The 144,179-nt window shown below is 40.6% G+C and overlaps 3 protein-coding genes and 1 pseudogene across 11 annotated transcripts; all 4 read right to left on the bottom strand.

Moving 5' to 3' along the window:
- Window positions 1–22,538: 22,538 nt before the first annotated feature.
- LOC118022933 lies at window positions 22,539–22,643 on the bottom strand (annotated as a pseudogene).
- Window positions 22,644–32,971: 10,328 nt separating this feature from the next.
- Window positions 32,972–59,025, bottom strand: ZNF527 (zinc finger protein 527). Of its 5 annotated transcripts, none has more exons than XM_035023678.1 (5): window positions 58,725–59,025; window positions 55,277–55,351; window positions 49,940–50,066; window positions 49,239–49,334; window positions 32,972–35,149 (listed from the first exon to the last, which is right to left on the bottom strand). In XM_035023678.1, exons 2-5 carry the CDS (start codon window positions 55,307–55,309, stop codon window positions 33,576–33,578), a joined length of 1,830 nt encoding a protein of 609 aa, XP_034879569.1. In that variant the 5' UTR covers window positions 55,310–55,351; window positions 58,725–59,025; the 3' UTR covers window positions 32,972–33,575. The 5 variants fall into 5 exon arrangements, with proteins under 5 accessions (XP_034879569.1, XP_034879574.1, XP_034879572.1 ...); XM_035023683.1 differs by having other exon boundaries at window positions 49,950–50,066; XM_035023681.1 differs by lacking the exon at window positions 58,725–59,025 and adding an exon at window positions 55,872–56,511.
- A 24,230-nt stretch (window positions 59,026–83,255) lies between these two features.
- Window positions 83,256–109,689, bottom strand: ZNF875 (zinc finger protein 875). 2 transcript variants are annotated; one of them, XM_035023666.1, is made up of 5 exons: window positions 109,587–109,689; window positions 109,102–109,188; window positions 98,611–98,737; window positions 98,044–98,139; window positions 83,256–86,140 (listed from the first exon to the last, which is right to left on the bottom strand). In XM_035023666.1, exons 2-5 carry the CDS (start codon window positions 109,132–109,134, stop codon window positions 84,456–84,458), a joined length of 1,941 nt encoding a protein of 646 aa, XP_034879557.1. In that variant the 5' UTR covers window positions 109,135–109,188; window positions 109,587–109,689; the 3' UTR covers window positions 83,256–84,455. The 2 variants fall into 2 exon arrangements, with proteins under 2 accessions (XP_034879557.1, XP_034879558.1); XM_035023667.1 differs by having other exon boundaries at window positions 83,256–86,137.
- A 25,128-nt stretch (window positions 109,690–134,817) lies between these two features.
- LOC118022862 (putative zinc finger protein 735) lies at window positions 134,818–142,733 on the bottom strand. 4 transcript variants are annotated; one of them, XR_004682582.1, is made up of 5 exons: window positions 142,642–142,733; window positions 140,164–140,326; window positions 137,952–138,075; window positions 136,883–136,978; window positions 134,818–136,183 (listed from the first exon to the last, which is right to left on the bottom strand). XR_004682582.1 is itself a non-coding variant. In XM_035023822.1 (3 exons), the coding sequence occupies exons 2-3, from the start codon at window positions 136,950–136,952 to the stop codon at window positions 135,717–135,719; spliced, it is 537 nt and encodes a 178-aa protein (XP_034879713.1). In that variant the 5' UTR covers window positions 136,953–136,975; window positions 137,952–138,430; the 3' UTR covers window positions 134,818–135,716. The 4 variants fall into 4 exon arrangements, 1 of the variants encoding a protein (XP_034879713.1); XR_004682583.1 differs by having other exon boundaries at window positions 134,818–136,391; window positions 136,883–136,975; XR_004682581.1 differs by having other exon boundaries at window positions 136,883–136,975.
- Window positions 142,734–144,179: the final 1,446 nt, after the last annotated feature.

The raw sequence follows: 144,179 nt of genomic DNA, 5'->3' as shown, positions 1-144,179 counted from the left end.
GTTCTGACACCTACAAACTCAACAAAAGATCGAAGAAAACAGCAGCAACTCTATGAACAGAAAAGTGACCACTTTCTGCAAGGTCTCTTCTGATTTGTTTAGTGTGTATTTCTCTGGGGTCACTGTTATCCTTTTAGCATTTTGTTCTCTCATTCATCTATTCTTCTCTGGACAAAATGACAAAACGGAAAAACTCACTTCAAAAAAAGAACAAGAGGGGCACCTGGGTGGCTCAGTCCTTAAGCGTCTGCCTTCGGCTCAGGTCATGATCCCAGAGTCCTGGGATTGAGCCCTGCATCGGGCCCCTTGCTCGGCGGAAAGCCTGCTTCTCCCTCTCCCACTCCCCCTGCTTGTGTTCCCTCTCTCGCTGTGTCTCTCTCTGTCAAATAAATAAATAAAATCTTAAAAAAAAAAAAAAAGAACAAGAGGCAGTACAGACTGCCAGGGACCTAATCAATATGGACATTAGTAAGATGTCGGAACTAGAGTTCAGAATAACGATTATAAAGATACTAGCTGGGCTTGAAAAAAGCATAGAAGACACTAGAGAATCCCCTTCTGGAGAAATAAAATCTAACCAAGTTGAAATAAAAAAGGCTATTAATGAGGTGCAATAAAAAATGGAGGCCCTAACTGCTAGGATAATTGAGGCAGAAGAAAGAATTAGTGATATAGAAGACCAAATGATGGAGAGAGAATAAAGAAGCTGAGAAAAAGAGAGATAAACAATTACTGGATCACCAGGGGAGAATTCAAGAGATAAGTGACACCATAAAGTGAAACAATATTAGAATTATTGGGATCCCAGAAGAAGAAGAAAGAGAGAGAGGGGCAAAAGGTATATTGGAGCAAATTATAGCAGAGAACTTCCCTAATTTGGGGAAGGAAAAAGGCATCAAAATCCAGGAGTCACAGAGAACCCCCCTCAAAATCAATAAAAATAGGTCAACACCCTGACATCTAAGAGTAAAGAGCTCTTACTACCACAATTAGATATCACCTCACACCAGTCAGAATGGCTAATACCAAAAAGATATTTTTGACAAAGAGAAAATCCTGAAAGCAGCTCAGGACAAGAGGTCTGTAACCTACAATGGTAGAAACATTAGATTGGCAGCAGACCTACCCACAGAGACCTGGCAGGCCAGAAAGCACTGGCACTATATATCAGGGTACTAAACGAGAAAAATATGCAGCCAAGAATACTTTATCCAGATAGGCTGTCATTGAAAATAGGAGTGATAAAAAGCTTCCAGGACAAAAAGAAACTAAAAGAATTTACGATCACCAAACCAGCCCTACAAGAAATATTGAAAGGGGTCCTCTAAGCAAAAAGAGAGCCCAAAAGTAACATAGACCAGAAAGGAATACAGACAATATACAGTAACAGTCACCTTATAGGCAATACAATGGGACTAAATTCATATCTTTCAATAGTTACCCTGAATGTAAATGGGCTAAACACCCCAGTCAAAAGACACAGGGTATCAGATTGGATAAAAAAGCAAGATCCACTGATATGCTGTCTGCAAGAGACTCATTTTAGACCCAAAGACACCTCCAGATTTAAAGTGAGGGGGTGGAAAACCATTTATCATGCTAATGAACTTCAAAAGAAAGCTGGGGTGGCAATCCTTATATCAGACAAATTAAGATTTTAAACCAAAGACTATAATAAGAGATGAGGAAGGACACTATATCATACTCAAAGGGTCTATCCAACAAGAAGACCTAATAATTATAAATATTTATGCCCCTAACATGGGAGCATCCAATTATATAAGCCAATTAATAACAAAATCAAAGAAACACATCGACAATAATACAATAATAGAGGACTTTAACACCGCCCTCACTGAAATGGAAAGATCATCTAAGCAAAAGATCAACAAGGAAATAAGGGCTTTAAATGACACACTGGACCAGATGGACTCCACAGATATATTCAGAACATTCCATCCCAAAGCAACAGAATACACATTCTTCTCTAGTGCCCATGGAAAGGTCTCCAGAATAGATCACATCCTGGGTCACAAACAGGTCTCAACCAGTACCAAAAGATACTTGGGATCATTCCCTGCCTATTTTTGGACCACAATGATTTGAAACTTGAACTCAATCACAAGAGGAAAGTCGCAAAGAACTCAAATACATGGAGGCTAAAGAGCATCCTACTAAAGAATGAATGGATCAACCAGGAAATTAAAGAAGAATTTTAAAAATTCATAGAAACAAATGAAAATGAAAACACAACTGTTCAAAATCTTTGGAATACAGCAAAGGCAGTACTAAGAGGGAAATATATAGCAATACAAGCCTTTCTCAAGAAACAAGCAAGGTCTCAACTACACAACCTAACCCTAAACCTAAAGGAGCTGGAGAGAGAACAGCAAATAAAGCCTAACCCCAGCAGGAGAAGAGAAATAATAAAGATCAGAGCAGAAATCAATGGAACAGAAACCAAAAGAACAGTAGAACAGATCAATGAAACTAGGAGCTGGTCCTTTGAAAGAATTAACAAGATTGATAAACCCCTGGCCAGACTTATCAAAAAGAAAAGAGAAAGGACCCAAATAAATAAAAGCATGAATGAAAGAGATCACAACCAACACCAAAGAAATACAAACAACTGTAAGAACATACTGTGAGCAACTATATGCCAACAAATTAGACAATCTCGAAGAAATGGATGCATACCTAGAGATGTATAAACTACCAAAACTGAACCAGGAAGAAATAGAAAACCTGAACAGACCCATAGCCAGCAAGGAAATTGAAGCAGTAATCAAAAATCTCCCAACAAACAAGAGCCCAGGGCCAGAAGACTTCCCAGGGGAATTCTACCAAACATTTAAAGAAGAATTGATACCTATTCTTCTGAAACTGTTCCAAAAAATAGAAATGGAAGGAAAACTTCCAAACTCATTTTATGAGGCCAGCATTACCTTGATCCCAAAACCAGACAATGACCCCATCAAAAAGGAGATTACAGACCAATATCCCTGATGAACATGGATGCAAAAATTCTCACCAAAATACTAATCAATAGGATCCAACAGTACATTAAAAGGATTATTCACCACAACAAAGTGGGATTTATTCCTGGGCTCCAAGGTTGGTTCAACATCCACAAGTCAATCAATGTGATACATTACATTAATGAAAGAAAGGACAAGAACCATATGATCTTCTCTGTAAATGCAGAAAAAGCATTTGACAAAGTACAGCATCCTTTCTTGATTAAAACTCTTCGGAGTGTAGGGATAGAGGGTACATACCTCAATATCATAAAAGCCATCTATGAAAAACCCACAGTGAATATCATTCTCAATGGGGAAAAACTGAGAGCTTTTCCCCTAAAGTCAGGGACACAGCAGGGATGTCCACTATCACCACTGCTGTTCAACATAGTACTAGACGTCCTAGCCACAGCAATCAGACAACAAAAAGAAATAAAAGGCATGTGAATCAGCAAAGAAGTCAAACTCTCACTCTTTACAGATGAAATGAAACCCAAAAGACTCCACCCCAAAACTGCTAGAACTCACACAGGAATTCAGTAAAGTGGTAGGATATAAAATCAATGCACAGAAATCAGTTGCATTTCTATATACCAACAACAAGACAGAAGAAAGAGAAATTAAGGAATCGATCCCATTTACAATTGCACCCAACACCATAAGATACCTAGGAATAAATCCAACCAAAGAGGCAAAGAATCTGTACTCAGAAATCTATAGAGGGGCGCTTGGGTGGCTCAGTCGTTAAGCATCTGCCTTTGGCTCAGGTCATGATCCCAGGGTCCTGGGATCAAGCCCCGCGTCGGGCTCCCTGCTCGGCGGGAAGCCTGCTTCTCCCTCTCCTGCTCCCCCTGCTTGTGTTCCCTCTCTCTCTGTGTCTCTGTAAAATAAATAAAATCTTTAAAAAGAAAAAGAAAAAGAAAACTATAGAATGCTCATGAAAGAAACTGAGGAAGATACAAAGAAATGGAAAAACTTTCCATGCTTATGGATTGGAAGAACAAATACTGTGAAGATGTCAATGCTACCTAGAGCAATCTACACATTTAATGCAATCCCTATCAAAACATCAATTTTTTTCACAGAAATGGAAGAAATAATCCTAAAAAAAAATTTTTTTTTAAGATTTTATTTATTTATTTGACAGAGACATAGCGAGAGAGGGAACACCAAGCAGGGGGAGTAGGAGAGGGAGAAGCAGGCTTCCCCGCGGAGCAGGGAGCCCGATGTGGGGCTCAATCCCAGGACCCTGGGATCATGACCTGAGCTGAAGGCAGACGCTTAATGACTGAGCCACCTAGGCACCCCAATAATCCTAAAATTTGTATGGAACCAGAAAGGACCCCAAATAGCCAGAAGAATGTTGAAAAAGAAAACCAAAGCTGGTGGCATCACAATTCCGGACTTCAAGCTCAATTACAAAGCTGTCATCATCAAGACAGTATGGTACTGGCACAAAAACAGACTCATAGGTCAATGGAACAGAATAGAGAACTCAGAAATGGACCCTCAACTCTATGGTCAACTAATCTTCGACAAAGCAGAAAAGAATATCCAATGGAAAAATGAGAGTCTCTTCAACAAAGAGTGTTGGGAAAACTGGACAGCCACATGCAGAAGAATGAAACTGGACCATTTCCTTACACCACACACAAAAATAGACTCAACATGGCTGAAAGACCTAAATGTGAGTCAGGAATCCATCAAAATCCTTGAGAACACAGGCAGCAACCCCTTCAACCTCAACCGCAGCAACTTCTTCCTAGACACATCGCCAAAGGCAAGGGAAACAAGGGCAAAAATGAACTACTGGGATTTCATCAAGATAAAAAGTTTTTGCACAGCAAAGGAAACAGTCAACAAAACCAAAAGACAACCAACAGAATGGGAGAAGATATTTGCAAATGACATGTCAGATAAAGGGCTAGTATCCAAAATCTATAAAGAACTTATCACACTCAGCACCCAAGGAACAAATAATCCAATCAAGAAATGGGCAGAAGAATGAACAGACATTTCTGCAAAGAAGACATCCAAATGGCCAACAGACACATGAAAAGTGCTCAACATCACTCAGTATCAGGGAAATCCAAATCAAAACCTCAATGAGATACCACCTCACACCAGTCAGAACAGCTAAAATTAACAAGTCAGGAAATGACAGATGTTGGCAAGGATGCGGAGAAAGAGGAACCCTCCTACACTGTTGGTGGGAATGCAAGCTGGTGCAGCCACTCTGAAAAACTGTATGGAGGTTCCTGAAAAAGTTGAAAACAGAGCTACCCTATGACCCAGCAATGGCACTACTGGGTATTTATCCAAAGGATACAAATATAGTGATTCGAAGGGGCACTTGCACCCCAATGTTTATAGCAGCCATGTCCACAACAGCCAAAATATGGAAAGAGCCCAGATGTCCATTGACAGATGAATGGATAAAGACGATGTGGTATAGATATACAATGGAATATTACTCAGCCATCAAAAAGAATGAAATCTTGCCATTTGCAATGACATGGATGGAACTAGAGCATATTACACTAAGCCAAATAAGTCAGTCAGAGAAAGACAAATACCATATGCTTTCATTCATATGTGGAATTTAAGAAACAAAACATAAGATTATAGGAGAAGGGAAGGAAAAATAAAGTAAGACAAAAACCAAGAAGGAGGCAAATCATAAGAGACTCTTAACTATAGGGAACAAACAGAGGGTTGCTGGAGAGGAGGAGGGTGGGGGATGGAGTAATTGGGTTATGGGCATTAAGGTGGACAAACGATGTAATGAGCACTGGGTGTTGTATGCAACTGATGAATCACTGAATTCTATCCCTGAAACTAATAATACAGTATATGTTAATTAAATTGAATTTAAATTAAAAAAAAATTTTAAAGAAAAAAATAAATTAAGAGGGTACTTGTGAGGAGCACTGGGTGTTATACATAAGTGATGAATCACTAAACTCTACTCCTGAAACCAGTATTACACTATATGTTAACTAACTAGAATTTAAATAAAAACTTTTTAAAAAGATGTGATTGATGTGTGTATACACACACACACACACACACAGAGTGGAATATTACTCAGCTATTAAAAAAGAATGAAATCTTGCCATTTGCAATGACAGGGATGGAGCTAGAGAGTATTATGCTAAGTGAAATATGTTAGTCAGAGAAAGACAAATACCATGATTTCATTTATGTGGAATTTAAAAAATAAAACACATGAGCAAAGGAAAAAAAAAAAAAGAGCTAGGCAAACCAAGAAATGGACTCTTAACTATAGAGAACTGAGGGTCACCAGAAGGGAGGGGGTTGGGGGATAGGTTAAATAGGTGATGGGGACTAAGGAGGGCACTTGTGGTGAGCACCAGGTGTTGCACTAAGTGTTGAATCACTAAATTGTACATCTGAAACTAATATTACACTGTATGTTAACAAACTGGAATTTAAATAAAAACCTTTTTTTAAAAGATGTAGTATATATACACAATGGAATATTACTCAGCCATAAAAAAGAACAAAATCTTTCCATTTGCAACAACATGGGTGAACCTTGACAACATCATGTTAAGTGAAATAAGGCAGACAGAGAAAGATAAATACCATATAATTTCACTGATATGTGGGATCTAAAAACAAAACAAACAAAAAATAGAAGCAGACTCATAAATAAATACAGAGAACAAACTGGTGGTTGCCAGAGGGGAAAGAGGGGGTGGATAGGCAAAATAGGTAAAGGAGATTAAGAGGTACAAACTTCCAGTTATAAAATAAGTAAGTCATGGAAATGAAAAGTACAGCATAGAGAATATAGTCAGTAATATTATAATAACTTTGTGTGGTGACAGATGGTAACCACTTATTGTGATATTTCATAATGTATATTATTGTCAAATCACTGTGTTGTACATCTGAAACTAATATATATCAACTACACTTCAATTAAAAAAAATTTAAAAGCACATAGTGCTGGGGCGCCTGGGTGGCTCAGATGGTTAAGCGTCTGCCTTCAGCTCAGGTCATGGTCCCAGGGTCCTGGGATCGAGCCCCACATCGGGATCCCTGCTTGGCGGGAAGCCTGCTTCTCCCTCTCCCGCTCCCCCTGCTTGTGTTCCCTCTCTCGCTGTGTCTCTCTCTGTCAAATAAATAAAATCTTAAAAAAAAAAAAAAAAGCACATAGTGCTAAATTCAAAGGGGAAACTAATATGATTCACATTGTCAAGAAGAGAAGCAATGGGAATTTAATACGGAATTTTCAAAAAAATTAAAAATTAAAAAAATAAGGAATTTTCATGAAATAAAATTTTAAGGCTGTTTCCTGTAACAGTTATAAACTTTTTCATCTGTCTTTCACATAACACAAATACACACACAGTAAAACAAACTAAACAAGCACTTACTTCATATCTATTGTGATTCACCTATTCAAAGACACATTTTTTTTTCACATTTAAAGATATCTGAAAAAAATAAGATAAAGATACCTGAAATTAGGATTCATTTACAGCCAATGGTGTGTCATGGTTTAAGTAGCAATGATTTTTCTTTCTCAAAGGTACAAAAATAAATGGTGCATCATACTGTCGATGGCATCTTAGGTTCAATAAAATATTATATTAGTAATCAGTAGTAATATTACTATGTGCAAGACTTTATGCTGGCAAGGAGCTAATAATCTAAATAGGGAGACAGGATGTATGTAAAAAAACTTAGATGAATAAAAATAAAAAATTTTAAAAGTTTAAAATGTCTATTGAGGGGCGCCTGGGTGGCTCAGTCATTAAGCGTCTGCCTTCGGCTCAGGTCATGATCCCAGGATCCTGGGATCAAGCCCCACATCGGGCTCCCTGCTTGGCAGGAAGCCTGCTTCTCCCACTCCTGCTCCCCCTGCTTGTGTTCTCTCTCTCACTGTGTCTCTCTGTCAAATAAATAAAATCTTTAAAAAATAAATAAATAAATAAAATGTCTATTGAGCAGTATTCTTATGTAAAGTGAAAGCAACAAAAACCAAGACCATTTGTGTTTTATTTTTTACAAGGAGACACTTAAACTTAAGGACACAGTGAGTTTGAAGGGAATAGAGTTGGGGATAAAAGGGAATTCTGTGTACCTGGGTTTTAATAAAAATTACATCTCTGTAATTGTTTTTAAGATTTTATTTATTTGAGAGAGAGCACGTGGGTATGTGTGCATATGCCCATGAGCTGGAGGAGAAGTGGGGGGTAGGGGTGGGTAATCTCAGGCTGACTTCGCTCTGAGCCCAGTGTGGGCTTGATCCTGCAACCCTGAAACCATGACCTAAGCCGAAACCAAGAGTCAAACACTTAACCGACTGAGCCACCCAGGTGCCCCATGTCTCTGTATTTTTAAATATGTCACAAACAGGATGTATAATCTCAAAGAAATTATTTTAAAGGGCAAAAGTTACTATGATAAATATTTTTAAGGCAGTAGAAGACTTTGAGAGGGGGAAAAAAAGTACCTGACCTAGCTCTGGGGAAGGCATGAAGCCTTCTCCGAGTAAATACAGACAGACTAAATAAACCCCATGTGAATTTGGACTACAGTAACAGACATTTTAATTTTAAATAAAAAGAAACTCATGTACAATGTCATAGAAGTGACAGAATGAACGGGATTGTGCAGACCAAGAAAATCACATGGAGTCTGGAGAGATAAGCTTAGGTAATCAGCAGCCAGATGATGAAGCAGTTGGTATATCACACAGAAGTTCAGGCACCATCCAGTAAGCAATGGGAAATGGTAACAGATTACACAGGACAGTGACTGTTAAGGACAGATTTTGGTACTGTGAAGTGGGAGTGCTTCTGTAACAAATACCTAAAGCTGGGCAGTGGGCAGAGGCTGGAAGAGTTTTAAGGTGCATGTTAGAAAAAGCCTAGATTGCATTAGAGACTATTGGTAGAAAGCTACACATTTAAGAGTGATTCTAGTGAGCTCTCAGATGGAAATTATGAACATGCTCTAAGAAACTGGAAGAAAGGTGATCCTTGTTAGGAAGTGACAAAGCCTGTGTTCTAGTGCTCTGTGGAAGGTAGAACTTGTGGCTGACCACCTTGGATATTTAGCTAAGGACATTTCTAAGCAAAGTATTGAAGGTGCAGCCTGGTTTCCTACTGCTATTGTAAAATGCAAGAGGAGAGGGAGATAAATTGAAATTGTTAAGCAAAAAAGAACTGAACTTGAAGATCTGGAAAATTCTCAGCCTATCCATATTGTAAAAAAAGGGAGAAGGTGTGTTCTGGAGAGAAGAGCAAGAGTGTGGCTCAACAATCACTCCATAGGAGATTACTAATGGCTTTAATCAGGCATCTCATTTGAAGACAGGAATAGAGAATGGGATTATACCAGCAGACACACTGCCAGTTGGGTCTAAATGCGACAGAGAAAATGGGATGGGATGAAGGAAATCTGTTGGACTTCTGAGATTCTATAGGACAAGACAATAGAGCTATCTGGCTTTGAGCACTCTTAAAGAAAAAAGAATGAGGTTCTAGTTCTGGATGGTAACCTTACATTTTCAACTACAGTTGGAACAATTCCCTTTGAAAGAAACTCAAAATATAGCTAAGCAACTCCCACACAGTGAGTGAAAAAGAAAGAACCCACACTGGACTGGGTAGGAGAGCCTGAGACACAATCTTACCATAAACCTCACCCCCAGCACAGCAACCAAAATAAGGAGGGAAACCCACAACTCCAAGCTTCTTCCTGAGGAGCAAAGGATTTTAACCTCTCATCTGGAACCCCAACTTTTAAGACCTGCACCTAAGAGACAAGACCCCAAAAGTTTTGAAAGCCAACTGGGCTTTCGTCCATGAGACTCATGAGGCTATAACAAACAGAAACAGTTCTTTGAGGGCTTGGCCAGACTTGCTGTTTACCCTCACAGAGCCCAGCACAAAGGCAGATGACTGAAATGCATCCATTCTTTCTGTGAGAGAAAACTATTTGCTTTTCTTAAAGATTTAGCCTGTGGGGCAGGTGTTTAAGACACAATTAGGGGCCTACATTACTCTCCAAATGTCAGTGAGCCCTTTTGCTCAACTAGACCTCAACAGTTATTTCTTATCGCACTTTCTTGAGGCATTGACAATGACTGGAATATTCCCACCACCAGGCCAGAGAAACCCTGACAGATATTGGAATGCCTAGAAGACCACACCTCACACGTCCCCTTACCTGCCCATGATCAAAATCTGCTCTCTTGCACATACCCTCCCAACCTCTCCTTATAAAAATCTAGGTGTCAATCTTACAGGCGGAGAGGTTGGCTGCTAAGGCCTGAGCCTGCCACCTCCCCCAGCTAGCTGCTGGCACCCAAGATAAATTTCTCCCTTTCTCTTTTCCAAACCCTCATCTCTTGAGTTATTGGCTTCTCTTGCAGTAGCTTTATCCAAGTTTGTTCAGCAACAGTGTCGGCAAACCCAGCCGGGAGCTCTGCTTTTGACTTGTCCATCCCCTTCGGGATTCCCCAGGATGGAGCGGAGCGGTTGGCCGCGGCAGCGCACCAAGACTTACCGTTCATTTCCTGAATTAGTGGCTGTGATAGGTCGGACTGTGGAGGCCAGCAGGTACCATCTTCATGCTGTTCCCTCTGCCTTGATCCGGGGCTCTGCGATCTCCTGGAAAGGAGCTTGGGCACATCTTTAAAGTCCCAGTTTTTGTGGGTGCCACCAGGGACCACCAGGGCTCTGCTGGCCAGTAAGGCTTACATCCAGGGGTCCCACAGAACTGTAACAAATAGAGAAAGAGATCTTAAGGAGCTATCCCCCACCCAGGGCACATCCAGCTAGGCGACAGACTACACCTCCCCGTCTTTCTGTGAAAGAGGCCTAACAGTTTATCTTCATAGCTGTGGCCTAAAGGCCAGACTCCTGATTAAATACACATCTAGAGGCCAATCCTCTCCAGAGATCAGGAAGGCTGGTGGGTGCCAGTTCCATGCTCTCTCTCTGCTCCACCCCAGGTCAGCAGTGTCTACAAGAAAGAAGCCTGTGGACATAGCTGGCACCCTGGCTTTTGTGGCTGCTGTCCTGGAGCACCTGGCTCTGGTGGCCTGTAGGGCTTGTGCTCAAGGGTTCAACAGTACACCAGCAAACAAAGAAATGGCGCTTAACCAACCATCTCCCAGGGCTCAGTGCAGAAGGAACAGATGGAAATACCCATCTCCCAGTCTTCCCCTGAAAAAGGAATATTTGCATACTTTAAAAGCTGCTGCCTGAAGGTCTGGCTTCCAATCAGCCTGAATTGCTGACCGAAATCATCTACTTTGGATCACTGACAAGAGTCGCCACAGCCTCAACTACTAGGAGTGAAACTGGTAACCAAAGAGTTAACAGGGCAGATGAGCAGAGCTATGTCTCTTTTACCCGAATCTGCTTGTTCTCAGCATGCTGTCTGCCACCACGTTTCTATAAGAGAATATTCTTGCCTGAAACCATGATAAATAAGTGTTGATTTAGTTGTTTTGCAGAGACTCAATCATCAAGAAGCCACCCAGAAATGGTGAGAACCACTGACCTTTCTTTGAGCACAACAAAATGAAATTAACCTTCCTCTACTTAGTACCTTCCTTTACCTGATTTTGAGTCACATAACTCCTCTACCATTTACCCAGACCCTTTTCCACTGCCTTTAAAAATCCTTAACGCTCCTGGGACACCTGGGTGGCTCAGTCAGTTAAGCATCTAACTCTTGATTTTGGCTCAGGTCATGATCTCAGGGTTGTGAGATCGAGCCCTTTGTCAGGCTCTGTGCTCAGTGCAGAGTCTGCCTGGGATTCTCTCTCTCCCTCTGCCTCTCCTGCCACTCGCTTGCTCTCTCTTAAATAATAAATACATAAAATCTTCTTAAAAAATCCTTGACTCTCCCCCTTTCAGGAGTCAGATTTAAGGCTTGCTTTTCTGTTTCTTCATTTAACTTCCTATTTTATAAACCCTTTCCCTGCTGCATACTCCATGTCTAAGTGATTGCCTTTTGCTGTGCATTGGGCAGATGAACTTGGGTTTGGTTACAGGAGCCACAAAGAACAAAGTAGGCTACTTGGATAATCACAAAAATTAGACAACCAAGAGCTAGGGTATGCTTGAACAACAAGTTTCATCTGTCACAAGAAACTTCAGATGTAAGGACACACACAGACAGACAGTGAAGGGATAGAAAAAGATATTCCGGGCGCCTGGGTGGCTCAGTTGGTTAAGCGACTGCCTTCGGCTCAGGTCATGATCCTGGAGTCCCGGGATCGAGTCCCGCATCGGGCTCCCTGCTCAGCAGGGAGTCTGCTTCTCCCTCTGACCCCGCCCCCTCATGTGCTCTCTCTCATTCTCTCTCTCAAATAAATAAATAAAATCTTTTAACAAAAAAAAAAAAAAAAGAAAAGAAAAAGATATTCCATGCAAATGGAAACCAAGAGAAAGCTGAGGTAGCTATAGTTAGACAAAATAGACTTTAAGACAAAGAAGGTAATAAGAGACAAAGGTCATCATATAATAATAAAGGGGTCAATCCAACAAGAGAATATAACATTTGTAAATATTTATACACCCAAAATAGAACACATAAATATATATACAGCAAATGTTAGCAGACCTAAAGGGAGAAATAGACATCAATCAGTAACAGTAGGGGACTTTTAATACCCCTACTATTTCATTAATGGATAGATCATCCAGACAGAAAATCAATAAGGAAACATGGGCCTTAAGTGAAATGTTAGACCAGAACTTGTGAAACAACAGAGATGAAGCAGATGGCATGGTGCGATATCCCATTGTAGATGCTACATAAATGTGAATTCCTCCGACCTTTCCCCCACAAAAATCACCAATTAAAAAATAATACCCATGTGCAGATATTTGTTTTACAATAGATTAAAAAAAATTTTTTTTTACCATAAATACTATTTAAATACAATTTAATTTCTGGAGTATTCTGGTTTGTCACTGGGAACACTATCTAATATTTTTCCTAAAGACATTTTTTTATTATGTTATGTTAATCACCATATATTACATCATTAGTTTTTGATGTAGTGTTTCATGATTCATTATTTGCGTATAACACCCAGTGCTCCATGCAGAACGTGCCCTCTTTAATACCCATCACCAGACTAACCCATCCTCCCAGCCACCTCCCCTCTAGAACCCTCGGTTTGTTTTTCAGAGTCCATCGTCTCTCATGGTTCATCTCCCCCCTCCGATTTCCCCCCCTTCATTCTTCCCCTCCTACTATCTTCTTCTTCTTCTTCAACATATAATGTATTATTTGTTTCAGAGGTACCTAATGACATTTTTTAAATTTTTCTGTAACTTATTTCAAAAAATAGGAAAAATTTTTTAAAATATTTACCTATGTCAAGAGAATGAGAAAACAAGCTACAAACTATGAGAAAATACTTGCAAAAGATATATCTGATAAAGAAGTTATCCAAAATATACAAAGGCCTCTTAAAACTCAACAATAAGAAAACAAACAACCTGATTTAAACATGGGCAAAAGATCTGAACAGACACCTCACCAAAAAAGACATATAGATGATATATAAGCATATGAAAAGATGCTCCAAACCATGTCATCAGAAAAATGAAATTAAAACAAGGTACCAGCACACACCTATTAAAATGGCCAAAATCCAGAACACTAACAAATGCTGATGAGGATGTAGTACAGGAACTCTTATATATTAGTGGTGGGAATGCAAAATGGTACAGCCATCTGCAAGTTTGGCAGTTTCTTTCAAAACCAAACATACTCTTAACGATTCAATCCAGCAATCACACTCCTTGGTATTTACCCCAATGAGCTGAAAACTTATGTCCACACAAAAATAAATCTGTACGCAGATGTTTATAGCAGCTTTATTCACAACTGCCAAAACTTGGAAATAACCAAGATGTCCTTCAGTAGGTAAATGAATAAACTGCGTACATCCAGGCAACAGAATATCATTCAACACTAAAAAGAAATGTACTGTTAAGCCATGAAAAGACCTTCAGGAAACGTAAATGCATATTACTAAGTGAAAGAAGCCAATCTTAAAGGCTACATGCAGTATTATCTCAACCACATGACACTGTGGAAAAAAGAAAACTATGGAGACAGGTTGCCAGGGGTTGGGGGTGGGGCAGGAGGGATGAATAGGTAGAGCACAGAGGATTTTTAGGGCAGTGAAAATACTCTGTATGATACTATAGTAATGGATACATGTCACTATACACTTGTCCAAACCCATTAACTGTACAACAGAAAGTGAACTCTAATGTAAACTATGGATTTCGGGTGATATGATGTGGCAATGCAGGTTCATCAGCTATGTACCACTCTAGCGGGTGATGTTGATAATAGGTGAAGCTGTGCATGTGTGGGGGCAGGGTTTATATAGGAAATCTCTGTAACTTCCTCTTAATTTTGCTATGTACCTAAAACTGTTCTAAAATATAAACTCTTTTTTTAATGTACCTATGATTTTTTAAAATGTTTTATTGTGACAGTTTTAGAATATACAAAGGAAAGCAATTATGAACAAGCACATAATCATCACCTACATTTAATGACTGCTCATATTTAATGAGTACCATATTTGATTTATGTATATTGCGGAACTACTTTAAATTAGATATGATGACATTTCAGCTCTAAATAGTTCGGGTTACATCTCTGAAGAATGCCACCTAACAAAATGGCACCACACCTAACAAAATTAGCAGTAAGTTCTTAACATCATCTAATATCTAGTCTATATTCAGCTGTAATTGTGAACAATTAAATATGATTTGTGGCTGTACCAAGTTCTATGGTATGTACAAACCCTAAATTACGGGCAAGATTATTGCAAACACCCTTGCCGGTTCTTCCAGCAGAGGTTAGGGGTTCTTAACACTTTGGGGGTTGTTAAGGACTGAATGTTTGTGTCTTCCCAAAATTCATGTGTTGAAATTTAATACCCAATATGATAGTATTTGAAGGTGGCACCTTTGGGAGGCAATTAGGCCACAAGGGTAAAGTCCTCATGAATGTGACTGGTACTTTTATAAGACAACAAAGAGGGCGCCTGGGTGGCTCAGTCGTTAGGTGTCTGCCTCTGGCTCGGGTCATGATCCCAGGGTCCTGGGATCGAGCCCTGCATCGGGCTCCCCACTCAGCGGAGAGCCTGCTTCTCCCTCTCCCACTCCCCCTGCTTGTGTTCCCTCTCTCGCTGTCTCTCTCTCTCTGTCAACTAAATAAATAAAAAAAAAAAGACAACAAATGTACCAGAGCACTCTCTTTGGGCCATGTGAAGATATAAGAAGTTGCCAGTCTGCAACCTGGAAGAGGGTCCTTACCAGAACCCAACCCTACTACCACCCTGAATCTGGCTTCCAGACTCCAAAACAGTGTGAAATAAATGTTTGTTGCATAAGTCATTCAGTTTATGGTATTTTGTTATAGCAGCCTGAGCTAAAACAGGAGTTATGTATCTCTTTAGGAATCTAAGCCAAATTTTGGACCTGTTCCCTAGAAAAATACAGCAAGGCCCCAGTATGCAACACTGTACATACAACTCACTCTGCACTCACTGAGAGTTCATGGACCCCTAGAAACTTGTCCAGGGAGTCCCCAAACTTCAGGTTAAGGAGATCAGCTCCTTACTTGCGACGTTTAACTGTCCACTGGGCCACACCACACCCTGATGAACAGAGAGCTGGGAAGGCTGACCCAAAGTTGCACATAGATGTTCATTACCCAAACTGTTCAACTTTAAACCAGACCCTCAACAATGAACCTTGTGCTTCATCTCCCATCAATTTCCCATCTGAACTCCTTCCCTGTTGACCCACATCTCTGCTAAAGGCCTCAATCACAAACCTTTTAAATTCCTCCTAAAGCAGGTGCCCCCTATCAGGTATCAGGACCATCTCCCCTCTGGCCTTAAAAACTGCTATGTATGATGTAGGCAATGTTATTGTATTTCATCAAGTTGAATATACCATTGGTTGAAAAAAAGGCATCTCAATTTCAGAAATGTTAAAATGCGTAGAGATGTGTCAGTCTTAGAGCCTTACAGATTGATAAAATGATTGGTAAATAGCTCCTACACCAACCACCCTCCAAACTGAACTATTCAAATCCCTTTCCCCATTTCCCTCAATCTTGAAACCAAGGGTTAATATCAGATCTATCAGGTGGCTACCAAGGCCTTGCTCCATCCATCCCTGACCTATCTTTCTGGCTGGCCAGTGCCTGTGCCTTATAGGCTGGTAAATATTCCAGATGACACCACAGGTTGCAAAGCTTTCTAATTCCCTCCAAGACATGTATTTCTGCACCATCAGAGCTGTGCAGAGCACTGAGTTCCCTGGATGTGTGGAATAATTTCCTGAGTAAATACATGAAGAGAGAGCGGGGAGTGAAGAGATCATGAGTGGGAAGTGGGCTATTTGAGAACATTTCTTTAGCCCTCCCGCCCACTATTCAGTTCTCACAATAGGAAGAACTGAAGACCAATTGCCAAGAGAGCCTATTAGGATAGCAAACTTTGGACAAAATAAGTCATGAAAAACAAGATGGCGTTTGAGGAAAGAAGGAAGATAGCAATTCATCTGGGCCATGACTTTAAGGCTTAAGTGGTGCAAACTTCTTCCCTCAGGCTCCTCTGGTGAGTAGTACAGAGTTCTACAGGTCTGGAGGAAGAAAAAGAAGACAGAAGACTTGCAGCTTCCAAACACATATGATTTGAAACTCACTCTTGCTTCCTTCTCTGGCCCATGATACACAAGATTCTTCAGCCCCCCAAAAAACCCCAAAAGGCTGGGGATGCGTCCCTCAGACACCCAAGAGAGCCCACATCCCTGGTGAAAACGGCTGCATTTTTCCACAGAACTTGCCTTAGGCTCTAGGAGACTGAGTTCACAACTTTCTCTCCAGAACAGAGGGTGAGAGGGCACCGTGCCGCACTACATAGGGCGCCGCGGGAGAGAAGCAGCGCCGACTACGCTCCCACGCATCCGACAGAAACAAGAATCAGCCGCCCACGCCTCCCACTCTAATAAAGGCCAGGCACTGACGCTGCCACGTGCGTCACAAGACCCAATCGGGCCCCGGTGGTCTCTGGGAATAGTAGTTGCGGGGGAAGGATGGAACCCACCCCGCGCGAAGGACTCTGGGGCTCCTAGTTCAGGAGCGAGAAGCAGGTGCTCCGAGTGATCTAACCCGCGCAGGTGGCGGGCAGAGTAAGCCCCAGGGCCAAATCCCCTCCGCTTCCGGTTCCAGCCCGCCGAGATAGGGCTGGGGCCTCAAGCGGTGTTTTTGCCCAGCAGAAGGGGTACTGGGGGAGGGAGTGGTTGAAGGGCACCGAAATCAGAAGTGGAAAGGAACAAACTCCAAAGGGTGTAAGAGGAACAGTTCTATGGACCCCTCCCCCACCAGCGCAGCCCGGAGGTGCTGTTGTCTGGAAGCCCTTGGCGGGAGGCGGGGCTACTCCTGAGAGAGAAGCGCTCTAGTGATGCTTGTCCAAAGGTACCAGTGAGGCAAGAAGCCTGCAGTTCACGTTAATTTTGACAGCCCTTTGCCTTATAACCTAGCTCAGAGGCATGGAGATAACCTCTGGGAGGCTCGGTTTTCCTGGCATCACTGTTCATCTCAGACCAGGCAGAACAGGATAAAGATTTGCGAGGGCTGCAGAAACAGCAATGAAAGGTGTCTGTCTTGGAGGAGGTAAAACTCCCAGCTAGAAAAGCAACACTTGAGGAGACACACTATGCCAGGGCAACCCATAATGCAGGCACAGTTTTTCATGGGTGCTGGGTTCCTGGAGGGTTGTGGGTGGGGGCATCCTGCGGACTTCCAGCACTGAGGCTCACTAAGCTTTACCCCAGGTGCCACCCAAAGCAAGGCAGTGGCTTCCTATGGCCAACACCCACTATATGCCCAATTTTTCTGCAAGAATTGGGGGTATCCAATCTATATCCCTACCTGGATGGGTAGGAGGGAAAGGATTTCCCCCTTGATGAAACTGAGGAGGAGGTGCTAGCAAAAGGGACAAAGAAGAAGTGGTCCAAGTCATGGTGATTTCCAACCTTCATCATGGCACAAACAGAAAATGGTAATATTTGTATGGCACACTGGGGTTGTATAAGGTAGGGTATAGATTAAACTGATATAATAAAGACCCCAAAACACAGTGATCTAAATATCATATATTTATTTCTCCCTCATATGAGAGTCTAGGTAGGAGCAGTCAAAGACTAGTGGGATAGCTCTGCTTTCCTGAACAAGTAATTTCCATCTTTGGGACAAAAGGGGATGTTAAAATTCTCATTATCTCCCAGCCAATAGGTCAGAGAAAGCAGGCACAGAAATGACAATCATCCCTATTGCTTACATCTCATTGGTCAAGTAAATTAGACTTAATAAAAATTAATAACTTCTGTACATTAAAGGACATTATCAAGAATATGAAAAGATAACCTACAGAATGGGAGAAAAATCTTTGCAAATTTTATATACAATATACAATATGGTCTGGTATCCAGTATATATAAAGAACTCTAAGACTCAAAAACAAAAAGATAAACAGCCCAGTTAAAATTTGGGCAAGGATTTGAATAGACATTTCTCCAGAAAAGATATACAAATGGCCAACAAATATAGGAAAAGATATTTAACATCATTAGTCATTAGGGAAATGCAAATCAAAACACATGAGGTACCACTTCACATCCATTAGGATGGCTTAATTTAAAAAAGGAAAGTAAGCATTAGTGAGGGTGTGGAGAAGCTGGAAACATTGAAGAGTGCTGCTGGGAATCTAAAATGCTTCAGCCACTGTAGAAAACAGTTGGCAGTTCCTCAGAAAGTTAAGTACAAAATAACCATATGACTCAATAATTCTCCTAGGCATATGCCCCAAAGAACTGAAAAGAAGTACATGTACATGCATAGCAGCACTATTCACAATGGCCTAAAGGTATAACTGTCCCAAATCTCCACCGACATATTAACAGATAAACAAAATGTGGTATTTACATACAGTGGAATATTATTCAACCATAAAAAGGAATGAAGTACAGATAATGCTTACATGAATGAACCTGCAAACCATTATGCTAAAGAAACCAGATACAAGGGCGCCTGAGTGGCTCAGATGGTTAAGTGACTGCCTTCAGCTCAGGTCATGATCCTGGAGTCCCGGTATCGAATCCCGCATCGGGCTCCCTGTTCAGCAGGGAGTCTGCTTCTCCCTCTGACCCTCCCCCCTCTCATGCTCTCTCTGTCTCTATCTCATTCTCTCTCTCAAATAAATAAATAAAATCTTAACAAAAAAAAAAGAAACCAGATACAAAAGATCATATATTGTATGGTTCCATCTATATGGAATATCCAAAATAGATAAATCAATAGAGATAGAATGCAATTTAGTGGTTGACAGGTTATGAGGGGAGAGGAGAATGGGGAGAAATTGCTGAATAGGTAAGGAATTTACTTTGGAATGATGGAAATGTTTTGGACCTAGAGAAATGGTGGTTGCACAACATTATGAATGTATTAAATGCTTCCAAGTGTTCACTTAAAAATGGCTAATTTCATATTATGTGAATTTCACCTCAATAAATTATTCTTAAAATGTGAATGGTCTAAACACCCCAATCAAACAGCAGAGATTTTCAGACTGAATTTTTTTTAAAAATTTTAAAAACAAATTATATGCTGCCTATGAGAAACCCAGTTTAAATAGAAAGACACAGGGATGCCTGACTGGCTCAGTTGGAAGAGCATGACTCTTAGTCTTGGATTGTAAATTCAAGCTCCATTTTGGGTGTAGAGCTTACTCGAAAAAAGAAAGAGAAAGATACAAATAGGTTAAAAGTAAAAAGATGGGGAAAGAAATGCTATGCTAATACTAATTAAAAGAAAGCTAAAGTGGGTATATTAATATCAGACAAAATAGATTTGGGAACAAAAATATTACCAGGGACAAAGAAGATTGTTTTATAATGATAAGAGAACCAATTAAAAGTACAATCAACAACAAATGAATAAACAAAGCAGAATCAGACCCATAAATACAGAGAATTGATGGTTACCAGATGGGAAGGGGGAAGGAAAATTGGTGAAGGGGAGTAAGAGATACAGGCTTCCAATATGGAATGAATAAATCACAAGAATAAAAGAAACAGCATAAAGAATATAGTCAATGACATTGTAATGTATGGTAGCTACACTTGTGGTGAATATAGCATAATATGTATAAACCTGTTGAATCACTATGTTGTACACCTGAAACTAATGTAACATTGTGTGTCAACTATACCTCCTGCAAAAAAACAAACAAAACAAAACAAAACCAAAAAACCAACCATACACACACAGAAAAAAAAGATTTAAAACAGGAAGTGTATTAGCGGTGCCTGGCTGGCTCAGTCAGTGGAACATTCAACTCTTGATCTTGGGGTCATGAGTTCAAGCCCCATGTTGGGCATGGAGCCTACTTTAAAAAATTAAAAAATAAAAAAAAGAAGTGTATTAGAAAGAGCTGTCAAATTTTATCAAAATTTTGGTTTCTATTTACATAATCCTGTAGGGTTTCTCTTTTACTTTATGTTTACAAGCTCCATATTATTATGAATTATATTGTTAAAGGTTGACAAATTCCCAGATACTGATTGATCTAGGCTTGCATTCTTGTAATAAACCCTATTTAGTCATAACAGATAGATGATGGATGGATGGATAGATAGATAGATAGATAGATAGATAGATAGATAGATATAGATAGCAATGTAATTAAGAAATAAAAAAAAGAGGGGCGCCTGGGTGGCTCAGTCGTTAAGCGTCTGCCTTCAGCTCAGGTCATGATCCCAGGGTCCTGGGATCGAGTCCCACATCGGGCTCCCTGTTCAGCGGGAAGCCTGCTTCTCCCTCTCCCACTCCCCCTGCTTGTGTTCCTGCTCTCGCTATCTCTCTCTCTGTCAAATAAATAAATAAAATCTTTAAAAAAAAAGAAAAAGAAAAAGAAAAAACTAAATTCTCAACTAAAAAGTGTAGGAACAGAACACACTCAAACAAGAATTAAATTATAAACATAAAAGGCAGAAATCAATACAGGAGAGATAAAAGGATAGCAAAACCAAAAGATAGGTGTTTTTTTTTTTAATCAATGATCAGTAAGTTATATCAACCTTTGTCAAGGCTGATAAAAAGTACAAAGATGCAAATAAGAAAATGAGTAAGAAACCAACTGAAGTTAGAAGAGTAATAAAAGAATCTTATGAATGACTATTTGCAAACAAATTTGACAACCTAGACACATGAACACATTTCTTTTTTTTTTTTTAAAGATTTTATTTATTTATTTGAGACACAGAGAATGAGAGAGAGAGAGCACATGAGAGGGGGGAGGGTCAGAGGGAGAAGCAGGCTTCCCGCCGAGCAGGGAGCCCGATGCGGGACTCGATCCAGGGACTCCAGGATCATGACCTGAGCCGAAAGCAGTCGCCCAACCAACTGAGCCACCCAGGCGCCCCCATGAACACATTTCTTAAAAAAAAATACCAAAATTGGCATAAGAAACAGAAAAATTTAATAAACCCAATAATCTGAAATGGTATAGAAACATCTCCTCACAAGACAATGCCTAGAGCCCAGATGGATTTACAAGTAAATTTTAACCAAACTTTTATGAATGGATTTGATGGCATATTTGATGGGAGACAAACAAGGTAAAAAAAAAAACACTTGATAGAGTCCAAATGACTAAGAAGTATATGGAGATACGCTCCAGCTCACCAGTAGTCAATAATAACAATGCAGGGGCGCCTGGGTGGCTCAGTTGGTTAAGCGACTGCCTTCGGCTCAGGTCATGATCCTGGAGTCCCTGGATCGAGTCCCGCATCGGGCTCCCTGCTCGGCGGGGAGTCTGCTTCTCCCTCTGACCCTCCTCCCTCTCATGCTCTCTGTCTCTCATTCTCTCTCTCTCAAATAAATAAATAAAATCTTTAAAAATAATAATAATAATAATAACAATGCAAACCAAAAACATCCAAGGAAGATAATATCAAGTCTTTACCAGCACATAAAAAGAGGTGCTGCTGGTGAGAATGTAAACAGATACAGCCACTCTAGAAAGTAACCTGGTTGTACCTACCCAGTAAAATTGTGTGAACAAACAGGTGCAATATTCCAGGGTAAGTATTCTAATCTAGTCCAGGTCTGCAAGGGATACATACTAGGATGTTCCTTGTGAAAGCCAGGAGTTCTATCCATCACTTCAGGTGGTAAAGAATAAATAAAACATAGTAAATATATACTATTAGTTACTATGCAAGTGTTAGAAGTGATAAATAGCATTAGATGACTATGCACAGAGGAACATGATAGATCTAAAAACCATGTAGAGTAAATGGATGTCCAAAGAAAGCCAGGATAGCATTACTGATATCAGACAAAATAGACTTTAAAACAAAGACTGTACATAACAAGAGACAAGGACACTATATCATCATAAAGGGGACAATCCAACAAGAAGATATAACAATTATATTGGGAAAAGTTTTCAATTAGCAATAATCGTGCCTCGGATAAACCTCATTGGCTACGATACTGCCACTGCACAAAGCTGAAGATATAACAATTGTAAATATTTATGAACCCAACATGAGAGCACCCAAATACATAAAACAATAACAAACATAAAGGAAATAATTGATAGTAATATAATAAAATAGTAAGGGACTTTAACACCCCACTTACACTGATGAACAGATCATCCAAACAGAAAATCAAGAAGGAAATAGTGACTTTGAATGAACACTGGACCAGATGGATTTAACAGATATAGTCAGAAGATTCCATCCTAAAACAGCAGAATACACATTCTTTTCAAATGCACATGGAACATTTTCCAGAATAGATTACATATTAGGCCACAAAACCTCAAAAAATTCAAAAAGATTAAAGTCACACCATGCATCTTTTCTTTTTTTTATGATTTTATTTATTTATCAGAGAGAGCACAAGCAGGGGGAGCGGCAGGCAGAGGGAGAAGCAGGCTCCCTGCTGAGCAAGCAGCCCAATGCGGGACTCGATTCCAGGACCCTGGGATCACGACCTGAGCCAAAGGCAGTGGCTTAACCAACTGAGCCACCCAGGCATCCCTCATGCATCTTTTCTGACCACAATGCTATGAAACTAGAAATCAACCACAACAAAAAAATGTGGAAAGAGCACAAATACATGGAAGCTAAATAACATGCTACTAAACAATAAATGGGTCAACTAAGAAATCAAAGAAGAAATAAAAAATGACATGGAAACAAATGAAAATGAAAATACAATGGTCCAAAATATTTGGGATTCAGTAAAAGTGGTTCTAAGTTGAAGTTGATAGCAATATAGGCCTACCTCAAGAAGCAATAAAAATCTCAAACAACCTAATGTTAAGCCTAAAGGCGCTAGAAAAGAAGAACAAAACCCAAAACTAGAAGAAAGAAAATAAAGATTAAAGCAGAAATAAATGATATAAAACTTAAAAAAACAATAGAACAGATCACTGAAACCAGGAGATGGTTCTTTGAAAAGATCAACAAAATTGATAAACCTTTAGCCAGACTCATCAAAACAAACAAACAAAAAACACACAAAACAAAATGAGAGGATGAAAATAAACAAAATCATTAATGAAAGAGGAGAAATAACAACAGACATTACAGAAATACAAGCAATTATAAGATTGTGAAAAATTATATGCTAACAAAGTGGGCAACCTAGAAGAAATGGATGAAGTCCTAGAAACATATAACCTACCAAAACTGAAGCAGGAAGAAATTGAAAATTTGAACAGACCAATTACCAGCAAAGAAATTGACTCAGTAATCAAAAAACTCCCAACAAATAGAAGTCTAGGACCAGCCGGCTTCACAGGTGAATTCTACCAAACATTTAAAGAAGAGTTAATACCTAGTTTCAAAATAGTCCAAAAAATAGAAGAGAAAGAAAACTTCCAAATTCATTCTATGAGGCCAGCATTACTCTGATACTAAAACCAGATAAAGACACCACAAAAAAAGAGCACTACAGGCCAATATCTCAATGAATATAGATGAAAATATTTTCAACAAAATACCAGCAAACTGAATCCAACAATACATTAAAAACATCATTCACCACAATTAAGTGGGATTCATTCCCAGGATGCAAGGGTGGTTTAATACTTGCAAATCAATCAACATGATACCTCACATCAATAGAGGAAGCATAAAAAACCATATGATCATTTCAATAGACACAGAAAAAGCCTTTGACAAAGTACATCCATTCATGATAAAAACCCTCACAACAAAGTAGGTTTAGATACCTCAACATAATAAAGGCCTTATATGAAAATCCCACCGTGAACATCATACTCAATGGGGGGAAAATTGAGAGCTTTTCCCCAAGGTCAAGAACAAGACAAGGATATCCTCTCTCACCACTTTTATTCAACATAGTACTGGAAGTCCTAACCACAGCAAGATACAACAAAAAGGAGTAAAAGGCATCCAAGTTGGTAAGGAAGAACTAAAATTTTCACTATTTGCAAATGACAAGATACTACATATAGAAAACCTTAATGAGTCTACCAAAGAAAACCTACTAGAACTGAGAAATGAATTCAGTAAAGTCGCAGGATACAAAATCAATGTACAGAAATCTGTTACATTTCTGGGGCACCTGGGTGGCTCAGTAGGTTGAACATCTGACTCTTCATTTCAGCTCAGGTCATGATCTCAGGGTCATGAGATCAAGCCCCACATCGGGCTCTGTGCTCAGCACAGAGTCTGCTTGGTTTCTCTCCTTCTGCCCTTCCCCTTCACTCACACACATTCTCTCTCAAATAAATATTTTTTTTAAAAAAAGAAATCTGTTTCATTTCTATACACTAATAATGAAGCAGCAGAAAGAGAAATTAAGAAAACAATCCCATTAACAATTGCACCAAAAATAATTAAATATCTAGGAATAAACAAAGAGGTGAAAGACCTATACTCTGAAAACTATAAAAACCTGATGAAAGAAATTCAATATGACACAAACGGAAAGACATTCTATGATCATAGATTGGAAGAACAAATATTGTTAAAATGTCTACACTACCCAAAGCAATCTACAGATTTAATGCAATCCCTATCAAAATACCAAAAGCCTTTTTCACAGAGCTAGAATAAACAATCCTAAAATGTGTATGGAACCACAAAAGACCCCAAATAGCCAAAGCAATCCTGAAAAAGAGCAAAGCTGGAGGTACCACAATTCCAGACCCCAAGTTATATTACGAAGCTGTAGTAATCACAACTGTATGGTACTGTCATAAAAACAGACACAAATCAATAGAAAATAATAGAAAACCCAGAAATAAACCCACAATTATATGGTCAATCTTTTAAAATCTTTTTATTTTTATTTATTTGACACAGAGAGAGAGACAGAGAGACAGCGAGCGAGGGACAACGAGAGAGGGAACACAAGCAGGGGAGTGGGAGAGAGAAAAGCAGGCTTCCCGCTGATCAGGGAGCCCGATGCGGGGCTCGATCCCAGGACCCTGGGATCATGACCTGAGCCGAAGGCAGACGCTTAACAGACTGAGCCACCCAGGCACCCCTATATGGTCAATCTTGACCAAAGAAGCAAGAATATGCAATAGGAAAAAGTCTCTTCAACAAATGGTGTTGGGAAAACTGGACAGCTAATGCAAAAGAATGAAATTGGACCACCTTCTTACACCATACACAAAAATAAACTCAAGATGGGTTAAAGACCTAAATGCAAGACTTGTAACTGAAACAATAAAAATCTTGTAAGAGAGCACGGACAGTAATTTCTCTGACATCAGCCATAGCATTTTTCTAGATATGTCTCCTGAGGCAAGGGAAATAAAAGCAAAGATAAACTATTGGATCTACATCAAAATAAAAAGCTTCTGCACAGAATAAATTAATCAACAAAACTTAAAGGCAACCTACTAAGTGGGAAAAGATAAGGGGCACCTAGCTGCCTCAGTTGGTAGAGTATGTGACTCTTGATCTCAGGCCATGAATTCAAGCCCCACACTGGGCATGGTGCCTACTTAAAGTTTAAAAAAAAACAAAACTGGAAGAAGATATTTGCAAATGACTATCCAATAAAGGGTTAGTATCCAAAATATATAAAGAACTAATACAACTCGACACCCAAAAGGCAAATAATCCAATTTAAAAATGGGCAGAAGACATGAACAGACATTTCTCCAAAGATAGATAAGCAGATGAAAAGATACTGAAAACAGACACATGGAAAGATACTCAACACTACTCATCATCAGGGAAATGCACACCAAAACTACAATGAGATATCACCTCACACTCGTCAGAATGACTAAAATAACACAAAAAATAACAAGCGTTGGTAAGGATGTGGAGAAAAAGGAACCTTCCTGCACTGTTGGTGGGAATGTAAACTGGTGCAGCCACTGTGGAAAACAATATGGAGGTTCTTCAAAAAATTAAAAATAGAACTACCCTACAATCCAGTAATCACACTACTAGGTATTTACCCCCACAATACAAAAACACTAATGTAAAGGGATACACGCACCCCTATGTTTATTGCAGCACTATTTACAATAACCAAAATATGGAAGCAGTCCCAGTGTCCAGTGATAGATGAATATACACACACAATGGAATATTATTCAGCCACAAAAAGAAATATTGCCATTTGCAACAACATGAATAGAGCTAGGGAGTATAATGTTAAGCAAAATAAGTCAATCAGAGAAAGATAAATACTATATGACTTCACTCATGTGGAAATTAAGAAGCAAAACAAATGAGCAAAAGAAAAAAAGAGAGAAAGAAACCAAGAGACAGACTCTTAACTATAGAGAACAAACTGATGATCACCAAAGGGGAGGTAGGGGGCAGGGAATCGGTGAAATAGGTGATGGGGATTAAAGAGTATACTTATCGGGCGCCTGGGTGGCTCAGTTGGTTAAGCGACTGCCTTCGGCTCAGGTCATGATCCTGGAGTCCCTGGATCGAGTCCCGCATCGGGCTCCCTGCTCGGCAGGGAGTCTGCTTTGCCCTCTGACCCTAACCCCTCTCGTGTTCTCTCTCATTCTCTCTCTCAAATAAATAAATAAAATCTTTAAAAAAAAAAAAAAGAGTATACTTATCATGATGAGCACTGAGTCATGTATAGAATTGCTGAATCACTGTATTGGACACCTGAAACTAATGTAATACTGTATGTTAACTATACTGGAATTAAAATGAAAAACTTTAAAAGAAACATAAAAAAACAAAGTGCTGAATAGAAAAAAATGACACTTTTAGCATAATACCATTAATATAAATTTCAAACATACAACATATGACTGATTTTATAAGGGATATATATATATATATATATATATATATACACACACACACACACACACTCATTTAAGGATGCATACGTGTGTGCATGCCTATGGGGGAGAATAGGAGTTGGGAATTATTTGGGAAAAAATAACCAAGAAATGAGTGTTGGACTAAATAATTTTGATAATGTACTATGAATTGAAGTCCAAAAATATAAATGGAGATTTAAAAAACCAAGAGCCATACCTTTCTGGCTTTTTTTTTTTTAAATATTTTATTTATTTGACAGAGAGAGACACAGCGAGAGAGGGAACACAAGCAGGGGGAGTGGGAGAGGGAGAAGCAGGCTTCCCGCCGAGCAGGGAGCCCGATGTGGGGCTCGATCCCAGGACCCTGGGATCATGACCTGAGCCGAAGGCAGACGCTTAACGACTGAGCCACCCAGGCGCCCCTCTGGCTTCTATCTTAATAGAAGACAGAGTCCTAACAGTCTCAAATATCCAGACAGCGCTGAGACTCTGAAGCTGCAAATTCACAGGAGCTGAATTTACAATTCTGTCTTACATGAACAGCTGGCTTTCGGGCATGCAATTCAACTTCTGGCTTGATTTCATGATTAATAAATGTCATGTTAAATGTTACATATATTACATTCTTTCAAGTAATCCTTACCAAAACAAAAGTTTGGAATTTTTCCTTCAGTTTTATAAATAACTAAACTAAGCCTGAAAGAAACATAATCACTTTTCAGTTTCTCCTAAAAGAGTTGACATCCATATGAAGGTCTAACTCCAACACCCCTACTTGTGCCAATAATCAAAATAGCAGATAGCTTCCCTATTTTTCTGGAAGAATATGTGATGAATTACCATGCAAATGCCTTTAAAAAAAGCTGACCAGGAAGGTGAGTCATTTCTCTTGTCACTAAAGTATCCTCACCTCCTGGCTTCAAAGAATCTGCTTTTCTCCACCACATAACCCATTGTCTGTCTTGAGTTTTGTGGACAAAGTAGAAAATCTTAGTAGGGTATAGCAAATTAATATGCTAAGTAGGAACTCGAAATCAATGTGAAATCATATTCAAAAAAGGAAACATTTTTTCCAGCTGTCTCTAAAAGGAGCCCAATCATAATGGCAGCAATTTTGTCCAAAATTCATGCAAAGTCCTAGCATCCAAATATAGTAACTACTAAAAGGGCACAGGACTCTGTGGGAAATTATATTTCACACAAAGCTCTGTTTTGTGTTTGCTCAGGAAGAGAGATCTGAAAAACTTTTAAAAAGAAAGAAAACCTTCTATAGGCAGAAGAGAACAAGTGGAATCATATCGCATCTAAGAAGCTTAGCGGCATTTCCTTTTGACTCATTTATATTCAGTTGAGGCAACTTTAAATTTTTTTTTAAGATTTATTTATTTATTTATTTATTTGAGACAGAGAGAATGAGAGAGAGAGAGAGCACATGAGAGGGGGGAGGGTCAGAGGCAGAAGCAGGCTCCCTGCCGAGCAGGGAGCCCGATGCGGGACTCGATCCCGGGACTCCAGGATCATGACCTGAGCCGAAGGCAGTCGCTTAACCAACTGAGCCACCCAGGCGCCCAGTTGAGGCAACTTTAAATAATCAACTTTCAAATGGCCATTTTGAACTTATTAAAACAGTGTTTCGGGGCAACCCTCTTGGTCCCCTCCCTCTTCGGTGGCTTTGTACTATCACCTTCCATGGCTCAATAAACCTTGCTTTGCTGCCCACCAAAAAACAAAACAAAACAAAAAAACCCACAGTGTTTCAAAAATCCTGAAACAACTTCAAGTTTTATAAACGATAATTAATATGTAATTCTTATTAGTGTGAGCTTAATATATACTTATCAAAGTAAGCTCTACCATGGAGTTGAGCTATCTTTTTCCTCTTGAGCAACAGGAATGATAGAAAACAAAAAATACAGTGTATATGGAAAATCCAATCTTAGACTCTTTCTTAGACTGCAAGTCTGGCTAGCAAGACCTTTAACTGAGAAAAATTATTTCCTTTCTTAAGAGGGAAACTTCTATTTCTGATTTCATATCCCTTTCGAATACATATGTTTGTTTTTTCCCTTCCTATATTCCTTGCAAGGTAGCTAACTTCATGATTTGGGCAAAGAAACACTGAGGATGGGTCTGGAACATCCTATTATTGCCGGAAAGTAAGGATGCTTGCAAAGATGTCAGAGCAGTGCTGAAGGGAGCAAAGAGTCAGTCTAAATTGGCCCCCAGGGGCTCATTCTGACAATTTGAGCATCACAATATATACATTACAATTAATTGAAATGTGTTAAGTTGTAAAAGGCCATGAATTCCTGAGACTAAAAAGAAAAATGTTAAAATGCAATACACAAACACAGAATGAATGATACATGAGAATGAATTTAGTAAGTACAAAGTGTAATATTTACATGTATGGATTACATATATGTGTATATATAAATATATATGTAATATACATATACAGACACATACATAATTCATATATATATGGATTACCTTTCCAAGAGGCATATAAAGCATATAAATGTGTATATGTGTGTGTGTGTATACACAGTATAGACAGATCTCTTACCTTTCCCAGGTTTTTCATCTCTTTAATCAAAAGTCAAATTCAAAAGAGGCTTCCTCCCCTGGCCATACAATCTAAAATATCAACATTGTCCCCTACCTCTTCCTTCATCTTCTCCTTAGAATTTATTCTCTTACATAATATATTTCTATACGTATTTTTTATTGTTGGTCTTCCTCACTAGAAATTAGCTCTATTGAAAAAAAAGCAGTGATTTCTGTCTGTGTAGTTCACTATTGTATTTCCAATGCCTACATTAGAACAAAGCCTGGCACACAGTAGGTACTCTACACAAAATGTTTCAATAAAACACACACACACACACACCTCCTGCTTAATCAAGAGTATATAAAAGAAACATTTTAAATATGACAAGCAAAAATTGCACAAACTGACAAGGCAGAAAGATATGTTCAGCAGCATAAATAACCAGATTAAAAAAGGAATCCAACAGGGCGCCTGGGTGGCTCAGTTGGTTAAGCCACTGCCTTCGGCTCAGGTCATGATCCTGGAGTCCCGGGATCGAGTCCCGCATCGGGCTCCCTGCTTGGCGGGGGGTCTGCTTCTCCCTCTGACCCTCTTCCCTCTCATGCTCTCTGTCTCTCATTCTCTCTCTCTCAAATAAATAAATAAAATCTTTAAAAAAAAAAAAAAAAGGAATCCAACAGTTCCACCACCACTGGTCATACTCAATAACCGAGTGGAAAGGGTTTTGCCAGTGTGTTCTAAATGAATTAGTCCATGTCCTGAAAAGTATTAACTGAACAAACTCAAACCCTCATCTCCTAGGACAAGAAATCTCTAGAGGACCCTAATAACTGTAAGATAATAATAAGCATAAGTTTTTAATAATGCTAAGAGATCAAGTCACTGTATCGCAATAAGACAATGGGTTGTATAGCTGCAGATAAATGAAATTTAATACCTCATTGTGAGGAGAAACACCCGATTGTAAAGCACAAACACCTGTGCTAAAGGCATGGGTGTAACAGATTTTACCAACATTACAAGTTTTTTTTTTTTTTTTAAAGATTTTATTTATTTGACAGAGAGAGACAAAGCGAGAGAGGGAACACAAGCAGGGGGAGTGGGAGAGGGAGAAGCAGGCTTCCCGCGGAGCAGGGAGCCCGATGCGGGGCTCGATCCCAGGACCCTGGGACCATGACCAGAGCCAAAGGCAGATGCTTAATGACTGAGCCACCCAGGCGCCCACAAGTCAAGTTTAACTGAAAAAAACAGAGAATTGATCGGTGGCTTGGGTTTATGTCACCTTAGAGGAAGAAATCAGGTGCCGTACTTAGATCAGAATCAATTAATGAATAACTCAAACTCTTCACTGGTCTGAGTCATTACTCTTTTTCCTTTAGGCCTGGCAAGTTTACTATAATCTTGGGGAGCTTTCCAAAATAAGTTATTATTCAACTCTTACTATTAAAATAACTATTTCTAGACATCTAGGAAATATAAGAAAGAATAAAGAAATGGCATGGATTTTCAGCATATCAAGTGACATTTTAGTTAGATGTAATATGTTTTGCAGTGTTTTATAATCACTATATTTTTTCTGTTCAAGGTTTGAAGTATTAAGTCATACTTACTCTGCAGTTTCAGTTTCAAGGCACTCTGTTTTAATATTTAGGAAATTTTCAGATTTGTATTAATATAGGTATAAATTGACTAATAAAGAAATTATAAGAGTAGTAGTCATTGTTTCACTCCACACACATATATAAATCCTTTATTCTTTCCTAGTTCATTTGTTCTGTTGTTTTTATAGATGCTTTCCAGACAATATCCAAGATTCTAACAATTCTAACTATTCAAGGTGGCACCATTACCATATCATCAGTTTACCTCTCTACATCCACTCAGATAAAATAGGAATGTACTGCCCTTTACCCTCATATTCCTCATTACTCATAACTTATGCCCTAAAAATTTTAGGCTCCAACTGTTTTACTTTTACCATGAGTTGAAAATGTCCCATCCTATCTGCTGGTAATATCTTTGTCTGAATCTCTAGTTCCAAAGAAGTTATCCATAAACTTCTTTTTTTCTTTAAAGATTTTATTTATTTATTTGACAGAGAGAGACAGCGAGAGAGGGAACACAAGCAAGGGGAGTGGGAAAGGGAGAAGCAGGCTTCCTGCGGAGCAGGGAGCCAAATGCAGGGCCAGATCCCAGGACCCCGGGATCACGACCTGAGCCGAAGGCAGATGCTTAAGGACTGAGCCACCCAGGCACCCCATTATCCATAAACTTTTTTTTTTTTTTTAAGATTTTATTTACTTATTTGACAGAGAGAGAGACAGCGAGAGCAGGAACACAAGCAGGGGGAGTGGGAGAGGGAGAAGCAGGCTTCCTGCCAAGCAGGGAGCCCGACGCGGGGCTCAATCCCAGGACCCTGGGATCATGACCTGAGCCAAAGGCAGACGCTTAACGACTGAGCCACCCAGGCGCCCTATCCATAAACTTCTTAAGCCAAGCTTTCAATCTCCCCACAAAAGAAGACCTCATTTACAATTCTATTATATTCTATTACACAGTATGTTTAAACCCATACTGAAAACAGAAAATCAAATAATTCCTTTAAGATGAGGAGCCATTCATTAATGTGACGGATCCATTATTCTCTTAGCTTGCCGCTCTTTCTTTAAAGGCCTATAGTGAGTCACCACCACAAATGATTTTAATTCCTTATGGGAAAACCTGTTAAGGAGTTTTACTAGGTGAATTTTTAAAAATCTATCCTTATCATGAGTCTAATAAATACCAAATTAATTTTTATCAACAAATAAAATGTAGTAATTCTCTCAACTTTATGAAGGCTGTGTATTCAACTTCCATATACTTGTTTTAGCAAAAGGTTTCTCAGGATAATTATGCCATAAAAGATTAAGGCTTTCTCACATGTATAGCAAACACAGGGTGTATGAATCAGAACTATAATTCCAAGAGGCAAAAATCCAATTCAAATTAAGCAAAAAGAGAAAATTTATTGGATCACAAAAATTAAAAAGTAAAAGATGGTACAGACTTCAGGCATGATTGAATTCAGAAGGTCAAACAATGTCATCAGATTTGTCTCTTATCTCCATTTTCCTCTGTCTTGGACTGATCTTGGGAAGGCTTTCCTCATGCGGTGACAAAAAAGCTACTGGTGAGTTTTGAACCTTGAAAAATCCTTTAAATCCGTGAAACTTGCAATTCCAGGAAAAAAAATGATCTTTTCTTACTATCCATAACAATACCCCCCTAGGGTTCTAGTGGTCCAAACAGGGCCATCTGCCACTCCCTTATTAACCGAATTGTGGCCAGCCTATGACCAATCCACTGCTCTCCCTAATAGTTTCATCAGAATGATATGCACTGAGGGTGAGGTAAGTTTCAAATGGGGCATAGAACAGATCCAAAAGTAATAGATGTCTACTATTCAGGCTATTTCATATAAGGGATGCTCATGAACTGAAGGCTTTTCCATATTTACTACATTCATAGAATCATTAACCAAAGAATTCACTGATATTTATTTAATAAGGACTGAGTGGTGACTAAATGTTCTTTCATATACTTGTTATAATCAGAGAGTTTCTCTATTATGAATTTTCTGATGTCGTCTAAGGGCTGAGGCACAGCTAAAATTATTCCCACACTCATTACAGTTATAGGGTTTGTCTCCAGCATGAATTCTCTGGTGTAGCCTAAGGGACAAGATCTGATGGAAAGCCTTCCCACATTCATTACATTCATAGGGCTTCTCTCCAGTATGAATTCTCTGATGCTGATTAAGGTATGAGCCACAACTGAAGGCCTTCCCACATTTGTTACATTCATAGGGTTTCTCTCCTGCATGACTTCTCTTATGATGAATTAGAACTAAAGCATCACTGAAGGCTTTCCCACATTTACTGCATTCAAAAGGTCTCTCTCCACTATGTATTCTATGATGTCGATTAAGTTGTGAGTCAGTCCTAAAAAACTTCCCACATTTGATGCATTCATAAGGCTTTTCACCTGTATGAATTCTCTGATGTTGATTAAGGTGTGAGCGATAGCCAAAAGTCTTCCCACATTCATTACATTTAAAGGGTTTCTCTCCTGTATGAATCCTTTGATGCAGAGTAAGGGCAATGCGTCTGCTGAAGGCTTTTCCACATTGATTACATTCATAGGGTTTCTCTCCAGTGTGAATTCTCTGATGCTGATTGAGGTGTGCACTCTGTCTGAAGGCTTTGTTACATTCCTTACATTCATATGGTTTCTCTCCTGTGTGAATTCTCTGATGTTCAACAAGGAAGGCGTAACGGCTAAAGGCCTTCCCACATTCATTGCACGCAAAAGGTTTCTCTCCAGTGTGGATTCTCTGATGTTGAGCAAGGTGTGCACTCTGTCTGAAAGCTTTGTTACATTCCTTACATTCATATGGTTTCTCTCCAATATGAGTTCTTTGATGTTCACTGAGAAAGAAATCATGGCTAAAGGCTTTTCCACAGTCATTGCATACAAATGGTTTCTCTCCACTGTGAATTCTCTGAGGTTGAGTAAAGAATGAATAACACCTAAAGGCATCATCACAGTCATTGAATCCATGCGGTAATTTTCCAAAATGAGTTGCTTGATGTTGAGTAAGTAATGAGTGGAAACTTAAGAGATTTGAAAAATCATTACTTTCATAAGGTTTCTCCCCAGGAGGAATTCCTGTATCTTTACTAATGTATGTATTCTGGTTGAAATCTTCACATTCATTATCTATCAAAGATTCGTTCTCAGCAGGTAATCTTTTATGTTCAATTAGGATGGAATTTGGGGGAAACATTTTATCATAAATATCAAATTTATGTACTTGCTCTACTGTGGGAACTCTCTCTTGTGTTGAAAGTACTGATTTCAAGAGAACACTTCTCTCATTATTATTATATTTATTGTCTCTTTTCACAGCAGAGATTTCCTTAAGAGCTGTCACTTGCCTGAAATGCCTCTCCTGCTTTCGTTGATGCTGCTCAAATTCACCCTCATATTTCCAGGCTTCTCTGAAACTGGAATATTCCAGGTCATAACTTGTAAGTCTTTCCATTACCATCCCCTGGGATATATCCTCTTCATCAATGTACCATTTTGGAGATAATTCCTTGATTTCATACCAAGACTCCCAGTCTGAAAAATATCAAGAAAGCAAATGTGTCCTTTTTGCCTCTGCAAGGAGAAAACTGTTATAGAAGAAACTGAAGAATTTAATTGGAGGAATGAGGGGAAAGTACATGGTTTTGACACCTTTCAAATATGGCCAAGCAAATATGAAAAAAATACAAAGAAAGAACAAAGAATGCAGAGAGCTGATAAAGGAAGATATATGTGTTGGCAATGGGGAGGAGGTTATAGGGGAAATGTAGGGCATCAAACACATTAATATACAGGTAAAATGCAGAGTACCAGCCATGGATTTTCTTTTACTTCAGGCTCTATCTTAACCAAGGCCCAAGAGGGATTTGTTCACTTATCCTCTATTAGGTCTACACTATTGTTCTTTTTTTTTTTTTGGTAGAAATTCACTGTTCCCTCACCAACTTTCCTAGAACGTTCTTTCCTATGTTCATCACCCAGGGCCACTACATTCCCTCTTACCAAGAATAAATCTTTTCTCTACTCCAGGCAAATGGCAGCTTTATACAATACCTACTGTAATGCTGAGTAAAAGAAGACTGATGGGAGAAGACTAGATATTTTCCAAATTCAGGTATTCTGAGATGCCTGGAGCTCCAAAAATTCTTTGAAAAAAAGATACTCTGTACGTAGGCATATGAATACTATAGGGGAAGGAATTCCATATAGGGGACTCCAGGGGACAGTATAGAGTATAGCCTGGGAAAGTACAGAGCAGGAAGTAAGTATTGTATATGTGGAAGACATATTCACAATGATTGGAGTACAGAAATACCTAGAAGTCAATGGTATTAAGGTATTATGGTGGCATTCAGCAAAAAGGAGAAGACAGACAATTCACCCATATCAGTGATTGAGAGGAAAAGGGAAGTTATGGATTCAGGCAAAGTGGAAGAGAGTCCAGTGGGCATCCATGTGGCACAGTGGAAACAACACAGGGTTTGGGGTCATAGGTGAGTTTAAATCCTACTTCTTGACTTAGCTATCTAGTTATTCTAACTTTAACAAATTAACAAATTGATTAACCCAACTCTTGAGCGTCAGTTTCTTAGTAGGCAAAATGAGGTGACCTTACAAGTATGGTATAAGAATAAAGAATACATTTAGGGACGCCTGGGTGGCTCAGTCGTTAAGTGTCTGCCTTCGGCTCGGGTCATGATCTCAGGGTCCTGGGATTGAGCCCCACATCGGGCTCCCTGCTTGGCGGGAAGCCTGCTTCTCCCTCTGCCACTCCCCCTGCTTGTGTTCCCTCTCTCGCTGTCTCTCTCTCTCTGTCAAATAAATAAATAAAATCTTTAAAAAAAAAAAAAGAATACATTTAGAAAATATCTAGGAGTGTCTATTTCACTATATGTATTCAGTGACACTTAACATTTTAAAATGAAACAAATTAATATGTATTCATTAAGTTATTCTTTTTTTTTAAGATTTTATTTATTTATTTGAGAGAGAGAATGAGATAGAGAGAGAGAGCATGAGAGGGGGGAGGGTCAGAGGGAGAAGCAGACTCCCTGCTGAGCAGGGAGCCCAATGCAGGACTCGATCCCGGACTCCAGGATCATGACCTGAGCTGAAGGCAGTCGCTTAACCAACTGAGCCATCCAGGCGCCCCTTCATTAAGTTTTTCTTATACTTACACCATTAGTACTCTTAGAAATTACATTTATGTCCAAAAAGGGATTATGAAATAGACTGATGGTCAAATGGCAAGACAAAGATTTACTGCCAAAGCCCAGAATTCATGTTCCCATGAATAGCCTAAACAATGACCCACAGACTTATAGACTGGATCTCCATCTTTAAAAAACTGTATAGAGCTATGCTGTCCAATATGGTAGCCACTAACCACATATGGCAATTTAAATTCATTAAAATAAAAAAAAATTTAATTCAGTTTCTCAATAATACCTAGCCATATTCCAAGTGCTCAATAGCCAAATGTGGCTAGTGACTACAATACTGGAAAGCACAGATATAGAATATATCCATCATCACAGAATGTTCTACTAGATGTCACTGGACAGAGATCCAAAGTAACATGACAAAGATGTTATGGTGGAATGAGGAAAAAACAGAAAAATAGGGGCATCAGTCAGTTAAAGGGAGAGAGAAACAGAATAGAGCTTTGAACAGAGAAAATGAATAGTGGTCAGAAATATCTTATAAATCTCAGGAAGCTGATGAATAGAAAAATAAAGAAAGGCACCTGGATTTAGCCAAATTGGAGGGAGTAGAGCCAGACTGCAAGTGGTAAGGCAATGTAAGAGAATTTGAAGTAAAGGCAATGAGTGGAGATTATAATTGGTATACAAGTAATTCGAAGAGAGAAGGTAGTATGGTGTACAGAAACACTGAAAAGGTCCTATGAAATGGTATGAAATTATTTCAAAGGAGTTTTTTTTTCAAAGAAGATTTAAGTGAACAAAAATATAAGACATAACTGTACAAAAAGGAAAACATACATACACATGCTTGCTTACCCCAACTTAATTTGTATCAGGTCAATTTCAATCAGAACTCCACAAGGATTTTATCTCTGAACTTAAATTATTTTAAAGAATGGATGGCAAAAGATGAGCAATAATATAAAAGAAAATTCTAAAGAAAAAAATTCTAGGACCAGTAATATGACCTAAGTATTGCATTTTATACCTTCCTTTCATTAAAATCCCTATGAAAGGTCTCAACCAAGGTGATTTGTAAAATTCTCTTTAATTATGGAGAAATGTCAAAGAGAAACACACCTGAAGCATACAAATTTATGGGATGCAGAGGAGAACAAAGAGCTCTGTAGTTCATCCCTTACCCCCCCTTCCCTCTCACAACCATCAATTTGTTCTCCATATTTACAGGTCTGATTCTGCATTTTGTTTATTCATTTGTTTTGTTTATTTAGATTCCACATGAGTAAAGTCATATGGTATTTGTCTTTCTCAGTCTTATTTCACTTAGCAGGTACCCTCTAGAAGTCCATCAGTGTTGTCACAAATGGCAAAATCTCATCTTTTTATAGCTAGGTAATATTCCATTGTGTATATATACACATCTTACTTCTCCATTTGTCTATCGATGGATACTTAGGCTGCTTCCAGATCTTAGCTATTATAAATAATGCTGCAATAAACATATGGGTGCATACATCTTTTTGAATTAGTGTTTTTGTTTTCTTCAGGTATATACTCACTGGTGGAATTATTGGATCATATGGTATTTCTATTTTTAACTTTTTGAGGAATCTCTACACTTTTCCACAGTAGCTGTACCAGTTTACATTCCCACTGGCAATAGACTACGGTTCCTTTTTCCTCCACATCCTAACCAATACAATGGTCTAAGTTTAAAAATTTTTTTAAAAAGCAAGTTGTAAATAGATGCATATAAAAATTGCATGTGTGTATTTGTGCAAGGGAAATTCTAGAAAGATATAGATCCAACCATGCACAATACAGGTCTTTAGATGATATCTTGAGAGAAGAGTATACTTCCTACTTTATACATTTTTTAATTGCTTGAATATTTTCTAACAATATTATTTCTATTTCAAAGGAAAAAGGAAAGGGGTGCCTGGCTGGCTCAGTCAGTAGAGCATGAGACTCTTGATCGCAGGGTCATGAGTTCAAGCCCACACTTGGTGTAGAGATTACTTTAAAAAAAGAAAAAAGGAAAAATGTTATAGAGCAGCCCTAATGCTGCTGGTCCTTAACTGCACATTTCCATATCAATCTAGATGCAGATTCCATGTGTTTTTTCCATGAGATTCCCTTCAACTAGGTGTGTTCAGGATGATGGAGTTTACGCAAATAAAAAACAACTCAGGGGCATCTAGGTGGCTCAGTCAGTTGAGCATAGGCCTTTGGCTTGGGTCATGATCTCAGGGTCTGGGGATCAAGCCCCTCGTCAGGCCTGAAATTCCACCTCATTTTTAGGGACTCTGGGATCTCAGAGAGTCAGAAATAGCCCAGTGAGCACTCTCACCACTTCTCTCCCTTAACTACTTCATATGATCTCTCTACAAATCATTTACTATCTTTTTTACTCAGTGCTGTGCTGAAATATGTGATGGAAAAGAACTATCCTCTTTAGATGGATCATGATTTGTTATGCTGGAGATCAGTGCAAATGAAATAAAGGACAGAGGTGTGATTACTGAGTGCCGTATTAAATAGGGGGGTCCAGGATGGCCTCTCTGAGGAAGTGACATTTAAGCTAAGAAAAGCCTCAGTGAAAGTAGGGGGTTATTAAAGCCAAAAAAAGGGGGCACCTGGGTGGCTCAGTCGTTAAGTGTCTGCCTTTGGCTCAGGTCATGATCCCAGGGTCCTGGGATCGAGCCCCATATCGGGCTCCCTGCTCAGCGGGGAGCCTGCTTCTCCCTCTCCATCTCCCTCTGCCTTTCCCCCTGCTTGCGCTCCCTCTGTCAAATAGGTAAATAAATAAAATCTTTTAAAAAAAGGGAGGAGGAATAGCAAATATGAGGTTGCTGTGGTGGGAAGATGTCTGACGTATTCTAGGAATATCGCTGAGCCAGGATCCTTAGAGGGAAATGAGCACTATGAGATCAGAGGAGTAGCTGGGGAACAAGTTATGTGGGCCCTTGAAACTCATGGCCAGAACTTTCAGTTTTGTTCTGAGGGTGAAGGAGAGTCATTGGAGTGTTTGTGATTTAATGTGATTTCTATTTTAAAAGGAAAATAGAAAGGAAGCAAGGGTGGAGCAGGGAGATCAGTCGGGAGACTACTACAGTAATCCAGGTGGAAGGTGGTAGCTGCCTGGGCCGTGGTGGTGGCACTGGAGCTGGGGGGATCTGGGGTATATGTTGAAGATAGAACATACGGGATTTGGCCAGGGACTGGTTGTGGAGTGTGAGAGAAAGTAAGTCAAGGATGACAACAAAGATTTTTGACCTGGGCAACTGTACAAATGACCTTACCATTTACTGAGATGGAAAGACAGGGCAGAATGATGAGATGGGAAGAAAAATTGAGTTCTTGATCTATTAAGTTTGAGATATCCAAGTGCAATAGTGATTAGATACCTGGAGTCAGGATTGGAGGTATGCATTTGAGAATCATTAATGTATTTAAAGCTATAGGACAGGATAGGATTTTCTTTTTTTTTTAGATTTTATTTACTTATTTGAGAGAGAAAGAGCACACACATGCACACATGAGCAGTGGGGGAGGGGAGGACACAGGAGAAGGGGCAGAGAGAATCTCAAGCAGACTCCACGCTGAGCGAGAAGCCCCACATGGGGCTCGATCTCAGAACCCCGAGATCAAGACCTGAGCCAAAAGCAAGAGTTGGACGCTCAACTAACTGAGCCACTCAGGCGCCCGTAATTTTATATTTCTATAAGATACATTTCTAAAAGAAGTGTTAAATAAAACTATAAATGTACGTATTTTATTTTATTTTTTTAAGATTTTATTTATTTATTTGACAGAGAGATAGAGAGAGAGCACAAGTAGGCAGAGTGGCAGGCAGAGGGAGAGGGAGAAGCAGGCTCTCCGCCAAGCAGGAAGCCAGACATGGGGCTCGATCCCAGGACCCCAGGATCATGACCTGAGCTGAAGGCAGCTGCTTAACCGACCAAGCCACCCAGGTGCCCCTAAATGTATATATTTTAAATATTAATATCCATTGTCAAACTGCCCTCCAAGGTAATTTTTATCAACCTGCATACCTACCAGAACATAAAGTACATGTCTTCAAACTAATCTACACTGATTGGTATCATTCTAAAATTTTTGCCCCTTTAAGTAAAGAGTACCTCATTATTTTATAATTTACAATTTTCTGATTGTAAAATAGAGCATTTTCATACATGTATATGTACCAGCTTTGTATTTTGTGGTTTCTTCTTTGGTGAATTATTTATTTGTATCTTTTACACATATTTTAAACGGACTAGCATTTTTTTTTTAAGATTTTATTTATTTGACAAAGAGAGAGACAGCAAGAGGGAACACAAGCAGGGGGAGTGGGAGAGGGAGAAGCAGGCTTCCCACGGAGCACGGAGACCAATGTGGGGCTCAATCCCAGGACCCTAGGACCATCACCTGAGCGGAAGGCAGACGCTTAATGACTGAGCCTGCTAGGCGCCCTGCACTAGCATTTTCTTTTAAGTGGTTTATAGAAGTCATTTATAAATTTAGGGCATTAAGGCTTTATAGTATTTTTTCCCTCAGATCATCACTTTTTTTTTTCAAGTCATCACTTTTTATTGTCACATGTCATCTTCATTTACAGTGCTTTCAATAAAATTTTTGAAAACACGTTATGAAGTCAGATCTCCCATTTTTCCACTATAGAGTCTGGTCTTGATGTCATTTTAAGAAAGACTTTCCAAAATTCAGTATTCTACAAATACTATCTTAACTTTTAAGAAAATCTCTTCACATCACTAATTTAAAAAAACACTTTGTTATCAAATATTAGGTTCTCATATACACACGGGTGTATTTCTGTACTTTTTCTATTGTTCCACTGATCTATTTCACTACCCTTATAACAGACCAATCTCCCCCATGGATAATAGGCAATATTCTTTAATATTAAAAATTGAATCAAGCAGCATATTTAATGAATAATACACATGAACAAGTATGCAATTCAGAAATACAAAAATAGCTCAGCAATAGGAAATCTTTACTATAAATTCTTACAGAATTTTTCTTCTATAAATTTTATGGAAGAAAAAATGTAAAAGAAGAGAAAAAAAATTGCCTTAAAAGATGCTGAAAATATATAAAATCCAAAAGCCTCTCATGCTTAAAATATATACACCCATAGGTACAATACATAGAGCTAGGAATAGGAAAAAAAAAAAAGGTACATTTAGTGTGAAATACCTGAAAATGTCCTGTGATATCAGAAAGAAAAAAAAGTTATAGCAATTGTTCAACATAGATATGGAAACTGTAGTTGATAAAGTAGAACTGAAAACAAGAAAAGGTAAGAGGGAACATAAATACAGAAAGGTCGCTACATCCAGCAAAAATTTTGCCTTAACCATCTAGGTACAGAGGAATCTGTATCTCCCAGACTCCTGTGCAGCCAAGTGACTGAATTCTGGCCAATCAGAAGTAACAGATGTCACAAATGCTACTTCCAAACTAGTCCGTTAAAAATGTCCTTAGAGATCCCCATCCATTTTTATCTTTGTGTGTGTGTGTGTGTGTGTGTGTGCGCGTGCGTGCGCTGAGTGTTTGTCTGTCTCTGTCTCCTCCCTCTCTTTTTCACTGGCTGGCTTCAGAGGATTCAGCACAGGACTTCAAGGCAATGGTGAGTCCTAAGGGATGACGCAGCCAACAGAGGAAATACGACTGCGTATCTGAATGACAGTACACAACAGAAGTCCCAGATAAGCTCACACAGGATTGTGACATGTACAAGGAACAATCTTTATTGTTTTTATTCACTGAGGCTTTGTTAAAGTAATTAGCTTTATGTTGACTAATACACTCAGACAATTGAGTAAGAGAGTGCAATAAACTGCCCAGACAGATGAATATATGCAGTACTTTTTCTATATACCAACAATAACCAAACATCGAAAAGGAAATAAAGATATATAGTAAGGAAAACAGCATAGCACTGGCTTAAGAATAAGTAAATGGGGCGCCTGGGTGGCTCAGTTGGTTGGGCGACTGCCTTCAGCTCAGGTCATGATCCTGGAGTCCCGGGATCGAGTCCCGCATTGGGCTCCCTGCTCGGCAGGGAGTCTGCTTCTCCCTCAAGACCCTCCCCCCTCTCCTGTTCTCTCTCTCAAATAAATAAATAAAATCTTTAAAAAAAAAAAAAAAAGAATAAGTAAATGGTCAGTGGAACAAAAAAACAGAGGACAGAAATAAGATTCTTGCAAACATAAGGACTTGGCATATTGCAGAGGTGGCATTACAATCAATAGAGAAGAAATGGATTAATATACAGTACTGGGAAAACTCCATGTGGAAAAAAAAAAGCCTAATACATCATATTTTAAAAGTAAAGTCCAGATGGATTATAGGACAAGACTGAAAAACTGAACCTGAAAACTATTTAAAAATAATACAGGAGAATATCTTTATGACCTCTGTTAGGGGAAGATTTAGTAAACAAGACTACAGTAAAGAACAAACAGTGATGGAAAAGATGGGTGAATTTGACACTATCGTGAAAAACTTCTGGGTGAGAGAAGGCACTACAAAGGTAACAGGCAAGGGACAGTCTGGGAAAAGATAACAAAAACACACATTATAGAAAAATGATTAATGCTCAATACATAAAGAAGTTCTACAAGTTGATAGGAAAAAGACAAATAACCTTAGCTCAAAGAATGGGTTAAAAATATGAGCAGGTAATTCACACAAGAGAAAAACTGAATGGTTAATTCATTTCCGGAAATATGCTCAGTCTTACTAGGCAAATTAAAACAATTTCAAGAGCATTTCTCTTCCATCATACTGGCAAAAAATTATCAAGGGCAGTATCACAAACTTAAATTGGAGAATATCAAGAGAATAAGGAAACAGAAAATCGCAGACATTGTTACTAGAGGTATGAACTGACACTATCACTTTCAAGAACAATTTGAGTATCTAGTAAAATGAAGTGTGCACTCCTATGCTCCAGCAATTTTATTACAAATCCTTGACGAACTCTTATGTGCATGTACATAGAAACATACTGGGCTACTACATGAGACAGCAAAGAATAGAAACAATCTAAATGGCCATCAGTCGTAGGGAAAGAGTTAAATAAAATGTGGCAAATTCAAAACATGAAACACTAGATAGCAGTTTAAAAAATGGAACTATATTACATAACAGATTTACCAAGGACAAATCTCAGAAACATGTTGAGTAATACGGGCAAGTTGCAGAACAAAATGTAAAGAATACTACCTCTGAAAAAATAAAAACCCTTTTTTAAACAGATGCATAAATGTTTACAAAATATGCTTAAAAATGAATTGGAAGGACATATGATTTATGATTGGTGACTGTTGTTGCTTCTCAGAGCAAGAGGTAGATGAGGGAAAGTGAACTGAGAATGAGAAACAGAATTTGTGCTTAAGATAGTATATCTCATCAAAAAAATTAAAGTATGTCAAAATATTAATAATGATCAATTCTGGGTGGTAGGCATTTGTTGTATCATTCCCTTTACTTTCCTATTTTTTTTTTTTTTAAGATTTTATTTATTTATTTGACAGAGAGAGACACAGTGAGAGAGGGAACACAAGCAGAGGAAGTGAGAGAGGGAGAAGCAGGCTTCCTGCGGAGCAGGGAGCCCGATGCGGGGCTCGATCCCAGGACCCCAGGATCATGACCTGAACCGAAGGCAGACGCTTAACGACTGAGCCACCCAGGCGCCCCTACTTTCCTATATTCTTAACTTCGTCAACAAAAAAGAACAAAAATATTTCCTGAAATAAAAACTTGATTCTCCATCCTGAAAGATAATACACGTGCCAGGAAAAAGTGATCCAACATGGTCAAGACTGAGATGTACTCTAACTAAATAACTTTAAAATTAAAGAAAGGGGCGCCTGGGTGGCTCAGTTGGTTAGGCGACTGCCTTCGGCTCAGGTCATGATCCTGGAGTCCCTGGATCGAGTCCCGCATCGGGCTCCCTGCTCGGCGGGGAGTCTGCTTCTCCCTCTGACCCTCACCCCGTCTCATGTGCTCTCTCTCTCTCTCAAATAAATAAATAAAATCTTTAAAAAAATAATAATAAAATTAAATTAAATTAAATTAAAGAAAGAACCTACTAGGAGACCAGAACAAAATATAAAGCTAATTATACATAAAGGAAAATATCAAATTGGTATCAGACTTCTTCATAACACTATTCAACATTAATACTATACTACAATAAACTTTAGCAAAGAACGGCCAATTATGAACAAGGCAGAACTTGGGGGGACATTATTGGCATGAACTCTTTGTGAAGAAACTGCGAGAAGACAAACTTCAGCCAAATGAGAGATATCTAGAGAAATTTCAGCAAAAGGACCTTGTGGAAAGCACTGAATATATTTAACTATAGAACGAAGATGAAATGAAAGGTTGGGATAAATGTGACAGAAGAGCATGTAAGTATAATATGCCTTGACAATATGAAAAGTGTACAACTAACAAAATTTGGGAAGAGAAGGTGGGAGGTAAAACAAGCCTACTTACTGACTCATCTGTAATAGGTGAAAAATCAAAGGTTAATTTTTAAAGCCAACTAATCAAGTAATAGAAGGAATAAATATTGTCTACAGAAACAGAGCACTCTAATACTAGAATAAAAGAAAAACCTTCCTAGTTATTACAAAAACTATAGTAGTAAATGACCAAAATAAAAGGCTAGGGAAATAGATAAGTGAAAGTCTTTTTTAAAAACTGTAAAAACCATGATTCATTGTTATAACACCATATCAAAAACTGTATGGTGACTAACATAATAAAAAAATAAAAATAAAATGGAAAAATCTCTCTTTAAAAAAAAATAATAAAAACTGTAAAAACCAGAAAATGTCATATAAAACAATATACAGAATTAAGCCCAAACATATCAAAAATGTAATTGGACTTTCACCGATTAACTTGAAAAATGATATTCAGATTGGTTCACAGAGCAAAACTCAGTTCTATACTGCATATAAATGCCACACTTCAAAGTGATTTTTAAAGGGGTGCCTGGGTGGCTCAGTTGGTTAAGCAACTGCCTTCGGCTCAGGTCATGATCCTGGAGTCCCGGGATCAAGTCCCGGGATCGAGTCCCACATCGGGCTCCCTGCTCAGCAGGGAGTCTGCTTCTCCCTCTGACCCTCCCCCCTCTCATGTGCTCTCTCTCTCTCTCATTCTCGCTCTCTCAAATAAATAAATAAATAAAATCTTTTTAAAAAAGTGATTTTTAAAAATTGAAAATAAAAGGATGAAGAAAGATCTTAAAAAAGCAGAAAAAGGCAAGAAACAGATTCTCCCCTAGGGCATTCACAAGTAAGGCAGGCTGCTGACATCTTGATTTTAGTCCTATAAGACCCATTTTTCAACTGTTGACCTCTAGAGCTATAAGATGATAAATTCATGTTATTTTCAGCCAGTAAATTTGTGGGAATTTGTTACAGCAGCAATAAAAATCTAATATAGAAAGCAGTCTGCTACAACCTTTATGGAAGGGAATTTGACAATTCCTATCAAAACTACATATGCACTTACTCAGCAATCCTACATCCAAGAATCTATCCTGAAAATACAGCCTCGACAATATGAAAAAACATACATACAAGGTTATTTACTGAAGCACTGGTCCTAATTGTAAAATAGTGCAAACATCCTAAAAGTCCACATGTCAAAGAGTACTTGAATAAATTACCATAACATCCAGATAATGGAGTATTTTGCAGCTGTTAAAAAAATGAGGAAGATCTCCATGACTAATATGGAGTGTATTTATAGTTAAGTGAAAAAAGCAAAATGCAAAGGGCATCTATGGTATGCTATCCTTTATGTAGCATACAAAGAGATACAAGAAACTACATATATGTTGACTCATCTGTACAAAAGAAACATAAAAAGGACAAACCTGAAAATAAAGAGATTGGTAATCTATAAGAAGTGGGTAAGAAAGGGGTAGGAATAAATTAGGGAACAGAAATAGGATAGTGGGGATGAGGAGACACTAACACATTTCTGAGGATATTTTCCTATAGCTCTGATTCTTAAAAGCATAGTAATGTTTCAGATACAGAAATAAATAAATAATTAAAACCAACCAAGATGTGGTAGGAACCCAAAATAGAATACAAATAGTAACAAATGAACCTAAAAGAGCTAACCTAGGCAACTTTGGAAAATAGTATTTTGACTGAATCTGTAAGACTAAAGACAAAAAGAACCATATACAAATAATGTAATCTAGTTAATAAATTTGTTTCTCACAGAGGAATAGCTTGGAAATTCTGAAGCTACTTAATGTGTATACTAATGAGCAAATAAGTAAATACATTGTTCCTCATTGTCAGAAAAAGAAATTATGGATAAGTAAAGGAGAAAGGCTAAAATAAACCCTGTGGAGTAGGACTAGAATCAAGATATCAAAATAAACTGATAATTTTAATATATAAAAAGACAGAGGCAGGGGCGCCTGGGTGGCTCAGTCAGGTTAAGCGTCTGCCTTCGGCTCAGGTCATGATCCCAGGATCCTGGGATCGAGCCCCACATCAGGCTCCCTGCTTGGCAGGGGGCCTGCTCCCTCTCTCCCTCTGCTATTCCCCCTGCTTGTGCTCTCTCACTCTCTCTGTCAAATAAAATCTTAAAAAAAAAAAAAAAGACAGAGGCAGAAACAAATATAGAAATGTGTATACCTGTGTGTATTGGTATACACACATATATTTTCCAGTTCAATCTGCTGTGAGGGCCTAGGAACAATGACATCCCAGTAGCAATGAGCACACATAGCACCCAGACCTTGGTTTCTAAACATCATTTCCCAATAAAAGGAACCAGAGCTCCTAGGAGAAACAGTTGATTCAAGGCTAGGGCAAGGAAAACAAGATGAACCCAGAATACCAGGAACCAGGAAGAAAAGAAGTGCTCAAAAATGGATGGGGGCATGTTAAAAAGTCAAAGAAACCAACTGGAAGGAGATCCCAATGGGCAAAGCAGAACTTGAGCAAAAAATGATTCATTGGATCTACCTCAGCCAGGAAAAATTAAAATCCGTGATTTATAAAAAGATAATTGAATATATAAATAAATAGAGAAGGAACAGCTCTTCTCTATAGGACAATCCTAATTAATATACATAAAGAAAGAAGGGAAATGGAAAAATCAATATTAGGCCAACATCACATTAATAACTGTTGCAGACAAGACCCACTGGGCCAATGGATGCTAAAATTAGTAGGCAAAAGTTTCAGAAGAAACTGAATAGTCTCAAAGTATCTCCCCAAAGATATTTATTAATTACAAACAGAAAAATAATAACTTTACAATGGAGAAATCAGGCAGACACCACCTTTACCAAGGGATCAAAATTATCATCCATAGTAAGACTTATCAATATTATGACTCCTCTGGTATGTTGCACTGAGAGGAACATAACGTTATTTCCGTGGCACTCTTTCCAAAAATGCATTACTTCCATCTAATCATGACAAAACAGCAGATAAACCCAAATAGGGTGCAAGCAGATGTAATGAGCCATTTATCCAGAGTGAAGCATATCTGAAGACTCTGGGAGAGATTTCTCCAAGACAATAAAATCAACAGATTACCTTAATGTGTCTGAGTGTCTTAAGAGATTTAGACAACTGATGGGGAGTTGGGAATTGAGTTAGGAATATGTATATAGAAAACTAAGGAAAAAAACAAATAACCCCCCAAATTATTAACCCCAGGAAAAATAAAAAATCACATAGAAAAAGCAATCTTGGTATATACACAGCACGGCTGTGACTAGCACTTAATATATGTCATAATACTGTAAACACTGAACAGTGATTCAATCAAAATTATGATAGGCAGATGGGAAGTGTGTGTGGGTACATGTGCACACCTACACACACATATTTTATTCAGGGTAAGAAAGTACTAAATTCTTATTTTTTTAAAAAGATATTGGATGAGGACTAAACCTGGAAAAACAATTAAGAAATAGCAACATAAATATATTTGTTAAAGAAATGAAGGAAACATCAAAAAAAAAAAAAGACTGCAAAAGCAAAGAAAGTCAATCCTTCTAAGGAGAGGGAAATTGAGGAGGAGGACAAGAGACTGCCTTTTTTAAGGGAATAAGCCTTGTAAAACTACCTGATTCTTTAAACAATGTGCATGCATAAGTTTGACAACTTTGATAAAAATAAAAACTCTAAAATTTATTCTGGAAATGTATATATTTCTGACCCTAAAAGGAAAAGAAGAGCTGGGAAGGACTGAGATTCAGGTTATATGCAGAAGAATCACAAGTGTGTAATTTGATAACAATAGGGAGAAACCCACCCCCGCCAAGCCCAGCAGCCTCCTCAAGTGCAGGGCAGTCTTCTCATGACCTCTTGGCCTTGGCCTGACACCCTACAACAGCCCTCCTTGCCCAGTTCCCTGTCACTCACCAGCACACTGACCATCTGACATCTCTTTCTCCACCATCCAAGGCTCCTTCCCTTGCTCCAATAAGGAGATCATGTTGGGCTTAGAAATGGAGAGTCCTGTTTACAGGAGAAGAAAAATGAGAGCAAGAAAGAGACAAACAGGGAGACAATCAACTTGCTATAGCCTTTCTAGGACTCAATCTCAATGTCTTGTTCATTAGGCAAGAAAAGAAATTAGAGGAACGGCCAGAGAATGGAATGATGCTTGTATGAAGGATGAAGATGAAGCTTCTTCCATAGCAGTGGTTCTCAAAGTGCTAGAGCAGAAGCACCACCACCTAGGATCTTATGAGAAATGCAAAGTCTTAGGCCTCAACCCAGACCTACTGAATCAGAAACCACAGTGGTTCTCAAACTTTAATGGGCATCAGAATCATTTGGAGGGCTCATTAAAACCCAGACTACTGGGCCTATTTCCTGAGTTTCTGATTCTGTAGGTCTAGAGTGGGACCCCATAATTTGCAATTTAACAAATTCCTACCTCATTCTACAGCAATGGGAACTACTAATTTCTAACTCTTTGAAACTACTTCAAATTATTTCCTGGGAGCAGGAAGTAGAAATTCAGCTAAAGCACTTAAGTAATGACCTAGATATTCCCAATGGAGGAAACAAAAATACCCCAGAGGGAAGATTCTGAATTATGGGGGAGACATCCTTACCAAGCCATACCAAGTTCCTGTAGTTCTCCAACATGACATCTCTGTATAAATCCTTCTGAGACGGGTCCAGCCATTCCCATTCCTCTTGGGAAAAATCTAGAGCCACATCTCTGAAGGTCACCAGACCCTGAAATTAAAAAAAAAAAAAAAAAAAATCTCGTTTGCCAAGTGCTCCCATATGGTTCTAGCAGAAAAGATGAAATTCTGCCAGAGTTCAAAGCTCTACGTGGTCCAAGGAAAATAACTATTGGGGAGCAAGTACATGCCCAGGTTTGTCAAATATTTTGAGAGAAAGAGAAATATTAGAAATAGACTCACCCCTTGAAAATTTCACATTTTTGTGAATAAAAAAAGACATATATATGGGAAAAAAATTAGCTTATGACATGAAACATGAGTTCATAACATGAAAGTATGTGAGCAAGGCTATTTTATATTACATATACTATGTAGCAATAAATTCTCATAGGGATGATTCCATTATACTCCCCAAACTGAGATATCGGATGCGTCAGAGTAGTGAGGGAAGGCCTTGAATTGGGCTTTAACAAAACGGTATGGTCTGAAACTTAGACTTTATATATAAGAAGAAATTTGCCCAAATGTGTCCTGAAGAAATAATGAAGTATATGTGAAGTGATTTAGATAGAATTTTCACTGGAAGATTATATGAAAAATCTGGAAAAAAACTTTAATGTCAAAAAATAAGTTTAGGGGCACCTGGGTGGCACAATGAGTTGAACATCCAACTCTTGATTTCGGTTCAGGTCATGATCTCAGGGTCATGGGATCGAGCCCCACATAGGGCTCCACACTCAGAGGGGAGTCTGCTACTCTCCCTCTCCTTGCTCATGCTCTCTCTCTTTCTAAAATAAATAAAATAAAATCTTTTTAAAAATAAAGAGGCGCCTGGGTGGTTCAGTCAGTTAAGCGTCCGCCTTCAGCCCAGTTCATGATCCCAGGGTCCTGGAATCGAGCCCCACTCCCTGCTGAGCAGGGAGCCTGCTTTTCCCTCTCCCTCTGCCTGCCGCTCCTGCTTGTGTGCTCTCTCCCTCTCGCTCTCTGTCAAATAAATACATAAAATATTTTTAATAAATAAATAAAATAAAATAAAATAAAAAACAGTTTAGCCTACACCACTGGACTATAAGCTGTATGAGGGGAAGGATATCTGTTTTACAAGCTCACGAATATCTGGTGTCTATATAAAACCTGTCACATTGTAAACAGTAAATATTTGCCACTCAGTGAATAAATGGTAAACTTTCCTGTAATATATCCATAGGAAGGAAGAGTACTCAATGCTTAAAATGGCAGAATTCCATTTTGCAGATTATGGTCTCATTTTTTTATTAAAAATCATGAAATATCTATCAGTGCAGAGAACAGATCTAGTGCCAAAATCTCAGATGCCAGCCAAAAGCCAACTTGCAAGTGGATTCTTCTAAACACAGTATCTTCAGGCCTGCTATGTTAACTCTTTTTTGAGAATTGGTCTATTTAGTTTTCTACTTTTTGAGCTAGTTCTTATATTTTATATTTACCTAGGAAATCTCTTTTGCTTGTGCTTTCAAATTAAAAGTATATAGCTGGGGGCGCCTGGGTGGCTCAGTCGTTAAGCGTCTGCCTTCGGCTCAGGTCATGATCCCAGGGTCCTGGGATCGAGTCCCACATCGGGCTCCCTGCTCCATGGGAGGCCTGCTTCTCCCTCTCCCACTCCCCCTGCTTGTGTTCCCTCTCTCGCTGTCTCTCTCTCTCTGTCAAATAAATAAATAAAATCTTTAAAAAAAAAAAAGTATATAGCTGTTTGTCAAATTGAAAAAAAAAAAGACAAATATGGTTATTCTACATAGCAGAAATATGGATGAATGTGGCTAAAGAAAAAAACCTCACACAGCTACATACTGTTATATAACTCCCACGTGCCCCTCTACACTTCTCTGTGTCCTGGGACGCTGACCTCTATTGACTGCATTAATAGACTCCCTTACCTGACCCCATTTTCAGTTGGGTTCAGCCACATGCAGGAGATGGGAGGGAGGCAAGTGAAGCACAATATTTACTCCCCTGGCACCCTCCTTGCAGCACTACCCTGTGTGGTGTCTGTCCTTCGATCATAGGTCACAATGCCTGTCAGAGGCCCTCCCCACTCAGATCTCTCTATCCCTGGGTTCAGGTCTAAGTTTTACTATTATAAGTCCCAGGGTATAGCACTATCCTTTACAGTTCTCTATATACTGATTCATAACTTGGAAACAGTTCCCTTTTGAGTTTCTTGCCAGAACCCTAACTGATAAAACACGTTGATCCAATGTACTTCTAGGATATGACCAGAGATTCCACAAAAGCACCACTACACTTCCCTAATAAATCCACTTTCCCGTTCTCCCATGACTATTTCATAGATTCTGCCTCTCTCTCAAAATACCACCAATTCCTTCCCTGTTCCCACTTTGAACTTCCTCATCTTGCTCACCACAGGTCCTTGCTGAACTGTATCTATATTCATATATTCTGTCTTCCCTCTGTTACTATGCATGAAACTCTAGGCTCCTATCTATGGCCATTCCCTCCACTTGTCCACACAAGGACATTGTCACCTCTCTCCCTTGTAATTATCAGGGAAATAGCAGATATCTCTCTTGTATTATCAGTATTTTCTCACTTTCCTAAATTATTTCTATCAGTATACAAACTGATGTAATATCTTTCATCTTATAAATAGACAGATAAATTCCCTTCCATAAGCTCACTGTAGTTATTGTCCTATTTCTCTACTCCTCTTAAAAACAAAATTCTTCCAGGGGCGCCTGGGTGGCTCGGTCGTTAAGCGTCTGCCTTCGGCTCAGGTCAAGATCCCAGGGTGCTGGGATTGAGCCCCACATTGGGCTCCCTGCTCCACGGGAAGCCTGCTTCTCCCTCTCCCTCTCCCACTCCCCCTGCTTGTGTTCCCTCTTGTGTCTCTGTCAAATAAATAAATAAAATCTTAAAAAAAAAAAAAAAATTCTTCCAAAGAGTTGTTTAAATCAGCAATGTCCAATAGAAAAACAATGTAAACCTCATATTAAGATTTTTCAGTAGCTACATTAAAAAAGTAAATAGATTTAATGATGAAAACAAAATAAGAATAACTGCTATATTTATTGACCAATTACTACATGCCAGACACCCTAATGAGCATTTTATTGATAGTATCTTAATCTCATTGTAAAACTTGTTAAAAAAAAAAGTATGAAACCCATTTTACAGATGTTTAAGACCAAATGTCATGCTGAATCACTAGGTTATATTGCAAAAAGAAAAAGAAAGTAAGCAGGAATAAGTAAATTTAGGGGCGCCTGCCTGGGTGGCTCAGTCAGTTAAGTGTCTGCCTTTGGCTCAGGTCATAATCCCAGTATCCTGGGATCAGGCCCCAAGTCAGGCTTCCTGCTCTGCAAGGGGTCTGCTTCTCCCTCTCCCTGCTCTTGTGCTCTTGCTCTCTCTAAATAAATAAATAAATAAAATCTTAAAAAAAAAGGAAGCAAATTTAATATATTTAATCCATTATATCTAAAATGTTATTTCAACATGTACTCATTATAAAAATTATTAATGAGATGCTTTACATTCTTTTTTGTACTGAATCTTTAAAATCTGGTATATATTTTATACTTATAGCGTGTCTTAATTCACAGCAGTCTTATGTGGCTACTGGGTACATTATTGGACAGCACAGCTCTAAACTCATCTCTATTCTTATCTTTTAGGCCCACTATTCCCTTGTGTCCCCACTGCAATGCTTTCATACCAACCATTCTATCAAGTAGCTTTTGTCAAGAATATCAGTAGCTTCCATGTTACCAAATCCAACGATCATTTCTCAGTCTTCATCTTCCTCACTCTCTCTCAGAAGAATTTAATTCAGTTGATCATACCCTCTATGAAACACTTTGTACTCCTGACTTCTAGGACCCATACTCTTCTGGTTTTCCTTCTACATCAGTCCTTCTCGGTCTCTTTTGCTGGTTCCTCCTCTTCTTCTCAGCCTCTAGATATTGAATCCTCAAAACTCAGTCCTTGGGCATCTTTCCTATCTACACTCACAATCCTACCCTCCAGATAATCCTATCCTGTCCTATAGCTTTAAATACACTAATGATTCTCAAATGCATACCTCCAATCCTGACTCCAGGTATCTAATCACTATTGCACTTGGGTATCCAACAGGTCTCTCAAACTTAATAGATCAAGAACTCAATTTTTCTTCCCATCTCATCATTCTGCCCTGTCTTTCCATCTCAGTAAATGGTAAGGTCATTTGTACAGTTGCCCAGGTCAAAAATCTTTGTTGTCATCCTTGACTTTCTTTCTCTCACACTCCACAACCAGTCCCTGGCCAAATCCCGTATGTTCTATCTTCAGCATATACCCCAGATCCCCCCAGCTCCAATGCCACCACCACGGCCCAGGCAGCTACCACCTTCCACCTGGATTACTGTAGTAGTCTCCCGACTGATCTCCCTGCTCCACCCTTGCTTCCTTTCTATTTTCCTTTTAAAATAGAAATCACATTAAATCACAAACACTCCAATGACTCTCCTTCACCCTCAGAACAAAGCTGAAAGTTCTGGCCATGAGTTTCAAGGGCCCACATAACTTGTTCCCCAGCTACTCCTCTGATCTCATAGTGCTCATTTCCCTCTAAGGATCCTGGCTCAGCGATATTCCTAGAATACGTCAGACATCTTCCCACCACAGCAACCTCATATTTGCTATTCCTCCTCCCTTTTTTTAAAAGATTTTATTTATTTACCTATTTGACAGAGGGAGCGCAAGCAGGGGGAAAGGCAGAGGGAGATGGAGAGGGAGAAGCAGGCTCCCCGCTGAGCAGGGAGCCCGATGTGGGGCTCGATCCCAGGACCCTGGGATCATGACCTGAGCCGAAGGCAGACGCTTAACGACTGAGCCACCCAGGTGCCCCCTTTTTTTGGCTTTAATAACCCCCTACTTTCACTGAGGCTTTTCTTAGCTTAAATGTCACTTCCTCAGAGAGGCCATCCTGGACCCCCCTATTTAATACGGCACTCAGTAATCACACCTCTGTCCTTTATTTCATTTGCACTGATCTCCAGCATAACAAATCATGATCCATCTAAAGAGGATAGTTCTTTTCCATCACATATTTCAGCACAGCACTGAGTAAAAAAGATAGTAAATGATTTGTAGAGAGATCATATGAAGTAGTTAAGGGAGAGAAGTGGTGAGAGTGCTCACTGGGCTATTTCTGACTCTCTGAGGTCCCAGAGTCCCTAAAAATGAGGTGGAATTTCTGGAAACAAAGTGAAAACATCAACTTACCTGGGACATGGCTTTACAAAGTCCAACAGCCATTCTTCCTTCCTTCTTCAATCTTCTCTTTTGGAGAACAAGGTCCTGAGAAGGGAGAATTAAAGGGAAAAAAAATGGCAGACCAGCCCTATGTTGCTGACCTGAGATTCACAAAGATAGAACTCTTGTCCCTTTAAGGTCTCCACAGCCTCCTTACATGGGCCAGCCCTATCCTCTTCCAAGATCTGAGAAAAAGGCCAGAGTTGAATTTAACCCCTGAAGTCCTGACTGATATTAAGAACAAGTAGCCTAGGGCACCTGAGTGGCTCAGTCGGTTGAGCGGTTGAGCGTCTGCCTTTGGCTCAGGTCATGATCCCAGGGTCCTGGGATTGAGTCCCGCATCAGGCTCCCTGCTCAGCGGGGAGCCTGCTTCTCCCTCTCCCACTCCCCCTGCTTGTGTTCCCTCTCTCACTGTGTCTCTCTCTGTCAAATAAATAAATAAAATCTTTAAAAAAACCATGTAGCCTAAACTCAACAAAATCTAAATGGCCAACAAGCTGGTTTACGATCTGCCACCTGGCTGCCCCTTAGATTTCATTTCCTACCCTCATCCCCCTTGGCTCACCCTACTCCAGGCACAGGGGTTTTCTTACAGTTCCTCAAACACAGCATACTCCTTCTTCAAGGCTGTTGCCTTTGCTTTTCCTTCTTCCTGGACATGGCTCACTCCCTCTTCATTCCTGTTTGTGCTCAGTTGTCACCACATCAGAGGAACTTTCCTGAAAATTCTATCTAAAGAGAACCTCCCTTCTCTTTTCCCTTATGCTGATTTTTCTTCTTAGCATCTGACACCATTGGACATGTTTTTTTTCTCTTTATTGTTGTCTCCCCAAACAATAGTGTAGGATCTAATAGAACTAGGATTCATTTGGTTCATTGGTGTATCTCTGGTGTTAGAATAATGCCAGAATCTTTGCAGGGGCTCAAAAAATATTTGTTAAATGAATAAATAAATCTTGCTGTGCCTCCTGTAATATAAATGGCAATGTTACACATATTGTATATGTCATTATTGTACTTAATCTTCACAAAACTGCAAAGATAAGTATTATTATCCCCATTTTACCAACAAGTAAAACTGAGGTTCAAAAAGCTTAAACAACTAACTCAGTCATTAAGAGTTAAAACCGTGGGGCGCCTGGGTGGCTCAGTTGGTTGTGCGACTGCCTTCGGCTCAGGTCATGATCCTGGAGTCCCGGGATCGAGTCCCGCATCGAGCTCCCTGCTCGGCAGGGAGTCTGCTTCTCCCTCTGACCCTCCCCCCTCTCATGTACTCTCTCTCTCTCATTCTCTCTGTCTCAAATAAATAAATAAAATCTTTAAAAAAAAAAAAAGAGTTAAAACTGCAATGAGACTCAAAAACTGGTCCTCTTTCAAGAGCCTACAATGTCTGAATGAAATATGTAACATAACCTGGGGAATCAATGCTATATATTTACTAGAGAAGCATCTTCAGAGCTGGCAGATATTACCTTTATTACTTCACGGGAATACAGCTTGAGGCAGGCATTGCTCATTTTTAATACAAACCAATAACAAATTGCACAGTCCCCTCAGAGCCAACATTTCTTCATTCTGAAAGTGAGCATAGTTGTGTTTGATCTAGAATTTAGGATACATGACCCCCTAATTCTGGGCTACTCTGCACTAGCCAACTCACTGTTTCAGGAATTTATTTCATTAGCGCAATGCAGCTTCAAATTGTCCATAAAAGCCTTTGCAACCTGAGAGAAGAATCAGTGAAGTATTCTCTGCAACTGGGAACCCTATGTAGCATCTGCATAAAAGAAATGTCTTTTAAATTTCTGTTTGCAAATAGCTGTGTATCACTTGGGTAATGTTTTCCAAGTTTGAGATGAACATCAGTCTCTGAAAGAAGCTGATTTTAAAGACTTGGGTTTTATATAACCCCTAGGCACATGCTAACTCTCCACTCCTTCACTTACTGGCTACATGACCCTGGGCAAGATACTCCATCTCTCAGAACATTTCTTTCCTGTCAAGACTGCATGAGCCAATTCCTGGCATAGAGAAGTGCTACCCTTGTTCCTGCCTACATTTTATACACACATTTGCAAAGGAAATGAGAACATTTTTCTTTATTAACTGAGAAAGTCAGAACCAAAATTTAGCTCACTTGGTACATAAGAAAAAGAGCCATGGATCAGCCTCTCTGAGCACCAAACATGGAAGAGTTCTGACAAAGACAAAGCTAAAATCTCAAAGTCCATGGTCTAAGGAGAGAAAGACTGGGTTTCAGGTTGAGCTTTCCTCCCCCAGAGGCAGTCAATTTGAGGATGGTCTCACTACAGTGTCTTTAGACTGGGTCCTGTGACTCACAAGGAAGAGACCCACATCAAGATCCCATATCCTAGAGGTTCCTAGTCCAAGATCATAGACAATCCTCTCCAAAACCCTTAGAACTCAGGGCCCCCATTTTTCATTCTCACAATATGGGAAAGATCAAGAGAGTTTAGTGATTAAAAGCAAGGACTCTCAGGGCACCTGGGTGGCTCAGATGGTTCAGCATCTGCCTTTGGCTCAGGTCATGATCCCAGGGTCCTGGGATCGAGTCCCACATCGGGCTCCCTGCTAGGCGGGGGGCCTGCTTCTCCCTCTGCCTCTGCCTCTCTCTCTCTCTCATGAATAAATAAATAAAACATTTAAAAATAAATAAATAAATAAAAGCAAGGACTCTGGAGCCAAAATGCCTAGGTTCGAGACTCCGTTCCATTAATTAACTGTCTGAACTTGGGCAAGTAATTTTAATCTTTCTGTGCCCACAACCACACACTAGGTCCCACACAATCAAGCTTTCCATCTCACATACTCATACAAATTTTCACCCAGTCACACACATACACTATCCATGGTTACACAAGCTCATATGTAATGTCAAATACCTATGTACTGGCATTAACGCAAAGATAAATGACACACAATTACTGAGAGAGACAGTCCCACGCAATCTCACACACAGTGACATACCACACAAGGTCACACATCCTGTCATCATTACTCATACAAATTTATACCTGCAGAGAGAAGAGGGACACAGGTACGTAATCACACCTGCTGTCACACACAAACACTGTGATATCCACAGAGACAAGTGGTCAAACATAATCACACACATTCATACTGCGACACACACAATGTCTCTCACAAACCCATATACAGTAACACACAGTTATACCTGCAGAGACACACACACAGTTTTGCACCTGAAACATACAGTCGCGCATGAGCACACACGCGGTGACAGACAAGATCACATTCTGTCACAGCACGGCCTCTCACATAGTTAGTTCGACAGTAACCCCAGAGGCACCCACCCCGGTCCCACCCCAGTCCCTGCCGGTCCGCCCGAAGCCCAGTCCTGACCTCCGGCTCCCGCGCGCAGCCAGGCCCAACTCACCTCCCGCCGCCGCCGCGGGCTCTGGAAACCCGCCCAGCGACCCGAGAACCGCGACGTCCCCTCCCAGAGTCCCCCGCGGGGTGAAGCTGAGCAGGGACTGAGGCGCGCGGGACCTCGAACTCGGCTGGCGAAACATCCAGCTGGACTGGACGCGGCTGTTTTTCCTTCCGACCCCGCGAACCACGAGTCCCAGAACGCTTTGCGCCGCGGCCTTCTTTGCTGAACTACATTTCCCAGAGGATCCCCAAGGCCCGCCTCTACTCCGCGCCTGCGCAGGCGTCCGCGGCTGAGGGTGTCTGAGAGCTGTGTGCCGCCCTAGTAGAGCTCGGGCGCTCAAGTGCCGGTGGCCGCCTGTGTGTGAGGAAACCGTGAAGCTCCGCGCGTCCGTGACTGTTATTGAATGCTCAGGTGTGGCGATCTGTGTGTGACCGTCGCTGCACACTTTTATGACTGCGCACCACGGAGCAAAGGTTTCTGTCAGTGCAGGGAGCTTCTGTATTTAAAATCACGTCCCGTGATTGTGGGTCGTCGTGTGACGCCTAGAATGTGAGAGTGTTTGTGGATTTGTGAGAGGGACTGTGGCTGACTTTGGGCGACGATTTCTTTGTGTTCTTACCCCAGAGATCGAAGGAGTTTACCTGTGACACGCGGTGGGGCTTTGTTTGTTTCTGGGCCTGCCTTTAGTGTGGAGCGGGTGGGAGAGGTTTCTTTGTGTGCCTTTGTGTGTGACTGACTCCAGATTAACTGTTCTCCCCACGCCTATGCCATCCCTCAGCCCCGGCCAGGGGCCGGGTCACTGTTACCTTCGTTTTTATATCCTTTCTCTACTTAGACCTACTGTGATATCACAGAAGGGTAATTAGATTCCGTTTGTTAGGAAGACGCTCATTGCACCAGAGCCCTTTACAATGTGATAACCGGGGCCCCGGGGGTTCTCTTGGTGATGCTTCCACCTTTTCGCCTTACAACTTCAGTTAGGGCCCAGCTTCAAGAAAACTATCAGTCAGGAGGACAAGAATGTGAGCTCCTGAGTGATGTTAAAGAAAGCCACAGCTGAATGGTAGTTAAAGAGGTGTTTTTTGTTTTTTGGGTTTTTTTTAAAGATTTTATTCAGGAACAACTGCAGTAGGGGAGAAGAAACTTCAACATAGAACTGGGCTCAGTTCCAATACAGCAAGAACAAGTAGGGTTTAAAATGTGCAAAGAGCAAGTTGGGGCAGGGCAGTCAGTGGATGGAAAATTAAGGGGAGACATCAAGGGTAGGGGGAAATTCTTGCTAAACTGACCAACAGAATTCTTGCTGAGGGCAGTCCAGGGTGATCAGACAACGCCTGGATGGATGAGGAGTTTAATTAGACTGGAAGAGTAGTCAGATATCAAGGGCTCTGGCTAAACTGAGTTGACAGAATTCTTACTAAAACCAGGTAATGCAAAGAGAAACACTGAAACCCAAAGGTTGAAGCCTCATAGTTGAGAAGAGGGTCCAGAGGAGCCTAACTAAAATTTGATCAAGGAGAAAGTATTTGACAGTTAAAATTCTGAACAAAGCAACATTCATCCGCATCCCCAGACCCTGGAAGATCTGGAAGGTGTACTGAAGTCAAGAGCTTGGTAAGTAGGGGTATGTGGAAACAAGGGGGAAGTTCTTGAAGTGAGAACCAATCTTCGGAGAATAATCCCTCCAATCCCCCCCCACACACACACACAGACCTCTAATAGCTAAAGCCAGAGAGTCTTGAACAAAAGGAGTCTGGCTAATAGGGCTGAAGTGATTTGCTGTTTATTCTGTGAAATTGGGCACTGTTACTTACAGAATAAGGCAAGCATTTTTTTTTAAGACTCTACAAACATTTAATAGTTGCTTTGCTTTAATGGGGAAATGTACTAGGTAAGTATTCTTTGGATGATAATTGTGGTTTGCTACTTGACTAGTACACTGAACAGCTAGCTCTTCCCTGGTTTTGATTATCAATGCAGGTTAGAGATCATCTTGGGACATTTCATACTAAAGTGCTGTTACACTCCCTTCTTGACTGGCACAGTATACCTTCAGAGAAACTTTGAATGTGTATGACTATCTCTTCATATGTCAGTAATTGATCATAGGAAGACTTTTTGTCCTTTATTTATTTTTCTTATCTCATACCACCAAGTCCAACACTGGTTTGAGTCTAATCATCTCCAGCAGAGCAGGTAAGTAGTACTCAAAGTATGTCAACCAAATTAGTGGTTGCAATGCTAAAACAAATTGTGGTAGGACTATGTCCATCAAGATATAATCAAAAAAGCAGAACTACACTGGTAATTTCAAACAGGATATTTAATTACAGGAAATTGATTATGCAATGTTGAATGACTGAAAGAGCAAAAAGGGGACAGATTTGTAACTTAAGAAACAGCTAACACCATAGAGTTTGGGGAACAAAGGGAAAGGGATGGATTTACCAGAACCTAAGAGCTCTGAAGAGGAATCTCAGCCTGGCCATTAATGGGGTTTAGTAGTCTGGTGCTGGGAAAGCAAAAAGAATTTGCAGGCCAGCTATAGCCCTCTTCTGCTGCTAGAGATACTGAAAGAACCGGAAAATAGGAAGTGAGTTCCTTCTCCCTTTCTGCCTTCCAGTCTCCCTTTAATGCCTCCATTGGCAAACTATAACAGTAGCAAGGGAGACTGGGATATGTCTTTGTCAGAGTTCCAGCTCCAGTATCACAGAATAGAGAAAGGCATGTTTGAAGCTGAAATGATGACAGGGAAATGATTAGCATATGATTTTTCAATTTGCTGGAAAATAAATTAATTCATATAATTTTCCAAGTTTATTTTTCTTCTCAGAAACTTGTCTTAACAATGTTACTAATTCCTTATAAAGGAATCCTATTAGATGACAAAAAATGGTGCATATTTAGTAACAATGCATCTTAATAACAAAGCAATTCAAATTCTGAAATAGCTCTTGTCTAGTTTAATATGTAGTTATTTGGATGAACTCATGTTTTAACCTATTTTGTTGTAATTTTGATAAAAATATAGATTTACATGTTTTCTAACTTTGTGTTATCTAATATAAATATTTCATGGTGAACCACTAATCACACCCATGACTTAACAGTTCTCAATATCCTGGGGCGCCTGGGTGGCTCAATCGGTTAAGCGTCTGCCTTTGGCTCAGGTCATGATCCTGGGGTCCTGGGATTGAGGCCTGCAACAGGCTCCCTGCTCAGCGGGGTGTCTGCTTCTCCCTCTCCCTCAGCCCCTCCTCCTGCTTGTGCTCTATCTCTCTCTCTCAAATAAATTAAAAACAAAACAAAACAAAAAACAGTTCTCAATATCCTAACAAGTGTGAGAATCACAGTATGTGATTTTTTAAAAATAAACTGTTAGCTATATTAGTCATCTCTTTTTTAATTGAAATGTAACTGACATACAGTATACTATTTTCAGGTGTACAACATAATGATTCAATACTTGTATATATTGTGAAATGATCACCACAGTAAGTCTAGTTTTCATCCATCACTATACATAGTTACAAAACTTTTTTTCTTGTGATAGAACTTTTAACTCTTAGCAACTTTCAAAAATGCAATATAGTTTTATTAACTATAGTCACTATGCTGTACATTACCTCCCCATGATTTATTTATTTTATAATTGGAAGTTTGTACCTTTCACCCCTTCACCCATTTCACCTTCACCCCTACCCCATCTCTGGCAACCACCAATCTGTTCTGTATCTTTGATGTGGTTTTTTTTAACTTTTTAATTTTTTTTTTTTAAATATTTTATTTATTTGACAGAGAGAGAGATAGCGAGAGCAGGAACACAAGCAGGGGGTGTGGGAGAGGGAGAAGCAGGCTTCCCGCCGAGCAGGGAGCCCGATGTGGGACTCGATCCCGGAACTCCGGGATCATGACCTGAGCCGAAGGCAGACGTCTAACGACTGAGCCACTGAGGCACCCTAACTTTTTAATTTTTAAGAAAAATTTTTTCATAGTAAGCCCAATGTGGGGCTTGAACTCATGACCCCAAGCATCGCATGCTCTACTGACTGAGCCAGGAAGGTGCCCCTCTTTGATGTGGTTTTGTTTTTGTTTTTTTTTAGTTTCTTCTTATTTGAAGGCAGCCATTATGAATTGAGAATAAAATAAAATTGAGGGGATGCATGGGTGGCTCAGTCAGTTGAGTCCGACTCTTGGTTTTGGCTCAGATCATGATCTCAAAGTCATGGGATTGAGCCCCACTTTGGGCTCTGTGCTCAGTTCAGAGTCGGCTTGATTCTCTCCCTTTCCCTCTGCCCCCCCCCCACTTGTGTGCTCACTCTCTCTAAAATAAATAAAATCTTTTAAAATAAATAAAATTGATGTCGGGCTCCCTGCTCAGTGGAGAGCCTGTTTCTCCCTCTCCCTCTGCCTGCCTCTCTGCCTACTTGTGCTCTCTATCTCTCTGTCAAATAAATAAATAGAATATTTAAAAAATAAAAATAAAATAAAAATAAATAAAATTGAGAATGAAGAAACCCAGAATGATTTCTTGTCTTAGTTATTTTGATTGATCGCCCATATTCTTTACACTAGAATATGTAAAACTAGAGTATTTTTTTATAACCCTGCCTAGGGAAGGATAAAGCACAATTTTACCAGGGCTTACTTAGCACTGTTTCCTGAGGCGTTTGGAAAGAGTCCGTACCCTACTATTAATGCTAGTGAAGACCCTCCTCACACCATAATTCATGAATGTCAAATCCAGATAAATAAAAAACCGATGGCTAATTTCTGGGGAAGAGAATTTACATTTAATGGGTAACTTATAACATCCAAGAACTGTGTAATTTCCTTTGTATATGTTATTTCATTTGTTCTTCACAATAATACAAATAAATATTCCTATCCAGTTTACAGTTGGGGGACTCAAAAATGTGACAATTTATAAAAGTTCAGATGAGATAGGAGTCAAACTTATTTACTTCTCCTTAGGCTCACATGTCTGTGATGGTACACTTTGATACATCATTTACTAAACCTGATCTCCTTTATCAGAGCAGTGGTCTTTGAAAGGTTTTGCTACATTCCCCTTGAAACAATTTCAAAAATTAATGTATCCCCTTTTACATTTTTTTTAAAGTAGGCTCCATGCCCAGCATGGAGCCCAAAGCAGGACTTGAACTAATGAACTTGAGATCAACACCTGAGCTGAGATGGAGTCAGATGCTTAACTGACTAAACCACCCAGGCGCCCCCCCCTTTTACATTTTTAAATTAACATCTACAAGATATTCTTCAGAAGTTTAAATGATGCAAAGATACCATTCTAGCATATTTTCTACAGCATCATTAATTAAACATACACAAACTTTTTTAAAATTTAAATTTAGAAATCTTGCACTGGGCCTTTTTCTTGAAATCATTTCCATTCCACTTTCATCACTGAATTTTACCTTAATGTAATAATTGCCTATCCTTAAAAATCTTTTACTAATTACCTTGTTTTACTTCTCAGCAACAAAAATGAAATTTTAATTTTTCCCTGTGACCAAAACACTCTATAAGTGTCAAAAAGCTTTTTAAAGATTCATTTGTTTATCCATTCATATAAAGAAGATGTAATATATATGTATATACACAATGGAATATTACTCAGCCATCAAAAGGATGAAATCTTACCATTTGCAACCACATGGATGGAACTGGAGGGTATCATGCTAAGCAAAATAAATCAGAGAAAGAATTATCATATGGTTTCACTCATACATGGAATTTGAGAAAAAGCATAGGATCATAAGGGAAGGGAGGGAAAAATAAGAAAAGTCAGAGATGGAGACAAACCGTAAGAGACTCTTAATCATAGGAAACAGACTGAGGGTTGCTGGAGGGGAGGTGGGTGGTGGTATGGGGTAACTGTGCACCTCCCCCTGCTTGTGCTCACTCACTCTCTCTCAAATAAAATCTTTTGAAAAACTTGTAAAAAAAAAAAAAAACAGGCACGTGATGTAATGAGCACTGGGTGTTTTATGCAACTGATGAATCACTAAACTCTACATCTGAAACTAATAATAGACTATATGTTAATTAAATTTAAATAAAATAAGATTTTTAAAAATTCAGTCATTATTATAATTTTGGTATCCAGTCGATCAAAATAACAAATATATTTAACATTTTAATAATTATTAAACATACACAGGGTCACCATTCGGCTCTCCTTTGGCCAAGTCCCTTTTCTTCCTGGTGAGAAATCGATATGCAAAGATACCTACATGTCCAGAGCCCACAACCTCCTTTAGACCATGCTCTAGATATCTGAGAATTTTCCACTCGAGTAGCCTCTAGCCTGCTTCCAGAGCCTATGCTCTTCTGTGTCTTAAACTCTCTCCCTTCATCTGCCCTCTGAAAGGCAAACATGCTGCCTATGTGTACAAGGTGGCCAAGTGGTAGCTACATGGTGAGACTAGACAGCTTAGACATACAAGCTGGGGTGTCCACAGTAAACATGAGGCCCCTTTTGTTGTGGGAGAGAGGTGGAGTTGATTAAGAAAAGGGAGCTGGCTGGGGACCACTTGTACTGTTGACCCAGGTCTCTAAATGTCAGTAACAGGTTTGCTTGTATACAATCTATTTGGAAACCACTGACCTTGTTAAGATAGGGTGCTTTGAATTAGGGTAGTAAATGTTGTCTTTTTTTTTTTTTTTAAAGATTTTATTTATTTATTTGAGAGAGAGAGAATGAGAGAGAGCAAGCACATGAGAGGGGGGAGGGTCAGAGGGAGAAGCAGACACCCTGCTGAGCAGGGAGCCCGATGCGGGACTCGATCCCGGGACTCCAGGATCATGACCTGAGCCGAAAGCAGTCGTTTAACCAACTGAGCCACCCAGGCGCCCTAGGGTAGTAAATGTTAGAGGCAATAAGAAATGGTCAAAATGATATAATTTGAGTGTAGAAGTAACAAGAGTGGCTGATGCTTGGATGTGAATATGAAGGAAAGACCAAAATTAAATATAATGCTTAAATTTTTGTCCCGAACTTTTATATGAATGTTTCCTTTACTAAGATAGTAAACAATGAGTATGTAGCAGGTGTCTAGGGTGGGACTGGGGGTGGGGTCATGTTAAGTTTGAGATACTTGTTGAATGTTAAAGAGGTGATATCAGGTAGGCACTTAGCCATGTGTGTAGCTCAGTGGAAAGGTTGGTAGTGGAGTAAGAATTTGGGATTTTTCAATTAAGATGCTTTTAGCTGTAAGTTATATAATGCCCAGCTGGAAGTGGCTTTTACAATAAAGGTGTTTATTTCTCCACATGGCAAGAAGTTCAGTTGGCTAACAGCTAAACAATTATATCAAAAGTATTTTATATCATTTATTTTCATAGTGGATAACTTTTATCAAATGCAATTGGTTAATTGCAGAAGTTTGGTTTTAGTGGGAAATCATGAAAAATGATACATACTAAAAACATTTAAGTTTTATCCTAAAATATTTAAAGGCATATTCATTTATGACTTTCTTCTCTCAAGCGCCACCCAGCTTTTTTTGACCTAATTTTCATTGCTGCTTCTGCATGTTGATGGATAGAACCTAATTCTTGCAGCATCTATTTACTGCTGGCTTTGGCACATTAGCCCATAGCTAGACATCATTCTGATGCCTTGACTTCAAATCCAGAAGAGGAAGAGCATATGGGGAGGGGAGAGAAAAGAAGTGATTGAGGGAGTTACACTTCCCTGAGTGAACTATTTAGTGTAGTTTAGACTCTTAGAAATGTTAGCGTTTCACATATATTATAAATAGATAAAATTAACAAATATAGTTTTTTATTGTTATGTAACAAATTACTACAGACCCATTTATTATCTCATAATTTCTGTGGGTCAGGAATCTGGGCACAACTTAGCTGGATTCTCTGTCAGGGTCTTACAAAGCTGAAATCAAGGTGTCAGCTGGGCTGCAGTCTCATTGGTAGGCTTGACAAAGAAACGGTTAGCCTCCAAGCTCTTTTAGGTAGTTCGCAGATACGGTTTCTTTGTGGCTACAGAATTCAGCCAGCAATAAAGAGAAAATCTTTGCTTCTGAGAGTCTCACTTTAGGGAAGACTGAGGCCTTCTTATAAAGATTTACCAAATTAAGTTGGACCCACTTAGGATAATTTACCTTTCCTTTAACTCAAAGTCAACTGATTAAGGAACCTTAATTACATTTGCAAAATCCCTTCACATTTGCCATACAATTTAACATAAAAACAAGAGTGATAATCACATAACCTTTGCCATATTCTGTTGGGTAAAAGTTGCTCACACTCCCACTCACACTCAAGGGGAGGGTATTACCCAATAGTGTGGTATTAGGAGTGAGAATCATAGGAGATACCCTAAGATGTGTTCACAACAGCAAAGATGGAGGGAATCCCCAAATTAAATACAAACAGAAATTAATTCTATTTCAAATGAATAACATAATCACATTGAAGGTGGGGGGCGGGGGGAGAAGGAACTAACCTGAGTAACTCTCAAACGCAGTAATTTGTCCTCAGGCCAAAGACAAAAAGATCTACAAAAATAATAAACTCTAGTGAATGGGTTTGCTTATCACAGTTGTATGCATTAGCAATTCTGAAACTACTTAATGTATATTCTAAGACTGAGCAAATAAGCAAATATGGATAATGGGAACCAGGTTTCTAAGAAAAGGGATTATAGATGTGGAAAGGACAATTAGAATGAACACTGTGAGGTGGCTCAGTCGTTAAGCGTCTGCCTTCGGCTCAGGTCATGATTCCAGGGTCCTGGGATCGAGCCCACATCAGGCTCCCTGCTCAGCGGGAAGCCTGCTTCTCCCTCTCCCACTCCCCCTGCTTATGTTCCTTCTCTCGCTTTGTCGCTGTCAAATAAATAAATAAAATCTTTAAAAAAAGAAAAAAAAAGAATGAACACTGTGATGTTGAATTAAAATTGGAAGTACCCATATGAACAGATTTTTTTTTTTTCCGGGAATAGACAGATATGTGTGTATACACACACACATATAAATCTTCTAGCTCTGTCGGCAGAGATGGCTTAAGAACAATGAGCACAATTCTCACCTAGGTCTTGGTTTCTTAATATCATTCTCCACTAAAAGTAACCATAGTTTCTTGGAGAAATAGCTAATTCCAGGGCTGAGGCTGGGAAAAAGTACAAAATGAGCCTTCAGTTTCTCTCTGTGGGAAATTAAGGAGATGCTTAAAGAATGATGGGTAGGGGCACTGGGGGCTCAGTTGGTTAGGCAACTGCCTTCGGCTCAGGTCATGATCCCAGGGCCCTGGGATTGAGCCCCGCATCCTCAGCAGGGAGCTCACTTCTACCTCTCCCTCTGCCCTTCTCCCGTACTTGTGCTCTCTCTCCCTTTCAAATAAATAAATAAATAAAATCTTTTTAAAAAGTTGGGGGAGGAGACACGTCAAAAAGACACAGGAGCCAGCTTTAAAGGGGCTCCCACTGGCCAAATCTAGGAAACTGAATTAAAAGTTATAAAAAGGATATATAATACTCATATCCCATAGTCACCCAATTCACCACTCAGAGACAACCTATCAGCCAGGATTCCCTCAAGAAACCAGAATTCTCAATTTCTCCCTTCTTTTCCACATTCCAAATCTTGTGCAAGTGTCTCTCTGACACTCTAACTAGGAGCCATATGGAAAGATGGTTCTGAGAAATGTCATTCACAGCTTCTCCTCTGGAGAGCATAATACGGGGTAGCAGGAATATTCAATTGTCAACAGACAGTGCAGCTCACAACATAATGTTACCTGTGTCTTGAGTTTCCTCCCAGAGGCATATATAAACAGTTAAATATTCACTGAAATATATACTTATGTTCTTTTTTCTTTGAATGGCAGCATATGATACCATACTATTCTGCCCTTGATTTCTTCACTTACTGTTATCTTAATGACTATTTCATTTGCATAAATAGAGTTGACATCATTCTTTTTTAATGGCTGCACATTATACCATTGAATGATTGTACCATAATTCACCTGATTGTTGTTTGTGTGTCTCAACCAGGCATTTGTTTCCATTCTATAGAGTGCTCTGGGGGAAGACTGATACCCTACATATTGGGTGGTCACTCATGCAGACAAGAACAATTTTTTTGTGGCATGCTGAGATCACGTTCATTAAAAAAAAAAAAAAGGCTCACAAGGACCCTACAAAATGTCTTTGGTGCTGCCTATGCCTCTGTTGCCAAAATATATTTTGATCTTCAGGGTTATAGTGAAAAACACCCATCTTATCCCTGTGGCACACTCAAGGGGTTAATTGTTGAATTAACAATTACCCTCGGGGGGGAGGGGTCCCGAATCCTGATGATACTGATTTGAGGTACTCTAGAAGAAGAAACTTAAAAATATGAGCAGGATAGAGAGGACTTCCCTGAAGTATATCCACTATTCCAACCCACCCACCCACCCAGTTAAAAAAATAAATGAAGGAAGGAAGAAGGGAAGGTAAGAAGAATGGAAAGAAAGAAGGGAAGAGTTACTTTCTGTTATAGCTAACATTGATTTTTTAGTTATCTATCCAAAGCACTCTACAAACGTGACTTTCTGATACTTATATTGTACATTTCACCTTATCTAAATTAAGGAAAATAAAATCCTATGCAGTAATCCAATATGGTCACATGATGAGTGAAGTCTATGGTAAAATCAAGATACAAAAAGTATTAGAGAGCTCACTTGGGATGCTGTACTATTTTTGTCTGTTCAGCTACCTATCCCAATAAGGTGGGAAAGGCAAGGAGAAGTAGGTAGGAAAAATTCACCCATTAACTGCAAAAAAGCAATGCAATAGATAAAGGATAGTATTTTAAAGATTGTACTAAAAAAACTGGATAGTCCAAAGAGAAGAAAATAATCAACCCCTACATCACACCATTCACAAAAATTAATTTGAGATACCTAACATATCTAGATGAAAATATAGGAGAATATATTTATGACGTGGGGTTAGGCAAAGACAAAAAAAGCCATAACAAAAAAAGAAAAATGTGATATATTCCAATTGATTAGATTAAAAACTTCCAATGATACCATTAAGAAAATGATTAAGCAAACCACAGGACAGGAGAAAGTATTCAAAATACACATTTCTTACCAAGCAAGGACTTATAACGAGAATATATAATCAATTCCTATAACTAAAAAATCAGGGGCACCTGGGTGGCTCAGTCAGTTAAGCACCTGCCTTTGGCTCAGGTCATGATCCCAGGGTCCTAGGATCAAGTCCCACGTCAGGCTCCCAGCTCAGTGGGGAGCCTGCTTCTCCCTCTGCCCCCTGCTCGTGCTCTCTCTCTCTCTCTCTCAAAAAATAAATAAATAAAATCTTGGGGCGCCTGGGTGGCTCAGTTGGTTAAGCGACTGCCTTTGGCTCAGGTCATGATCCTGGAGTCCCGGGATCGAGTTCCTCATCGGGCTCCCTGCTCAGCGGGGAGTCTGCTTCTCCCTCTGACCCTCCCCCATCTCATGCTCTCTCTCTATCTCATTCTCTCTCTCAAATAAATAAAATCTTTAAAAATAAATAAATAAATAAATAAATAAAATCTTTAAAAAAATAAAAAAAATCAAACAACCCCAATAAAAAAGTGCAAAGAAGATGTGATGTGTGTGTATATATATGTGTGTGTGTGCACACACACAATGGGATATTACTTAGCCATCAAAAATGATATCTTATCATTTGCAATGACGTGGATGGAACTAGAAGGTATCATGCTAAGTGAAATAAGTCAATCAGAGAAAGATAATTATCATATGATTTCACTCATGTGGAATTTAAGAAACAAAACAGAGAAGCATAGGGGAAGGGAGGGAAAAATAAAACAAGATTAAATCAGAGAGGGAGATAAACCATGAGACTCTTAATCATAGGAAACAAACTGAGGGTTGCTGGAGGGGAGAGGGGTAGTGGGATGGGGTAATTGGGCGATGGGCATTAAGGAGGGCATGTGATGTAGTGAGCACTGGGTGTTACATACAACTGATGAATCACTGAACTCTACCTCTGAAACTAATAATACACTATATCTTAATTAATTGAATTTAAATAAAATGAAATATAATTTAAAAAAAGAAAAATTAAGAAAAAAAAACAAGACCCATCTATATATTGCCTCCAAGAAACTCATTTCAGACTGAAAGATGCATGCAGATTGAAAGTGAGGGGATGGGGAAACATTTATTATGCAAATGGATATCAAAAGAAAGCTGGGGTAGCATTACCTGTATTGGACAAAATAGACTTTAAAACAAAGACTATAACAAGAAACAAAGAAGGACACTATATAATAATAAAGGGGACAATGCAATAATGAGATATAACAATTGTAAATATTTATGCACCCAACATGGGAGCACCCAAATACATACAACAATTAATAATAAACATGAGGGAAGTAACTGATAGTAATATAATAGTAGTAAGGAACTTTATCACACTATTTATATTGATGGACAGATCATCTAAACAGAAAATCAATAAGGAAATAGTGGCTTTGGATGACATACTGGGCCAGATGGATATAATAGGTATGTCCAGAACATTCCATCCTAAAACAGCAGAATACACATTCTTTTCAAATGCACATGAAACATTCTCCAGAACAGATCACATATTATGTCACAAAACAACTCTCAACAAATTCAAAAAGATTGAAGTCATACCATGCATTTTTCTGACCACAACACTATGAAACTGGAAGTCAGCCACAAGAAAAAATCTGTAAAAAGCACAACTATGTGGAGGTTAAATAACACGCTACTAAACAGGAAATGGGTAAATCAAGAAATCAAAGAGGGAATTTAAAAATTACATGGAGGGGCGCCTGGGTGGCTCAGTCGGTTAAGCGTCTGCCTTCGGCTCAGGTCATGATCCCAGGTTCCTGGGATCGAGCCCCGCATCAGGCTCCCTGCTCCGCGGGAAGCCTGCTTCTCCCTCTCCCACTCCCCCTACTTGTGTTCCCTCTCTCGCTGTGTCTCTCTCTGTCAAATAAATAAATAAAATCTTAAAAAAATAAATAAATAAAAATAAAAATAAAAATTACATAGAAACTGGGGCGCCTGGGTGGCTCAGTCGTTAAGCGTCTGCCTTCGGCTCAGGTCATGATCCCAGGGTCCTGGGATCGAGCCCTGCATTGGGCTCCCTGCTCCGCGGGAAGCCTGCTTCTCCCTCTCCCATTCCCCCTGCTTGTATTCCCTCTTTCGCTGTGTCTCTCTCTGTCAAATAAATAAATAAAATCTTTAAAAAAAAAAAAATTACATGGAAACAAATGAAAATGAAAATCCAATGATCCAAAATCTTTGGGATGCAGCAAAAGCTGGTGTGGAGGGGGAAGTTTATAGCAATACAGGCCTACCTCAAGAAGCAAGAAAAATCTCAAATAAACAACCTAACCTTGTGCCTAAAGGAGCTAGAAAAGAAGAACAAACAAAACCCAAAACTAATGGAAGGAAGAAAATTGTAAAATTGGAGCACAAATAAATGACACAGAAACTAAAAAAAAAACCAGTAGAACAGATCAATGAAACTAGGAGCTGGTTATTTGAAAAGATCAACAAAATTGATAAACCTCTAGCCAGACTCATCAAAGAAGAGAAAGGACTCAAATAAAACAAAATTAATGAAAGAGGGGAAATAACAACTGATACAAAAACACAAGCAACTGTAAGAGAATATTATGAAAAACTATATGGCAACAAATTGGACAAACTAGAAGAAATGGAAAAATTCCTAGAAACATATAACCTACCAAAACTGAAGCAGGAAGAAACTGAAAGTTTGAACAGACCAATTACCAGCAAAGAAATTGACTCAGTAATCAAAAAACTCCCAACAAACAAAAGTCCAGGACCAGACGGCTTCACAAGAGAATTCTACCAAACATTTAAAGAAGAGTTAGTACTATTCTCAAAATATTCAAAACAAAAGAAGAGAAAGGAAACTTCCAAATTCATTCTATGAGGCCAGCATTACCCTAATACCAAAACCAGATAAAGACACCACAAAAAAAGAGAATTATAGGCCAATATCTCAGATGAACATAAATGCAAAAACCCTCAATAAAATATTAGCAAATCAAATTTAACAATACTTTAAAAAAAATCATTCATCACAATCAAGGATTTATTCCCAGGAAGCAGGGTGGTTCATTCGCAAATCAATGTGATATATCACATCAATAAGAGAAAGGATAAAAACTGTATGATTATTTCAATAGATGCAGAAAAATCATTTGACAAAGTACAACATCCATTCATGATAAAAACCCTCAACAAAGTAGGTTTAGAGGGAACATAACTTGACATAATAAAGACCTTATATGAAACACCAACATCATCCTCAATGGGAAAAAACTGAGAGCTTTTCCCATAGGGTCAAGAACAAGACAAAGATGTCAATTCTCACCACGTCTACAAAAATTTTTATTTAAATTCCAGTTAGTTAACATACAGTGTAATCTTAGTTTCAGGTATACAATATAGTGATTCAATACTTCCGTACCACAGCCAGTGCTCATCACAAATACACTCCTTAATCCCTCTTACCACTTTTATTCAACATAGTACTGGATGTCCTAGCCACAGCAACAGAGAAGAAAAATAAATAAAAGGCATCCAAATTGGTCAGGAGGAAGTAAAACTTTCACTATTTGCAGATGACATGATATTATATGTAGAAAACTCTAAAGACTCCACCAGAAAACTACTAGAACTGATAAATGAATTCAGTAATGTGGCAAGATACAAAATCAATGTACAGAAATCTGTTGCATTTCTATAAATTAATAATGAAGCAGAGGAAAGAGAAATTAGGAAAACAATCCCATTTACAGTTGCACCAAAAATAATAAAATACCTAGGAATAAACTTAACCAAAGAGGTGAAACACTTGCACTCTGAGAATTATAAAACATTGATGAAAAACTTGAAAATGAGGCGTGCCTGGGTGGCTCAATTGGTTAAGTAGCTGCCTTCAGCTCAGGTCATGATCTCAGGGTCTTGGGATTGAGCCCCACTGAGCAGGGAGCCTGCTTCTCCCTCTGCCCCTCCCCCCCACTCGTGTGCCCTCTCTCTCTCACAATCTTAATTTATTTGTGAGAGAGAGCAAGCTAGCACAAGCAGAGGGAGTGGGAGGCAGAGGGAGAAGCAGGCTTCCCGCTGAGCAAGGAGGCTGAAGCAGGACTCGATCCCAGAACCCTGGGATCATGACCCGAGTCAAAGGCAGACACTTAACTGACTGAGCCACCCTGGCATCCCTAAATAAACAAAATCTTAAAAAATAAATGAAGATGACACAAAGAAATGGAAAGACATTCTATGCTCATGGATTGAAAGAATTAATACTGTTAAAATGTCTATACTACCCAAAGCAATCTACAGATTAATGAAATCCCTATCAAACATTTTTTCACAGAACTTGAAAAAACAACCCTAAAATTTGTCTGAAATCAGAAAAAACCTGAACAGCCAAAGGAATCCTGAAAAAGAAAAACAAAACTGGAGGTACTGCAAATTCCAGACTTCAAGTTATATTACAAAGCTGTAGCAACCAAAACAGTATGGTACTGGCACAAAAAAAGATACATAGATCAATGAAACAGAATAGAAACCCCAGAAATAAACCCACAATAATATGGTCAATTGATCTTTGACAAAGCAAGCAGGAAAAAGACAGTCTCTTCAATAAATGGTGCTGGGAAACCTGGACAGCTGCATGCAAAAGAATGAAACTGGATCACCTTCTTCCACCATAAACAAAAATAAACTAAAAATGAGTTAAAGACCTAAATGTGAGACCTAAAACATAAAAATCCTTGAAGAGAGCATAGGCAGTAATCTCTCTGACATTGGCCATAGCAACATTTTTCTAGATATGTCTCCTGAGGGAAGGGAAATAAAAGCAAAATAAACTACTGAGACTACATCAGAATACAAAGTTTCTGTATAGCAAAGGAAATGATCAACAAAACTAAAAGGTAACCAACTGAGTGGGAGAAGATATTTGCAAATGACGTATCTGATAAAGGGTTAGTATCCAAAATATATAAAGAACTTCTATGACTCAACAGCCAAAAAACAAATAATCCAATTAACAAATGAGAAGTCATGAATAAACATTTTTCCAAAGAAGACATGCAGATAGCCAGCAGACACATGAAAAGATGCTCAACATCACTCATCATCCAGGGAAATGCAAATCAAAACTATAATGAGATACAGGCTCACACTTGTCAGAATGGCTAAAATCAACAACACAAGAAACAACAGGTGTTGGTGAGGATGTGGAGAAATAGGAACCCCCTTGTACTGTTGGTGGGAATGCAATGCAATGCAAATATTGCCATTTGCAATGACATGGATGGAGCTGGAGAGTATAATGCTAACCAAAATAAGTCAGAGAAAGACAAATTCCATATGATTTCACTCATTTGTGGAATTTAAGAAACAAAACAAATAAGGAAAGGAAAATAAAGAGAGAGAGAGACAAACCAAGAAACAGACTCTTAACTATAGGAAACAAACTGATGGTTACCAGAGGGGAGGTGGGTGGGGGGAAGGGAGAAATAGGTGATGGGGATTAGAAAGTACTTTTATCATGATGAAAATAAAATAAAATAAAATGATAAAATAGAAAGATTTTGTTCTGAGTACCTGTTTCTTCTGGGTATATACCCAGAAGTGGATTTGCTGGATAATACGGTAACTGCAAGTTTCATTTTATAGGAACTGCCAAATTATTTTCCATAGTAACTGCACCATTTTACATTGCCACCAGCAATGTATGAAGATCCCCAATTTTCCATGTCCTTGCCAACACTTGTTACTTTCCTTTTTTATTTGTTTATTATAGGTATCCTAATGGGTGTGAAGTTGTATCTTATTGTGGTTTTGATTTGCATTTCCTTAATAACCAATGATGATGAACATTTTTTTATGTGTTTCTTAGCCATTCTTTGGAGAAATGTCTGCTCAAGAACTTGGCCCATACTTACTTACTTACTTACTTACTTAATTAATTAATTTATTTATTTATTTGGTGATAGGAACAAAGTTTATTTAACACTCATGGGCAGTCTCAGGGAACTACAAAATGAGTTGGAAGGCAAGAAGTTTTTATAAGATAAAGAATAAAGAAGAGGGAAGAGACAAATAGAAAATATCTGATTGGCTGGGGCCACATAGTCAACCTTGTTGGGAGTGAGAAGGCCCAGAGTTGGCTTGGCATTTGAGGATTAGCTGACTGGATTGCATTTCTGGTCAAATAGAGTATTTACAGGGACACAAAAGTTATCTAAGTTTTAGTTTGCTGATATGGCACCCCAGGCAGGTACAGCTCCATCTTGGCTTAGACTACTGATTTATTATGAAAGGATGTAACTCAGGAACAGTCAGAAGGAAGGGATGCATAGAGCAGGGTATGAGAAAAGGGCCTGGAGCTTCCATGCTCTGAGCACCAGTCTTCCCAAATCTCCATGGATTCACCAACCCAGAAGCTCTCTGAACCCCATCTGTTTGGGTTTTCATGGAGGCTTCATTAATAGGACCAGTTGATTAAATCATTGGCCACTGGTGACTGATTCAACCTCAATCTTTGCCCCCCCACCTTTTTTTTTAGTAGGCTCAGTGCCCAACATGGGGCTTGAACTCAGGACCCAGAGATTAAGAGTCACATGACCTAACCTACTGAGCCAGCTAGGCACCGCTGCCCACTTTTAAATTGTATCATTATTTTGTTCTAAGTTGTAGTAATCCTTTATATATTCAGTATACTAAACCCTTATCAGATATATGATTTGCCAATATTTTGTACCACTCTATATATTGTCATTTCACTTTCTTGATAATATCCTTTTTTGCACATTCAGTTTTTAATTTTTATGAAGTTCAATGTATCTAAATTTTGTATTGCTCATACTTTTGGTGTCAAATCTAAGAATCTATTGCCAAATAGGTCATGCATATATTCCTGTTTTTTGCTAATAACTTTTTAACTTTTGTTCTTACATTTAAAGTTTAGAAATCTAAATTAATATTAGTTTCAAGAGTAGAATTTAGTGATTCATCACTTCATATAACACCCAGTGCTCATCACAAGTGCCCTAAGGTCTTCTTAAATTTTGTGGTCTCACAGACCTATACCTCTGAAACAAATAATACATTATATGTTAAAAAAAAAAAAGGAAGATAGTAGGAAGGGTAAAATGAAGGGGGGCATCGGAGGGGGAGATGAACCAGGAGAGACTATGGACTCTGAGAAACAAACTGAGGGTTCTAAAGGGGAGGGGGGTGGGGCATGGGTTAGCCTGGTGATGGGTATTAAAGAGGGCATGTTCTGCATGGAGCACTGGGTGATATGCACAAACAATGAATCATGGAATACTACATCAAAAACTAATGATGTAATGTATGGGGATTAACATAACATAATAAAATAAAATTTTTTTTAAAAGTTATTAATTTCTATAGATCTAAATAAAATAGCTTTGAAATGTATTAAGCAAACTTTGATGGAAATACCTGGAAAAAAGTTTTTGTTTTTGTTTTCAAGATTTTATTTTTTATTTTTATTTATTTATTTGAGAGAGAGAGAATGAGAGACAGAGAGCACGAGAGAGAAGAGGATCAGAGGGAGAAGACCCCCAGCTGAGCAGGGAGCCCGATGTGGGACTCGATCCCGGGACTCCAGGATCATGACCTGAGCTGAAGGCAGTCGCTTAACCAACTGAGCCACCCAGGCGCCCTGGAGAAAAGTCTCTTAACATGATCATAAATTTATTTATTATAACCACTTACAGAAATGGAAGTGCTAAGTTTTTAAAGATAATTAAGGCTAATTTCTTCTGCTGGGGTGAATACAATGGTGTTTGTTCTATTAATATTACTTACACCTATATTTACATTACAAATCTAATTTTACATGTGTTAAGCATATAATATAAATTAAATAAAAGACAATCAATACAAAACAAGAGAATGATGAGGTAACTAGAAAAACATCAGTTTGCAAACTTTTGTGTTAATTTTGGTATAATATTGTTAAAATTAAACACTTGCTTTTTAAGATAACATGAAAATTCACAGAACTTGATTAGATTCAAAACTAAATTTTATGAATTAAAATGGAAGAAATCACAAAATATATTGACTATAAAGCTATAAAATAAAAAAACTAAACACTAGGAGATTCTAAAAATGAACTCATCCATCTAGCCATTTGTAGAAATAGTAATTCTTGGCTAAAGGAGAAAATAAAAATAAAAATAAAAATTATAACTGACTTGACTTTCAGAAGAAAAAAGGAAAAGGGTTAAAAAAAGCCTTAAGTATGATTAAATAAGCTTCAAAAAGCAATAAAAATTAGCTTCAAGAGGTTAGTAATTAACAGAAAATAATAAAACATAAAATAAAAAGACACATTGAAAATGTGATTAAAAGAATAAAGTTTTTTTAATTAAAAAAATAGAAAAATAATTGGCAAGAATATTCAGAAAGAGACATAGCTATGGGCACGGAGGAGATTAAGTAATTATGCAATTTAGTTCTAGCAAAAGAGATTCCTCAAGATGTCTGTGTTGTGTCCAGATAGAACAGCATACTTCAGATTGTAGGTTTACATCTGTCAGTGGGTGTTAACAAGCATTTTCTTTGCATTTGTTTTGCTTATTTGGTAATTTTCTTCTATGGTTAGTTTAAATTTTTTTTTAAGTTTATTTATTTATTTATTTATTTTTGTAATCTCTACACCCAACATGGGCCCGAACTCATGACCCTGAGATCAAGAGTCACATGCTCAGGCGCCTGGGTGGCTCAGTTGGTTAAGCGACTGCCTTCGGCTCAGGTCATGATCCTGGAGTCCCGGGATCGAGTCCCGCATCGGGCTCCCTGCTCGGCAGGGAGTCTGCTTCTCCCTCTGACCCTCCTCCCTCTCATGCTCTCTGTCTCTCATGCTCTCTGTCTCAAATAAATAAATAAAATCTTAAAAAAAAAAAGAGTCACATGCTCCACCGACTAAGCCAGTCAGATGCCCCGTGTCTTGTTTAAATTATATAAGGCATAGATGTTAATAGTATGTTAGATATTATAATGTGTAACTTCTTTTTTTCTGGCATTTATGTGAAGTATTGTTTGCTGTGCTATAGACCATAAACATCTAAACATTTTTTATTTTTTTGTAAATAGGTTCCATATCCAACATGGGGCTTAAACTCATGACCCTGAGATCGAGTCATATGCTCTACAGACTGAGCCATGCAGGCACCCCTAAACTTTTTTTTAAGGATTTTTATTTTTTTAAAAGATTTTATTTATTTAGTTAGTTAGTTAGTTAGTTATAGCAGGGGGAGGCACAGAGGTAAAGGGAGAGAGAATCCCAAACAGACTCTGTGCTGAGTGCACGGAATGCAATGTGGGGCTTGACTTGGGACTCAATCCTATGACCCTGAAATCATGACCTGAGCCAAAACCAAGAGTCGGACGCTTAAACGAATGAGCCACCCAGGCACCCTTAAAGATTTTTATTTTTATAAGTAATCTCTACACCCAAGATGGGGCTCAAACTCACAACCCAAGAGTTGCATACTGAGCCAGCCAGGCACCCCAAGACCATAAACATCTAGAAACAATGCACTTAAAATGAAAAGTAAAGTGTTTTACTTCCACTTGAGTTTGAATATTTTCCACCAAAAAATAACCAAATAGGGGCACCTGGGTGGCTCAGTTGTTAAGCGTCTGCCTTCGGCTCAGGTCATGATCCCAGGGTCCTGGGATCGAGCCCTGCGTCGGGCTCCCAGCTCCGCAGGGAGCCTGTTTCTCCTTCTCCCACTCCCCCTGCTGTGTTCCCTCTCTCGCTGTGTCTCTCTCTGTCAAATAAATAAATACAATCTTAAAAAAAAAATAACCAAATAAATCAGTGAGAAGAGTGGCATTATTTTATAATCTCTTTAATCGTAAGTGTAACAGAATACAGCTGATATTTTATATGTGCTCTTGCATTTATTTATTTATTTATTTATTTATTTATTTATTTATTTATTTATTTATTTATTTATTTAAGAGGGGGGTGGCGAGACGGGCAGAAGGAGAGAATCACAAGCATGCTCCACACCCAGCATGGAGCCTGACATGGGGCTTGATCTCAGAACCCTGAGATTATGACCTGAGCCAAAATCAAGAGTTGGACACTCAACCTACTGAGCCACCCAGGCATCCCAGTGTGCTCTTGCATTTAATCTGCCAAGATAAAGAAAATCTGGACTCACACATCCAGAATTTAAAAATGAAGAAGTATTCTAATGGCCTTTTCAGGTATTTGTCAATATTATTGACACTACACCAAAAATCAACAAGTGGTAACTTCTTAAATGTTCCTGTAATGTGGAATCTGACCTTTATCTCTCTAAGATTGGTATTAATTTTAAATTTTTTTTTTTGCAGTTTTTTTTTTAAGTAAACTCTATCCCCAAGGTTGGGCTCGAACTCACAACTCCGAGATCAAGAGCTGCATGCTCCACCAACCGAGCAAGCCAGGTACCTCTAGCTTCTCTTAAATTAAAATCCATTTGTCGGGGCGCCTGGGTGGCTCAGTCGTTAAGCGTCTGCCTTTGGCTCAGGTCATGATCCCAGGGTCCTGGGATCGAGCCCCGCGTCGGGCTCCCTGCTCAGCGGGAAGCCTGCTTCTCCCTCTCCCACTCCCCCTGCTTGTGTTCCCTCTCTCGCTATGTCTCTCTCTTTCAAAAAAAAAAAAAAATCTTTAAAAAAAAAATCCATTTGTCTATCTTATACTTTAATATCACCACAGATGATCTTGTAGCATCACACAGTAATCATTTAGAAAATACTGGTTCAATGAGTTAGGCAGACCTTCCAAATGTTGACATATTTCATTATATGGTATTACAAAATCACATTCATTAATATCATTAGTAATCTCATCACAAAAGACTAAGTATTAGAAAGCTGTCAAGTTCATGGTGACAGACACTGTTTTTTTATAAATATTTATTTATTTGACAGAGAGAGAGAGAGAGCGAACACAAGCAGGCAGAGCGGCAGGCAGATGGAGAGGGAGAAGCAGACTCCCCACTGAGCAGGGAGCCTGATGCGGGGCTCGATCCCAGGACCCTGGGATCATGACCCGAGCCGAAGGCAGCCGCTTAACAGTGGCTAATTTTTTTGCTAATTAATTAACAAAAATTACTACCAGTTTTCTTTACTGTCAGGTTTTATAAATCACTTCATTTTTGACAAAATGTTTAGCAGATATACCGGTCTTCATCTTCTTATTCAAAATTTGTCAGTTACTCTTTCAAATAAAATTGGTGCCCATAAAAAGGTGGCTAGTTCAGCTCACAACTCAAACAATCATAAAAGTGCATTTCCTGGAAACAACTTGATATTTCGGCATGAATAAAAACTTTATGTGCCTTTCTCTCTTCATCACATAAAATACTTAGAAGATGAATATATATAGAAATTTTAATATCCTGGTTGTAACATTATAGTTTTGCAAGACATTACCATTGGGGTAAACTGGGCAAAGAGCTCATGGGATCTCTCTACATAATTTCTTACAAATGCATGTAAATCTAAAATTATCTCAAAATAAAAAGTATAATTTAAAATTTTTGTACTCAGGGTCAAGTTCAACAAAACTAATTTTAACTGTTTTATGAAGAACATTCTTAAGTGGAACTAGCAAGTTTTTACCACAAGTGTGTGGTGGTAAAGAACACAAGAACTATAGTACAGTTTGATAACACTGTCCTGATTCAAGCTAAAGGCCCAGCAGTTTCCCCACCATTGCTTTTTGCACAATTAGTGCAAATTTCAGCACAAGAGAAAAAAGCAAATCAGGTCTTAGTGTTATAATGAAATTTGTTTTAACCACGTATATCACCCGAAAGGGCCCCCAAACATCCTCTGACCACACTTAGAGAACCACTGATCCATAATAAGTTAAAACAGAATAGTTACTGTCACCCCTTTCTTTTACTTTTTTTTTTTTAAGTAATCTCTACATCCAACATGGGGCTCAAACTCACAATCCCAAGATCAGGAGTCCCATGCTCTACCTGACTAAGCCGGCCAGGTGCCCCTGCCACCCCCTTTTGAAACAGATTTCAGTGGTGACCATAACAGGCTTATGGATTTGAAGTGATATTATTTCATACTGTTCATCATCTTTTCTCCAAATTTTTCTTCATGCAGTATAGTCTTACTTAACCATAGGAGTGGTAGGATGGGCAGTGGTTGAGCTCGGGCACTTTTTGTTTGTTTTAAACATCTAGAGCTGTTATCTATCTCAGGATATGAAATATGGGGCACTGGTAGATAGCTAGTCCAGACAGACTGGAAAAAGAAAAATAAAATCAGGGCGCCTGGGTGGCTCAGTTGGTTGGGCGACTGCCTTCGGCTCGGGTCATGATCCTGGAGTCCCGGGATCAAGTCCTGCATCGGGCTCCCTGCTCAGCGAGGAGCCTGCTTCTCCCTCTGACCCTCCCCCCTCTCATGTACTCTCTCTCTCTCTCTCTCATTCTCGCTCTCTCAAATAAATAAATAAATCTTTAAAAAAAAAAAAGAAAACCGTAAGATTTTGAAGATTCACATATATGAACACCATCCAGTGCTTGCCTCCTAATCAGCTTCCAGACTTGCACACAGGTTTTAATGCTAGGCCCAAGTGGAGAACTCAGGTGGCCTGTTCCAATTCTGTCTTCTGAGAGGTTCTAAGCAGAGGATCTAATGCAGATTTAAGAATCAGTACAGGTGGACACTGGGTAGGGCCAAAGTGTAGGGCATCTTTCTACCATTTCCGGTCTCTGTTTGGTTGCTGTTCTATATAAATGCCTCCCCGGGTTTGAGTCTCTTTGAATCTGTTTGAATCTTCAGATATCAGCAATGCTTTATTTTTTGTTGTTGAGAATTTTAAATAATTTAAGGCAAGATCTTTTGGATTTACAGACTGATTACAATGAAAACTGAAATATTTCTTCTTAAAGTTAAAAAAAAAACAGTAAAAAAGATACATGTTTACTTTTGGAATCCTTATTTTTGTGACATCATTTTATGGAAAAGAGTAATTCAATTCTAAGATGCAAAGAGATTAAAACTCTCAAAAGTATTTTTCTATTGAGAAGGAGAAATAGCAGCAGGCCAGGATTTACCATGGGAAGGAATGAGAAGGGCAAGCCACACCAGCAGCTCCATCTAGGATAATATTCCATAATTCTTCACCAGGTTCTTCTCACTCCACTGAAACTTGGATTTTGAACGAAAACTAAGACTCCTACACATTGGGGTGCCTGGCTGGCTCAGTCACTAGCGCATGTGACTCAATCTCAGGGTTGTGAGTTCAAGCCCCATGTTGGGCATGGAGCCTACTTAAAATAAAAAATTAAATTCAATTAAAAAGACCTCTGTACCTCATATTATCTGAGCTAGTGATTTCCTAACTCTAACTTTGGATATTGAGACTTTGGAACCTATGTTTATTTTTTCCCTCAGTTGAGAGCCAATGACCCAAACACTGAATCTTGTACTTGCTATTTTCATAATAACTTGAAATCCTGCTTCCTCACTTTCTAAATACTCATATACAAGTGAGTTTTTCTATTTTTATATGGTTCTATTCTAGGTATCTGTCCACAGATAAAAAGACATGTTATTATACAGTCCTTAATATCCCACCATTCCTCAAAATTCTACTTTCCAAATAAAACTCAGAATCATTTAGTCAACTTCTGTGAAAAAAAATTGGGCCTTGGCTCAGAATTATACATGAATCTGTGGGACACCACCATTCTCAAAAAGAGAGTATTCCAAACCAGAAAAATCATATATTTTACAATGGTTGGAAAGATTTAAACCAAAGAATTACCTGTGGGATGTAGTATGGTAATTCAAAGAAGAATAGAAAGTAATTTCATTTTCTATTTCTGTATATGTGTGTTTTCTTCATGAAAGCATAGAATACGTTTCTAGTCTAAATACACCAGTAAATAAAAATATCTTCAGTATGGATTCAACTTGGAAACCAGAGAGGGTCCCAGGAAACAAGCAAAAATGGATACTTCTTCCCAAAACCTAGAGCTAGGATAGTCACAGTCTTTCTCACCAGTCAGCTCTTTGCATAATAAAACCTTCTTCTACCCATGCACCATCTCTGATCCCATGTATTCACCCTTTCCCAAACTCTCCCTGAAGCTGACTCTGCTGGGTCATGCTCTGGGAAACCAAGATTAAGTCGGCCATGGTTTCTGTCAAGTCTCTTGTTCTCAGAAGGTAAGGCAGGCATTAAGAGATGAGCTCTAGTGTGGCTGTTTCTCTAACATCCAGGCTACTGTATAAGGAGTGTCCAAGTATTCTTGGGAAATGACATTAGAAGAGCCTCCATTCCCTAATTTCAACCTACTTAAAAGTACCCCTTCCATCACGTTACCTGACAGATCTTCCACAACCCACCAACCCCATCAGGGAATGCCAAGCTCCTGAAAATGAGCCAGCAGTTCTCCTTCATGTGGACTGGAGATGTGGACTCTTACCATGAGGCTCGTGAACACTCCTGTCACACATAAGATGTCTCTACCTTGGTGTCTGGCAATGGCTGACTTACTACTAAAGCCACAGCCCTAGGTGTGACTTCTGGCATCTCACGACGTATGAGTCTTGGTTAAAGATTTCACTACACTCGTACATACAAGGTTTCTATCCTGAGTGTGTCCTCTGATGTCTGATGAGGTTTGATTTCCGACTAAAGCCTCGCCCACACTTCCTACAAATATAAGGCTTCTCTCCCGAATGTATCCTCTGATGTCTAATAAGGTGTGACTGCCGGCTAAAGCCTTGCCCACACTCCCTGCACACGTGAGGCTTCCCCCCTGAGTGTGCCTTCTGGTGTGTGACGAGAGTTAACTTATCACAAAAGCCTTGCCCACACTCCCTGCACTCAAAGGGTATGCTACCTGAGTGTGCCCTCCTGTGCCTAAATAGGTTTGGCTTCTGGCTAAACCTTCTACCACACTCCCTGCATACGAAAGGCTTTTCCCCTGAATGTGTTCTCTGGTGTGAAATGAGGGTTGACTTATCATTAAAGCCTCGCCCACACTCCCTGCATACAAATGGCTTTTCCCCTGAGTGTGTCCTCTGGTGTGTGATAAGGGTTGATTTCCTGGTAAAGCCCCTCCCACATTCCCTGCACACAAATGGCTTCTCCCCCGTGTGTGACCTCTGGTGTTTGCTGAGGTTTGACTTCAGGCTAAAGCACTGCCCACACTCCAGGCATACATAAGGTTTAACCCCTGAGTGTGTCCTCTGGTGTGTCTTGAGGTTTGATTTCCAGCTAAAATGGCGCCCACATTCTGTGCATACATAAGGCTTCTCTCCTGTGTGTGTCCTTAAGTGCCTAATGAGGTGTGACTTCTGGCTAAAGCTTTGCTCACACTCCCTGCACACATAGGGCTTCTCTCCCGAATGTGTCCTCTTATGTCTGATGAGATGTGAATGCTGGCGAAAGCCATGCCCACACTCCCTGCAAACATAAGGCTTCTCCCCCGAGTGTGCCCTCTGGTGTGTGATAAGGTTTGACTTCAGGCTAAAGCTCTGCCCACATTCCTTGCACAGATATGGCTTGACCCCTGAATGTGTCCTCTGGTGTGTGAAGAGGTTTGACTTCCAAGTAAAGCCTCGTCCACACTCCTTGCACACATAAGGTTTCTCCCCTGAGTGTGTCCTCTGGTGTGTGATGAGGTTTGACTTCCAGGTAAAGCCTCGTCCACATTCCTTGCACACATAAGGCTTGTCCCCAGAGGGTGTCCTCTGGTTTTTGATGAGGGCTGACATATTGCTAAAGCTCCGTCCCCACTCGGAGTACATGTAAGGTGTCTCCCCTGCGTGCATCTTCTGGAGGCTGAGCAGGTTTGACTCCCTCATAAAGCCTAGCCCAAACTCCCCATATTTGATTGCTCCAAATCCTGAGACTTCTACACCATGCAACACTTTGTCTGTTCCCCCAAGGTCTGTCCTCTGGTCTCGGCTGGGCCCTGTGTCCACCGCTGTGTTGTCTTGCTTGGACCTTACTGGCTGTTCTTGCCGTGGGCTGGACAACGCCTCTGAAGTGCCTCTTTTGCTTACTCTCCCCAACAAGGGCTTGGAGTCTTCTTCTGTCTCTTGAATTTCTGCTTTGTCACTCCAGCAGGTTTGATCAAAGAGTTGCTTCTGCTGCTGGTTTTGATCTTCTGGATAGTGCTTCCCCAGGGGGAGATGGTTTCCTGCACATAAACTTGAGAAGAGCTGAGGAAGGTGACTGAACCACACATGCTGGCTGAGGCCTTGCTGACTAGCGAATGCCAGTGGGCAGTGGGGACAAGGTTGAATGTTTAGCTTTGATCCTGCTGAAGAAAGAATATTTTGAATCAGAGTAGCCACAAGTAGGGTGGCCAGGGCCATTTTGCTTTGCCCATTGGTCGTTTGTAATATGTTTATATCACAATCTGTCTCCCACTCAGACATCCTTGCATCTATAAGAAGAGCCTATTTTTCATTTTACTTTATACACTACATTTTTAATCACAGGAGTTAGCAAACTTGTCAGGTAGGCCGAATTCAGCCTGCAACTTGTTTTTGTATGGCCCACCAGCTAAAAATGGATTTTACCTTTCTAAGGATTCAAAGAAAGAAAGAGAAATAAATAAATAAGCAAACAAACAAATAAACCAATGAGGCAATAGACTGCATGTGACCTGGGAAGCTTAAAATATTTACTGGGTGGCCCCTTACAGAAGAAGTTTTTGGCCCCTTGTCCTACTGCAATGTAGAAAACTCTGGAGCGCCTGGGTGGCTCAGTCGTTAACTGTCTGCCTTTGGCTCAGGTCATGATCCCAGGGTCCTGAGATTGAGCCCCGCATTGGGCTCCCAGCTCCACGGGGAGCCTGCTTCTCCATCTCCCACTCCCCCTGCTTGTGTTCCCTCTCTCGCTGTGTCTCTGTCAAATAAATAATTAAATCTTAAAAAAAAAAAATGTAGAAAACTCATACCAAAAACTTACTTTCACAATACTTGACAGAGTAAATAGTTTACTTCCAGAAATCAATCAACACATATAATACATTGAGAAGTATTTATTCATGAAAAACACTGAACTCTGGATAAGGAAAGTGGGAATCTGGAGCATGATTGCCTGGAGTTGCTCTCACCCTTCCAATCTCCCAGCTTGGGTATTATGGTAGTTATACTAGGTCAGGTCATAAAACCATCAGTTCTGTTGCTGCTACAGGGACAGTCACCTGATTTGAGTGGAAGGTGAAAAACCAATGCTGGGTGGAACTGTCAATAAATGTGATCTAGGTGGTAAGCGAACAGGGAAGGCCACCAGTGACTGCTATCTGAGGTTGCAGTCTTTCTTGGTTGGGACCAAAAGAAGAAGAACAAGAAGAAGAAGAAAAAAGACTGGTAGACCATCCAGAAATGCAGCAGGGGAAAACCTGAAAGTAAGAGAGCCAGGGAGGGGCTTGATAAACTCTCCACACAGCCCTGGCTGACTGGAAGGCTGTTTGCAAAAGCAGGGGGGATGGCTGGGGCCCAAGCTATGCACATAACCCTGCCTGACACAGAGACTATAACCAGGTACAGAGGAAAAATTAGAGGGATCAGTGGAAAGTAAAAAGCCAGACAAGACTTGGAAACTATCTGAACTTTGAATGAGCTCCCAACCCACCCATTTATCCACTGGCAGAGGCAGGGAGCCTTACTGGTTCAAAGTCTTTGAACACAACCTATTGCCAATTGTTGCAGATCACTAAGCCCTGCAGACATAAGGCTGAAATCAGGAAGCCAGGATTAAAAATAAACACAAGAATACAATAACAAATCAAGTGGAAACATCACCTTCACAGAGAAAACTTTTTCCACATATTTAGTCTAGAAAAGTTACTAAAACTGGCAACAACAATATCTAGGCAGGAAACATCATCAGCTCTCAGAGGGGCTAAAACATACTAAAATATCCAGTTTCCAAAGAAACAGGAAAAGAGTGACCCATACTGAGGAAAAAATGCAGACAACAGAAACTGTTGCTCGGTGGCCCAGATGTTGATTTACAGGGGGAAAGAAAGAGTTCAAAGCTGATATTATGAATATATTTAAAGAACTAAAGGAAACAACATGTAAAAACTTAAAGTATGGTAACTTAAGAAATAGAAAAATCTCAATAAAGAATAAAAATTACTAGGGGCGCCTGGGTGGCTCAGTCATTAAGTGTCTGCCTTCGGCTCAGGTCATGATCCCAGGGTCCTGGGATCGAGCCCCGCATCAGGCTCCCTGCATAGTGGGGAGCCTGCTTCTCCCTCTCCCTCTGCCTACCCCCTCCTCATGTTCTCTCTCTCTCTCAAATAAATAAATAAAAATCTTAAAAAAAAAAAAAGAATAAAAATTACTAAAAAGAAATAAAAGGAAACTCTGGAATTAAAAAGTAAATTAACTGAAATGACAAAATTACTAGGAAGATACAACAGCATATTTGGACTTGCAACAGAAACAATGAAGTTGAAGATAAATCAACAGAAATTACCTAAACTGAAAAACCAGATGAAAGAAAGATCGAAGTAAAGCAAAGAGCCCCAGAAACCTGTGGGACACCATCGGATAAAACAATCTATGCGTAATGGGAACGCATGAAAGAGAAGACAGAGAAAAGAGCAGAAAAAAAATGTCTGAAGAAATAATAACTAAAAAGTCTGAAATTTGTTGAAAAACATTAGTCTATAAATCCAAGAAGCTCAACAAACTGCAAGAAAACATAAAACATAAAGAGGGTGCCTGGGTGGCTCAGTTGGTTAAGCATCTGCTTCCAGCTCAGGTCATGAACCCAATGTCTTGGGATCGAGTCCCGCATCGGGCTCCCTGCTCAGTGGGGGGTCTGCTTCTCCCTCTGCCTCTGCCTCTCTCACCACTTGTGCTTGTGCGCAGTGCACTCTCTCTCTCAAATAAAACCTTAAAAAAATTTTTTTTTTAAATCTTTAAAAAAATACTCCAGGGGTGCCTGGGTGGCTCAGTTGGTTGAGCATCTGCCTTCAGCTCGGGTCATGATCCAGGCGTCCTGGAATGGAGCCCCACATCAGGCTTCCTGCCTAGTGGGGAGTCTGCTTCTCCCTCTCTTTTTGCCCCTCCCCCCTCTTGTGTTTTCTCTCTCTCAAATAAAATCTTAAAAAAAAAAAGAAAGAAAGAAAAACATAAAGAGAGACACATCATAGCCAAACTGTTGACTATCAGAAAAAAAGACAAAAGAGAACATCTTGAAAGCAGCAAAAGGAAAATGATTCAACATGCACAGGAGGAAACAATATGGTTAGTGCTAACTTCTCATCAGACAATGGAGTATGGAATGATTTATTCAAGGTGCTGAAATAAAGGTGAAAAGGCTACTAAGGAAGAATTCTATTCTCACGAAACTATCCTTCAGAAATGAAATTGATACAGATATTCACAGATTCACAAGTACTCAGAGAGTATCTGTTGCTAGCAAACACGCCTTATAGGAAATACTAAATAAGTCTGTCAGGCTGAAAAAAATGACACCAGACATTAACTCAAATCCACAGGAACAAATGAGGACCACCAAAACTGGTAAGTATGTGGGTAAATATAAAAGACTACATATGTATATTTTTCTCCATTCTTCTCTTAATTTCTCTGAAATGCGTAAGATTATTATAAAAGGTGGTAACTGTAAATTATGTAGATTATGTTAAATTAGATGCATTTTTAATGCCTAGAGCTGAATTAAGAAAATAACTACAAAAATTATATATATAATAAATAATAATAATTATTATTACTATTATATACACACACACCCAAAAGGTAGGGGAATAAAAAACATGAAGCACATAAAAAATAAGTAGCAAAATGGCAGACTTAAACCATATCAATAATTATTTAAATATGAGCAAACCAAACATTCTAAACAAAAGACAAAAAGGTTTTAGTTACACCACCAAAAGCACAATCCATTTAAAATTTTGTTAAGTTGGACATCACCAAAGTTTAAAACTTTTATGCTTGAAAAGACACCATGAAGAGAATGAAGACAAGCTGCAGACTTGTCCTTTTTCTGTAACTTGACTTTATAGAGTTGAAAGTATGTGAAAACCATGTATCTGATATAGGACTGTATCTAGAGTATATGGAAAACTCTTATAACTCAAAAAGAAGACAAAACAATCCAATTTAAAAATGGACAAAAGAACTGAATAGCTTTTTTGTTAAAGAAGCTATGCAAAGGGTTACTAAGCACGTAAAAAGATCAACATAGGGCGCCTGTGTGGCTCAGTTGGTTAAGTGTCTGCCTTCAGCTCAGGTCATGATCTTGGGGTGCTGGGATTGAGTCCCGCATAGGGCTCCCTGCTCAGCAGAGAGTCTGCTTCTCCCTCTGCCCCGCCCCCCACTCATGCTCTCTCTCTCTAATAAATAAATAAAATCTTTAAAAAAGAAAAAGATCAACATCATCAGTCACTAGGGAAATGCAAATTAAAACCACAGTGAAATACCACTACACACCCCACTAGAATGTCTGTAATCAAAATTAGAGACAATTCTAAGTGCTAACAAGGATGTAGAGAAACACACTGCTAATAGAAAATGTAGAAATAGAAAACAGAAATGTAAAATAGAAATACTATTAGAAATGTACAGCCACTTCAGAAAATAATTTTGCAGTTTCTTAAAAAGTTAAATGTAAACATGTCATACAATCCAGAAATTTTACACCTACTTATCGACCCCCAAATGAAAATGTATGCCCACAGTAAGACTGGTACATGATTGTTCTTAGCAGCACTATTCACAATAGCCAAAAAGTAGATACAACCCATATATCCCATCAGTCTCTGAATGGGTAAACAAAATGTGCTATGTCCATACAATGGAATATTATATGGCAATAAAAAGGAATGGATTACTAGGCCACCTAGGTGGCTCCGTCGGTTAAGCTTCCCACTCTTGATTTCAGCTCAGTTCATGATCTCAAGGTCATGGGATTGGCTCTGCCTCTGCTGAGCACAGAGCCTGCTTGGGATTCTCTCTCTCCCTCTCCCTCCCCCGCAACACATGTGCACACTCAAAAAATAATCCAATCAAGAAATGGGCAGAAGACATGAACATTTTTCCAAAGAAGACATCCAAATGGCCAAAAGACACATGAAAAAGTGCTCAACCTCACTTGGCATCAGGGAAATCCAAATCAAAACCTCAATGAGATACCACCTCACCACACCAGTCAGAATGGCTAAAATTAACAAGTCAGGAAATGACAGATGTTGGCGGGGATGCGGAGAAAGGGGAACCCTCCTACACTGTTGGTGGGAATGCAAGCTGGTGCAGCAACTCTGGAAAACAGTATGGAGGCTCCTCAAAAAGTTGAAAATAGAGCTACCATACGACACAGCAATTGCACTACTGGGTATTTACCCCAAAGATAAAAATGTAGTGATCCAAAGGGGTACATGCACCCCGATGTTTATAGCAGCAATGTCCATAATAGCCAAACTGTGGAAAGAGCCAAGATGTCCATCGACAGATGAATGGATAAAGAAGATGTGCTGTATATACACAATGGAGTATTATGCAGCCATCAAAAAAACTCAAAATCTTGCCATTGCAACAATGTGGATGGAAATAGAGGGTATTATGCTAAGCGAAATAAGTCAAAGACATGTATCATATGATCTCACTAATATGAGGAATTCTTAATCTCAGGAAACAAACTGAGTGTTGCTGGAGTGGTGGGGGTGGGAGGGATGGGGTGGCTGGGTGATAGACACTGGGGAGGGTATGTGCTATGGTGAGCACTGTGAATTGTGTAAGACTGTTGAATCACAGACCTGTACCTCTGAAACAAATAATACATTATATGTTAAAAAAAAAAAAAAAAAAAGATAGTAGGAAGGGAAAAATGAAGGGGGGGAAATCGGAGGGGGAGAAGAACCATGAGAGATTATGGACTCTGAGAGACAAACTGAGGGTTCTAGAGGGGAGGGGGATGGGGGAATGGGTTAGCCTGCTGATGGGTATTAAAGAGGGCACGTTCTGCATGGAGCACTGGGTGTTATACTCAACAATGAATCATGGAACACTACATCAAAAACTAATGATGTAATGTATGGTGATTAACATGACATAAAAAATTAATTAGGGGCGCCTGGGTGGCTCAGTTGGTTAGGCGGCTGCCTTCGACTAGGTCATGGTCCCGGGGTCCTGGGATCGAGTCCCCCATCGGGCTCCCTACTCGGCGGGGAGTCTTCTTCTCCCTCTCCCTCTGCCTGCCTCTGCCCCTGCTTGTACTCTCTGTCTCTGTGTCAAATAAAAATAAATAAAATCTTTAAGAAAAAAAAAATTAATTAATTAAAAAAATTTAAAAATAAAAAAATTTTTAAAAAAGGAAAAAAGAAAATAAAGAAACGGATTACTGATACATGCCATGACCTGGATGAACCTCAAAAATATTACGCCAGATACAAAAGACTATATATTTTATGATACCATTTATAGAATATGTCCAGAAACAGCAAATCTATAGAGACAGCGTTATTAGTGGTTCCCCAGAGCTCAGATGGGAGGAAGGACAGATGCAAATGGGCATAAGGGAGCTTTTTGGAATGACAGAATATTCTAAAGTTAAATGGAAGTAACGATCATACAATAAACGTTTACCAAAAATAATGTAACTGTATACTAACAATAACTAGATTTTATGGTATATAAATTTTATCTCAATGAAGTTGTTAAAAAACTGTAAGACTAGCGGCGCCTGGGTGGCTCAGTCGTTAAGTGGCTGCCTCCAGCTCAGGTCATGTTCCCAGGGTCCTGGGATCAAGCCCCGCATCGGGCTCCCTGCTCAGAGGGAAGCCTGCTTCTCCCTCTCCCACTCCCCCTGCTTGTGTTCCCTCTCTTGCTGTCTCTCTCTCTGTCAAATAAATAAATAAAATCCTTAAAAAAAACAAAAACAAAACTGTAAGACTATATTTCTAAAATATCAGTGTCATAAAAGACAAAGAAAGGTTACTGAAATGATCTATATTAAGGGAAATTAAATAGACATGACATGTAAATGCACTACTGAAACCTGGACTGGATCGTTTTCTGGAGAGTAAAAAAAAGATATTATTGCGTCTACTGACAAAATTATAATATGATAAATAGATATTAGATAAAATTACCGTATCAAAGTTAAATTTACTGAGGTTGTTAACTACTCTGGTTATATGAGATTACTATCCTTCTTAGAAAACCTTTTAACAAACATACACATATGAACATATGCACACACATATATACATATACATAAATATATATACATATACATTGAGGGGGGAAGGAGAAGGGAGAACATGCATATAAGATAGCACACAAATATAAAATATTAATAGGTGATGTTATTATGTCATTTTACTTTTTTTAATGATTTTTGGGGTTTTTTTTAAAGATTTTATTTATTTATTTGACAGAGAGAGCACAAGTAGGCAGAGCAGTAGGCAGAGGGAGAGGGAGAAGCAGGCTCCCCACTGAGCAAAGAGCCTGATGCAGGGCTTGATCCCAGGACCCTGGGATCATGACCTGAGCCAAAGGCAGAAACTTAACCAACCTAGCCACCCAGGTGCCCCTAAAGATTTTTTTTTTTTTTAAGATTTTGTTTATTTATTTGACAGAGAGAGACACAGTGAGAGAGGGAACACAAGCAGGGGGAGTGGGAGAGGGAGAAGCAGGCTTCCCGCTGAGCAGGAGCGGGGCTCGATCCCAGGACCCTGGAATCATGACCTGAGCCAAAGGCAGACAGTTAATGACTGAGCCACTCAGGCGCCCCTAAAGATTTTATTTTTATGTAATCAGTACACCCAACATGGGGCTCAAACTCACAACCCCAAGATCAAGAGTTGCATGCTTTGGGGCACCTGGTTGTCTCAGTCGTTAAGCGTCTGCCTTCGGCTCAGGTCATGATCCCCGGGTCCTGGGATCGAGCCCCGCATCGGGCTCCCTGCTCAGTGGGAAGCCTGCTTCTCCCTCTCCCACTCCCCCTGCTTGTGTTCCCTCTCTAGCTGTCTCTCTCTCTGTGTCAATAAATAAATTTAAAAAAAAAATCTTAAAAAAAAAAAAAAGTTGCATGCTTTACCGACTGAGACAACCAGGTGCCCCTGATGCCATTTTATAATAACATATATGCCATATATTTTTCCACATATGTGTGTATGTAGAGGATATAAAGGTGTCCTTTGTACTATTTTTATTTTTGCAAATTTTCTGTAATTTTGAAGTAATTTCCAAATGTCAAGTCAAAAACATACAGGATGAAGCTTACTTCTGAAAATGGCAGCAGACTGAATTAGTCACAAGAATCCCCTGCAGAAAACAATGATAAAACTGGATAAAATACAATAAATAATTACTTCAAGCCACTGGAAAACACCCAGAAGTGACTAGAAGCTGGCTGGAGTAAAGAGTTCACACTAAAAAAACTGCAATAAAAAGGGAGGGGTAAGAATTTTCTTGCTACAAAGCACTCCCAACACACACAACTACAGCAGTGGAGAAATACCACAGCCTTATGAGCTCAAGGTGCCACAGGTTAGGATTCAGAGATGGAACAGAAGCTCCAAATACGTGTTAAGAATAGAAGGAAATGGGGCGCCTGGCTGGCTCAATCGGTGGAGCACATGACTCTTAGTCCTGGGGTTGTAAGTTCGAGCCCCGTGTTGGATGTGGAGATTACTTAAAAATAAAATCTTAAAAAAAAGAGAATAGAAGGAAATGTACAGTGTCAAATCCTTGTATTAGAAAAGAAGGAAGCCTGAAAAGTAACAATGTTAAGCATCCATCTTAAAAACTTGGGAAAGAAATACTAAAATAAGCCCAAAGTAAGAATAGAAAGGAAATACTAAATAGAAGTTCAAACATAATAAATATAATAGACATGATGAACAAAGCAAAAAAAAAAAAAGGCAAAATAAACAGATGAAACAGTTGTCTCCAAAGAACATACACAGGACAAATTATGGAATTAATTAAACCATTCAGCAAGGCTGCTGGTATATGCTCATTATGATCAAATGAATTTGAGTTCTGCATTTTAACAAAAAATTATAAAAATTTAGTTTTTAAAAACATAACTCTCAAAAAAAAAGTAACTCTCAAAACAACAAAAAAAATAAGCCTATGTATAAATTTAAAGAAAGATGTATATTTACATTATAAATTATAAAATCTTGCAAGAGGTAGTGATAAGGATGTATTAATAAATAAGTGAAAGAAGACACCACACTAAGAGAAAGACTTAATATTCTAAAAGATGTCAATTCTCTCTAAATTAATGAGTATATTAATATATGTATATGATTGAATATATAAATTCAATGCAACTACAACAAAATCCTGACAGGAGACTTTATGAAATCTGACAAGCTGATAATAAAAGCCCACTGGGCTGAAGCTACAGAGACAAGAATAAGACAGGAAGACTTACCCTACCAGACACTAAGACTTATTACAAAGCTATAGGAAATTGAAACAGTGTGATATTGGCGTAGGCATAACAGATACAGCAGTGGAATAAAAGAGAGTTCAGACATTGATCCAGGCATATACTGAAATTCAAAATACGAGAGGTGGCATTAAAAATTGGGGAAAATGATGAATTATTCAATGAACGGGGCCCAGTCTGATGGTGACGTATTTAGAAATCTATAAAAATAGACCCGTATCTCTCAACACACACAAAATCAATTCCAGACAGATTAAAGACCTAAGTCGTAAAAAGCAAAAATATTTTTTAATTTAAAGAAGAAAATCTAAATAATGTCTTTATGATCTTGACAGAGAGAAGGAATTCTTAAATCAGACAGACACACATACAGACAACACAAAAAAATCTGACAAATCCAAACACATTAAAATTTATGAAATTATTATTAAAGGCCATTAAAACATTGGGTAAATTTCATAACACTCTTGAAATGAAAGTAACGGGAAACAGATCAGAGGTTGCCAGAGGTTAAGGGTGGAGGGAGGGTAGCATGAAGGAGTTTCTTTCTAGTGGTAGAACATTCTGTATCCTTACTGTGGTAGCACTTACATCAATCTATGTAAGTGACAAAATTTCACAGTACTATGCAACAACAACAAAAGAGTACATGTAAAAACTGATGAAATCTGAATCTGATTAAGGTCTGTAGTGGATTTAATAGTATTGTACCAATGTCAACTTCCTGGTTTTGAAATTGGAGAAAGCTGGGTAAAGAATAGATGGGAACTTGCTGTATTATTTTTACAAACTGAGACTTAAATTATTTCAAAATTAAACAACTTTTTATTTTTTAAAAGATTTATTTGAGAGATAGTGACAGAGATATCGAGAGAGAGCAGGGTGGGGAGGAGGGGGAGAAGCAGGCTCCCCGCTGAGCAGGGAGCCCAACATGGGGCTCAATCCCAGTACCCTGAGATCATGACCTGAGCCAAAGGCAGACACTTAGCCACCTGAGCCACCCAGGCACCCCTAAACAGCTTTTTATAAAGCAGGTAGGCAGTCCACAGATTGGAAGAAGATGGACATAATACATTTAATGGACAAAGGAATCATTTCCAGGATTTATTTAAATACTTCTACAAATGAACAAGTAAAAGAAAAGCAGGCTAGAGATCTGAACAGGAAATTCGCAGAAGAGGTAACATCAATGCTAATCAACCTAGGAACATAGGAAAAGATGCTCAAACTCAATGCTAATTAAATTAAAACTGGTGTGAGAAGCCATTTCATACCCAAAGGATGGTCAGAAACATAACTCTTTGTTATGGCAGCCTTGCAAACTAATGAAATAACTGTTGAGAGCAATTTGGCATTACCTAGGCAGGATGAACAAGTGCACACTCTTTGATTCAGCTACTCTACTCCTACGCATCTATCTTAGAGAAACAAGGGCTTATATGCCCAAGGACACATGTATTAGAATGTTTATAGTTGGGTGCCTGGGTGGCTCAGTTGGTTAAGCAACTGCCTTCGGCTCAGGTCATGATCCTGGAGTCCCGGGATCGAGTCCCGCATCGGGCTCCCTGCTTGGCGGGGAGCCTGCTTCTCCCTCTGACCCTCCTCCCTCTCATGCTGTCTCTCATTCTCTCTCTCTCAAATAAATAAATAAAATCTTTAAAAAAAAAAAAAAAAAGAATGTTTATAGTTACAATTTTTTTAAGATTTTGTTTATTTCAGAGAGAGAGAGTGCATACGAGCAGGGGAAGGGGCAGAGAGAGAGGGAGAAGCAGACTCCCTGCTGAGCAGGGAGCCTGACACGGGGCTCGTTCCCAGGACCCTGGGATCATGACCTGAGCCGAAGGCAGACGTTTAACCGACCAAGCCACCCGGCGCCCCTATAGTGCATTCTTTAATAGCCAGAATTGGTAAAAACATAGACGTCCAACAAAATAAAATGGATAAATGAATTGTAATTATGCATATAATACAATAAATACTATATAGTAATGAAAATGAATGAACCAGAACAACATATATCAACATGGGTTAATCTTACAAACTCAGTGTCAGTGGAGAGAGCAAACTACGGGAGGATATACATAATATGATGACATTAATGAAAGTTTAAAAATGTCAAACAACACTGTAGATGGTTGAGGGATTCACATATATGAAGTAAAGCAAAAGGCCATGCATAAGATTTATAAATCCCTAATTTTGAAAAAACAGTTCCCTTTGGGCATGGTATGGGGAGGCAGGGGAAATAGGAACTTCAATTGTTTAGGTAATGCCTTATTTCTTAAGCTGGGACGTTGGCTCATGAGAGCATATTTTTTTATTATTCATAGCTTGCTGTAATCTTAATTACTAAGTAACACATTTTTTAAATTATGGGAATTGGAAAGGTAGAAATAATCAATTACACTTCACCTACGGGAAACTGAAAAGTATCTAAAGGGTGGCAGACTTAATGTCCATAGGATAGATGTAGTTTTTAAGATCAAGAGAAGAGAAAGAAGCCCATGAATGAGGGAAGACTGAACATGATGAAGAAGGCAAGCCAAGTAAAAGGAAGGGAGGCTTCCTGGTGGAGGAAAGAAACAAGGAAACCAAGAAAGCCCCGCCACCCCAACTGAAAATGATATTCTGGAAGGGAGGTCATGCCAGGCAGACTTACCAATGACCTAAGAGGCCTGAGAAGAGCTTCTTCCCCGTACCTGAGAGATGCCTCCTCCTTCCCTATCTTCCAAGCTGTGGATGGTCCCATCTACCTTGCGTCACACTCACCTGGACAGAGGCCCAGTGGATGTTGTTTCTCCTTTATCCAGGGCTCTTCCCCTTGCTCCAGCTGAGAAATGAGTTTTGGTTTGGAAAATGGAATTTCTGCTCATGGGGAAAAACAACAACAACAACAAGGAGATTCTTGGTTATGGGCTCAAGGGGCCATTTCTTAACTCAGAGCCAAAATGCATAGGGAAACCCAAAGGGCGATACAAAGGACCTATAACTGTGAACTCTCCTCAGAAGAGCTGAGTAAGTAAAGGTGACTCTGGTCAGGAAAACAGCATATTAACACTTAGTGAAGGAAAATCACCTAGGTTTCAAACAAGATAAAGCAAAAAGAGAGCCCCAGCCTTGAGAAAGAGGCGTGGAAATGCAGTGTTAAAGGCAACATGAGTAAATCTACATGTTTTCAATTCCACTAAATCCAGATTTCCCCTGAGGGAGGGGGGGGGATTATTGTTTCTAAGCCCAACCCTAGGACAAAGCTGCTTCCTGGGTAGCCTTTTCCTCGTGATATGTAGAAAATACTCTGTGGGGCAGATTTTAAGTGCTAAGGGAAACCATCCTTACCTAGTGAGACCAGGTGATTGTAGGTCTCCAGCATCACTTCCCTGTGCAGGGTCCTCTGAGCTGGGCTCAGCAACCTCCACTCCTCCTGGGTGAAGTCCACAGCCACATCCCTGAATGCCACGAATGCCTTTAACACAAAACACAGCACTGTTCATCCGGAGTGCGCCTTGCTCGCAGCTCAGGATAAGCAATCAAAAGGCTTCCCTGTGGGAGGTAGATATTTCTAAACCCTACTTTGGATTGTGAATGAAGGGTAGAATATGCCACTCCAATTTATGCCATTTTGGCATAAGGATTATTTTGGGCTGAAGGCATTGAGAAGAAGCAGACACAAGAAAAGTTCTCTGCTCTCCCCCTATCTGCCTAAGAGCAGAACCTAAATTTGTGAAAGTATCTCCGCTCCCGGCTCTACCGGGAAGAATAGGAAGTCAATCTCTGGAAACAACTCTAGACCCTTACCAGCCACGAGATGGCACCAAAGGAATCCACACAACAAACCTTACTAACTACCCCTTATCTTCCACCACAATTTGCTGTCCTCAAAACTCAAAATGCTTTTCCTTTGTCTTGTCGCTTCTCTAAAAAGTTATTGTTCTTTTGTTAAGATGCTGTATGCGCCCAAGTTCTAACCACCCCTTTGAGATACTCATCACTGAGGGCTCCCATGTGTATCTGTTAATAAACTTCTGTTTGCGGGGCGCCTGGGTGGCTCAGTCGGTTGAGCGACTGCCTTCGGCTCAGGTCATGATCCTGGAGTCCCGGGATCGAGTCCCGCATTGGGCTCCCTGCTCGGCGGGGAGTCTGCTTCTCCCTCTGACCCTCCTCCCTCTCAAGCTCTCTGTCTCTCATTCTCTCCGTCTCAAATAAATAAATAAAATCTTTAAAAAAATAAATAAATAAAATAAAAAAATAAACTTCTGTTTGCTTTTCTCTGTCTTTTGTTGGTCTAATTTATAAGGCCCCAGCCAATGAACCCAAAATAGGTAGAGGAAAAATCAATTTTTTTTTCTTCTCCAAGGGTTCAAAGACCCTTATTCTCCTTTCTCTATCCAGCCAGCATCATTTATGCACCCATTACTGTCAACATTCGAGGCTAGCTGCTACCGGGGATGAAAGCAAAACACAAGTCCCTTCACATTGGGAGCTTTAAATCTAGGCAGGGAGAAGAGGAAGACATCACACACACGAAGTTAAACAGTAAAAAAAAAAATCATCTTACTGAGCTTGAAGAGTATCAGAGACTACTTGGTCTAAGCATTTATGCTCTACCTACCTGAAGCCTCTGAGTCTCTGGGGGGTGAGTACCCACCAGTATGTATACTTTGTAGCAGGACCCATTCCTCCCCCCTGCTCACACTCCAGCTGCCCTGATCCTGCCTGAAGAGTGCAAGTGTGTGGCTGGAAAGACTATGGACTCGAATCACACTGTCCCCAACTAGAGTACCCTTAGGCAAATTAGCTAACCTCTCAGCATTTCTGTTTCTCCTGTGAACCAAGAAAACACAGTGTTTATCTCACAGGACTGTGCTGAGGATCAGAGAAGTTGGTAAATGTAAGGATTCAAGACAAAGGACTGTTGCACATAGTGAGTGCTCAGGGAGGACTTCCCTAGCCGTTCTAGAATTCTTCCTTTTCACTCAGGTTCTTATTCCCCTCTGCTGCTTTAATGTACCCCCTTAACTCTAGATAATGCGTTACTCACTTTTATTTTCTGACTGCCTACTAGACTGAAAGTTCTATCTGCATTGTTCACTGCTATTGCCCTGGTGCCCAAAGCAGAGCCTGCAAACACTAAGCAGTCAAATATTTTTAGGTGGCTGAATGTGCACTTACTATTATTATTCCCCTAACAAAGTTTCAAATGCCCTTCTGCTACCTAGAATGCTGTACTTCGGAGGGTGGGAATATAAATGGTCGTTGGATGAAGGTTTTGGTGAGGTGTCTTGGTGTGGAGGTGTGCAGAAACCAAGCCCCAAGGAGCCTAGGGATCCAGTTTGGGGATTTTTCCTAGCCCATCAGTTTTTTTGTCTTTTAAAAGAGAACATAATCTGGGACGCCTGGGTGGCTCAATCAGTTGAGTGTCCAGCTCTTGGTTTTGGCTCAGGTCATGATCTCAGGGTTGTGAGATCAGGCCCCACATCAAGCCCCACATCAGGCTCTGTGCTTGGCGGGGAGTCTACTTGGGATTCTCTCTCTCTCCCTCTGCCCCTCCTCCCTCTCTCTAAAATAAATAATCTTTTTTTTTTTTTTAAGATTTTAAAAGAGGACACACTCTGCAGTCCCTAGATAGGGTCATTTTGAGCCATACACTACATTTTCTTTATATCCCTTATATGTTGGATGACTTCACATGAAAATATCAACTTATGAGTCCTGTTGAAAAAATCCATAATCTGACCACTCTGGGCTTTGCATTGCTGCAGGGCCACAGATGGCTGAAGGTGACCCACACTAGGGGTCCATTAGCCCACCCATATTATTGGCAGATTGCTGCAACTCCTACCTTACTTGTTTCATTTAGCTCCCTGCCTGGTCCCTTTGGTGATGTGATTTTGCATCCCTTCTCAGAATACCATCCCCCTTAAGGGATGACACTGTGTCTCCCAAACTAATTCTATGCTGTGCCCTCTCAGGGGACGCTCCCCTAAATTTCCTGTTCCCTATCAGCACAACTGTTCTGCACTGGCTGTGGAACGGCCTTAAAACAGGACCCCCCTGCCCACCCCCACCTTTGGTAATAGCAATCCCAGAAGCCAGCCCTCCATCAAAGTAATTAATTATAAATAAAGCACAGCCAGGATGAGTGAGAACTATGGTTCTTACCCCTCATCTCTAGCTGTACTTTAGAACTAACTGTGGTGTTTTAAATTATGGACTCCTGGGTCTCTCCACAAATGGATGAAATCAGACTCTCTGGGGATAGGGCTTTTATACTTTTAAAGGCTCCTAAGTATAGTCACGGTTTAAAATCAGTAGGTCAGAGGAATCTCAAGAGGGAGAGGTCACTGTAGGATAGAGAGATCACAGCAGGTTTTATGAGAGGAAGGTATGATCTTGGTCATAAAGGGCAGGCAGGACTTTGAAGGATTGAGGAGAAATAACAGGGGTGGGCCCTCCAGATAAGACATCTGGGATGGGAGGAAATAAGGAATGAAAAGAGAGCAGGCAGGTCATAGCAGACTACAGAGGGTTCGAAAGGCCAAAGGAATATAAAATCCTATCCTCTACTGGGCATTGAAGGTAATATATGAGTAATACCCTTGATGAGTACACGAGTGTATACGATGAATAGAAGAGTGTACATGTGGATAGACAGGTGATAACGCACGTGTAGCAAAATATTCATTGTTGAATCTAGGTGGTGGGTATGTGAGTCAATGTTAAGGTATATTTTTTTCTGTAGATTTGAAACTTTTCATAATTAAATATTGAAAAGACTATTCATTCATTCAGATATCTACCTAGCCCCTGTGGTGATTTGGTTTTTAAAACCCCTTCTTAGAATGAACACACACACAAACACACACACACACATGCGTGCGCACAAATACCTAGAAAATCTCTGACAAAGAAGCTACACTGCAGACCAACCTACGTTCTTTCAACAAGTTTAACACAACTGGTATTCCTACAGCCCTGGAAAAATTCATGGTTTCTTTGTCTGAGAGCCACACATGTAGGGGGGTATGGAAACACTAAATGGATGACTCTCCATGACCTATTCCAAACCTCTCTCACTGAGGAGCAACTCAGCTAGCAGGTGGTGGCACTAAATCCAACTCAAGGGGAGGCGTGACTGGCAAAAAAGTAACCTATCCCTTTGTCAGCTGAAGAATGGATTGGTAGCTGATGAGAACTGACAAGACACAGTGGCCTGCTGCTGGATCCTAGCAGAAGACTTCTACATTTTTAAGATGGAGTAATGCGGAGCCAATACTTTGCCTAAAGCTCATAAACACGGGCACAAATGACCCAACAGAGGCAGCGGAGTTCAGTGCACTGGTCTTAAGTGTGGGCCCTGAACCTGCAGCAACAGCATCCCTTAGGAACTTGTTAGAAATACAAATTCTCAGGCCCTAGCCCAGAACCACTGAATCAGCATGCGGAGCCCAGCAATCTGTTTTAACAAGGCTTCTCAGTGATTCTGATTGACAGAAAAGTCTGAGAAATGCTCAGGGGCTAAAAGGACACCCTGGAGACAGACTGTGTTCGAATGAGAGCCCTCCTTCTCCCACAACTTGGCATCAGTAACTTGACATTTCTGTGTCTCAATTTTCTAAAAATGGGCACTTTAGGGTTGTTGTGAGACTCAAAGTTGCTAATAATCAACATCCTACGGCTGTGAGGGGAACTAGCCTGATGAGGCTGACGCTGTCAACAACATCAAGTGGAGGAATCACACAACCCCAGTCCCTGATAAGCTTATGAAGGGAGAGGACCAACCCCAAAGTGTGTCCTGGCTCTGGACTTTCTTTCATGTGGGCTCAGTTATTGTTTAGAACAGCCCAAGTGGGGTTTCCTGTTGCTTGCAGCCAAAAGGTATAATATCCTATCTTGTAACAATCCCCCGCCCCCTCCGCCATGAATCCTGCTTCTCTTTTTCTACCCTTTATGCATTTTCCTCCTATACTAACGCTAGGCTTGGCCATGAGACATGCTTTAGCCAACGGGACATCGGCAAACATGACGCAAGCAAAGGTGTGGAAGGCATTTGGGTTTGAGGCTGGCCTTGGTTCTTTCTGTGCAGTCGACCTTGAGGCTGCTATGTAAATAAATGGAGCTTGCCTGCTGACGAGGCCACACAGAGAACCAAGAACGGAGGTACCTCAGCCAACCAGCCTGTCAACCACCAGCTATGTAAGGCCATCCAGCTCCAGCTGAGCAGCCAGCGGACTACAGCCACATGAGTAAGCCCCGGTAAATCAAGAGAAGAACCACTCTGCTGTGCCAACCTACCTGCTGACCCACAGAATTGTGAACGAATAAATGATTGTGTTTTAAGCCAAACTGGCAGATAGAAATGAAGTGCCATCACAATTCCCCAAAACACGTGGCATTAGCTGTGGGAACAGGAACGGCGGAGGTTATCAGCACCAGTGGGAAAAGTAGTAGACAAACTGTTAGTGGGGGCTAGGAAAGTGGTTAAGGAAACCACTAGGGCAGCCTGAGAAAGGCCATGCCTTTTACGTGCTGGCAACACTGTCGCCTGTACCAACTTGGAAAACAGAAAAAAATACCGAATGATTTCAGATCTGGCTAACGAGATCTCCAGGAACCCTGTTAAAGGCTTCAGTTGGATGCCTCTAGCCACATACGAGAACTTACAGAAAGAGAAAAGCTAAGGCGCCTGGGTGGCTCAGTTGGTTGAGTGTGTCTGCCCTCGGCTCAGGTCATGATCCCAGAGTCCTGGGATGGAGTCCCGCATCAGGCTCCCTCTACCCTTCCCCCCTGCTCATGATCTCTCTCTCACTCACTCTCTCCCAAATAAATTTTTTTTTTTTAAAAAGAGAAGAGCTAAAGAAGCAACTGAGCAGTTTGTAAGCATCATTTAGGGGAAGTAGAGACACATGCGAAAAAAAAAAACCTTAACCAACTAGCTTGTTACTGTCATGCATGGATGGTCATCCCGCCCCAGTCAAACTGCCAGCAGATTGCAGCGACATGAGCAAGCCCAGATGAAACCTCCCAAACGCCCATCTATGCCTGGCTCAAAATGTTGACCTCAAACTGTATGCTAATAAATTACTTTGTTTTAAGTCAATAAGCTTTGGGATGGTTTGTTATACAGCAAGGGCTAACTGATACACTGATAAAGGAATGTCATGTTAGATGAAAAATACTTTACAACTAATATCATCCTTGACTTGCTATGATGCTCATGCTGACAGAAACTCCTTAGGTTTGGAGGCACCTGGGTGGGCTCAGTTGGTTAAGCAGCTGCCTTCGGCTCAGGTCATGATCCCAGGTAGAGCCCCACAGCCGGGCTCCTTGCTCAGCAGGGAGCCTGCTTCTCCCTCTGCCTGCTCTGCCTGCCGCTCCCCCTGCTTGTGCTCACACTCTCTCTCTCTGACAAATAAATAAAAATTAAAAAAAAAAAAAAGAAACTCCTTAGATTTGGCAAGCATTAGAGTCAGTCCTCCCATCTTTCTCTCACTCCCGAGCCTGAAATCATTACATGGAAAAGAGGATAGATTCCTCTGAATGACTCAAACAGTTATTTTTCTTCCTTCCTCCAGCCAACCTCCTAAAAAATGAATTAATCTAAGTTAAAGGTGTATGTGAGATGACTCCACTGTGTTGGTAATAAACACACTTTCAGAATTAATAATCAAAAAAAAAAAAGAATTAATAATCAGAACATGTCAGAAACAGGACAACACATTTGAAATGAGGAGTGTCCTGGGGTGCCTGCGTGGCTCAGTTGGTTAAGCGTCCAACTCTTGGTTTCGGCTCAGGTCATGATCTCAGGGTCGTGAGATGGAGCCCCTAGTTCAGCTCCACACTCAGCAGGGAGTCTGCTTGAAGATTCTCTCCCTCTGCTCCTCCCCCTTCGCTCTCTCTCTCCCTCTCTCCAATAAATCTGAAATGAGGAGTGTTCTGAATACCTAAGACACTGTTGTGAGCCACTGAAGGAGGACTTCTGAACAGAAAAGTGATATTACTGTAATGTTTGGGGAAAATGAGGATGACAGAAACACGCTGCGTAGCAAAGGACCATATCAACATGTAGAAACCAACCAGGACACTATTGTAAACATTCACGTGAGAAAAGAAAAAGATCTGCACTGGCAGGTCTACCCTGGGGATGTAAAACTGTACAGTATAACAATAAAAACAAAACAAGAAAACTGCAAAACATAAAGCAGACATCATGATGGAAGAAGGGGGCCTCAAAAACAGAAGAAATAATCAAAACAATCAAATGTTTTAGAACAGGCAGAGTTCCAAAGCTCCAACTGGTGTGAGTCCCCACTGCTTTGAAATGGTCATTTCAACTCACCTTATTTTTGTTGTGAGAATAAATACAAACCTATAAAAGAATTTCATGCACAAAATTGATCACAGAAGCAAAATTTACAATAATTAAAATATTGGGGGCGCCTGGGTGGCTCAGTTGGTTAAGCGACTGCCTTCGGCTCAGGTCATGATCCTGGAGTCCCTGGATCGAGTCCCGCATCAGGCTCCCTGCTCGGCAGGGAGTCTGCTTCTCCCTCTGACCCTCCTCCCTCTCATGCTCTCTGTCTCTCATTCTCTCTCTCTCAAATAAATAAAATAAAATCTTAAAAAAAAAAAATAAAAATAAAAATAAATAAAATAAAATATTGGGACTAAGTTAAATGGTCCCCCAAATTGGAAGGGACCCTCTTGTACTGTTGGTGGGAATGCAAGCTGGTGCAACCACTGTGGAAGATAGTATGGAGCAAAAAGTTAAAAATAGGGGCACCTGGGTGGCTCAGTCAGTTAAGAGTCTGCCTTCAGCTCAGGTCATGATCCCAGGGTCCTGGGATTGAGCCCCACACTGGGCTCCCGGCTCGGTGGGGAGTCTGCTTCTCCCTCTGCCTCTCCCCCGACTCCTGCTCTCTCTCAAATTAAAAAAAAAAAAAAAAAAAATTAAAAATAGAACTACCCTATGATCCAGTAATCACACTACTGGAACATTTAGCCAACAATACAAAAACACCAATTCAAAGGGTATTTAGCCAACAATACAAAAACACCAATTCAAAGGGATACATACACCCCTATGTTTATAGCAGCATTATTTACAATAGCAAAATTATGGAAGCAGCCCAAGTGTCCATCAATAGATGAATGGATAAAGAAGATGTGATATATATATAATGAAATATTATTCAGCCATAAAAAAGAATGAAATGCTGCCATTTGCAACAACATGAATAGAGCTAGAGAGTATAATGCTAAGCAAAGTAAGTCAATCAGAGAAAGATAAATACTATATGATTTCACTCATATTTGGAAATTAAGAAACAAAACAAATGAGCAAAAGAGAAAAGAGAGAGCGACAAACCAAGAGAGAGACTCTTAACTATAGAGAACAAACTGATGATTACCAGAGGGGAGGTGTGGGGGCAGGGAATGGGTGAAATAGGTGATGGGGATTGAAGAGATTAAGGAGTGCAGTTGTGATGAGCCCTGGGTGATGTATGGAAGTGTTGAATCTCTATATTGCACACCTGAAATTAATACAACACTGTATGTTAACTATACTGCAATTAAAAAAATAATAAAAATGATCCCCCCAAAGTGGAAAGTAGTGGATGGGTTCATCCATTTGATGCGCTATTATAGAAATCACTTCCAGTGGGTTAAGTGTTGGCTGTTTCTGCACCTATAAAATATGGGTCTGGGTAGATACACTGGCACTATTTTTAATATACTGATCTTATCATTAAGCTCTGTCAAAATGTGTGTGAGTTTGTGTGTGTGTGTGTGTGTGTGTGTAAAATGAAACAAAATCCCAATGGTAACAGAATCCCAAAATAAGATGGAAGACCCATAAGATGCAGGCTGTGCCTTTACACATTACTGATTGTCATCCATCAAGTATACTGCGCACAGCAGTCACCAAATTTGTTCAATGTAATCAGTGAAAAAAATGCTAAGGATTAGTAACATCATGCGCCTGCCAGCCCATCCCATTTGTTACAAATTCTACTTTATTCTCTCAGGCAAAGGTCCCTGCCAGTGACCTAATATAGAACTGTATATTTGTTTAAACTGGTTTGTATAATTCAGATGTCATGCGTATCAGAGTACCTGGATAGTCTACCCAAACCCCCTGAAATATGTAGTTAATTATATGCCCCAAATAACATACCAACACAAACAACAGAAACTCCTTTGTTACTTAGTTCTTTCAAATTAATTTATTTAAGGCTGTGGTTCCTCTATGCACTCAACATTTCCTATGTGTCAGGCACAGAGGTTTCATCTTAAATGACTTCTCCATTCAAATGCTTGTACCCTTTGATCAGTTCTTCCAATACTTTTTTTTTTTAAGTATTAGGGGCAGGGAAAAATCAGCTCACACAAATGTCTGGCTTTTCCCAGAAAATCAGAATGCTTTCCTATTAACATTATGAGTAGTGAAGAAAATACACACAAAATATTCAATGTTACCTTAGGAAATGTTCTGAATTAGATTTATTATGCATTCTTGGTACTAACACTTTCAAATGAATGAAATATAAATGAGAAACACAGAACTCTCAAAGTTGTTCTGATAACATCCAGGAAACTGTAAATCTCTACCATAGAGGGCCAGGATTAAGAATAAATCAAGGTCTCCAGAAAAAAAAAAGAAAGAAAGAAAGAATAAACTGAGGTCTCATTTTCTGCTTAAATTTTCCTCTCATTTTTTTTTTTTAAATAAGGATAGTCAAGGCAGATCTGAAATAGCCAAGTTAATGCATATCAAAAATGATAGTAAAACAGCCTGGCAACTTTGTTGGCACTCAATAACTGTTAATCACATTCAATTAAGTCAAGGTCATCATAGCCACCATTCATAGGGGTTAAAAGTTTCCCCTTTAAGTCCCTATACATCCATGTCATTGATTTCCTTATATCAAATTCCCTCTCAAAATCCTTCAAAACCTAGCTTATTCAAAGACAAAATCTACACTCCTCAGTCTGGCACTCAACTTAGCCACCCAGACTAAGAGGTAGAAAATGAAAATCCTTCAGGGACCAGGTAGGTAATATAAATGAGAGAGGGAGGCAAAATGTTAGCTAGTCAATGGTTTCAACCTGAGTTTGGAAGATACTGTGGAAAGTGCAGCAAATAAACTCTGCAGGACAATGTTCAGTGTGAATTCCCTGACACCACAGTGCAATTTATTTTCAGAGAGGCAGGCAATCCAGAATTTTTGGTGAAATCTCCCCAACGGCCTGATGATGAAAATGCTCTCAGCATAAAATTCAGGTCAGACCATCAAGCTCCCCACGTGTCTGTATCTTCACCAGCACATAGTTAAAAATCAATCTTAAATAATTCCACTGGCCACTACAATCTTCCCACACTGTGGCAAGGGCAGTGTGCCCAGCCTCAGGCTAACCATGCTTCCTGCTCTCTTCCCTGCTCTGCCAACTCTCCAACTTACCAAACCCTCGGGGGCATTTCAGACAGCCCTACTTCTTCTGGAAGCCCTCCCTAACCACTTCAGGTCACAAGCATCTCTGTCGTCCCTGTCCTGCATCCTTACCACTGGACAGTCAAGCCTGGATGTTCCTGTATTTTTACTTAAACTGTTCCATGTGTGTTGTTCACAACTGACCACTTCGCGGGTGACAGGTATGGATGGAGCAGAAAGGAACGCTGAAGGAGGGGACTCCATGTAAGATGAGCCGCCACTCCTCCAGGAACAGGCGTGAACTTTGCCCAATACCAACAAGGCAGCCTGCAGCGCAAGAAAAAGGAACAGATCCATCCTGTTGGCAGCCAATATGGAATTTGATGAAAATTCTCACCTCTTTTTTGGCTTTCAGGAGCCCCGTGGCCATTTTCCTGGTCTCCTGAATGCTGTCCTTGGAGAAGGGCAAGTCTCAGAGATAGACCTGGGGATGTGAAAAGAAACGAGAGCGTGCCTAGATGGAAAAGCCCCTCCCTCTCCAGCAGTCAAGACGGGGTCGGCTCCGGAGCCCCACACCTGGGGGTTCAGTGTCACAGAAATCACCAGCACAACCCAATTCCCATCCAGAGCCCTGGGAAAAGGGTTCAAAGTGACTGAGCACCGTCAAATTCAGCCCTAAGCTCTGGCCACGGAGTGGAGCCCATGTCCCCCTACAAAGGAGTAAGTGTCTCTAACTCTCTGGGCTGGAATGAAAAAGATAATGGCCTGGAATGCCTATGGAAGAAGGCCCGAGTTCAGAGGCAGCCTGTACCCCCACGAGTAAAACAGGGACAAGTAGAGGGACGCGCTGACTGGACAAGGCAATGACTACAGGGCACTCACGTGACGCAGGGTGCACGTTGCCGATCCTGAGGCTGAGGCTCGGGCACCAAGTACAAAAGCGTGGGAACGACCGAATACGGAGGCCTACCCCGCCGCCAACCAGCGAGTGGGCGGGACCCACCAGCCGGAAGTGCTCCGGCTACGTAAACTCCGCAGCAAGGAGAGCGCCAGGGACACCGGAAGTGGCCGCGCGGGCGTCTGGAGAGTGTAGTCTTTGGGGTGGAGAGGTCGTGGGCTAGCAGGCTTGGCCAACCGCAGGGTGACTCTGACATCTGCACCTCTCATGCAACGAAGCTTAGGAGCTCATGTTAAGATGCCCAAACCGCAAGGTGCACATGTTTCTTCTCCGAGGGCCAATGAGATCTCGCGGACCACGAGAGAGTCGCAGAAATGCCCGAAGATTCTAGAAAATGTGGTCCTGGCGCCCCGCCGGTGTTACTGAGGCGGGTGGACAGACTGTGCGCGCTGACCTTCAGCGGCACGGGTGAGCTGGGGTAACCCACGCCAAGGCTCCGCCCTGTGTGCCCTTCCAGGAGCAGAAACCAGGGTCCGGATTGGGGCGAGTGGGCGCAGCTCAGGGCAAAGACCTTGGGGAACGAAGCAGTGGAGTGACGCTCTGTTGGGACTCCGGGATAGGAGCGACACCGGCCAGTCCGCGCAGGGAACGCCAAGGCTATTTTCTAGGAGAGCGGGATCGGCTTGGGCTAACTCCCGGGATATTGGTGGATGGCTCTAGTCCTGTGTCCCTGGGATATTGGTGGGTGGGGAGGCGGGACTTGAGACCAAGAGCAAAAAGGCCCCCTGGTGGTAGAAGTAGTAGTGTGGTGAGGAACCGTGGCTTGATCCAGAAATCCCTGGGGTTTTTATTGGAAGCTAGGTGCCACTTAGGGGAAATTGACCAGAGTTGTGGTTGGGAGGTGGGGGGATGGGGTGTGAAGAGGAAGCAGAACTTGACAGTTTTGTTCATAATGAATTTTTTTGCATTAATTTTGATTTTCAAAGATACCACCTTAAAATACTTATCTTGATTACTGAGTTTTTATGGTGCCCCCTTATATTTTGCCCCCAGAGTCCCGGCTGTAGGGAAAGGCATGAATAGATCTTACACTATATGAACTTCATTGGCACCTATTGGCCTGTAGTCTTGATAGGAAGTGAGGGCTTGGCTTCTGGGCATTAAGTAGCCAGAAAGAGGCCTTTGGGAGCTTACCCTGAATTGCTGAATTGTGAGTTATCTTTTCTTTCCTGACTTCCTTAATATCCACAATTCCCTGATAACTGAACCTTCCAAAGCCCCACCCACCAGGCACCTCCAAGACCTATCATGATGCAAATATTCAGAGACTACTCTTGAATCTTCACATCCCACTCCAGAATCTCTTCCAATATCCCTTTACCTGGAGAAGTAAAAAAACAAAGTTTGTGTGTTAGTATCAGCCGACCCCATTGGATGGTGTTCAGGAAGGATCAGCCTAGTGCCCTATTCCTGTCCTGCTGGCACAGCTCACAAAGGGTTTCATATCCATTAATGTGGAGTGCTTGTTAACAGAACTCAGTAAGAACCAAAATCAGGCATGGGGCTATGAAGAGCACACATGAAATGGAAGGACTGAAAGCTTTAGAGAAGGGATTGGGGTGCAGGGGGTGGGAGGTGGGATCCTGAGATAATCCAGATCCCTATGTGTAGACATGTTTACACAGTCAGTGAAGAGAGACCCAAGCTGATAGGTTACCTATAATAAGTCAAACATAATATAACAGCAGGTCAGGTGATGATGTGACTCTGCGAACTTACTCCCCTTTCTTTCCTTCAGGGAAGGAAAAGGGGCTGGAGGTTGAATCAATCACTAGTTCATACCTGTGTAATGAAGCCTCCATAAAAAAACAAAAAGATGGCAGTTTGGAGAGCTTCCAGATTGATGAAGACTCGGGGAGAGTGGTGCACTCAGCATGAAAGCTCTGTGACCCTTCCCCATACCTTGCCCTATGCATCTCTTCCATGTGGCTGTTCCTGTATTATCCTTCCATAATAAAATGGTAATCTGGTAAGTAAAATATTTCTCTAAATTCTGTGACAATTTAGCCTGAAAGTAATCTATGACTTAGAAATTGAGGCAGAAAACAAAGGACCTAGTAATCACATTTCAGGTCAGAAAACTAACATAAAAGTAGGATATGAGATAGGGAAGAAATAATCAGATGAGGGTGGGGGGTGGGGCACTTATGGGGATGCAGGAGGCAGGAAGAAGTGCAGTTTGTGCATAAAATCATTACAGAGAGACAGTCTTTGGGGAGGTGTGTGCACAAGGATCGTGGCTAGATTGGAAGATGACAGATGCCCCTGAAAGGTATATTCAGGGGTTGACACTGAATAAAAAACAAGAGAAAGTCAAGTGTAGAGCCTTTCCCATCTTGTGCACAGATGGGAGGAGAGCATGGATAACATCAGCAGGTGATGGGCAAATGGGGAGTAGACAAATGGGGAGTAAATAAGCACAGCAAACAGCCCCTCAAGAGGGAGATGAGGAAAATGAGCACAATCCTGTCCTCAGAAAGACACACAGCAGTTAAATCTCATGCGGAAACTCGTCAGGTTCAAGGGTAAGAGATGGCTGCCCACACCTCTGCTATGTCACCTGCAGCCACAGGGTGGTGGGCAACACCTTCTTGCTCCAAAAGAGTTGGCCACAGAAGGCAGAGCAGGTCCCACACTGAAGCTCCAGAAGGGAGGAGGTTCCACAGTGAGAGAAAAAACACAAAGTAAACATAGTATCTGTTTATTTTTATTTTTAAACATTTATTTTTTATTTTTATTTATGTATTTAACAGAGAGCGAGAGAGCACAAGCAGGCAGAGCAGCAGACAGAGGGAGAGGGAGAAGCAGGCTCTCCGCCAAGCAGGGAGCCCGATGCGGGGCTCGATCCCAGGCCCTGGGATCATGACCTGAGCCGAAGGCAGCCACTCAACCGACTGAGCCACCCAGGTGCCCCTGTTTATTTTTATAATAAAATATTTCATATACATTCAAGTAGAGATGGGTACAGTGACAGAAAATAAGGTCGAGGAATCAGGTAAGACCCCACAGAGATGTAATGACGGATAAATAAATGATATATAAGGGCGTTTATCCACATATGCAGACTTCATATGTTCACGTAAATACTTACATTTGTGCATCATTCAGTAGAGAGGTTTACACAGACTGCACTCACACTGTGAAGTCAACAGGAGATGAAGTAAAAACAAAGCAGTTATCGAGTATCAGTCTTTTCTTTTTTAAAGATTTTATTTATTTATTTGACAGAGAGACACAGCAGGAGAGGGAACACAAGCAGGGGGAGTGGGAGACGGAGAAGCAGGCCTCCCGCTGAACAGGGAGCCCAATGCGGGGCTCGATCCCAGGATCCTGGGATCATGACCTGAGCTGAAGGCAGACGCCCAACGCCTGAGCCACCCAGGTGCCCCGAGTATCAGTCTATCTTGTGAGACACACACAAACACAGCTCCTCGCCTCCCTTCTGAACACCGCCACTGCCTTCAGCAGTAGGTGGCAATTCCAGCCTCGGCCACTTCTCTCACAGTGTCACAGACATGGAAGCACATACCACAGAACTCACTAGAAACAAAAGCCAGAAAGTGCAGAGGCTGTGGAAGACAGTCTTCAAGTAGGAGGGATTATTAAGTCCAGGAGAGGGATTCTGAGAGGATCCAGACGCCCGCACAAAGTGCAGGCAGTGAGCAGACCCAGGTGTCTGTGACTAAGTTAGCATGAACTCAAACATCGTCTGATACAATGCTTCTCAAAAGCTGCTACAACAAGGACGCCTGGGTGGCTCAGATGGTTAAGAGTCTGCCTTCAGCTCAGGTCATGATCCCAGGGTCCTGGGATCGAGTCCTGCATCGGGCTCCCTGCTCAGCAGGGAGCCTGCTTCTCCCTCTGCCTCTGCCCCTCACCCCTGCTCATGCTCTCTCTCTCTCTGTATCTCTGTGTCTCAAATGAATAAATAAAATCTTAACAAAAAAACAAACTGCTGCAACAGACCCGCCTGGGGGGCTTAGTAAACACAGATTGTTGGGCCTCCCCATGAGTTTCTAATTCAGTGCCTGTGTGGCACCTGATACATGCATCTCTATCATGTTTCCAGGTAGCCGTGATGCTGCTTGTCCAAGGAACACACTAGGCTCTCCTCTAACACCAGGTCAGGGGGAGGTCCTAAAGAGCAAGGCAGCAGCACAACGGACTTGAAGCCTGCCTGTAGGGGCTTCTCTGGAAACTCCTGCAACATAAAAACCTCCAAGATGATGCAAGAACATCGACAGCATCATGTCTACAAATAAAAGGTACCACTCAGGAAGTGCTCAGCCAGGTAGTGACAAGCCCAACCACTGGACCCACGTAAACCTTCCAGAAAACCTGGGACCCCGGCACTCTGAGAACCCCTACTTTCTACCCTCCCTCACTGAGACCTGACACCCTGTTTCCTGATAACATCCCATTATAGCACAGGAAGGAACGTCACTGATATGCCCATTTTTATGGACTTTCCTAGATAAAAATAACCACTCGAGTAGAAATTTTTTAAAAATAAATGTTTATTTTTCATATAAAAGAACACAAAATTTTACATCAGTTTAATGGAAACCCTAAAATACATAGAAAAGATATAAAAATAATTATAAAAATAGTCAACGAGGCAAAGCAATACTTAAGAGTGAGATCTTATATCCTAAAATACATATATAGCCATATATGCTATTTTAAAAATCAAGGCAGAAACAAAAGGGGTGCTACACACCTCTAAACTTATGCATTCCAGTTTAACTCTAAAATTAATCTGGAGATCTGTCATGAAAAAAATGGGGAAAGTGTCTAACTCAACTGATGGGACAAAGAAAATAATCATTAGTAAGAAATTGCAAATAAATACCCAACCAAGACAAAAAAGCATGGCACCTCCTATGGGGAAAGGCTGAAACGGGGGATAGAGGAAAAAACTGTGACCCTCAAAGGAAAATAAGAAGAAATCAGGAAGAAGGAGTCTCCGTTATCGGAAAAGGAACACAACAAACGGCGAGAGAGGAAAGAGGGAGGCAAAAGTCACCGACTCCAGGGGTGTGGAGGTCCACGAGAATGGAGGCAGGAAGAGAGGTGGAGTGTGTACATAAAATCATTCCCTAGAGCTGTGCTGACCGATGACGCAGCCACTCATCACATGTGGCTACTGAGCACTAGAAACATGGCTAGTTTGAACTGAGAAACGGTGTAGATATAAAATACACTCCAGGGGCACCTGGTGGCTCAGTCGGTTAAGCATCTGCCTTCCGCTCAGGTCGTGATCCCAGGGTCCTGGGATCGAGCCCTTCATCAGGCTCCTTGGATCAGCGGGGAGCCTGCTTCTCCCTCTCCCACTGTCCCTGCTTGTGTTCCCTCTCTCGCTGTGTCTCTCTGTGTCAAATAAATAAATAAAATCTTAAAAAAAAAAAAAAAACAAACTATCCCAATCACAGACCGGCAAGCTGAAGAATTTTAAACTGTTAAGGGTCACTGTCTTGATTATCATCATGACATGAGATCAAAACCAAATCAGCACATGCCATATAGACTGGATGTCTCATCTGAAATAGATATATGCTGTGCATGGAGAAGCACTGAACTTATCCAGGGGGCAGCATGCCAGGAGGTGCCACACACGTATCTGGGTGTGCATCTGAATGGAGTGATCAAACTCTCATCCCCACAGCTCCGCTGTCCTTCACTAGCACTGCAGGGGTAGACCTGGGAGGGGAATCCACATCCTGGTGATACCATGGGGAGAGAGACACTTTGGGATTTTGCCCTGATTTCTAAGGGGTATCTTCTCTTCTCCCTCTGGGTTATATTTTCTTGCTGGCCACCTGTCTACCATTTTGCCACCCCAAGCTGTAGCCCAACTCATCTCCTCGGCCTTTCTCAGTGTGAATGTTGAAAGTTTAGTCTTCCCTCTTTAATCTCTACAAGATTTGCCCAAAATTCAGACCTAAAAGAATAAAAACAAGTTTGCTTGAGAAGGTTCAGCCTCCCCCTTCTTAGGGGAACCCTTAAGGAAACATCAGCCCAGTGTCTCCCCATCTCTGCTCAACAACTCCTTGTGACCTCTCCTTCAGGAGCAGAAGGCAAATTCTTAACCTAGGCCCACCTGCCTCCATGAACTGTAATACAGCACGGACACACAGAGAACAATAACTCAATATAATTTAACATAATACAAAGTCAGGAAGGGATGCCCATCATGAAATGTTTAAGCAATAAAGCTGCAGTGACGGGGAGGGACAGGAAATAGTACAGGACTCTAGGGATGGGCTGGGAGTGAGTCCCGAGAAACTCTACATCCTGGTAGAGGTAGAGTGCGGGCAATCAGACTCTGAAGAGAAAGGTAAGCCAAAATTCTATCTATGCAAACACACACAAGATCACATCAGATAGAATCAGGTAGGTTAGGAATGACAGAAAGCAAGGGAAACAATTGAAAATGTGAAGGTTTCTCCATAAATCATTAGGAGGGTAAATGCCAGACACCTCCAGAATGTGTTTATAGTAGTATTTCTTCAATTAACAAGGCAAAGGTTGGAGCAGCAAGGAGAGATGGAGGCCAGGCACTTCCCCTGGATCATCAATGTGAACCTGGCAGCAAGCCACTCTGGATGCTACCATTTTCCCCATGACGAATCAAAGCCACAGTGAGGCTCATTGGTGGGTTCAAGGTCAGAGAGCTAATGAGGCTCATTGGTGGGTTCAAGGTCAGAGAGCTAATAAAGGCTGCATCTGGGATCTGAATGAGGCTGTTGGCCTCCCAGGCTTGTTCCTGATGCCCAATGACTAAAAATCAATCTCACTTAGTGGTAAGTACAAGTGGGGCGCCTGGGTGGTTCAGTCGTTAAGCGGCTGCCTTTGGCTCAGGTCATGACCCCAGGGTCCTGGGATTGAGTCCTGCATCAGGCTCCCTGCTCTGCAGGAAGCCTGCTTCTCCCTCTGCCACTCCCCCTGCTTGTGTTCCTCTCTCCCTCTGTCATATAAATAAATAAAAACTTTTTTTTTAAAGTACAAAGTATCTCTCCAAATCCCTCAAGTTATTCTTTTCTGTATTTGTTCTGTGAGCTAGACAAGGCAGAAGAAAAGGGAGAAAATGAAAACTCAGGAAAGTAAACACACTTCTAAACTTATGCATGGTCAAAGAAGAAAATGCAACGTACCCAACGATAAAATTGCATTTGGCATAGGGACCTAAGCCTGTATGAGGTCTCTCATCCAAAGCTATGAAATAAATCCTACAAAAATAAGAGATCCACTCACTGAGTAACATTTTAAAGGGCTTGGGAAGGTAATCCTATTATCTATTACTAAAAGAGTCAAACCAGGGTTATACTTTTTAAACAAAACAAAAATCCCTAAACCTCCTTAACTGGCTGTTCCTTTTACAAGAACTATGTATATCTGTCAAAAAAATAAGATATTAAAGAAACTGGGGAATTATTACTAATAGCAAGGTACCAAAGTCAGGAACATATTTTCCCTTAAAAGAAAAAAAATCCGGGCGCCTGGGTGGCTCAGTTGGTTAAGCGACTGCCTTCGGCTCAGGTCATGATCCTGGAGTCCTGGGATCGAGTCCCACATCGGGCTCCCAGCTCAGCGGCGAGCCTGCTTCTCCCTCTGACCTTCTCCCCTCTCATGCTGTTTCTCTCTCTCTCACTCTCTAATACATAAATAAATAAAATCTTAAAAAAAAAAAAATCCAGGGGCGCCTAGGTGGCTCAGTCGTTAAGCGTCTGCCTTAGGCTCAGGTCATGATCCCAGGGTCCTGTGATTGAGCCCCGCAAGGGGCTCCCTGCTCAGCGGGAAGCATGCTTCTCCCTCTCCCACTCCCCCTGCTTGTGTTCCCTCTCTCGCGGTGTCTCTGTCAAATAAATAAATAAAATCTTAAAAAAAAAAAAATTCAAAATAACTTGCTATGCCTTTCACAGCAATTTCTCAAAATAAATTTTTATGAAGCCTAGGACAATCAAAACTAAAAGTTGGTTTTATTACAACATAAAATCCCCAAAGCCACTGTAACTGGCTGTCCTTATCACAGACATTCCACTAAATAGTACAGCTAACAAGAATGGGATTTTTAAAAGGTTGGGGACCTATAGTATAAATACACTCCTAACCAGGTATTCACTCATTTAATAAACCTGAATCCATTGGCCAACCCTTCCCGCGGAAGGTGCTGCAAAAAACACCTGCCAAGGGGCGCCTGGGTGGCTCAGTCGGTTAAGCGTCTGCCTTCGGCTCAGGTCATGGTCCCAGGGTCCTGGGATCGAGCCCCACAACGGGCTCTCCGCTCAGAGGAGAGGCTGCTTCTCTTTCTCCCTGTGCCTGCCGCTCCCCCTCCTCGTGCGGGCTTTCTGTTAAAAAAATAAAAAAAATCTTAAAAAAAAAAAAAAAAAAAACCTACCAAAAAATGAAAGGGCGTTTTACCCGGGTGAGCTGGAAAATGTCTGCTTTTACTTTTTTTTTTTTTTTAAAGATTTTATTTATTTATTTGACAGAGAGAGAGAGAGCGAGAGCAGGAACACAAGCAGGGGGAATGGGAGAGGGAGAAGCAGGCTTCTTGCCGAGGAGGGAGCCCGATGTGGGACTCGATCCCAGGACCCTGGGATCATGACCTGAGCCGAAGGCAGACGCCCAACGACTGAGCCACCCAGGCGCCCTGCTTTTACCTTTAATACCAAGACCCTGCCAGTCGGAGGTCTGATCAGCCTCTGCGCGGGCGCCCACCTAGTCCGGCTGGAAACCTGAAAGAGCTGGAGGTTTAACCGCTCAGGTTTCCAGCCAAGTCCCGACTCTCGCCGTCGCGACAGCCGGATTCCCAGGCACGCAGCACGGACCCGGAGGACTTCACGCCGCGCGGACCCGAACGTCCCACGTCCGGCGGCCTCTTCCCAGCCCAACGTAAGGCTCTGAAACCACGTTCAGCCCCATCTGCGTGCACAGCTTCTTCCGGCCTCGCGCTTGCCTGTGCCTTCGCGTGGGGGCGGGCTTCCGGAAACAGTGGCCGATGGGAAACAGGATTAAATACACGGGACTCAGTTTCAAAGCAACACCGAGGAAGAAAGGAAGAATGCAGGTATCTCAAATATAGACAGAGGCCTTAGCCAATGGATGTGCAAAAAAGGAAGGGCTCGCCTCTCATTGACCAATAAAAAGTGTTTACGGCCGGCCCGCCTACAAAGAGTAACAAAGGTTTCTTGCGGGAGTCCAGGCAAGGACGCTTGCTCTGGGCGCCTCACCCCCACTTTGCAATCATCTTTCGCGCTGTTGGCTGAATCGTCTAGGAGATTTGCACTCGGCGATGGAGACCCCCTGTCCTCGTCCAGGTGTTACGACCCCTGAACTCCGAGACCTGACTTTGCACACAGCAGGTCTCATTATCAATGGGCTAATAAATAATAAAATAAAGGAAATGGACAGTGAAGACCTTAATGAATAAAATCAAAGAGACACTTGCGGTGCCGGCCCCCTTCTTTGCAAAACCAAATTCAGGGGCAAAACCAAATCCAATACGTTTCTAACCAGCAATCAAGAGTACAGAGGGGGCAGGCAGCAGAGCTCTGCATTTGTCAGTAGAGTCCCAGAGTTTGCAGCCATTTCAGTGTCCTACAGTTTACCTCAGTTCTGGGAGCAGCGCTTCTCTTACAAGCAACCGCGACCAACGGCTTTAATTTCAGCAAACTCCTCTTTGTGTGGGTATCTGGAACTGTCTTTGGGGTAACATTTTAAAATTTCTAATTCGAAGGGATCCATGGCCCTCGTGTGTGTGTGTGTGTGTGTGTTTCTTGGCATCCCCTAGGATCCGCGGGCCCCTCGACTCCAATCTCCACCCACGCAATTCAGAGCCCCATTCTTCTACTCCGCGATTGTCTTCCAAATAGAGGAAACAGTATTTTGCAGACTGGCTCTCCGGTTCTGATCTAGGCGGTCGCGTTGATGTCCAGACAGTGCTGTGCGTGTGGACCGTGGTTTTGAGTGAAGGGAGAGCAGGAAACAGACGGTGACTGACAGACGTGCGTTCCTAAGCCTGGATTGGTCACAGCTGGAAGAAGAGCCTCCCTAACGTCCCCAGGGGCCAAATGGAGGCCTAGTGTGACTAGCGGGGGCGAGTCCTTCCAAAAACAAAGGAGCTAGTGGGAGGCCTGCGAGGCTGGGCCAATCCGGCTGTGAGTGACCCGCGGGGGCCAGCCCTCCTAACAACAAAAGGCCCCTAGGAAGGAATCCTGCGTAACAAGGGACGCTGAGGCGTTGCTATGGGAACTTAGGGTCGTCCAGGTCTTGATTAGCTCCTTTCTCCCACAGTTTTTCTTTCTCTAACTGGCTCTTATATCCCTGTGAGGCCTCAGTGTGCCGTCTCTCACGGCAGAGTTTTTTCTAGTGTCGGGGCTGTTTCCTAAATCACTGCGCTAATCTCACTCCTCTGCTCCTGATTACCCCAAACATTTGTCGCGTGCTGGCTCTTGTCCCTGCTAGACCGGCTCTCTCGCCGGCTACTGAGAGGGCAGTTGGGATTTTGGAAGATGGGGCAGGTGCAGGGTACCCGTGGCGGGGGGGGAGGGGGGGGGGACGGGCTCCTCCACACCTTTGCCCACTCAGGTTCCCCAAGGCTGTGACAGGAGAATCCTTATCTTTTCCGCGAGGTTTTAAATTGAGACACTTGGGACGAGGGCAGAATTTCAGCATGATAGAAGCTGGGGGAAGGGGGAGATGGGAAAGGTGGGAGATGCATCAACTAAGGCGGTATCTTTATTACTTTATTCCGGTATTTTTATCTTTATTTTACACCATACCTTTGCCTAATCACGTTTGTCTGTCTCTACCAGGCGCCCCTCTCCCCTGGGGCGGGGGGGGGGGCGCTGAGGGGATGTTAGTCCCCAGTCTCTGCTCCCTTGGCCTGAATTGGAATTAGTCCCTTCTTTTTATTATTATTATTTTTTAAAGATTTATCTATTTATTTGACAGAGAGAGACAAAGCAAGAGAAGGAACACAAGCAGGGGGAGTGGGAGAGGGAGAAGCAGGCTTCCCACTAAGCAGGGAGCCTGATGCGGGGCTCGATCCCAGGACTCTGGGATCATGACCTGAGCCGAAGGCAAACGCTTAACGACTGAGCCACCCAGGCGCCCCAGTCCCAGAACTTTCAGTTTCAGTGTACATATCTTGGCTGGAAGGTCTGGCATCATTGGACTTCTAAAATATTCAATTTTCACTAAGTTATATTTATCGCTCTCTTCCTTTATGTATACTGAATTTTGTTTCTTACATGCAAAAGTATTCTTATCCTGCAATTAAAAAAAACCACACTTAACGACTGAGCCACCCAGGTGCCCCTATTCATAGTTTTTAAATGTAGAAAATAAGACCAGAAAAGGCATTACAAGGATTTGTCCAATGTAACACAGCAAATGGAAAGCATGGATTTGTACCACAAAGATAGCTTCTGAGTCTGCAAGCTAAGTCACAACGATACACTGCCACTTTTGGACTTTTTTTTTTTTTTTTTTTGCTTTATTTTCCCCTTCCCTTCAGGCATTTTTTTTTGGTTTACTTCATCTATTTAATTATATAGGAAAAAGTCAATGTTCTCCCTCCACTTCATCCTCTGACCCAGTCCCAGTGTTAACAAGATGATGAACATCTTTCCTTAATGTTCTCCAGCATTCATATAAGTATTTGCAAACATATAAAAATATATATAAAGTTTCATGTTTTCATTATTTTATTATAAACTATTTTATTTTTTTTACTTTTACCTTTTTACATTTTACTTTTGAAGTGATAGATGTCACTTCAGAACTGTAGATAAACAGCAAACTCATTCCTTGTAAGAGTTAAGGTATCTTCCACTATATGACAGGATATAATAGGATAATAATAATTTAAGATGTTGAAATACTTTTATCACCAAAACTAAAGCTTCAATAAATTACTTTTTTTAAAGATTTATTTATTTATTTGATAGAGCGAGAATGAGAGAGAGAGAGAGTACATGAGATGGGGGAGGGTTAGAAGGAGAAGCAGGCTCCTCACCAAGCAGGGAGCCCAATGCAGGACTCGATCCAGGGACTCCAGGATCATGACCTGAGCCGAAGGCAGTCACTTAACCAACTGAGCCACCTAGGCGCCCCTAAATAAATTACTTTTATTTGTATCTTTATGAGTTGTTACTAGGGAAGGCCCTAAGATTCACCTCTGATTTACCTTCAGGCTCTGTCCAACCAGGAAATGAAAGTTAAGGCATAGTTGCAAAATGCCTAAAGGATTGAAAGTGTGACACACACACACACACACACACCATCTGCAAAGACTAGGGAATTGTTTTTGGTTCCAGGTAAAGAAAATTTCTATTGATCACTAGTTCCCCACAAACCAATAGAACAGAGATTTCCATGGCCACATGTGACAAAGGATTTAGACTTTGCAAATTTCGTTCAGAAAAGCCACTGAATAAATGAATATCAACAACTATAACAAGCAGCCAAAGTAAACCCTGGGGAAGGGGGCAAATATGATCTCCAGAGTTGTCACATTATAATATTCAGGAGTACTGGTTTTCAAAAAAAAATTATAGGAAGAGAGTCCTTCAGACTGAAATGAAATGTCACTAGACAATAACTCAATCCACATGAAGAAATAAAGAACACCAATTAACTATATAAGTAAATATACAAGTCAGTGTTCATATATTTTTGGTCTATAATTGTCTTAATTCCTATATGAATTAAAAGACAACTGTATGGGGGCCCCTGGGTGGCTCAGTTGGTTAAGTGGCTGCCTTTGGCTCAGGTCATGATCCCAGGGTCCTGGGATCGAGCCCCGCATCGGGCTCCCTGCTTGGCTGGAAGCCTGCTTCTCCCTCTCCCACTCTCCCTGCTTGTGTTCCCTCTCATGCTGTCTCTCTCTCTCTGTCAATTAAATAAATAAATAAAATCTTTAAAAATAAATTAATTAAAAAATAAAACAACTGTATGAAGCAATAATTATAAATCTGTGTTGATGGCACACAGGCATAAAGACGTAATTTGTGACAATAACAACAAAAAGGGAGGGCAGAGCTGTAAAGGAAGAGAGTTTCTGTATACTACTGAGGCAAAGTTAGTATTAATTCAAGCTAGATAATTATAAGTTTAAGATGTCAATTGTAGGGCGCCTGGGTGGCTCAGTTGGTTAAGCGACTGCCTTCGGCTCAGGTCATGATCCCGGAGTCCCTGGATCGAGTCCCGCATCAGGCTCCCTGCTCGGCAGGGAGTCTGCCTCGTCCTCTGACCCTATCCCCTCTCATGTGTTCTCTCTCTCTCATTCTCTCTCTCTCAAATAAATAAATAAAATCTTAAAAAAAAAAAAAAGATGTCAATTGTAACAGAAAATCAACAAGGAAACAATGGCTTTGAATGACACACTGGACCAGATGGATTTAACAGATATATTCAGAACATTCCATCTTAAAACAGTAGAATACACATTGTTTTCTAGTACACACAGAACATTCTCCAGAATAAATTACATCTTAGGCCACAAAACAAGCCTCAACAAATTCAAGAAGATCAAAGTCATACCATGCATCTTTTCTGACCACAACAATATAAACTAGAAGTCAACCCCAAGAAAAAATCTGTAAAAATATCTCCCTCTCTATATATAGATAGACAGATAGATAGAAAGATAGATAGATGATAGATAGATAGATAGATAGATAGATAGATAGATAGATAGATAGATAGATAGAGGGGCGCCTGGGTGGCTCAGATGGTTAAGCATCTGCCTTTGGCTTGGGTCATGATCCCAGGGTCCTGGGATCGAGCCCCATATTCAGCTCCTGGCTCAGCGGGGAGCCTACTTCTCCCTCTGCCTCTCCCCCTGCTCGTGCTCTCTCTCTCTCTCTCTCTGTGTCTTGAATGAATAAATAAAATCTTTAAAAAAAAAAAGATAAAGAAAAAAAGAGAATGGACCCAAATAAATAAAATCATAAATGACAGAGGAGAAATAACAACCAACATCACAGAAATACACACAATCATAAGAGAATATTATGAAAAAATATATGCCAACAAATTGGACAACCTAGAAGAATGGATAAATTCCTAGAAACATATAAATTACCAAAATTGAAGCAGGGAGAAATAAAACATTTGAACTGACCAATAACCAGCAAAGAAATTGAATCAATAATCAAAAAAATCCCAACAAACAAAATTTCAAGACCAGATGGCTTTACAGGTGAATTTTAACAAACATTTAAAGAAGAGTTAATGCCTATACTTCTCAACCTATTCCAAACAATAGATAAGGAAGGAAAACTTCCAAATTAATCTTATGAAGGGAGCATTACCCTAATATTAAAAACAGATAAGGACACCACAAAAAAAGAGAACTACAGGCCAATATCCCTGATGAACATAGATGCAAAAATCCTCAACAAAATACTAGCAAACCAAATCAACAATACATTAAAAAAATCATTCACCACAATCAAGTGGGATTTATTCCTGGAAGAGTGTTTCAATATTCACAAATCAATCAACATGATACATCATATTAATAAAAGAAAGGGTAAGAACCATATAATCATTTCAATAGATGCAGAAAAACATTTGACAAAGTACTACATCCATTCATGATAAAAACCCTGAACAAGGTAAGTTTAGAGGGGAACATACCATAATTATATGGTCAACTAATCTTTGATAAAGCAGGAAAGACTAATGGGAAAAAGACAGTCTCTTCAACAAATGGTGCTGGGAAAACTGTACAGCAACATGTACAAGAATGAAATTGGACCACTTTCCTACACGATACACAAAAATAAATTCATAGTGGGTTAAAGACCTAAATGTGAGACCTGAAACCATTAAAATCCTGGAAGAGAGCACAAGCGGTAATTTCTCTGACATTGGCTGTAGCAATTTTTTTCTAGATAGGTCCCCTGAGGGAAGGGAAACAAAAAGCAAAAATAAACTATTGAGACTCCATCAAAATAAAAAGTTTCTGTGTAGTGAAGGAAACAATCCACAAAACTAAAAGGCAACCTACTGAATGGGAGAAGATACATATTTTTTAAGATTTTATTTATTTATTTGACACAGAGAGAGAGAGACAGACAGAGCATACAAGTAGGGGGAGTGGCAGGCAGAGGCAAAGGGAGATGCAGACTCCCCACAGAGCAGGGGAAGCCCAAGGCAGGACTTGATCCCAGGGCCCTGGGATCATGACCTGAGCTGAAGGCAGTCACCCAACCAACTGAGCCACCCAAGCACCCGGGAGAAGATATTTGTAAATGACATATCCAATAAAAGGTTAATATCCAAAATATATAAAGAACTTCTACAACTCAACAGCCCAAACACAAATAATCCAATTAAAAAATGGGCAGAAGACACAGATACTTCTCCAAAGAAGACATACAGATCACCAAAAGACACAGGAAAAGATGCTCATCATCACTCATCATCAGGAAAATGCAATCAAAACTACAATGAGAGATCACCTCACGCCTGTCGGAATGGCTAAAATCAACAACATAAGAAACAGTGTTGGCAAGGATGTGGAGAAAAAGGAACCCTCTTGCACCATTGCTGGGAATGGAAACTGGTGAATCCACTGTGGAAAACGGTATGGAGGTTCCTCAAAAAATTAAAAATAGAACTACCTGGGTGCCTGGGTGGTTCAGTAAGTTAAGCAGCTGCCTTCGGCTCAGTTCATGATCCTGGGGTCCTGGGATTGAGCCCCTCATCAGGGCTCCCTGCTAGACAGGGAGTCTGCTTCTCCCTATGCCCCTCCCCCCTCCCCATGTGCACTCTCTCTCTCTCTCTCTCAAATGAATAAAATCTTTTTAAAAAAATAGAACTACCCTATGATCCAGCAAACACACTATTGGGTATTTTCCTGAAGAATACAAAAACACTAATTCAAAGGGATACAGGCATCCCTTTGTTTATAGCAGCATTATTTACAATAGCCAAGATATGGAAGCAGCGCAAGTGTCCATTGACTGATGAATGGATAAAGAAGTTGTGATGTATATATACAATAGAATATTATTCAGCCATAAAAAAGAATGAAATCTTGCCATATGCAACAACATGGATGGAGCTGCAGAGTATAATGCTAAGGGAAATAAGTCAGTCAAAGAAAAAAAAATACCATATGATTCCATTCATATGTGGAATTTAAGAAGACTCACTTTAAAAAAGATAAATAAGGGCGCCTGGGTGGCAAATAAATAAATTAAATAAATAATAAATAATAAAGACTCACTTTAGACCCAAAGACACATATAGTTTCAAAGCGAAGTAATAGAAAATTACATTTAGGCAACTGGTAACTCAAAGAGACCTGAGATGGCTATAATAGCATAAAAAAGTAGACTTTAAATAAGAAAAGTTTACAAGAGACAATGAATTATATATTAATTAAAGCATCAGTCTTCAGAAGATATAACAATTATAAACAGAGCCTTATAATATATAAAGCAAAACCTGATAGGATTGAATGAAGAAATAGACAATTTAACAATAGCTGAAGACTTCAAGACCCCATATTCATTAATAGACACACAACTAGATAGATCAACAAGGAAAGAGAGGACTTGAGCAAAGGGAAAAGACAGAGAGAGAGAGAGGGAGGAAAAGAGAGAGAGAGAAATCAAGGAACAGACTCTTAATTATAGAGAACAAACTGTAGGTTACCAGAGGGGAGAGGGGTAGGAATAGGGGCCAAATAGGTGATGGGGATTAAGGAGTACAATTGTTGTGATGAGCACTAGGTGATGTATGGAAGTGTTTAATCACTATATTATACATATTTAACTAATATAACACTGTATGTTAACTGGAATTAAAAAAAAAAAACTTAAAAAAAGATGTCAATTGTAGTCCCCATTATAACAAATAAGAAAATAAGTTAAAGATACATAGAAAAAGAAATAAAGAGGGAATCAGAATGGTACACTACAAAAAAAAAATCAAAATAAAAGGCAGTAATAAGGAAATTTGGGAACAAAATATGTATAACATAAAAAACAAATACCAAAACGGCAGAAATCGCTTATCAGTATTTATTTTTATTCATTTTTATTTTTTTAAAGATTTATTTATTTGAGAGAGAGAGAGAGAGCATGAGTGGGAGGGGCAGAGGGAGAAGGAAAAAGAATCTTGAGCAGACTCCATGCTGAGCACAGAGCCCAAAGCAGGGCTTGATCCTAGGACCCTGAGATCATGACCTGAGCTAACACCAAGAGTCAGATGCTTAACCCACTGCACCACCCAGGTGCCCCAGTAATTAGTTCACTAATTTTTGAAAGATTTTTAATTTATTTATTTGAGAGACAGAGACAGAGAGCATGAGAGAGTGAGCATGAGCAGGGGGGAAGGGCAGAAGGAGAAGCAGGCTCCCTGCTGAGTGGGAAGTCCAACATTTGGATCCATCCCAGGACCCTGGGATCATGATCTGAGCGAAGGCAAATGCTTAACCGACTGAGTTACCCAAGGGCCCCTATTTATTTTTTTTAAAGGTTTTTTTTTTTTTTAAGATTTTTAAAAATTTATTTGATAGAGAGAGACACAGCAAGAGAAGGAACACAAGCAGGGGGTGTGGGAGATGGAGAAGCAGGCTTCCCGCGGAGCAGGAAGCCCGATGCGGGGCTCGATCCCAGGACCCTGGGATCATGACCTGAGCCGAAGGCAGACACTTAACGACTGAGCCACCCAGGCACCCCTACCCCTATTTCTTTTTTAAGTAGTCTCCATGCCCAGTGCAGAGCCCAAAGCAAGGCTGAACTCACAACTATGAAATCTTTTTTTTTTTAAGATTTTACTTATTTGACAAAGAGATAGACAGAAGAGCACAAGCAGAGGGAATGGCAGAGGGAGAGGGAGAAGCAGGCTCTGCACTGAGCAGGGAGCCCGATGCGGGACTTGATTCCAGGACCCTGGGATCATGAACTGAGCAGAAGGCAGACGCTTATCCATCTGAGCCACCCAGGCGCCCATGACTGTGAAATCTTGAACTGAGCCAAGATCAAGAGTTGGTCACTCAACTGACAGGGCCACCCAGGCATCCCAGTAATTATTCAAATGTAAGTGCCTTAAACTTTCCAATGAAAAGGCAGATATTGGCAGGATGGATTTTTAAAAGGATCTAACTATTTGCTGTCTACAAGAGACTCACTTTATTTTTTATATTTTATTTATTCACTTGAGAGAAAGAGCAAGCAAGTACGAGTTTGGGAGAGGCAGAGGGAGAGGGAGAAGCAGACTCCCCGCTGAGCAGGGAGCCCAATATGGGACTTGATCCCAGGAACCAGAAATCATGACCTGAGCTGAAGACAGATGCTTAACCATCTGAGCCACCCAAGCACCAAGACTCACTTTAGACCCAAAGACACATATAGTTTCAAAGTGAAATAATGGAAAATTACATTTAGGCAATTGGTAACTCAAAGAGATCTGAGATGGCTATAATAGCATAAAAAAGTAGACTTTAAAAGAGAAAAGGTGGGTGCCTGGGGGGCTCAGTTGGTTAAGCGACTGCCTTTGGCTCAGGTCATGATCCTGGAGTCTCAGGATCGAATCCCACATCGGGCTCCCTGCTCAGCAGGGAGTCTGCTTCTCCCTCTGACCCTCCTCCCTCTCATGCTCTCTCTCTATCATTCTCTCTCTCTCTCAATAAATAAATAAAATCTTTAAAAAAAAGTAAATGAGAAAAGGTTACAAGAGACAATGAATTATATATTAATTAAAGTGTCAGTCTTCAGAAGATATAACAATCATAAACATATATGCAGCTAACAATAGAGCCCTATAATATATAAAGCAAAACCTGATAGGATTGAATGAAGAAATAGACAATTCAACAATAATAGCTGAAGACTTCAAGACCCCATATTCATTAATAGACACACAACTAGATAGATCAACAAGGAAATAGAGGACTTGAACAACACTGTAAACCAACTAGAACTAACAGACATATATAAAACACTTCACCTAACATCAGAATAAACATTATTCTCAAGTGTACATGGAACACTCTTTAGGACAGACCATACATTAAGACACACACACACCCACACACACACACACCACAACTCAGTAAATTTATAAACATCAAAACCATACAATGTATCTTCCCTGACCAAATGGAATGAAATTAGAAATCAATAGAGAAGGAAATCGACTATTCACAACTACATGAAAATTAAACACAGTTTGAAACAAACAGTGGATCAATGAAAAAAATCACAACAGAATTTAGACAATATTTTGAGATGAATGAAAACAAACATATCAAAACTTCAAGGCTGCAGCTAACACAGTACTCAGAGGGAAATTCATAGCTATAAATGGCTACATTAAAAACAAAAAAGATCTCAAATCAATAACCTGACTTTCCACCTTAAGGAAGTAGAAAAAGAAGAGCAAATGAACACAAAGTAAGCAGGAGGAAGGAAATGGTAAAGATTAAAAAGGATATAAATAAAATAGTAAATAGAAAAACAACAGAGAATCGGGGTGCCTGGGTGGCTCAGTCATTAAGTGTCTGCCTTCGGCTCAGGTCATGATCCCGGGGTCCTGGGATCGAGCCCCGCATCAGGCTCCCTGCTCGGCAGGAAGCCTGCTTCTCCCTCTCTCACTCCCCCTGCTTGTGTTCCCTCTCTCGCTGCGTCTCTCTCTGTCAAATAAATAAAATCTTAAAAAAAAAGAAAGAAAGAAAGAAAGAAAGAAAGAAAGAAAGAAAAACAACAGAGAATCAACAAAATAAAAAATTGGTTCCTTGAAAAGATTGACAAAATTGATGGACCAATAGGTAGACTAAGAAAAATAGAAGATTCAAGTTACTAATATCTGGAATAAAAGTTGGGACATTACTATTGACCTTACAGAAATAAAAAAAATAACAACAGAATATTATGAACAATTTTATAAACAAATCAGATGACTCAGATGAAATGGACAAGTTCCTAGAAACACACAAACTACCATAACCTATTCAAGAGGAGTATGTAACAGTCTTTCTATGACAAATAAGGAGATTGAATCAGAAAGCAAGTAAATACTGTTAATGGAATGAATGTTTGTGTCCCTCTCAAAATTCATATGTTGAAATCCTAACCTCCCACATGAAGATATTTCAAGGTGGAGGCTTTGAGAGATAATTAGGCTTAGATGAAGTCATGAGGGCAGGGTTGCCACGATGGGACTAGTACCCTTATAAGAAGAAACCAGAGAGTGTGCTCTCTCTCTCCCCTTCTGCCATATGAGGATACAGCAAGCAGGCAGCTGTCTGCAAATCAGAAAGAAGGTCCTTACCAGATGCTGAATCTGGTGGGACCTTGACTTGGACTCCCCAGCTTCCAGAACTGTGAGAAATAAATGTTTGTTGTTTAGGCTACATCATCTATGGTTATTTTATTATAGCACCCCAAAATGACTAAGAAAACGTCTAACAAATAGACGTGGTCTACTGTGGTTTTACTGGTGAATTCTACCGAACATTTAAAGAATTAGCACCAATACTTCTGAAACTCTTCCAAAAAAATAGAAAAGAAGAGAATGCTTCCAAATTCATTCTATGAGACCAGTATTACCCTAATATCAAAGCCAGATAAATACATCACAGAAAACTACAGACCAATATTCTTTATGAATAGAAATGTAAGAATCCTCAATAAAATACTAGCAAATTGAATTAAGCTGCATATAAAAAAACTATGCAGGGGCGCCTGGGTGGCTCAGTTGGTTGGGTGACTGCCTTCGGCTCAGGTCATGACCCTGGAGTCCCAGGATCGAGTCCCACATCGGGCTCCCTGCTCAGCGGGGAGTCTGCTTCTCCCTCTGACCCTCCCCCTCTCATGCTCTCTCTCTACCTCATTCTCTCTCTCAAATAAATAAATGAAATTTTAAAAAAATAATAATAAATAATAAATAAATAAATAAACTATGCACCATGACCAAGTGGGATGTATCCCAGGAATGTAAGGCTGGTTCAACATAGGAAAATCCATGAATGAAATATATCATATTAATAGAAGAGAAAAGGGCATCTATGAAAATTAATAGTGAAAGCTTTCTCCTCTAAGACAAGGAACAAGACAAGGATGTCTGCTCTTGCCACTTCTCTTAAACATCATACTGGAAGTTCTAGCCAAGGCAACTGGGCAAGAAAAAGAAGTAAAAGTCATCCAAATTGGAAAGGAAAAAAGCAAAAACTATCTCTGTTCACAGATAATATGATCTTGTATATAGAAAACTCTAAAGAATCCACTAAAAATTATTAGACCTAATAAATGAGTTCAGCAAAGTTGCAGGATACAAAAATCAATGTTCAAAAATCAGTTGTAGGGGCGCCTGGGTGGCTCAGTTGGTTAAGCAACTGCCTTTGGCTCAGGTCATGATCCTGGCGTCCCGGGATCGAGTCTCGCATCGGGCTCCCTGCTCAGCAGGGGGTCTGCTTCTCCCTCTAACCCTCTTCCCTCTCGTGCTCTCTGTCTCTCATTCTCTCTCTCTCAAATAAATAAATAAAATCTTTAAAAAAAAAATCAGTTGTATTTCTATATACTGGTAATGAACAATCCCAAAATGAAATTTAAAACAAGATTCTTAACTTTACCTAACAAGGTGAGAGATTTGTATACCGAAAAATATAAAATACTGTTGAAAGAAATTAAACACTTAAATAAATGGAAAGACATCCTGTGTTCATGGATTGTAAGCCTTAATGTTGTTAAGATGGCAATATTCCCCAAAGTTACTGCAGATCCAATGCAATCCCTATCAAAATCCCAATGGCCTTCTCTTGCAGAAATGGACAAGCTGATGCTCAAATTTATATGGTGTTGCAAAGGACTCAGAATGGCCAAAATTATCTTGAAAAATAAGAAAATTGGAAGACTCACATTTCCTGTTTTCAAAACTTACTACAATGTTACAGAATCAAACCAGTATGGTACTAGCAAAGGCTAGACATATATCAATGAAACTGAATTGGGAAGCTAGAGATAAACCCATGTATCTAAGGTCAATTGATTTTCAACAAGTGTGCAAGACTATTCAGTGGGGAAAGAATAGTCTTTTCAACAAATGGTGCTGGGACAATTGGGTATCAACATGTAAAAGGAGGAACTTGGACCCCTACCTTATACCATATAAAAACTATAAATGGATCAAGGACATAAATGTAAGAGCTAAAACTATGAAACTCTTAAAAGGAAATATAGGTATAAAATTTTGTGATTTTGTATTAGGTAACCATTTCTTTTCTTTTTTTTTTTTTAAAGATTTTATTTATTTGTTCATCAGAGAGAGAGAGAGAGAGAGAGTACAAGCAGGGAGAGCGGCAGGCAGAGGGAGAAGCAGGCTCCTTGATGAGCAAGAAGCCTGATGTGGGACTTGATCCCAGAACTGTGGGATCATGACCTGAGCCGAAGGCAGATGCTTAACTGACTGAGACACCCAGACGTCCCTAGGTAACCATTTCTTTTTTTTTTTTTTTAAGATTTTATTTATTCATTTGACAGAGAGATAGGGAACACAAACAGGGGGAGTGGGAGAGGGAGAAGCAGGCTTTCTGCCGAGCAGGGAGCCCGATGCGGGGCTCGATCCCAGGACCCTGGGATCATGACCTGAGCCAAAGGCAGACGCTTAACGACTGAGCCACCCAGGCACCCCCTAGGTAACCATTTCTTTCTTTTTTTTTTTTTTTTAAGATTTTATTTATTTATTTGAGAGAGAGAGAATGAGAGAGAGAGAACACCTGAGAGGGGATAGGGTCTGAGGACGAAGCAGACTCCCTGCCGAGCAGGAAGCCCGATGCGGGACTCGATCCAGGGACTCCAGGATCATGACCTGAGCCGAAGGCAGTCGCCTAACCAACTGAGCAACCCAGGCGCCCCCTAGGTAACCATTTCTTAAATAGAACATCAAAAGCACAAATATCAAGAAAAAAGCAAATAAATTAGACTTCATCAAAATTAAAAACTTGTGCATCAAAGGAAACCACCAAGAAAGTGAAAATACAACCCACAGAATGGGAGACCATATTTGCAAATGATAGTAACATATAAATAATTTTTACAGTTCAACAACAAAAAGATAATCCAGTTTTAAAATGGGCAAAGGACTTGAATAGAGATTTCCCTAAAAAAGATATACAAATGGCCAATAAACACATGAGAAGAAACTCAACATCATTAGTAATTACAGAAATGTAAATCAAAACCACAGTAAGATACCACTTCACAGCTACCAATGGGATTAGGATTTAAAAAAAGGGTGGGGGGAGGACGGGGAATGACAATTGTTGGTGAAAATGTGGAGGAACCGGAATCCTCATACATTGCTAGTGGCAAAGTAAGATGGTGTAACCACTATGGGAAACAATTTGGCAGCTCCTCAAAAAGCGAAAGATAGAATGATCGGGCGCCTGGGTGGCTCAGTTGGTTAAGCGACTGCCTTCGGCTCAGGTCATGATCCTGGAGTCCCGGGATCGGGCTCCCTGCTCAGCGGGGGGTCTGCTTCCCCCTCTGCCCTCTTCCCTCTCGTGCTCTCTGTCTCTCATTCTCTCTCTCTCTCAAATAAATAAATAAAATCTTTAAAAAAAAAGAGAGAATGATCACATGATCCATGAATTCCACTCTTCCACATATATCCAAGAGAATTAAATGCCTATACTCAATGAAAACCTTGTACATGAATTGAATGTTCATCATAACATTTTTCATAATAGCTCCAAACTGGAAACAACTCAAATGTCCATCAACTGAAGAATGGATAAAATATGTGCCATATCCATACAATAGAATATTGTTCAGCCATAAGAAGGAATGTAGTATGGACACCTGCTACAACGGGGATGAACCGTGAAAATATTATGCGAAGTGAAAGCAGCCATAAAAGGCCACATAGTTTGTGATTCCATTTATATCGAATGCCCAGAATAGGCAAATCTATAGGGACAGAAAGTAAGTTAGTGGTTGCCAGAGGTAGGTGGGAGGGAAGAATGGGGAGCGACTGCTTAACAGTAAGGGGTTTTCTTTTTGGCCTGATGAAAATGCCCTGGAGGGCGCCTGGGTGGCTCAGTCGTTAAGTGTCTGCCTTCGGCTCAGGTCATGATCCCAGGATCCTGGGATCGAGTCCCGTATCGGGCTCCCTGCTCTGCGGGAAGCCTGCTTCTCCCTCTCCCACTCCCCAGCTTGTGTTCCCTCTCTCGCTGTCTCTCTGTCAAATAAATAAATAAAATCTTCAAAAAAAAAAAAAAAAAGAAAATGCCCTGGAAGTAGACGGTGGTGATGGTTAGACAACTTTGTAAATGTACTAAAACTACTCGGCTGTGCTCTCTGAAATGTTAAAATCGTAAATTTTATGTTACCTGAATTTTACCTCAATAAAAAAATTTTAAAGCAAAGGATAATTCTTTGAAAAAAAATTTTAAATAAATATTTATTTTTTGAAGATATATACAAAAGTATTTAAAGATGAAACAATATCATAGTCTAGGATTTGCTTTAAAATACTCCAGGATTGTGTGTGTGAGGGAGGAGGATGGAATAAGGGAGACAATTCATCATGAGTAGCTAGATGATGGGGACATGAGTTTGTTACACTGCTCTTTTTCTATATTTGTTTGAAAATTTCCAGGTACATGTAAAAATCCAATGTGCAAGATAACATTGTTAAATTGCATAATTATTTCCTGTCTATTGACATATAGTAAAAGTTAATCATGTGTTTTAAGACTTCAATAAATTCAGTTTTTGAAAAAGTTTTAGAATACTTGTCAATTCTACTCCTATAAATACCCCAAAGAAATTAAAGTATATGTCCACACAGAGTATATGTGTACCCAGATGTTCACAGCAGCTTTATTTATAAAGCCAAAAACTGGAAACAACCCAAATGTCCAAATGTAAATGTCCACCAACAAGCGAACGGACAAACTGCACTTGTGTTGTATGGAATACTATTTAGTAATAAAATAGATGAACTTAAGAGTACCTGCAACAGGGCGCCTGGGTGGCTCAGTTGGTTAAACGACTGCCTTCAGCTCAGGTCATGATCCCACGGTCCTGGGATCGAGTCCCGCATCGGGCTCCCTGCTCTGCGGGGAGCCTGCTTCTCCCTCTCCCACTCCCCCTGCTTGTGTTCCCTCTCTCGCTGTGTCTCTCTCTGTCAAATAAATAAATAAAATCTTTAAAAAAAAAAAAAAGAGTACCTGCAACAACATGGGTGATTCCTGCAAACACTGAGTGAATGAAGTCCTACATAAAAGACTACATGCTGCAAAATTCCACTTACATGATATTCTAGAACTTGCAAAATATATGGTTTTAGAAGTCCGGAGAGTGATTTCCTTTGTAGGGGGCCAAGCAGAAGGGAGCAGGCAGACGTCTCTAGGAAGAGCTGGAAATATTCCGTTTCTCCAGTCAGGGGCTGGACACGGGTGTGTTCACTTTGTGAAAATCTACCAACCTGCATACTATGACATCTTTCCCATCTAAACAGGAATAAATGCCCTATACCGTTAAGCCTGCCATGCCGTGTATCTCAGCACCCATGCCCTGGCATTCCCCCGGGCTCTGGAAGGCACCTTGCAGACAACTGCTGTTCTGACATTTGGCGACGCCCAGTCCCAAAAGCCTCTCCCTACGGTGCACCTTCTGGTGCATCTACAGGTGGACTCTCTGACTGAACCCCTTCCCACACACGGCACAGGGATAGGGCTTCTCCCCTGTGCGCCCTCTGGTGGCTCCTGAGGGCTGAACAGTGCCTGAAGTCCCTCTCACAAGCCCCACACCGGTAGGGCTGCTCTCCCGTGTGGACCCTCTGGTGGATGCCCAGGTCCTTGCTCCGGCCGAACTGCTTCCCTCAGGCCTCACGCCGAATAGTCTCTCCCCAGTATGGACGCACTGGTGCAGGTAGAGGCTGGCTCTCTGGCTGAAACCCCAGCCACATCTGTTACACACATAGCCCTTGTCTCCTGCACGGTCCTGCCAGTGTAGAGTGCAGCGTGAAGCCCCGGCCACACACCTCGCAAGCATGGGGCTTCCTTCCTACGTGGGGCTTCCTTCCTACGTGGACGTCTGGTGGGTCTGCAGGGCTGCCCTGCGGCTGAAGTCCTTGTCGCAGTCTTGGCACCTGAAGGGCCTCTCGCCCGTGTGGACGCGCCGGTGGATGGACAGGTTGGAGCTGCAGCTGAAGTTCTTCCCACATTCCTCACACGTGGGAGGTTTCTTTCCCATGTGGTCCTTCCTGTGCCTTCTCAGAGTGGATCCTGAGTTGGAGACTCTGGAACTCTCCATGCATTGGTAGGCCTTTTCTCTGGGAAGGAGCCTGGGAAAGTTAAGGTCTGCTGTCCTTACCCTGAAGGCTCTTCCACGCCCAACGTATGGAGAGGGCTTCTCTCCTGTATGGGTTTGCTGGTGAAGTAGAAGGTTTCTGAGCTGTCTGAAGTCTTGGCCACACTGGGGACAGCTGTAGGGTTTTTCTCTTGGAGATGTCTGCCAAGGGAGAATCCCATCATTCTCATCCCTGACACCTGGGACAAAAAAAATTAGATGATGAAGCGAGCAGGGGTTTTGTCCAAAGCTGCATGGTGCACACTCTGGACATACTCTCAGGCAGCGCCGGTAAGGCTGAGAAGCTTCGCAAAGTAGAGAAGTGTTGGGCTGCTGGTCTTTGTCCTCTTGACCTTGGGTTTTTCATTTTTGCTTCAGGGGTAAAGGGAACATACGGAGAACCCTTTCCTTAGTGAGGAAATGAAGTGTTACTAAAACACTTGATTAAACTCTGTGAACTACAAATGTGTTAGTGTTGTTAAAGCATAATTATCAAAAAGTTAAAAAGATAACTTTTACAAATATGAAGTGAACAGGGGCACCTAGCTGGCGACTCTTGATCTCAGGGTTGTGAATTCAAGCCATGTGTTGGGGGTAGAGCTTACTTCATTCACACACACACACACACACACACCCCAAATATGGAGTGAACATCTGTCAAAAATTTTAATGAGGAACCAATAAGATGGTAAGGCTGGTTCTTAAGCATGTATGGAGCCTGAGCATTTAATGCTTTTATAAACAAAGGTATTTGTCTCCAATCAAAAAAATATTTAAATATTTTCAACTAAATGAAAAGCATAAAAAGTCAAACAAGATGTATTTTTAAAATTGCTACCCATCCCTTCATGGATTCGTGGGTTACTGATGGCATTTACTCCTGGCTGACTGGTTCTCACCTGAACAGGAGCTTCTTGGCATTTCTTCCTCCATCCATACACCATCTTCTTGTTCAAAATAGGAAATCATTTCCGGTTTGGACAGCAGATGCCCTGCTTGAGGGGAAAGACATGTGGATTAGGGCCCTGCAATGTGACTAAGGACCCTCACACAAGTCAAATCTAGGCCTTGGTATCCGTGAAGATCCTCTGAAGACTGAGAAAGGTGAATAAACCTACTATACATTAATATCACATTTTGCATTTACTTATACACTTACAAATATGTATATATATTCCCTAAACAAGGAAAGTTCCAGGAATTCTTGGGAACTTCAGTGAAGAGACCCATTTGCAATACAAAACAGTAATAATGCTCAATGGGTTGAATAGGCAGTGATGAGGCCGAGGAAGTGCAGCCCCAAGTATGATTTGAAGAAACTTGTCAAAAATGCAGACTCCATCCCAAATCCACTGAATCAGTAGCGCTGGTGATAGAAGCCAGGGTTGTAGGTTTTTTGGATAACCTCGTACTTTATAGAAAAGTAGCAAGAGTAACACCAAGAACACCCATAGAACCCTGACCCATATTCACCAGTTGTTATTGTTTGGCCCGTTTACTTTATTACTTTCTCTCTCTCTCCACACACACAATTCTTTTCTAAAACCATCTGAGAGAAAGTTGTAGGCCCCATGGCTCTCTAGGACCCAATTCTTAGTAGGTATTTCCTAAGAACAAGGACATTCTCCCCCATAACAGCAGCGCAGTCATCAAAATCAGGGGACTTAACATTGACACAGTATTTTACGTAATCCAGTTAATTTGCAAAAGACGCCAGTATGTCCCTTTTGGCACTCTTCCTGGACATTTTTTAGCATTGCATTTAGTTGTAATGTGTCTTTAATCTTAAGTTGGACAGGAACTGGCATTTTTAATGATCAGGTATTTTTCTGCACTCTCAAATCTGATACCCTCTGCTATAAGGGATCTGGAATATGTGGGTGCCCAAATGCTAATCCCCTCGGGATTTAATCCATTTGGTTGAACCCACTGTGAGAGCAGATGGGTTCGGGAAGATGCTGTGCTCACCCAAGGAGATGAGATTCTCCTAGTTCTCCAACATCACTTCTCCGTACAGGTGACTCTGAGAAGCGTCCAGATGTTCCCACTCCTCTTGGGCAAAGTCCACAGCCACATCCTTGAATGTCACCAGCTGTTAAAATGACAGACATAGTCACACACAGACATACCCATTCCCACAGAGTAATGCAGTTGACAAGTACAGTGAATCTTGATGGTTTTTAGGGTCCTGATTTTGGCAAACATCCATGCACCTGCTTCCATTATATTTTGTAGAAGATGGAAAAGACATATGAGACATATGAGACACATTTAAAGCTCTCCAGCCCTTAAAGTTTCTTTGATGGGAAGACTCAAACTTCAACCAGAGTACACCCAAAGCTACACAATTCCAGAGTGCTGCCCACACCACATTGTATGAATCAGGAGAATAAGCTTGAGATTCAAAGTCCATAGTTTACATTAGAGTTCACTCTTGATTTTGTACATTCTATGGGTTTGGACAAATGTATAATGAAATATATCCATTATTATGGTATCATACAGAGTATTTTCATTGCCCTAAGAATCCTCTGCACTCTTCCTACTCACCACTTCCTGTCAATCCTGGTAACCACTGAGCTTTTTACTGTCCTTATAGGCTTTGATGTACCTTCCACATGACAGTGACAAGCTGGCTTAAGAGGTCTGCCTCTTCCTCTCCAACCCCCAAAGAGAAACTTTACAGTGGAAAAAACTGGGAGACCCTACATTAATTTTTTAAAAGATTTTATTTTATTTTATTTTATTTATAGAGAGAGAGAGGGAGGGAGTGCAAGCAGGAAGAGGGGCAGAGGGAGATAGAGAGAGAGAGGGAGGGAGTGCAAACAGGAAGAGAGGCAGAGGGAGAGGGAGAGAGAGAATCCCAAGGAGATTCTGCACCAAGCATGGAGCCTGACACAGGCTCGATCCCAGGACCCTGAGACCATGACATGAGCCAAAATCAAGAGTTGAAAACTTAACTGACTGCCACCCAAGCACCCCAACCCTACATTAATTTAAGTCACCAAAGTTAATATCACTAGTAATGAAACAAATCAATATTATGTGCTATCTGATATGACACACTGAGGTCAAGTCACTTCTGCATCATTCCTGCCAAAAGTGTAAAACCTAAATCTAATCATGAAGGACTATCAAATAAATCTTAACTGAGGAACATTCTACAGAACAGCTGAGCCTGCACTCATCAAAAATCATGATCAAGAAAGACAGAGGGGCGCCTGGGTGGCTCAGCCATTAAGCGTCTGTCTTCAGCTCAGGTCATGATCCCGGAGTTCTGGGATCGAGCCCCTCATTGGGCTCTCTGCTCGGTGGGAAGCCCGCTTCTCCCTCTCCCACTCCCCCTGCTTGTGTTCCTGCTCTTGCTGTGTCTCTCTCTGTCAAATAAATAAGTAAAATATTTTTAAAAATAAAAAGAAAGTGTTCCAGATTAAAGAAGACTAAAGAGAGGAAACAAAGGGGAAAAGGCCATAAAGAAAGTAATTAAGACAATTGGCAAATTTTAATTATGGGTTAGAGATCAGACAATAGTATTGTATCACGGTTAAATTTTCTAAATTATACTATGGTCATTTAAGGGGCTGTTCTTGCTTATAGAAGATGCGTGCCAAGGTAATTAAAGGTAAAAGACATGATCATGTCCACAATTTAGCCTCAAATGATTCAGAAAATGATAAATACACAGAGATGCAATGATAGAGTAACTGTGACAAAAAGCTGGCAATTGATGAATACAAGTAAAGGCAATATTGGTGTTCTTTGTACTGTTATTGCAATTCTTCTGTAAATTTGATATCATTTAAATTTTAAAATCCATTGCAGTAAAAAACAAAACCAAACAAAAACCATTTTAACAAGGCCTACAAAGCCCGCAAGAAAGGACAGTACTTCTCAATGTACACGGTAGACACTGGGGCTTGTGGAAGAGATACTGGACCATTTGTGACCTAAATTAATGGAAGTAGGGGCAAAGGTTAAGGTGTGCCAGGGCTCTGATATGGTGGTGGGGTTGGGGGAGAGCATTGAGGAGGGAGAGTGGGCTCTCCTCTGGAGTATCCTAGAGCTGTGCCATGTTTCATGTTTGTCTTAGAGTCCTGGTGGGCTCTGCAAGGCAGTGAACAAACATGTTCCCTAACCGGGGACAGGGATTACTGCACGAAAGAGGTTAAATCCCACTCACTGGGGGTCTTGCTGCCAGGAACCTGGGGGCCATTTTCTCCTCTCTTCACAGATCACTCAGGGCCAGCAGATTCCAAAGAGGGCAGAATAGGGAGCTGGGAGAAATGAGGATTGAGTCACATGCCAGAAATCCTCATACCCAGTCTGTGCAGATCCACCCTCACCTAAAAGGAAAATGAAAGCATCAATAGAAAATCCAGAAATAAACCCACAATTATATGGCCAATTAATCTTCAATGAAGCAGGAAAGACTATCCAATGGGAAAAGGACAGTCTTTTCAACAAATGGTGTTGGGAAAACTGGACAGCGACATGCAAAAGAATGAAACTGGACCACTTTCTTACACCATACACAAAAATAAATTCAAAATGGATTAAAGATCTAAATGGAGACCTGAAACGATAAAAATCCTAGAAGAGAACATAGGCAGTAACTTCTTTGGCGTCGACCACAGCAACTTCTTTCTAGATATGTCTCCTCAGGCAAGGAGACAAAAGTAAAAATAAACTATTGGGACTATATCAAAATAAAAAGCTTCTGCACAGCAAAGGAAACAATCAACAAAACCAAAAGACACCTATGGAATGGGAGAAGATATTTGTAAAAAACATATCCAATAAAGGGTTAGTATCCAAAATATATAAAGAACTTATAAAACTCAACACCCAAAACACAAATAATCCAGGGCGCCTGGATGGCTCAGTTGGTTAAGCGACTGCCTTCGGCTCAGGTCATGGTCCCGGAGTCCTGGGATCGAGTCCCACATCGGGCTCCCGGCTTGGCGGGGAGCCTGCTTCTCCCTCTGACCCTCTTCCCTCTCATGCTGTTTCTCTCTCTCTCTCTCTCTCAAATAAATAAATAAAATCTTTAAAAACAAAACAAAACACAAATAATCCAATTAACAAACGGGCAGAAGACATGAACAGATATTTCTCCAAAGAAGACATACAGATGGCCAACAGACACATGAAAAGATGCTCAACATCACTCATCATCAGGGAAATGCAAATCAACAGTACAATGAGATATCACCTCACACTTGTCAGAATGGCTAAAATCAACAACACAACAAACAACAAGTGTTGGTGAGGATGTAGAGATAAAGGAACCCTCTTGCACTGCTGGTGGGAATGCAAACTGGTGTAGCCACTGCGGAAAACAGTATGGAGGTTCCTCAAAAAGTTAAAAATAGAACTACATTGCGATCCAGCAGTTACACTACTGGGTATTTATGCAAAGACTACAAGAACACTCATTCAAAGAGATACAGGCACCGTGATGTTTCTAGCAGCACTGTTTACAATAGGCAAGATATGGAAGCAGCCCAAGTGTCCATCAGTTGATGAATGGATGAAGAAGAGGCAGTATATATATACAATGGAATATTATTCAGCCATAAAAAGAATGAAATCTTGCCATTTGCAACGACATAGATGGAACTACAGAGTACAATGCTAAGCAAAATAAATCAGAGAAAGATAAATACTATATGCTTTCACTCATGTAGAAATAAGAAACAAAACAAAAAAGCAAAGGGAAAACAATAAGAGAGAGAGAGAGAAATCAAGAAACCAACTCAATTATAGAGAAGAAACTGATGGTTACCTGAGGGAAGGGGGGTGGGGGAAGGATTAAATGGGTGATGGGCATTAACGAGTGCACCTGTAATGAGCACAAGGTGATATATGGAAGTATTAATCACTATATTGTACACCTGAAACTAATATAACACTGTATGTTAACTGGAATTAAAATAAAAACTTAAAAAGAAAAGCGTCAAGAACCAAAGTCCACCTGCAAGACCGTGAAGAATGGAGAACTCGCATGTCCTTCAATCTCTGCACTCAGAGGGGCTTTGCTTAATATAGCCAGTCTGTGACTCAGGGGTGGCCTGGGATACCAAATTCACAACTGGGGCACCTCCACCTTTAACATCTGGGGCCATAACTTCCACTGGGACAACAAAGTGAAAACAACACCCCTCTAGCCTTTCTGGCCAAGAGTATGGAGAATTCTCTGTTGAAGATACCTGGGCAGGGGCATCCACTTACTAACTCCTCCCTCATCGCCCAAACCCGAGAATGCACAGATCTAGCCACTCCCACAAACACCTAAGAACATGCAGCCCCAGACGGTCCCCCCCAAACCCCTGTACCCTACCTCACTGTCCTCTCTCCACCAACCTGGGGTTCCCATGGCCCAGCTGCCCCCCCAAACCAAAATGCCCGGGCGAGATTTATCCAAGGGACCCCTGGCTTCTGCCCACCCTCCCCCCAACCCAAGGATGCATCACAGCTCACCAACCCGGGAACACACAGTCGCAGCCATCCGCGCATCTCAATAGAACCAAGAACCCCCCATGTCGCCGCCCAGACCCTGCGAGCCCCGAACGTTCGGTTTTCCCTGGTCCCCCTTCGCACGACCCGGGTACTCTCCGCTATCCCCGCCGCCCTCAGCCCGTAAGACTGGCGGACTCACCTCTCCGGGCGTCCGCCTGGGAGGTCTTGGGCACGGAGGCCGCCACGAGACCGTCGTGGCCGCGTCCCCGAGAACGGCCCAGCCCACCCGCGCTTCAGACCGAGAAGGCCCAGCAGCTGGCGCCCCGGCGCGGGGGCCTGGCGGCTGGACCACAACTCCCAGAAGCCCCCGCGCAGGCCGGGCGCGCTCCGTACCCCTCCCGGAGGCGAGACTCGCGTAGGTGAACGCAGAGTCTAAGCAGTGGTGGTCCCGCTCCTGGGGGCTGGACCCACCCGCACAAAGACAGACACGTGCCTCGGCGGTCTACAGTCAGATGTAAAAAATGCCTGTAATTAGTCTGTTCACACTTGGCTGTATTTAAGCTTATATCTTTTATGTGAATATTGACGTCATCTTTTTTTTAAGATTTGTATTAATTTATTTATTTGAAAGAGGGAGAATGATAGAGCACCAGAGGGGGGAGAGTCAGAGGGAGAAGCAGACTCCCTGCCGAGCAGGGAGCCCGATGTCGCACTCGATCCTGGGACTCGATCCTGGGACTCGATCCTGGGACCGATCCTGGGACCGATCCTGGGACTCGATCCTGGGACTCCAGGATCACGACCTTAGCTGAAGGCAGTCGCTTAACCAACTGAGCCACCCAGGCGCCCCTATTTATGTCAGCTTAACCTGCCTTTAAAAAAATGATTTATTATTTAATGATTAATGATTAATTATTTAATTATTAATTATTATTATTTGATTTTAATTATGTTATGTTAATGTTAATTATGTTAATGTTAAAGTGTTCCATGATTCATTGTTGAGTATAACACCCAGTGCTCCATGCAGTACTTGCCTTCTTTAATACCCATCACCAGGCTAACCCATGCCCCCACCCCCTCCCCTCTAGAACCCTCAGTTTGTTTCTCAGAGTCCATAGTCTCTCATGATTCGTCTCCCCCTCTAACTTCCCCCTGTTCATTTTTCCCTTCCTGCTATCTTCTTCTTCTTTTTTTTTTTTTTTACATATAATGTATTATTTGTTTCAGAGGTACAGGTCTGTGATTCAACAGCCCTACACAATTCACAGCGCTCACCATAGCACATACCCTCCCCTAACCTGCTTTTTAAATCAAATATATATGAACACGAAGTGTTCTTCCATAATATTTTGTAAATTCTACATGCCACTTATGTAATTGTCTTATCTTGTTATCATTAGGTTGTTTCAAATTACTGGTATTACAACCACCATCACCTGTGTTTGGCAGAGCTCAAAGGCAGGCAGGGGAGTAGGAAAACTTTATAGTGAAAAAGGGAAGGCTTCAGGGCGCCTGGGTGGCTCAGTTGGTTAGGTGACTGCCTTCGGCTCAGGTCATGATCCTGGAGTCCCGGGATCGAGTCCCACATCGGGCTCCCTGCTTGGCAGGGGGTCTGCTTCTCCCTCTGCCCTCTTCCCTCTCGTGCTCTCTGTCTCTCATTCTCTCTCTCTCAAATAAATAAATAAAATCTTTAAAAAAAAAAAAAGGGGGGGAAGGCTTCAGGAATACAGTGAT

The sequence above is a fragment of the Mirounga leonina genome, unplaced genomic scaffold, assembly GCF_011800145.1.
Source record: "Mirounga leonina isolate KUSES-001 unplaced genomic scaffold, KU_Mleo_1.0 Mir_177, whole genome shotgun sequence".
Lineage (NCBI taxonomy): Eukaryota > Metazoa > Chordata > Mammalia > Carnivora > Phocidae > Mirounga > Mirounga leonina.
The sequence above is the reverse complement of the archived record's forward strand: the minus strand, read 5'-3'. Positions and strand labels throughout refer to the sequence as shown.

What these genes read in the sequence shown, in the direction of transcription:
- LOC118022862 (XM_035023822.1), bottom strand. Translation starts at nt 136,952, where the DNA reads ATGATTTCCTATTTTGAACAAGAAGATGGTGTATGGATGGAGGAAGAA. An exon ending in GCCAAGAAGCTCCTGTTCAG is followed by an intron (nt 136,184 to 136,882) that starts GTGAGAACCAGT and finishes TTTTTGTCCCAG; the next exon opens with GTGTCAGGGATGAGAATGAT.
- ZNF527 (XM_035023678.1), bottom strand. Translation starts at nt 55,309, where the DNA reads ATGGCTGTTGGACTTTGTAAAGCCATGTCCCAG. An exon ending in TTTGTAAAGCCATGTCCCAG is followed by an intron (nt 50,067 to 55,276) that starts GTAAGTTGATGT and finishes TTTTAATTTCAG; the next exon opens with GGTCTGGTGACCTTCAGAGA. An exon ending in GTCAGATGGTCAGTGTGCTG is followed by an intron (nt 35,150 to 49,238) that starts GTGAGTGACAGG and finishes GATATTTTTCAG; the next exon opens with ACTGGGAGTCTTGGTATGAA.
- ZNF875 (XM_035023666.1), bottom strand. Translation starts at nt 109,134, where the DNA reads ATGGCCACGGGGCTCCTGAAAGCCAAAAAAGAG. An exon ending in TCCTGAAAGCCAAAAAAGAG is followed by an intron (nt 98,738 to 109,101) that starts GTGAGAATTTTC and finishes TTTGTGTTAAAG; the next exon opens with GCATTCGTGGCATTCAGGGA. An exon ending in TCCACTGGGCCTCTGTCCAG is followed by an intron (nt 86,141 to 98,043) that starts GTGAGTGTGACG and finishes TTCTTTCTTCAG; the next exon opens with CAGGATCAAAGCTAAACATT.